General features: G+C 39.9%; 3 protein-coding genes and 1 pseudogene across 3 annotated transcripts; 2 read left to right on the top strand and 2 right to left on the bottom strand.

The window, feature by feature from the left end:
* The first annotated feature begins 7,046 nt into the window (after positions 1-7,046).
* On the top strand, positions 7,047-19,497 carry LOC139454086 (MOG interacting and ectopic P-granules protein 1-like). The gene is made up of 2 exons (XM_071235582.1): positions 7,047-7,199; positions 11,736-19,497. Exon 2 carries the CDS (start codon positions 11,736-11,738, stop codon positions 15,336-15,338), a length of 3,603 nt encoding a protein of 1,200 aa, XP_071091683.1. The 5' UTR covers positions 7,047-7,199; the 3' UTR covers positions 15,339-19,497.
* Positions 19,498-24,292: 4,795 nt separating this feature from the next.
* Positions 24,293-28,688, bottom strand: LOC139446802 (cilia- and flagella-associated protein 90-like). The gene is made up of 3 exons (XM_071228137.1): positions 28,512-28,688; positions 26,331-26,450; positions 24,293-24,866 (listed from the first exon to the last, which is right to left on the bottom strand). The coding sequence occupies exons 1-3, from the start codon at positions 28,650-28,652 to the stop codon at positions 24,723-24,725; spliced, it is 405 nt and encodes a 134-aa protein (XP_071084238.1). The 5' UTR covers positions 28,653-28,688; the 3' UTR covers positions 24,293-24,722.
* A 196-nt stretch (positions 28,689-28,884) lies between these two features.
* On the top strand, positions 28,885-92,259 carry LOC139454085 (RING finger and SPRY domain-containing protein 1-like). The gene is made up of 15 exons (XM_071235581.1): positions 28,885-28,917; positions 34,611-35,075; positions 36,985-37,150; positions 38,486-38,612; positions 39,996-40,054; positions 40,746-40,812; positions 42,364-42,504; positions 47,035-47,045; positions 48,277-48,381; positions 49,463-49,606; positions 52,409-52,520; positions 83,953-84,055; positions 84,994-85,146; positions 87,400-87,504; positions 89,927-92,259. Exons 2-15 carry the CDS (start codon positions 34,735-34,737, stop codon positions 90,063-90,065), a joined length of 1,773 nt encoding a protein of 590 aa, XP_071091682.1. The 5' UTR covers positions 28,885-28,917; positions 34,611-34,734; the 3' UTR covers positions 90,066-92,259.
* Positions 62,023-77,604, bottom strand: LOC139444201 (uncharacterized; annotated as a pseudogene).
* Positions 92,260-126,813: the final 34,554 nt, after the last annotated feature.

The raw sequence follows: 126,813 nt of genomic DNA, 5'->3' as shown, positions 1-126,813 counted from the left end.
TGCTCATGATGTCAATCACTGGATTGTCTTGTCCAGACTCGGTTATTTACAGACCGCCGTCATATATAGCTGGAATATTGCTGAGTGCGGCGTTAACAACAAACAAACATTGGTTTTGTCAATCAATGAAGACAGTCCGACTCAAATGCATAAAGGAACATGGTAAACAAGACACCACTTAGAACGTCTGTTTTGCAAAGTGCCGTTATCGGGATTCTATACTGCGAGGACGTCAGGTGAGCCACAAATGGTGCCCATGGGGATGCCTACTTCTTTCCTTAATGTCGTTATCTCCGAACTTCGCAAATAGATGTTATCAATGAGGAAGTGTAACATTTCACATATAGTTTTCCTAGTAAACTTCCCGAGATGACATTTGTTTTCATTTTTGACAAATTGCCCTGAACCTTTGAAGATTATATATATATATATGACGTCACGTAACTATATGTTACTACTTCAGTTATGGCCTGATGAGCTAGCGCAAGCCAATTAAAACTGTGTTCAATCTTACTCAACTTATTTAATTATTACTATATATATATATATATATATATATATATATATATATATATATATATATATATATATATGGTCAACAGGTTAAGTGTCAAATTCCCCATGGACCAAGGAAGGAAAGTTAATCTTGTGGGCCAAGTGGTGAACAAAGTTAAAAAATCAAATGATTTGACATCATTTAACTTTGTTTTGTTTTTTCTAAGGTTGCAAAACATCAAGCAAATCCTTTGAGTTTTTGAGATTTCACATCGTATTCATAGAGAATCTCACCCGAGTGTCTTTTGATATCAAATATATCAACACGAGCTGATAAAAGTGGAAAAATTCCGAGGCTTGCCGATGATTTTTGCCACTTTTATCAACGAGTGTTGATATATGTGATGTCAAAAGACACGAGGGTGAGATTTTATATATCATCCAACATCATTCTTCCAACTTTTTCAATTTGTAGACAGTAATTGGCAGTGTTTTCAGTGTACAAAGTACTGCTAACAGCTTCAGTAGCAGAGCCATTAGTGATGTCATTTGATTGTGACGTCATGGTAACAGTGATGTCACAATGGTCTGCAAAGTAGTGTGGTGTAATTTCATTGCAGCGATATCTACAGTGTAGATATCGCTTGATCTCATCCAAGCGATATCTCCTGTGGGAGCCAGTTTTGGATGATATATAAATTCCATTTGCCTCTAATACTTTCTGCGAATAATAAAGAGGGTCCTTCCTAGATTGTATTGAGAATTATGGTTAATCTTTGAGACAGGGATTCGGTGGTAATGCAGATACGTAAATTATAGAACAAAGGTCCCGTTCAAAGAAACGGCCATTATTTACAGGCCCCCGTAATATAAAGCTCGAATACTGCTGAGTCACAGTGACTTTAAATAACAAACATATATAGTTTAACATACTGGTAGTGTACGTTGGGGTGGTCATAGACATGCTTTACCCACTTGAACAAACGCGATCATCTTAATATACATATATACGCACTGCGGCGTTATCATTTTTAGGCATGCATGCGACGCCTAACCGTTATCCGCGCCTGATGGGATGACAGCGCTCCGCGTAGCAACATGCTGTATATATGGGAAACAATCTGTGCATAATTCGTATAACAGTTCTGAAATAGTCATCGTAGGGAGAGCAAAACAACAAAACAAAACAACAAACCAAACCAACCAACCACTATTCGATAGTGTTTAACAGACACATACTTATGCTATCGGAGTCGAACAATGGACTTTGCTTATATCTACTAAAAGCAAGAGTCCGTTTTACGATTCCGACTGTACCGTAACCACGTGTCTGAATCCCTATCAAATATAATAAGATGATACCAGGTGACATTTGCGATGCTTCATCTGTGATGGAATATTAGCCAGGATGGCGAATCCTTCCATATACGTGCCATGATATTATTGTCTGAATAAACAATGGGGTCGATTAAGTGGCACACTATAACATGGCCTAGTGTCTGTATACTGTCTGTATATATGGTGCGGTGGCTGCAGTCTAGACTGCGCACACGGATTCAGCACAGAATCAATATACATGATACAGAAGTGTCGCATCTCCGGCTGTCCAGGTGTTAAAGAACAGATGGCCTTGATATGTACTGTATCCATAGAAACACAAAGGAAAAACGAGCGCAGACGTATGATATGAATATTCATCAACCTAATCAGGCCAAACAATTCTCTCTTTTTTTTGCCAGCCGACATGCAGTATATGCTAAAAGCGGCGATGTTATTTTCATACATAATATTAGATACAGGGGACATGTGTGATCTGATTATGACATTCAGTATAACTGTTTCATACATTTGTTTTAATTAAAATGGTATGTGTGACAAATGTAAGTCATGTATACATGCTATATATTATCCTATATACATGTACAGCCCTAGATGCGCTCAATGATCCAGGCGCTTGATCCAATACCGCATTTTTGTCCCTGTGGGGGTCATTCACTATATGACAATGAACCGAAATAACACACCCGCATGCATGTAACTGTTTAAATATAAAAGCGAATTGCAATGGGGTGGTGACTCATCGACTTTTACATACACTGAAAAGCATGTTTTCCATTTAGTGTTGGGCGCGGACGTTTCGCCCATAGGAATGCAGTGCACCGTTTGACCGCGTACTTCACATCCGGGTCTCGACGAGCTGAGATATGTTCCGAAACAAGTCCAATGTATTAGCTGTGCACAGACATGAATTTCAGAGTTAGGATACAGATCGGTCTACTCTGTTATACCCCCAATAACTATCACCCAACATATGACAGTTAACCATTGTGTGGAACCAGTATACTCGTTTCAGGAAAGCCTCCAGTTTTAGATTACTTCAAGACTACGCGACATACCCAAACATCAGGGAAATGAAGACGATAAAAATATCGATTATTTCATTTTTTCAGAGTCATTATTTATATACATAGCATTTTTGTAGTCCAATGGCCAATCGGAAATAGGTTAGGGTGGCGGGAGCGGATTAAGAAAGACATTACAATACATGCATGAAAATATTTTAGTCTTGTCGACCATGCAGACATTCTCATTCAATAAGCCGGCATGACCTACTTTCACGCTCAGAGAGATGAAGTGCTTTCTAGTTTGTCATTCTCGGAATTTCACTTTTATATTTTAGAAGGCTGCCTGAGTACCACCCTCGCGGCCATCAAACGTCTCAATATCGTATAGGAAGGTACTAGTATATATAGGTCTTTACCAGTATTGCTTACGCAAACTAATAGTCCTCAGTAGGTTCAAACAACCTGAATTCGAACAAAGTAAAGAGCGCCCCGTTAATCTGTATAAGACTGTACAAATCTGTACATAGGATTCCACATGAGAGTACACTACACTGCATACCTATAGACAGTATAGCCTTGGCAATTCGCTGGTATGGTTGTGTATTTTCAAGAACTGGGACATGGCCTTCTGCTGACTTATGGTTGATACTGCTAACACGTTAGGCTAATACCTAGTCTATGAAAACATTTCTTTAAATAGTTGTATTTCTTTTGATTCAAAAGAGAACTTCCTCTTCTGTTGTTTTCATAGACTTGGTTTAGTTTGATCGAGACTTGCCTAGGCTTTTAGTAAAATATACTATTAGATAAAACTAAATCGATAAATGTGTGCGTTATGTTTTCGCATCACTGATTATGATTAGGGCCTTAATGAAACTGACTAGGGTGCCGTTGTACAAAACAACTTTAGCACTAAGACTGTCGTAAGTCTATGTTAGGGTACGGAATAGACTAACATCTAGTCTCTGAAATGAACATATCGTACAGAAAAAAAAAGTTGTTAAATTATCTTAATACAAATATAGTAAAACCAGAGACTATCTTCATTTTCCTGATACTACAGTAATCTAGACTTGCCAAACATTATAGACTTGCATGGGCTGTATTTGATATATTTGTATCAGGGTCTGTAAGACAGACTAGTATGGGAGTTACGATCCCTTTGTACAAGGGCACCCTGGAAGAGATTGGTATCGTTCTTGTAGGGTGTATTGTGGTCTTTAAGACGCTCGTGGGTCTGCCGGAGACACCAGCATCAGACATGTATCTTGTCTCGTTCTATATTCTGGGAACCCCGCTCGTTTGGATCCCGACCAATCTCATTAAAATCATATCTTAGTTCTCGATAACGTTTGTTTAGCGGTACCGAGAACTAAGATATGATTTTAATGAGATTGGCTCCCGACCAGTTATATCTGAAGGTACAAAATAATATCATGTAAATGTATAATGAAAATACAGGTCTCACTCGTTTTGGGATGCGGGTTTTGATTAACTAAATACGAGCGCTCACTTGTAGAATCTCTGCGAAGTACTTATGACAGCAATATTATAACATATTGAACAATATGCATGTGTCACTAATTGAACGTGTCAAGCGCCCTCTCTGTTAATACAGTGCAGTAGACTGTGTCACAGTCCCTGAACCGTGTCATTTTCACTTTATCGTAATAAGCTAACCCCAAATGAAGCAAGTCTACATATTTTCCACTGGTTCGGGCTCCTTTTCATTTTATATATGTAGCTGTTTGTTTCTGTCAAAATTGTACATTTCCAGTAGAGCTGGGGTGGGTAACTGGGGTACTCGGGTCGGGTGGTTCCTGAGTGCATGGGACCCGGATACCCACAGGACTACCCGGACCCATGGTTAGTCACGTGATATATTGTTTAATGGCAAAACATATCTAGAACTTCCACGGTTACACTATAAGTGACTAAGGTTCACATATCTTTCTGACTGTGCAAGCATTCCTTCTGACTCTATATGTTTGAATGGAGAAAAAACGTCAGTGAATGCATAACAAGATATATTTTAGGCTACGGTCAACCTATTCCTAATCGGACTTTTTGACCTATCTCTTGAGATCTACAGCGGGTACCCGGGTAGGGTCGGGTAATAGGGGGGTGGGTACCCGGGTAGTAAATTTTGACTCGTCCAAGCCCTAATTTCCAGCGGCTACGCGTTCGTCTAACAGTGCAGTACTGATGAAAATTAATGCTGTGATTACGACATTAATTACACCGTCTTAAACACTATGTCGAGTTGAATAAATGAATTCAAGTTAACCAAGTTTCATTTGATAAACCACAACTTTAGTCCCTAGAATATACTGAACCTTCAAAACAAATCGAATCCTGTCCTTTTCAAATAAAAGAGAAATGAAATTGCTTGATGCCGGTTGCATTAGGTCAAGACGTTCTAGATACTGGAGAACGGCCCCGCTGCTTTAGTCACTATACCGAAAGACACTTTGCACATCCAAACAACGAGTATTTAAGAAACAGTATTGTGTCCCATATATTTATCATGTAACTCCGTGGGTGGCTGTGCCATCCTGTCACGTGTCGGATAACGGTTCTAACCGCGTCTTATGCCTACAACCATCACGATAAGTGTGTATATAAGACAATCGCGTTTGTTATCGCATGTTAGTGACGGGTGCCACCGGCGGGGCAGGACACGCTCACCTTTTCGCGAACATCTGCTAACGACACTATTTGATAGTGATTCATAAACACATGCTCGTGATATAGTGGAATCGTACAATGTACCCTCAATGTACAATGTACGCGATTTCTTGTTTCAATGGAATGGATTTTGTCGCTTTTACTTTAGTTGTATAAAATGTCCATGACCACTGCAAGACAAACTATATCAGTATGTTAAACCATATACCTTTGTTGTTTAAAGACGACGGCCTGTAAATAATCAAGTCTGGACCATGCAAACAATATAGTAATTGACATTGTAAGCAAAGATTCACGTCGTACGGTGACACGCAATCAGGGAAGGGTGGAGTCTGATCACGTGATCCACTTGGTCGAATCTTACGACCAGCATAGGTTGGTAGGGTTCCTATTCTAACCGTAAGCCCCACTGACAGACGTTTTATAATGTACCTACCTTAGAGATGGTAAACACTTCGGTGACTGGTGGTCCCAAATTTAACGTAGGCTTGTGAGAGGCGTAGAAACCAACCCCATGTCAGAGACCATATATCGGTATATGGTCTCTGTCCATGTGCAGGCAGTGTCATGCATTCTCCTCCCCTTTTCAGACAAGGCATCGCACATCTGCAGTCGCCTGTATGATCAGTAGTCTTATGATAATACATTGATGTGCGAAAACAAGCTCCGACGAACGGTTTCAGAATTCCAAGCCAAAGAGGTCGTCATGAGAAATCTTGGCACGTGATTTTGACCCTATCTATTCTTGGTTTCTTGCAATGTCATCGTCAACGCACTTTTGCAATAGCGTGGCAACCGAGGTGAGGCGTTAGGAAACCACATGCATGGATGTTAGAACAATCCGCCTCTGTGATGTCTTCTGTCTGGTCCGTCTATTGAGTTCACCAGCAGTGTTGTATCCTTTCTAAGTTCTCTGGCGGGAGTGTTTGAATGTGTTAATGTGTGACACGATGATTATTGATATCAATTCAATTCACTGAACAAAGAAACCAGACTACTCGATAAACCAGTATGCGCCCGAAAGCCGTATCTCTGCCTGGAAGAGGTTTACGTTAAATTCGTACCGTAATTCATAACATTTAAGTGTCTCAGCACACACTGGTTGGCGTTCATTTGCCTTGACGTCGTTTCGCATGGATATTTTTCTGCAACGTTACCATACGTTGTTGAATAAATGATAGAGGCTTCGCAGGTTGACGTGAATTTCGGGTTTACGTCTTTCAGTCTGACGTCAAACCAATTAGATACGCCTTATTGCGTCGTCCAGGGGGATTTTGGCGTGTGCGGAACGTGAAAACGGCTACGGCGGCCATTTTGGCCTTCACCCACACGTTTGACGCTGATAGGCTCGGGTTTGTGACGTCACGAATATGTAAATGAGGACGGCCGGGTTATGGCGGCCATCTTACTTTGCCCGACTGTAGGCTATTTTTGGTAACAAAACGTGTGCGTCTGCGTGGTGGTACAGAAGAACCGTGATTGGTCGAAATACCATATTATGCATGCCGGGTATGACGTAGCTAGTGGGGCGAACTGTACCACGTGACCAGTTGGCCGCCATGATAGATTGTCGTAATGCGGGAGAGTATCATGGTTGATTCCTGAACCGAATGGCGGATCGGTGTACGGAGCTGTAAAATCACCTACACACTCACATCACTGACTTGAAAAGTGAGTATTCACATATATCCGACCAATTGTTAGAAATAAGTGTATAAACAGGCTCTATGAAGTCCCAATGTATATGATTGGGGTAATATAACACATATTCAGCGGTAGCTATGAACACAGCAAAGCTTCGCGGCGCGCGCCTTTTCCCTGCAAGGCGGATAACCGAGCCATGTTGAGAAATGTCTTCCGACGGCCCCTACAATAACGCGACTTGGCGTGTCGTTTATGTGATTAGTTTAACAAATATTAAATACAAATGAAATAGAATATCAAGATTAGACTTGGAAGCATTGTTCAATTAGCAACTAGAAGTAATGTTTCTGCGGGTTGGTGAATTAGGGCATTGTTTTCTGGTCGAGAAGGAAGTGCACACCCGGACGAGACTCATTCAGGTCGCTGATATTGAACATGTGCTGGACTAAGATAATCATATTATTTTGAAACAACTATTCTGATTAATTTAAACATATCGTGATTGCCACATGTTTGTCTTCTTATGTTGCGGTTAAATATAGTTTTTGAAGTTCGTGTAGGTTGGTAGATCTAGGTATTTTTCGCGGCACCACAGTATTTAACACAAATGTGAAATATTGAATATGATTATCATAAAGTCTAAATATTCAAGTTTAATGCTAATTTTTAAAACTTGATTGATTTTTCCTTTTTGACTGTTTTAGTATTTTGATAATAGTATTTGTAATGTAGTGATAGGGGATTTTATTTTAACATACCCGCTGAAGATTGCGTGCAACAATGACTGATCAAAGAAAACTCCACATTTCATGGGAGATTTTCATCTAGAAATATTGTTTGTATATTCTCACTCAGGAACAAGATTTGATCAAAGTATCGCGTTTTACACTGGTAACGTTTTTATTCTTAAGAAATAGAAACTGGGAAATGTATTTTAGTATGGCTATCGGTAGTATAATTAAATAATACCAACATCATAAACTTTGGTGGCAAGCCTTGGTAAAACTTCCACCTGTATTCCCCCTCAAATATATATATCATTGAAAGGATTGAGCGGCAATGCATACATATATAACTTTGGAGGGGGGAAACCGGCTGAAGTCTTTCCTCCAAAGCATATCTCAGTTATGTAATTCTATTTGATGGCTATTGGGAGTTATCTATTCTGACAATGAGGGTGGGGTTGACAATCAACTGATCAGTCAGGTGGGGAGGGATTGGACAGCTGAGCTGTGGGTTTACCCAAGACAATTTCAGTTGCTTGAAAAAGCATATGGTTATTATCATATGAGATAAACATGCATTTGTAATCAATACAGAGCCAGGTAATCCGTAGCAGAGATTTATTTCGGATTCTGAACCAAATTTGAATAATATTAATAATTCATTTTTTCAGGCTTTGGATTGTTAATGATTATTTTCGTTAATTCAGATGTATTTATAATTGCGTTCAATGCAATAATGTAAACTAAGTTCAAAGTCTTATTATTAACAAGAACCGGGAAATTCATTGTTCCAAGTTTGGAGTTCTTTCTGACACTTGCTGCTGTCTGTGGGCCTCTGGAAGGTCAAGATAAATCCCTGTGTAGATTTATCTGTGCTAAATTGAATTTGGAACTGAGAGTGCAGTGGGAGGGCTAACCATGACATATTTGTATCCATGAATTTATAAAATTTTGCAAAATGAGTTTCATTAACATGTGGGTGCAAGGCTTGCCTGACTTACCATAAAGTCCAGTGTTGCAACTTCCTCCCAGGTCTAATAGATAGTAAGATTATGGAAGATCTGTTGTTTGATCCCTTTCCACGTTATACCCATCTTCCCGAGGTATGGACGTTAACTGACTGTTAAAGTCAAGTTTCCACCTTTGCCGAACTAGGCTGCAATTATGGAGATACATTTTGGCTGGACTAATGTGTCCATGCATAGTCTAATCAAAATCGCGTATTGAACTAGACATCCGGTTCGTAAACATGGATTTCAACGTGCTGATTTCAGTTGACTGCAGGATTTGCAGAGTATGTATACCGCCAACTGGGCGTTGACAGATATTCTGCAAATTCCTTCATGTTTTTAATCAAGGTGCTCGCGTGATTTGATGCACTTCGCTGGGTAAGACCTGTTTTATTGCAACACAGATCTTGACTATCGAGCAGAACTTAACTGGGCGCTGCTGTTTTGTCTGAAGCAAATGCAAGAGATATGAGAGATGGAATCTGACTGGTCAGTAGGATGGACATAACTCGTTATAGCCCCTGGTGGGTCTACGATTGAGCCTAGAAATTCCATCCTAGTTCGCCAAGGGTGGAAAACTGGACTTTGCTTCAGGAAGATGCTTTATACCAAATTAAAGATGGTGCCAGTTGCAGCGTTAAGATAATGTATATGGAGTCGAGACAACAGTATGATTACAGAGAACCTAGACCAGCTGTTTGATTTGTATTAACATTAATAGGAGATGGGATATGTGATATACTAAGATTGCTAGCTTGCATACAGCTGAATAGCATCATGTAAATTAAATTTCAAATAATGTGAGAATATTGTTATCCAGAATTGTCATCAATATCATGGTTATCGGTAATGCAGAACTGGCACAAATATGACTGTTCAAAATTAAGCATGAAAGCCCAGGTGTCTTTTGTAATAACCCTCATTTTAAAAATTACGATTTAGAGAGTATGGATTCCAGGATTCCCCCTTAATTACAAATGCTATATACAGTGATAGAAACTGACAGTTTTAGTCCCCTAGTCCTCATAATGATAACATATAGCAAAACCCTTATAAACGGCAAATAATTACTAGGCCTTCTGATACCTTAACTATTGGACAGTCTGGCAAGGACTAGTGTCACTTTCTAACGCTGATAGGGGCAGTCGGGTAGCCGAGTGGTTAAAGCGTTCGCTCGTCACGCCGAAGACCTGGGTTCGATACCCGACATGGGTACAATGTGTGAAGCCCATTTCTGGTGTCCCTCGCCGTGATATTGCTGGAATATTGCTAAAAGCGGCGTAAAACCATACTCACTCACTCTAACGCTGATATAACTGCAGTCATTTGTTCTGAGCGTGAATTCCAGAGGAGGGATCATGAAAAGGTCGGAGGTGTTAATTACAAGTATTATTCTTGTGTGAAAAACATGACCCAGTAAAGTAGTGGCGTGGGACTATCCCTTCTTCGCACAAGGATCATGTAATAATACTGATACCAGTATAGCAAACTCGTCTCGGGGTGGGGGTAAGCATGAGTAGCCAGTTGTTAAAGGCGTCGCAAATTCACTGTGTGGTGTTGCTTCCCCTGATCATTACCGAAACCTATGTTTGTGGGTTCAAATTCCAGTTGCCCTGATTATGTTTCTATGTTTGTCAGAAATCATACCCATACTAATGGGTTTCACCAAGGTGGTAAACGTCTTGAGACCTGCATCACTTTGGGTTTTTCTCCCACAGTAAGCTGACATGCCGCGATATAACTGGAATACTATTCAAAGCTGTGTTAAACCCAACTCGCTCACTTGTCAGTGATAGTCTGAGTTTCCCGACTTTGTATTTCCTGAGGAGCTGTTCATGTGCAAGGGGAAATAATTAAGAACACCTATATTATCTCCCCTTATTGTCACCTCGCACTGCATGTTTGTGGTGCCACTGAAATAGGCATCACATGCTTTTACTTGTGTGCTCTGGTTCAGTATTAGGCATTGTACACGGATACAGATCAATATTCTCACTATTTTATAGTATTCTGCATTTTGATTGGGGTCAAACTATAATTACTAACTTTTAGTTAAACCTTACTCAATTCAAAGGTTACAAATTGAATATTTCTTTCTTACAACACATAGTCTTTAATACCTTATATCCATCACATTTGAAAGGCAATTTTGCATATTCTGAGTTGGGAGTGTTTATATATATATATAAAAAGGAATTGAATCATATTTTCAGTCAGCTATTTTGCATGGTCTTGTGGGTTGCCTGATGCTAAGTCTTTCGTGACCTCATTAACCCTCAACGAAACATTTTTTTTATGTGTGGATTGAGTGTCGGTCCACTGGTCCTATATTTTTTTCTTAGAAATTATCACCTACCTGATCAACCAGTTTTCAAGCTTAGTTCTCATCTGAAATAATACGGGGGCAGGGGCAAAGGTGGCCCAGTTATTTTCACTGTGCAGAGTTATGTTCCTTGGGCATGCTTTCTGAGGCAGAAAGCAATGGCTGTGGGTCCGAATCCTGGTTTGCTCCAATTATGTTTCTAGGTTTGTCAGCACCATACCTGTTCTCGTGGGTTTCACCAAAGTGGTAAACGTCTGAGACCTGCATCACTTCAGGCTTTCCCCCCCAACATTAAATTGACATGCCATGATATGACTGGAATTCTGTTCAAAGCGGCATTAAACACAACTCACTGAAACGATCAGTTGAAGAGTCTTACAGTAATAAAATATGTCATCCATAACATTGTTAAGCTAATGAATGACATTGTGTTAAGCTAATGAATGACATTGTGTTAAGCTAATGAATGACATTGTGTTAAGCTAATGAATGACTTGTGTTACAGATGGATGCTGCCAAAGGTGAGACAAAGGTTGAAAATCCTGTCCAGAATGGGGACGTGGAAAACTGCGATCCTGTCCAGGTCAAGAAAGGTGTGAAGACGGCAGGTGATGACGTGATCACTGGCAACTCCCAGGAAGGTGACATGGAAGTGGAAGGCAGTGCTGCCAAATCTGAAGCTAAAAAACTGGAGAAGACTGATAGTGAGAATGTCAATGACTCTGAGAAGACTGGCATCAGTGGCGACCAAAAGATGCCAGCTGCTGGAGGTGACAGTGCCACACAAAATGGTGCCACTGTGGTGGATGGAAGCAATGCTGAGAGTGGAGCTGATGTGAAAGATGAAGTGAAAAAGTCCGATCCAGATTTGGAGATCGTGTCAGATGGCGACAGTGGGAAGAAAGCCGATACAGAAGGGGATAAAGTGGAAGTTATTGCAGAAGATGGAGATAAAACTGATAAAGGAGGGGAGGCCAAGGGAGATAACAAAGCTGAACCTGTGAAAGAGAAATCAGATGCTGTTAAGGGTGAAGAAGCAAAGAAAGGCGACAGTAAAGATTCTGGTAAAGGGACCACAGCAGAAGCTACTGAAAAAGCTGGAACAGAAGCTTCTCCCCCTAAGAATCTACGAAAAAGGAAATCTGTTTCCAATGGTTACAAAGAAGCTGAAACATCTGATGATGATGATTACAAGGACATGATCGTTGAAAAGAAGTCTAAGAAGGAAGAGCCACCTAAGGTGGCCACAGAGAGGTCCGTAAGTGTTCCTGCAGCTGCTCTCAAACCTGCCTCTCAGGTAGTTCCCCTTGCTTACAATGTCGGCCAGCCCCTGTCCCTCCTTGGAGCCAGTATACTACCCAATCAGCAGACAACTGTTCGGATGGTGATCCCCTCTGTACAAAATGCCATCCTTACACAAAGTGGTGGATCAGTTATCCTGTCCCAGCCACAAACATCCTTTCAGGGTCTGACTCTCAACTCAGCAGGGGTGGTGCTATACCCACAGCTACAGGCCGGGTCTGCGTCTGCTGTCATGTCCACTATGCTCACCACTGCAGCACAGAAAGGCAGCATTAAAACCACCCCAGGGATATCCATTGTTGGGGTCACAAATTCTAAGAAGTCGGGCGCTGTGACGTCAGTGACTTCTTCCAAACAGTTAAGCAAGGTTGATAAGGTTGATCTTCGTCCGCCCAGTAATAGCTTCGAGATGATTGAGCTTGTCAAGTGGGAACTGAAACAAGGTATCTATCACAGACCCAAGAACTTTAAGCTGAAAGCTGATTCCGAGCTGGGCTCTGTTGCAAAGTTTCTACGAGATTTTGGACAAGATCTTGTGAAGGAGTCAGTTTACAGTGACTTGGTAAGAATTCAGAATAGGAGGAGCAACCAAGGTAAGCTGACTGACAAAGAGAAACAAGATTTCCATAAATTGAAATCAGTTCATGTAGAACTTAGAGAAAAGGTTGGACCTGTGAAACTATCTTTGTCAAAGAAGTGCAAGTGCGGATTTCAGACAGAATCTGAAAATGTGATGTTCTGGCACAAGCAACATCCACACATGACGGAGAACGACTTACGCTGTGCTTGGTGTGATTTTGAAACCCGCAACAGCTCGGCCTTCACCTTCCACATGGAGGCTGAACATAGTACGAAGGCTCGATTCGTAGAAAAACCACCTTTCTGGGAGTGCAATCTCTGTCCATATGAAAACAACTTGCGAAACAAGCTTACACAACACAAGTTTAGATGTATCAAAACTTTCAAGCTGAATTTGAATCTCCACCCGTCATGGATGCCTGGCCCTGAGATTAATTATTGCCTGGAGAAAACATTCTACAAGAATCCAATGCTGATGAACATGAACCGCCTACAGCAGCAACAGCAGCAGCAACAACAACAGCAGCAGCAGCAACAGAGAGCTGTCACACCAATCATGCCAAAGGGTCAGGTGATACAAAGCGGCAACCAAGTGGTTAAGACCATTCCATACGGTCAGATGAACAAGGGTCCCATGGTCAACACTCAGGCCTTCAAGAATCCAGCTCTGCTGGCCAAACTTGGACAAGGACAGTCTCGGACAGCGTTCCAGGCTCGAGGAACGGGTGCTCCAAATGTGAACTTGTTCCGGGGTCAAAATGCCCAGCAATTTGCAGTGAAAGGTAAAACGAATGTAACATACATCAGACCCCCAAACACCAATGTTTCGACCAAGATTAACAACATCATCAGCATGAACACCCATGTCCTGGACAAGGGCTCTTCTGCATCCAAACCAAACTCTGGCTTTGAAGTTTGTGAGATCTGCGGTGGCTATGTGAAGGATCGGACGGCTTTGAGAATCCACTTCTTCTATGCTCACCGGATTGACATGCCACATGGTGTGTTTGACCGTGTCCACCCCCCACTGTATTGTGCCACATGCTTCGCCCGTTTCTGGACAGCACAAGGTCTGCAAAAACATCTGGATGTCCACAAAGAAGACTCGTCTGGAGGGGTTGCTGGCAAATGCATCGTCTGTCTGCATAGAGTACCCAACATACTAATGCATATGAAGATTGTGCACAACAAAGCCTTTGTTAACTTCCTAAGAGAGTGCAAATGTATTTTCTGTGGGACCAAATGCAGCAACAAGAGTGTTGTAGAGAGCCACATGGCAGCAGTGCATGGGGTCGTAGTCAAGTCTGGCTCGCAGCCTGATGCATCGGCCCATACCCCACCACAAGCAAAGCCAAGGCCTACCAACCCCAAGACGACTCCAAAGAGTGGCAAGAATGATAACCAGCTGGTCAAAGGAAGTGTATGTGTGCTGTGTAATCTCAACTTTGGCCGCAATGTTGACTTGACCCGGCACTGCATGCGAGTCCACCACACCTGTATGAAGTGTGGCATGGTCGTAGCAGACAAAGAGTCTCTGCTGCGGCACACATGCCTGGAGTCTCCATCTGGCCTGCGAAACTGCGAGATTTGCAAAGAGAAGGGTTTCCATCCGGCCTACCATGTTAAACACATTCGAGATAAGCATCTTCGCAAGCTCTCCATCAAGTTAAAAAGGTTAGATGCGAAGATAACAGCAAAGTTTATCAAGAACCCCATCGTTGCCAAACCGCAAAAGATGACCGCTGAAACCATTGAACTGTCTGATGATGATGAGCCTGCAACCAAAAGGATGAAGACAGACAAAGGGGAGAAGGCTACAGCTGTGTCAACTGTTAGGACAAAGAAATACAAAAGTGCTGCCAGGAAAGCAGTACGGGAGGAGGAAGTTGTGATGCTTAGTGATGATGATGAGAAGGAGGAAAATGCAGATAAGAAAAGGGAGTCTGCAGGTGACAAAGTTGATATAGGTGAAGGTAAGAAAAGCCCAAACATGAACAGTTCCAGTGATAGTAAAATCACATCTGAAGTAGATGAAAAATCGTCAACAGAAAAGGTGAAAAGTGAATCTGCATCTGACAAGACGGAAAGTAAATCGCCAGAGAAAGGGGAAAGTACTGTGACATCTGACGTTAAAACAGAAGCAAGCAAAAGTGACGACAAGGAAAGTGCGAGTACAAGCAAGGACTCTAAAAGTGATAAGGGAAAAGGGGAGGAGAGTAAGGACTGATGTCCATGAGCCAGGCTCACCAAGACAATGAGACCAGTGTACAAACGTACGCATATTTAAAACTACCAAGTTTTGTGTTGGTGGTAATGTGACGGTTCGTGTATTCTTGAAATGGAGAGAAATCAAATGTTTTTGAACTGGTCAAACAATTGTACCTTTGCAGACAGACAAACGCATTTATCTCTGTCTGTTTAGCATCCTGTTACTTGTTTTTTCAACATTTCATGTACTTATTTGTTTGAATGTGGGATCAAGAATGCCATACAGATTATTACTTGCGATTTGATTAAACTGCTGCCTTATGACGACAACATGGAAGATCTGCATAATACAATATTGGAAAGAAGTAATGTTTGGGTAGATTGAAACTGTTTCAACACTTTTTAGATATTATTTTTCCGATTACCTATTCTATAGGAATATCTGATGTATGTCATTACCAGGATGGATGGAAACTACTTCAATTTGCAACTGTTTGTTTGCGATGAATTTCGAAACTTTTGTGATTAACAGACTTCATTCATACATTTGATCCAGACATGTTGAGGGGGTGGAAAAATTAGCTTTTTTCTTTGAGATTTCAAATGGACATAGGCAATATGTTTCCATGTGTCTTTGAGGGGCAGTTTTAGAAGTCAAATAATGATAACACAAATCAGGAACACATCTGATGTCAACTTGTGCAGGGAAAGCATGAACCACTTGCCCACAGGAATCTGCCCAGCATCCTTTGGGCAAGTACAGTATTTGTACTGAGTTGTTCCTCTGTTTGGCTGGTTGTTGGTTGGACACAATGAGCAGGCAGGAAAGTCTTTGGTTTCACTGAAGTAACTGTTTACAGCGTGGGACACTGGACTTTCCTCCCATGTTGAGCTGACGTGGCAGGTTCCACTGGGTACTGTTTAACACCAACACTCACACTTATAGTCAGGGAAGTAACCAGAAGCTTGAGTTTTTTTGTTTTTTTTTGACATTTAAGAAGAAACTAGAGGTGTTCATGTTGTGTCTTGCACCTTTGTGCTCGATTGACAATATGAGAATGCCCCTACTTTTTTTTTAAATGTTCGGGTTCATATATCAACATGTAGAACGTTTGTCATCCATGTGTGCAAATCAGGGAAAATATGAGGCACTTGACGAAAGAAAACTGTCAATGTTAAATAGTTCATTATTGAATCAATGAAATATTTATTTGGGCAAGTGCTGAAAAAGAGGGTTTTTTTAATATTTAAAACTGGCTTCCACAGGAGATATTTTATAGCTACAGTGGGGTTGTGTCACAATGCTTTGTGGTCCATTGTCAGGAGCAAATAACATGACTTATCACCTTGACACTAAAGCTGGTTAGCTGTACTGCTTGCACTCGAGACACTGGTTATTGTTTACAAACTGAAAAAGTTGGAAGGATGTTTTTTGGACAATAAATGGAATGTCACCTTTGTCTCATCATAGGTTTAAAACTCCTTGGCAGGCCTCAGAGTTTTAAACTTTTCTTGATGATTGTTGAGATATTTGATATCAAATGACACATTGGTGAGATTCTTGAGTACCCATGGCTTGTGGAAACAGCTACAACAGCACTTGAAAACACCAGCTACTAATAGTTCTGTTTTATTGAACTGGCATCAGATCTTGTTCTTGAATGCACAGTATAAAAGTGACACTTTTGTATCATTATGTGTTTCCTTGTTGCCATCAGTATATCATGTTCTGTAATATAAGGGGTGTCACAGCAAGCACACACATATACCACACATATACCACGCAATACCATTCGTATCTTCCTTGCAATATGATATGTATCATACTTACCTGGTTAAATACACATTGTAATAATTACCTCATGGTACAATATGCATCAGCATTCTTAACGAGCAATTACATGTGTATCATGATATTTTTCACCATGGCGTTATTGTCTAAGCTTCAATATTACATGTTTCGATTTCAGACAATTCTTCTATAAATGTTGATATTGAACCAGACCTTACAAAATTACAATAATTGACTAAACATTGAAAGTAACTTGTGCACAGCATCTTCTCAAGGCAAGGGAAGTTACCTAACTGTAAACAGTCCAGTTTCCACCCTTGCCAAACCTGGCTGGAATTTCTGGGCTTGATCGTAGCGCCACCAGTGGCTATGACAAGTTATCACCCCTTCTATGCCCCTCCTCTTGACAATCAGATTCCAACTCTCATCACATCATTTGCATTTGCTTCAATTCGTTTTTGTAATATTAAGGGTCTTTCTTCGTGAAGTCAATCCAATCATGTGAACACCTTGAATAGAAAGATGGGAAGATTTGGAAAATATCTGTTGATACCAAGTTGGCAGTACACATACTTTGCAAATCCTGTAAATGACCAAAATCTGCACAGCAATTACAAACCGAATGTCGATAACATAGCACAATTTTGATTGGGCTATGCATTCATTCATTAGTCAAGCCGAAATGAAACTCCATAAATCCAGCCTAGTTTGGCAAGGGTGGAAATTTGACTTTTACCGTTAACTCCCTTGCCTCGGGAAGATGTGTGCACCGGTGCAGTTTTACTCTTTTCTTTCTCGAACTCTTGTATAACTGCCACTGTGGTAGCCTTGAGTTATGTTTCTTACCTTCAATGTGTGTGTTGAACTGGAGCCGAAATAATGCATATACAGGTCTATAGTCCTTGCCCAACTGCCCAATAGTTATTGTTAAGGTATCATAAGGACTAGAAGAAATTTGCCATTTTTAGGGTTTTGCTATATGTTGTAAGAAGAACTAGCTGATATATACTCTTGGTAACTACAATAAATTGTGACACCCCTTTTGCTTTCTGATTGACCTTCAGCAACCCATGCTTGCCGTAAAAGGTGACTGTTTGTTGTAAGAGGCAACTGATGGGATCGGGTGGTCGGGCTCGCTGACTTGGTTGATGCATGACATCGATGCTCATGCCAATCACTGGATTGTCTGGTCCAGACTCGATTATTCACAGACTGCCGTCATATAGCTATATATTGCTGAGTGGGGCGTTAAACAACAAACAAAAAATCTGATTGACAAAGCGTGACGACTGATCATTTTCAGGATTAATACCCTGTTAGGTGGTGTTGGATTTTTGGGTATATGGATGACAGATATTTATGATTAGTAAAAGGTTAATTATGCAAATCAAGACAGGAACACCATTCTTAAAGTAGCTGGATTTCCTGCCATGTATGCATCGGGAACTGTAACTACAGACATGTTTGTTTGTATGTATATATACCATGTACAAGTGTTCATGTTCAGATATGTAAATAAGATTAATATGTAACATAAATATATCTGAAACCTTGATCACAAATTGTGATTTCTATCATAAACCAAATGTTGGACTGATCAGTTCCATTCACAATCACAATGCTCTATTGGTTTGTCCAGAGGACTAAAAATGAAAACTTTTATTTTGTCCCATTTATTTTTAAAATACATTAGATTGAATAATGGGCTATATAATGGCTACATTCTCAGTCTATTACAACACGTGGCTGTTACGGCCGTGGATACCGTCAGCTTGGGGGGCCAGGGAGGTGTTTCCCTAGGGACACATGCTATTCTGCAGTGAAGGAGAGCAGTGCTCTGGTTTATTGGATGTCTTCAGGTCAGAACTATGCATTGTTTGAAAAGTATCCATCATGTAAAAGAAGCGATGGTTAATAAGTTGAAATGAGAGAAATTGAAACTAGATATTCTTGTCTCTCATTATGTTGTCTCCGGGCAGACATTTCTTTCTGAATCCATACCTTGAGTCATGGAAGTTGTTGCATCTGTGTCATTGAACACATATATTTTAGATATTTATTCCAACTTATTACAAGTGTATACAAGTAGGGTAGAAATTGTACTTGGTCATCCGTCATTTGTTCCTAGGACTAGACTTTTAAGATGTTTTCATTGTCGATTCTTGTGTCATAATTTATGTAATCTTGTCAATTTATTTGTACAACTATTTTGAACAGGATGCCTCCAAGAGGAATGTTAAAGATCCTAGTCAATTGAATAAATTGCAATGTTGACTTAAAATTACATTCCTTGTTCATGAAATGACATTTGCTTTGGGAATTTGTAACAATGTGAAGTTTGAACAGTTGTTAAGAAGTTGATGATCGTGAAATGAAAATCGAAAAACATAAATTCCGTTTTCTTTCATTTTTATTAGTCTTCTAATTATCTCTTAGTCTACACAACTTTCAAATTAGGTTTTAATATAAGCACGCCTGAACCTGCTAGAACATCAACATCATCACGAATCATGCTAATGGAATAATTTTGTTAGTTGTTAATAATTAATCCGAAAATCATGATCGAAATTCTTTGAATAAAAGTGAAACATGCCCATTACAAATTAAATTATCAGCACATTGTAGTACCCAGTGATAATGAGATACAAACGACAATAAGTACTGTTTGCAATGTGATACAGATTTAATATGACACGAAAACGTGATATTTGTGGTGGTTAGAAATCTTTTTATAAAGGGAAGTACCATGCTAATTCAAATCCGATTCTATAACTGTTATTATATCCCCATTTATTTGCATAAACTATTTTAGTATTTCAGTAATAGATGTAATACTAGATGTGCATGTCATATCCCAATTGTGTAGATTGATGCTCATGGTGTCAATCACTGGATTGTCTGGTTCAGAACCGATTATTTACAGACCACTGTCATATAGCTGGAATATTGCTGAATGCTGTACTAAACAACACACTAGGAATGGGATGCAAATTATTTTAAATATCATCATATTCAATAAGTAGATTTTGCAAAGTGGATTTATATTAAATTTTTCATTATAACAAGCATGACCTTTTTTGGTCAAGGGGTGAGGTTAGGCAGTTAAAATACAAACTTCTAGAAAGCATTGAACCTTTGTTTTAAGTTTGCAAGGACGTACTTTGTAGGATCAGTATTCTAAAGGTTACAACTAGCCGTGCAGAGTTGTTTCCCTTTGCTCTTTGATTCACATTCAACTGACAAGGATGAAAGCACAAGGCCATGGTCGTGCTTCACTGAAGTACAGTCAAGTCTCATTGATCCGACAATCGGCTTGATCCGACACTAATGATGGGAACCAATTAAATCAGTGCTATTTAGACCCATTACCGAAATCACTTATTAATCAGTCTCGTTAATCCGACACAGTTATCAGCGTACTCCGTGGTCATCTGCCCGCTAGTAAACAGCCAGTGTTATGATGCAAGACGAGTCGGCTGCATATTACAGAAGGAAATGTATTCTGGCTGCATCTACCTTTCTGTCATTAAAATCATACCTTTCACTCCGGCCAATGTCCTTAAAATCACAACTTCCTTCAGTTAACCCAACATGCAGTGACATGACTGAATTAAGTACAAATCAATGGAAATGCTTAGGCAGATAAGTGTGGGTGAAGCAGCTCATGCTGAGATACTACAATCTTCGGTTGCGATACTTGATGGATAAATAATATGTCCATTGTATTTCAGGGGGCACAGGTGGCCCAGTCGTCTAAGGCGCCGCGATTCGCTGTGCTGATTTGCATCCCTTGGGCACACCAGAAACCTATGATTGTGGGTTCGAATCCCGGTTCGCCCCAATTATGTTTCCCGTGCTCGTGGGTTTCACCGAAGGGGTAAACGTGTGGGACATGCATCACTTTGGACTTTCCTCCCACATTAAGCTGATACGCCGCGATATAACTGGAATACTGTTAAAAGCGGCATTAAACTCAACTCACTCACCCACTCCCATTGTATTTCATACCAATCATCAACTATTTTCACCAGTCAGGAAAGTTTTAACTATTTCACAGGAGGCAAACATTATTGAGTCTGGACAAGACAAACCAGTGATAGTCTGATACCATTGGGATAGAATTACATGCAATCAACCCGGTCACCAAGCCTTCCCCACTGATCAATTTATGTTTGTTGTTTAACGCCACACTCAGCAATATTCCAGCCATGTGACGGCGGTCTGTAAATAATCGAGTCTGGAACAGACAATCTACTGATTGACATCATGAGCACCGATCCATGCAATTGGGATTCAGTGACATGCATCAACCAAGTCAGTGACCCTCAACCAATCCCATGTCGCCTCTTATAAGTAGCATGGTCACCTTTTGCAGCAAGCATGGGTTGCTGAAGACCTATTCTACCCGAGATCTTCACAGGTCTGTTGAATTTATGAATCCCCTTTGGGTTGATGTACAAATTAATGTAACTGCAATATAGCAAGTTAAGTCAATATCCTTTCGAAATGCCCACTGTTTTGAAAGTTATTCATCCAAGAATAACTTAAGGAAGAGAATATATGGATGTCAACTTCTTTATTATGAGGAACAACGTTTTGGAGTATGTGCTTACTCCATCAGGTGAATGAATGCCATGAGGCAGAGAGCACATATCATGTGTACAGGTAAGTACAGGAATAACTTGTCACATAATTGACAGATTTTTCAATTAGGCAAAATAATTTAAGAAAATGAGCCCCCAAATTCTACCATCATAGTTGAGCATTTTAGTTGGTCAGCTGGCAAGCGTGCACGCATGCACACACTGGACTAATGAGACTACTTCAGCAGGATGAATTAAACTGTTTCCCTTTTCTTGGTACCCCCACTTACAGCAAATATGTTCATGAATATTTTTAAATTTGTCCCTGACCAGTCAACCACATCTAAAAGTGCATTACACTAATGTACCGGAACAAATGTTTAGGACACTTTATTAGTTTAAACAGAGCTCTTATTCAAAGGAATGAAGAGAAGGGGAGTTTCCTATGCTGTTGACTTTAGCAATGTGGATCACACTGATTACCTTGGCCTGTTGCTCAAACAACTGGATGTATAGATGAATAGAATATATCTGCCCAAATATACTACTCAAAAGAAGTTAAGGACCACCTGATTCTTTCATATTACTATAGTTAATACATCATTGCATGCCAGATAAACTGTAGTGATATGAAAGAATCAAGTGGTCCTCAACTTCTTTTGAGTAGTATATTTGGTTGAGTACTTATACTTGCATTCCCAATCTGTGTAGATTCCGGGGTAGTATAGGTCTTCAGCAACCCATGCTTGCTGTAAAAGGTGACTATGCTTGTCGTAAAAAGCGACTAACGGGATCGGGTGGTCAGGTTTGCTGACTTGGTTGATGCATGTCATCAATCCCAATTGTGTGGATCGATGCTCATGATATTAATCACTGGATTGTCTGGTCCAGACTCGATTATTTACAGACTGCCGTCATATAGCTAGAATATTGCGGAGTGCAGCGTTAAACAACAAACCAACCAACTTGCATACCATTTGTGGCAGTGTGTATGCACACAAACCCTGACATTTTTATATGTCATGTCCTCCATTTCTTGTCATTACTCTTGACTGCGGAAGATGGCATCCCATCATCACTGGGAGTCAACGTATTCACCGATGACAGACCTTTGTTCAATTCCCCATGTGGCTTAATGATTCCCAGAATCGGGACTGGTGGGGTAGCCTAGTGGTCAAAGCGTTTGCTTGTCACACCAAAGGCCTGGGTTCAATTCCCCACACTGGTACAATGTGTGACGTCTTTCTGGAATGTTTTGACAACGGGTATAAAACCTTGCATTGTTCACATCTGGAAAAAGACGAACCAGTACTATGGGTAATGATCGCAGGATTTTAAAAGAAAAAGGGTGTGTGGGGGGTATCCGTTGCAGGATTGGATCTCATTGGGCTAGCACTATAAAACCCGATTTAGTACAGATGGAAACAGACTCACACATGCACACACGTCTGTATAAATGCAATAAACTTGAACATGACAAACCCCATTTCATGTCATCTTTTGTCATTGCTGAAAACACAAAGCACAAAATTCTGTTGCAATCAAACAACTTTATTGCAAATTAATAACATGTCCGACATCCCATCACGACATGGACAGTATTATTTAGTGCTGTACTTGAATGTAGACAAATAATTTGGCATAAAAATATTCACTTAATGCTGAAATGATTTGTATATAACAGTGTGTGTATATCACAAGTTTAAACATGCATAATGTGTTCACAATTCCAAGTTTAAAAACACCCACGCAGAGATGCAAACAAAGCTTTACGAAATCACATACGAGAAATATAAAACAAAAAGAGAAAAAAATTGTTAACTTGAAATAAAATAACTAAAAAAGACTTTTAAAAAGAATAGGATCACAGAGCATTTGTTCATATTTTGAAGATTGATAAACAATGTACATTGCATCCAACAAACGTTATTACTACAAAATAACTATTTACACCAGAAGTTCAAATCTAGAGAATACATGGGAGGTCGAGGAGCAGCACGGTAGGGCAAGACTCCAGGTTGGGAAGAACATGTTTATTTCAAGTGTGTTCAACAAAATGTTCATGGAACAATAGTATATCCAAAGTCTGAACAAACACTGCAGTTCCCATTACCTGATCCAAAAGAATCCTAACAATATCATTGGTTTTACATCAAATACAACAGAAACATCACTTTTAGATAAGGCATGAAAAAAGATAATTTGCTGCTATTTGTACCTGACTATTTAATTGTAAGCCTACCTGAGAAACAATAAAGTCAAGGAAGGACCATCTGCACCCAGTTTTTTCTCTCACGTCACATTCAGCTACTGTCAAATTACACGACACAGATGTATCTTTGAAATTAGTTATGTAGTTCTTTGTGTCACTTTTAATACTAAAAGATCAATGTTAAAATCAAATCCACAATCATGTCTCTCAATAAGTTGGGCTCGGAATGATATGGATCAATAGTGAGTTGGGTTTAACGCCACTTTTAACAGTATTTCAGTTATATCACGGCGTGACAGCTTAATGTGGGAGGAAAGCCCGAAGTGATGCAGGTCTCTGACGTTTACCACTTCGGTGAAACCCACTAGCATGGGTACGGTGCTGACAAACCTAGAAACATAATTGGGGCGAACCAGTATGGATCAGTAAGATCTACAGTAAACTTTGTTTATAACAAATATGCTTATAACGAACTGACGGATATAACTAACTGGTTTTTTTGTCCCGGGCATTTGCTGTATATATGCTGAACATGTGCTTCTTAAGAACTACGGTTGTTACAAACTAAATTTATTGGTCCATTTGAGTTCGTTATAACCGTAGTTTACTGTATAAGTTTCAGGGCAAAATAAGCCATTAAAGAATCTAAATTCTTGTATTTCAGTGATTTTCAGTATTCTTTTTGTAGACTAAAACACCATGTTACTCAGTCAGTATCACAGAACATAAAATCTCAGTCAACATAGGGTTTCTTCAATGTGGGCAGCATCTACACCTGCAGGGACACCAACATCTGCACCTGCAGCAACAGCCAACTCAGGGTGTGATTCCATTGCGTCGATAGAACTCCGAGTTGACATACCCGATGCGAACATGTGCTCTGTCTGGATGATCCACATGGATTTTTAGCCGATGTCCGTATTCAGAAGATGAAAGAGTAGGGACTATCTTTTCCTTTTCCTTGAAATCAATTGAAAATGTTTAATAAGATACTAGTTATCAGAAAGGTTAAGAAAAAAAATTACACACATGCTAAGATAGTCAGAAAAATGCAAATAATATTCATGAAAAAAACAAAATGATTAAGAGCCATGTTATATTTATTACACATGATGGTTTAGTGTAAGGGATGTGTGAACCCCTGTAAACCAATCTGGATCCTTAAATGGTTCCTATAAGGGTAATGCTATTTTTCAGGCCATTATCATTTGCAGAAGCCAGAGGTCTTCTATTAACTGCCCGATGAAGGAGGGCAGTTGAAAAGACCGAGGGCATCTGCAAATGTTAATGCCCTGAAAAATAGCGTTACCGTTATTATAGCTAAAATGGATGGAATTTGTTATCAAATAAAAAGAAACAACAATATCGGTTTTGAAACATTTACTGCAATCAACACGAACGTCACTGACCTATTTTTACAAATATGGAAACGTCATAGAACAAACCAGATGACCTATCCTATGACGTCACCGAACAACAGACGTGATAATGGCCCATCGTCAAACAATATGAGGGCAACATCATGTTACAGTGGCCCGCTCATTTCTGATATCATGCAGGCGGTTTAATGATAATTCTATCCATTTTAGCTATAATATATGCTATCACTAGCTGGGCAAGCAGACTTTCTAGGTTAATTAATTACTTGCCCTTGAAGAGATCACCCGTTTATTAAACATACAGCTGTATTACACATTGTGTAATAACAAAACACGTGCTTATGTACTCTCGGAACACGTTTCACGAACAAATATTGAAAGCTCTCAACATCCCTTGGCTTATTCAACGACATTGCGTATGGAGTTGATAGATCACTGAGAGGAGCTTATGCACACTCGATGACCCCAGCAGCCTTGTTGATAGGCTGACGTCTAGTGGCATTGTTTCGCTGATGGATCTTGCAACAAAATTCCACAACTTACGTCATCGAGTATTGTGACGTGATTGTAAACTGTGAGGTGCAAGGCCCGTTCCACAAGGCGATCGTATTGTAGCGCAACGACAGTCGTTAGTCTAAGTTAAAGTATGTGAGTTGCGATAGTCTTAGCCCTACGATAATTTTGTTGAACTGACGTCTCAATTCTAAAGGTGGACCAATGTATGGTCTTAAATTCATACATTTCAACTTTTGACGTGTTTGAAATATTATTCTGTTAAACTCAATTGGACTATGCCGTGGATCGTGTAGGTGTCAGCCTATTCATATTCAACAGTATAATTCTAAAAACATCATGAATGGCAAGTAATAAATAAAATACTAAACTCGCTCCCGTGTAAAACCAATTTTATGAAACTCGTGAATAGTTATAGTATCTGACTCGCTTTCGCTAGTGAGATACCACAGCTATTCACTCGTTTCATAAAATTGGTATTACACGGGAGCTCGTTTAGTATTCTATATTTCTATCCAGTACAATATCAAACCTCGTCATTGACTGTGAGTCCTCTTAACTTGGCGTGTTCCCGGTCATCCCGATGGAGTTTGTTGTTATATCCTTCATTCTGTTTGAACAAGCGGTCATACGTCGAATTGGAGTACCGTCCCTATACCAGACAAAAATGTCATTAGTGAGTGAGTTTGATTTGGGTAGCTTATAGCATAGTTCCAGCCATATCCAAACACAGGTCACCAAGAATGATTTAATACACATCCATTTGGGCTGCCTGTCACCATGACGAGCCAATGCTTCGCCCACAAGGCTACCCTTCCGCCCCATTTTCAGTAGAGAGTGAGTTGGGTTTCGTGCTGCTTTTGGTATAGGTCCAGCTATATCATGGTGTGGCACATCAATAAGGCGTTTAACACACTACATCTATAGCAAACACGACATAAGATAGCTTAATGGCAAAGAACGATGAAGAACAAGGGGTGGTTTGTTTCATGATAAAACATCATTCTATCATTTCTTGAGATTTGAACATGCGCTTGCAACTTGATGACGTCGTAAATGACGTTATTTCTTATAGGGAATTGTCAGGGGAGTTATTCCCCATAGATGTAGCTGGGCAATGTAGATAAACGCAATGGCTGACCGATCGCACTCAAATGTGGGATAGTTATGACAGTTAGTACTGGGAGAAGAGGTACAAATAATTGACATAAAAATTGTGATAATATCCAGGAAATAGTAAACTTAACCCCCACCTGTTCATAAAATCAACTTGTTTGACATTGCCGAGGTTGGATTGTATTCTGGAAGTCATCAATATTTAAATATAGGCAAATATTTCTAGAGCTCGTAACAATCAAAACATCCTCAAAAAGGATGTACATGGTGTTGCTATTCCATGTAGTAATTAAACGATGTGGGGGAGTTATTTAACATAAACACAATAAACATCTCCCCTCATTGTATATTTACAACGTAATGATGTTGGGCAAACCGTAGCTTTAGTTGTGATGACTCAATGCTTCAACCACTAGGTCACCACCCTATTTTCAAAATATAGTGAATGAGGTGAGGTGAAATGGGGTTTAACGTTGCGTCAAAGATTATTGCACTTATTTTGCGACGTGCATGCACATGTGTCCCTAGTGATGCCGATATATAGCGCCAGACAGGGTAACAACAAGTACCATCTTTTAACGTCTTTTGGCATGACACGGCCGGGGATCAATCCCCCGACCTTCCGCTCTCTCGGCGGAATCTCTACCACTAGACCACGGAGGCTGTCCTATATTGAATGAAGAAGTGAGTAAATAAAGAACCATTATTGTTGATCACACATATAGTTCCTGTTGGCATTCCAAGATAGAATAGGGGCGGTGGGGTAGCCTACTGGTCAAAGCATTCGCTGTTTACCTCTGTGGTCTAGTGGTTGAGTGTTCGCCCGGAGAGCGGCAGGTACGGGGTTCGATCCCTGGCACACACAAGGGACACAACTCTTCATAGTGAATTAGATAAATAAGCCACCCAAATGCCTTTTTAACATAGACTATTACAGTAACTGTACTGATATCTCGTGAGTGATTGTGTATGGTTTGACACAGCCCTAAGCAACATTCTAGCAATGACCAGTATAAGGGTCTCCAGACATTGTTGAAAATCGAACCAGGGCCTTCGGCATGAGTGAGTGCTATGGTTTTATGTTGCTTTTAGCAATATTCCAGCAATATCAAGTCAGGGGACACCAGAAATGGGCTTCACACATTGTACCCATGTCGGGAATCAAACCTGGGTCTTCGGGGTGACGAGCAAACGCTTTAACCACTAGGCTACCCCCTTTCGGCATGACAAGTGAATACCTTAACCACAAGGCTACCCAACCAAAGGGTCAATTTTCTTAGAATGACCTGCTGATATTTCTGAAAGTACTTCTATGTTAATGTTAAATCATATATTCTTCATTCGACATAACTAGCATCTGCAAAGACAATTATTAATGTTCTTAATTGTACAGACTTTCCTTGAATCTCCTTCATTTTAGCTCTAACGTAATACGAGGGGGTTAAAATTACACGATACTGATACTAAGGGATTTTGCAAGTTAAAGTAACCATTATTTGTTAAACGTAAACTATTCAGGGCAAAAGAACTCCATTTCGCCTGGCTACCCTTTGTATCCAATGACAACAACTAGGGAGCAACTTTCTTTCCACCTCACCTTCTTCTCTGATCCAAAGTACGTCCTCTCAGGTGGATTCTTTCTTTCTTTTGGTATAAATGAAAATGAAGATACTTCACATGTTCTTCCCTTTAGACAAAATTCGTCTGTCTCAGTTTTGACGTGAATAACCTCCGACATGATTCGTTCACCAACTTCTCCCGTTGCCCTGTTGCCAAGAAATGAATATTCATGAAAGCAGGACCGCACACACCGGCGCGCACCTAGTTTCAGGAAATGATCAAATAGTAAATCAAAGAGACGTTTTTTAACTAAATGGATAATTTTGATCTTGTTTTATAATGTCTTTCCATATATACATCACCTTTTTTTAAATAAACCGGAAAATGAAGAAATTACTCTGAAAGGCCCGGCTAAAATGGCGGCGGAACGTCGGCTGCTAAAGGTAGAATACGAATATTATTAGTTTAATCATTTATGCACAAACATACATGACGTTCTGTCCTGTCGGTGTAAGGCCACTTGTGCCATAATACCAATGTTTTCACAACACGTGTGCTGTTGTATGCTAATTTGTTCCCTTTTGACTAAATTTTGATATGAATTGTATCCCACATTTTCATTAGGAAGACAGAAATATTAAGAATTACACACATAAGCAAACCACAACAACATGTTCATGTAATCTAATTTAGTTGATAGCAATGACTGATTATGATTATGAAGTTATCCCTCTGTCTAAGATGTTTTCATGTGTGTTAATGTCAACATATTGGGAGTTCAGATGAAGAAATATCTACATCTTCGTCTGGTTAATTTGAAGTTTGGAATATATTGTTTATGGTTTCAAAAACATTTCAGTGTATGTTCCCTATGTTTGACATTGTCGCACAAGATACACAGCTACCTTATGTGATCAATGTTGTTTTGATTATTCCTAATTTCTTAAGATAAATCAACAAGTGAAATGGTTGTGTTTTTGGTGTTAGCTGTAATCTTTATGTTGATAATGAACTCACTGATTGCCTGCAAGTATAGAACATTACGCTTTATCAACTTTGTTGTTACCATCATGTAATAAGTGTTATCATCATGTCCTTATATACTAATGCTTGTTACTACACTTGAATGTATGTCGTACAGTGTAGATGGATAACGTTGCTATGCAAAGTTGGTTATAGGAAGACATGAATCTGTACTTCATTGCTATGTTAAATGATGTGTTATTGATGCTTATGGCCCCTCCATCAGGTTAGAGTGAGTAATGTTTTAAGCAACCTTGGTACTTGGTTCTACTAGGATGAGATTGACAGCCACATGACTCTCATCTTCCCGAAGCAAGAGAGTTTACTGACTTTAAAAGTCCAGTTTCCACCATTGCCGAACGAGGCTGGAATTCCTGGGCTCGATCGTAGCGCAACCAGTGGCTGTTACGAGTTATATCCCCTCTATGCCTCTCCTATGGACCAATCAGATTCCACCTCTCGTATCACTTGCATTTGCTTCAAACAGAATGGCAGCGCCCAGTCAAGACAATCAGATCGACAATCAATATCTATATTGGGATAAAATGGGTCTTACATCGCGAAGTGCATCAAATCACGAAAGCACCTTGACTAAAAACATGAGAAGATTTGGAAAATATCTGTTGACGAGTTGGCAGTGCACATGCTTTGCAAATCCTGCAATCGATGGAACTCATCATGACAGTTTACGAACCGAATTTCGATTTCATTGCAGGATTTTGATTGGACTATGCATAGACCCGTTAGTCCAGCCAAAATGTAACTCCATAATATCAACCTAGTTCGGCAAGGGTGGAAACTGGTCAGTTAACTCTCTTGCCTTCGGGAAGATGCATTACTCTGAGTTGTGTCCAGACTGGTCACATTTGGGGTTAAAGTTACATCTGGCAATGAACACTACCTATATGCAACCACCATCTGTCAACTTTACATGTTAAATCATAGTTTCACAAGTAGGAAATCTAGTATATTATGGTACTGCAGACAAGTGGTTATTGTCTTTTCATTGTAAAGCTTTACTTCTTTTATATAAACATTGGTATACAAGTTTCTCTGCATTAAAGTCAATAAATTATAGTAATATTAAGTAAGTAATTAATTTCTCTAATTTGCTAAGGTATGAAGTTGACTGGGGAATCACCATGATCACTCATCTAATGCAGGATGGGGGCTGGAATCACAACTACCCGGAGTAAAGCAAGAATCCCAGAACTCCCCTTAATTTCAAACTGCGTTTACACAATGTTGTTGGGTTATTTTGATCAATAATGATCGTAACTATTTGGAAACCTAAACACATGAGACCCCATCCGTGGTCTTGTGGTAGAGCGTCCGCCCGGAGAGCGGAAGGTCCAGGGTTCGATCCCGGGCCGCGTCATACAAAAAGACGTTAAAAGATTGTACTTGTTGTTACCCTGTCTGGCGCTCGGCATTAAGGGGCTAAAACAAGGACTGGTCAGCTTGGAGTCAGTATACTGTGTCTGAGTGGGGTATTCATGTTAAACTGCGGCATGGTATCTCAGTGAGCTAGCACTATAAATCGGCATCAGTCCGGACTAGTACAAGCAGCCACACACACACATACACGTGCATGCACGTCGCTATATAAGTGCAATAATCTTGGACACGACGTTAAACCCAATTACACCTCACCTCACCTCAACACATGATAAGTTTATTTGCTTTCAAGATATCATTTGATTCTTTGGACCGTTAGGACCCCTAATATATACCTGTGACCCCTTCAGAGCAGACAAGGGTGTCATGATGACCACCCAAGTTTTTGGAGGCTTGGGCAAATTCCAAGTTTGAAGAGGTTCACAGCAACCTGTGCTAGTTGTACAAGACAACATAAGAGATCTGGTGGCCTGGCTTGGTGGCTTGGTTGAATGTACAGCACTAGAAACTGGCACTAGTCCCATAGTCCTTGCCAAACTGCCCAATAGTTAAGGTATCATAAGGACTAGTAGAAATGTGCCTCTTTTTAAGGGTTTTGCTATATGTTATCATTATAAGGACTAGAGGGCTAAAACTGTTAGTTTCTATCACTGATGTACACGTATGTCATTGCATTCCGACAGCTTTTTGTCAGTATTCTAATTTCAAATTGTATTTAAAATGATGCCACTAGACTCTGAAGTGTATGGCATAGACTCAATGGGATGTTATAATAGCACTGTGTGTGTATTTTAAGGGTATCCTGATGCCAATCAGTTGGCATGGTTTGCTTTCTATCAAAACCAATTTGTTCCCTTGCAGTTGTAGAAACCAACAGTTTTACTCTACTAGTCCTTTTAATGATAACATATAGCAAAACCCTAAAAAAATGGCCAATTTCTACTTGTCCTTAGGATACCTTAACTATTGGGCAGTTTGGCAAGGACTACAGGACTAGTGAGAATTTCTAACGCTGCCTTGGTGAATCTAGGTTAGAATCGGTACCCAGTAACTTTTGCTTGCTGTCAGAGGAGACTTTATGGTCATTAGGTTCCGTGATTTGATATGTTTGCATGTAATTATACCCTGATGTATTGTTGCTTATATTATCCATGGCTGGATTGTCTGATTTTTATTATTTACATGCCACCGTCATATAGTTGGAATATTGCCAAGTGCAGCATTTAAACACCAAACAAGACCTGTAGAACAGCACAAATTACATTGATTACGCTCTTGTAAGTATTAGACTTGTAGCGGCATCTGACAGGTCACATTTGTAGGGACGCCTTATCAATGATCATAGGTGGACACTATTACCAGTTGTTACTGGGCTGTCGGGTAGCCTAGTGGTTAAAGCGCTCGCTTGTCACGCCGAAGACCCGGGTTCGATCCCGACGTGGGTACAATGTGTGAAGCCCATTTTCTGGTGTCCCCCGCCTTGATATTGCTGGAATATTGCTAAAACTTTCCAACATCTGTAGCTAGCTGGTGTTATCGGTTTTATCATGAAGCAGGAGGCCCTTGTTTATATGTATCTACAGTAGAACATGGATATAACGAACTACAAGGGACTAGAGAAATCAGTTTGTTATATTCGTTGTTCATTATATACGTTTTCACTCGGAAACGTCCGCCATCTTGGATGAAACAAAACACAATACACATAATTGCAGCTCTGTCTTGTATGAGCAGTGATCACTTCATAGCATTCAATTGATAACATTTCATAACATTCATTTTAAACATTAAATTCATGACATTTTTAGAACATTGTTTATCAAATACATGTAAACATATTTAGCATCTTGGTGATCGGCAGCTCGTAACCATTTCCGGGCAGGACCAAAGTCAGTCAACTCGCAGGATTTGAGAATTTGTAAAATTTATATGTTTAATGTTTATTTTACAGATAAGATTAGTCCAATTACATGTATAGGTAAGATTAACACAATGCAAGTTTAACAAGGTTGAATCGTCACCGCTGATTGTGTTGATTTGCCGCGATTGTGTTGATTCACCGCCGATTACGTACAGCCAATTGTCAGTGACACTTGACACTGAGTGAGAGTTCTCAGTTCGCTATACACGTCACTAATTAGTGGTAGATGGGCTTGTCGGTGATCAGATATCAGTTCACTATATACATTAGTTAGCTGTAGAGAGTTCGTTATGTACGTAAATTTTATTTGATATTATATAGGAGATATATCGGGGATTTTTCAACACTTTGTTGTATCCGTTTGTTCGCTATATCCATGTTCATGATATCCGTGTTCTACTGTACTATCCCTGTCAACTCCAGGAACTTCACTCTTTAATAGTGTAAACTGGTGGTCCCATTCTGGATTTTTGCTACCTTCAAGAAGCAAGTTTGATGACTATGTGAATGAATTACAACTTTAAAACCAAAAGTATAAATTTCCTAATTGCATATTTAATACCTAGTATAAACATTGTTAAATATAAAACCAAATGTGTACTTCTCTAATCAAGTTCATGTATATTGATTATACCACATCTGTATAACCTATTCTGTTCCATAATGACTACCATATTCAACGTAATAAGCACCCACGGCGATATTTGACAATATGTTGGTGAGTGAACAATCCCAATTAGCACCCCTTCCAATTGATCAATGTACAAAAGACTCATTTATTACGCACTTGTGTGTTATATGCACCCTTAATTATGGACAATTAAATTCTGGAAAAATATATCTGTCATATATAAACATTACAGGCTGTCAGCATAAACCAAGAAATTTATCTTTCAACTCTGTTTTTTTTTCCACCAAAATAATATTCTAATAAGAGCCCCCTATTTCTATTTTGGAGAGCGCCCTGGGCGCTTATTACGTCGAATACAGTATTTAGAAAAAAAGAATACAAGAAGTCTTTAGCTGTTGATTATCTTAATCTCTATCGAATACGCATTCGACTCCCATACCAAAAAACAGTGCTAGACAGGTCCAGCATTCCAAGAGACAGTGTGAGGACAAGCTGAGGAGATATTATAGATAACAGTCAGCAGAGTGGAGTGACCTAGGCTGTTTTCCACGACTTTCATGGCCAGCCTATACACCTGATAGTTGTGGGTTGTTTTTGTTGTTGCTGTGATTGCATGTCACTGCATCCCAATTGCTTGGATCGATGCTAATGATGTCAATCACTGGATTGCCTGTTCCACGGCAAACTGGAATATTGCTGAGTGTGGCGTTAAACGACAAACAAACTAAACTATAGTTCTGGTTAGTGTAACCCTGCATGTTTTGTAAGTACATGCCTTTGACTGAATATATCCTCAGTGTGCCATGGCGACACGAGTGGCCAGTCATCTACGATGCCACTTTTCGCTGTGCAGAGTTGCATCCCTTAGGTATGCCAGAAACCTATGATCATGGATTCGCCCAAAGTATGTTTCTATGTTTGACGGCTTGTTGCTTGTGGGTTTCACGAAAGTGGTAAACGTTTGAGACCAGTATCACTTTGGACTTTTCTCCTACATTTAGCTGACACGAGATGATATAACTGGAATACTGTTCAAAGTGGCGTTAAGCCAAATTCACTCACTTACTCAGTGTGAGATTGTTGACACTAACAGGCCTATGAGTTAACCTGATTCATTTGTTTAATGGCAATATTTCAACACTTTTAAACTTCTATACTTTCAGCAACAGTTATAGTTTGAAGAGGGTTCAATCATTTCCACTATGAACAGTACCAAAGAAAGGGTCAAGTTGCCACAGTATGGAGGATGATTAGCACATACTTAGTGATGGAACCAAGATTTAAGGCATGATAGTAACATTTTGGCTGACCCATCATATATTTTCCTCTCCGCTGCACATATGCCGCATCATCTGTGCTCAGTTTATTCGAGCATACATAATGGGTTCATGTGTTTGTAAAGACAAGTCCACGGATAACACAGATTCTCGCAATAGAGATTCACGGAACCGATCACGTGGTTCACGCGGCACCGGTCACTCTAACCCTCAGCGGACAGCCAATGGTGTATCTGGTAGCAGCCACCACCGGAGAAGCGGGGGAGCCGGGAGAGGTGCGGAGCTGGCCACAAAGAGTATTGATTCTCTAGTGTTAGAAACACTGGCACTCATTCGGACCTTGGTAGACAAGTAAGTCTCAGATGCACAGATGTTCTGATACTTTCCTTTGATGACTCCTCAATATTGATTTGTAGCTATGTTGAACTTCCAGTACATTAAATCCACAATGTTTATCTGTATATCGTCACTCTCTGAACAAAGAATCCTTTATACTTAAGTTTTCTTTTTTTTTAATATTTGGTTTACAGATTTGAAAAATGATCTAGATGTTTGAAATAAAAATAAAAATATGTTTTCAATACATGATCTCTTAAACATGTTAAAGCAATTGGTTTTGGAGTGAAGTAGACAAGCTGTAGATAAGCTGTTGGTTATTTGGGTTTTTACTCAAGGGTTTGATTGTGATTGGGTATCCACAATGATGTGCTTTTCAGTTAGAATCTATCAGTATTCGAGTTAAGTTTTTTTTGTCGCTCACGTTTTTCCAAGTGTAACTGTCTAAGTGAGTTTCGGGATCAGTTGGTACACAATTAAAATGTAAGCAAACATTTTGTCTAATAGTTATAATATATTTGAAATATACACTATTGTTTTATCTAATAGTAAAAATATACACAATTGTTTTATCTAATAGTAATAATATACACAATTTTTTTATCTAATAGTAATAATATACACAATCGTTTTATCTAATTGTTATAAAATACGCATTAGTTTTGTTTCAATAGTTTATTTATAGTCTTTGTTGCTTTGATATGCTAGGATTTGATTTGTCTGCATATTTCAGCTTATCTGGACGTCTGAAATGAAATGAGTGTTTTTAATGACACGTCATGGGTTACCTCCCTTACCACATTCACATACATTACTTCTTTAATTGGTTTCTTGTCATTCCTGAAATTATCGCAATGAGTTAACTGACTGGGATGGAAGATAAAGAGATTGATCTCATGCCACATTTGTGAAATATTTGGTAGGCGGATCAGTAAATTAGATGACTAAAATATATATGTAAAGCAACTTTATGACATATAGATGCAAGTTTTTCTCAAGTATCTGTCTGCAAAGTAGCATGATAAGAATTGGCTTATTATTCAAGTAATGTTATTGTTCCATGTATATGTCTGTTGTTGTCTGGATGACATATTAAAAACAATAATTTATGCACGTCATTGGTATATACAGATTGATTGATATCTAGGAAACAACTCAAAGCTCAATCTTTGAAGCAAATCTAATTTTCTTACACTTTTAAGACCCTTAATCCCAACCCGAAACAGAGTTGTGACAATGTTGACATATCATGGGAATACTACTTTGATATGTAAAATTAGATGATTAGAGATGGGTCTTCAACTGTAAAAGGGGGCACGGGTGGCCCAGTCGTCTAAGGTGCCGCGATTCGCTGTGCAGAGTTGCGTTCCTTGGGCACGCCAGAAACCTATGATTGTGGGTTCAAATCCCGGTTCGCCCCGATTATGTTTCTAGGTTTGTCAGCACCATACCCGTGCTCGTTGGTTTCACCGAAGTGGTAAACGTCTGAGACCTGCATCACTTCGGGCTTTCCTCCCACGCCGCAATATAACTGGAATACTGTTAAAAGTGGCGTTAAACCCAACTCAATCACTCACTCACTCACTCACTCACTCACTCACTCACTCACTCAACTGTAAAATCTCTTGTAAGGTGTATCTTGTCGGGGGGAAAAGTTGCAGACCTATTAACCCCTACCCTCGAACTTGAGGTATTACATTCTTACATGACTTCAAACTTTTCAGCATTAGATTTTGGCACTAGTCCTATAGTACTTGCCAAATTGCCCATCTGTTAAAATATCACAAGGACTAATAACAATTTGCCCTTTTTAAGGGTTTTGCTATATGTTATGATTGTAAACATTGTAAGGATCAGTGAACTAAAAATGTTAGTTTCTATCACTGCTAATGTTAAGTATTTGTCACCACCTTCTTGTGCTCAGTGACCAGGAGCCTCCAGCGGCCATGCTGACCCTACACAAGACTGCAGAGAGAGATCAGGGCTGGCTGGACGTCGTCAAATCTCTCATCCGAGTCATTCCAATGGACGACCCTGTCGGCCCTGCTGTCATCACGCTGCTCCTGGACGAATGTCCTCTGCCCACAAAAGTAAGTCTTTCATTTCCCTGCAGTGTTTGAATGAGCTGGAATGTCCCTTGCTGTAGGCTAATTTTTAACAATTCAGATTTAGGCGCTCCCAAGATTCTAATGTAGCAGCAAGCGTAAAGTGACAGGAAGCCCTTAAATTTTGTTTTGTACTGTACCATGTTTACTGTGCCCGAACCTGGGTTTGATTTGGTTGAAACTTATCATTTGCCATCTCATGAGTGGTTTTGTCTGATTGATAAGTAAGATAATATTACTATAGCCAAAACCACATGCTACTCTCAGTTTGGAGTCTAGCTATGAGTGTAACATCAGGCACCGATTTCTCAAAACAAACTTAAGTTTTGATTCAGATCTCAAACTGAGTTTGCAAAAACAACTCAGCTGAGTTTTTAACTCAATAGCATTTGTAGATTCAAACTCAGCAAGAACTTAGCTGTTGGACATGATGTATAGAATTGTCTCTGCCCGAAATCTAAGGAATAAATCTTCTTCTGTAACTCAATAGCATTTGTAGATTCAAACTCAGCAAGAACTTAGCTGTTGGACATGATGTATAGAATTGTCTCTGCCCGAAATCTAAGGAATAAATCTTCTTCTGATATGTAATCCAGTGGGTTTTCACAATCGGTAGAACGCGATCTCCGCTTACCTCAAATAGAATTAGAAATATTAGAATTTAACTTACCATGTTTGCTTACCGAAGTTTTATGTGGTTTCAACAAGGGCTATACTATTGCAATAGTGTGGGGTACTATTACTATACAATCGCAATAGTGAAAATAGCCCCAATATAGGGCTGGGACGAGTCCAAATTTACTACCCGGGTACCCGACCCCCCTATTACCTGACCCTACCCAAATACCCGCTGTAGATCTCAAGCGTTGGGTACAAAATATCCAATAAGAAATTGTTTTACTGTAACCCTTGCAAAAAGTATTTAGATACACCTATAAAACGATCTGGTCATGCATACACTGAAGTTTACTGAAGCTGTATCTTTACTCAAAACATACGAAAGTCACAAGGAATGTGCTTATAGTTAGAAAGATATCTGAACATTAACGATTTGTAGGTGCCCATGAAGATATAGTTGTGATTTTTTTTCTCATTAAACAATATTTCACATGAATAACCATGGGTCCGTGTGGTCCTGTGAATACCCAGGTCCTACTCAGTACCCACCCGACCCGAGTACCCAAGCTACCTGTCCCAGCCCTACCCCAACTGTCACCCTTAGTCTCAGCCAATGAGAATCCAATATTCCTGTGTAAGGTAGAAAGACTTTGTAGCCCTGTACCGTGCCATGAGAGTGATGCTCCACTTGTCCCCTTCCAGGAGGCCCTGCTGGAGCTGCAGCGACACCTGAACCTGGGACAGGAGGGGCCGGCCACCATGTACAAGGATCCCTCACATCAGCGCAATATCTGTGTTATACTTGGTTGTCTAGCAGAAAAACTGGCAGGTAAGCACCTTCAAGTATGGTTCTTGTGGTTACTGCCAGACAGTTTTACTCCAATTGTAAATCTTTCAGATTATAAGAAAAAGTGTATTGATTACATCTTCAGTCAGGAATATTCCAGCTGTATAACGCCCACCTGTTGATAAGTTGTAATCGGGCAAACCTGTTGTTGATGGAAAGTCAAATAAGCCTGTGTAAGTCTACGATGACTGACAAAGAGTCAGATCACACATTGTAACCAACCAATCCTCATTTTCAGCTCTCATAATAAGTAGGGGATACAGAGGACATATTCCGATTCAGATGCACTAGAGGGATTGACAGCATGAGTGTTGACCTGTGCAGTAGGGGTACGACCCGTGAAGATCCGGGGTAGAATAGGTCTTCAGCAACCCATGCTTGCCGTAAAAGGCAACTATGCTTGTCGTAAGGGACGACTAATGAGATTGGGTGGTCAGACTGGCTGACTTGGTTGATGCATGTCATCGTATCCCAACTGCTTGGATAGATGGTCATGATGTGGGTCACTGGATTGTCTGGTCCAGACAAGATTATTTACAGACCGCTGTCATATAGCTGTAATATTGCTGAGTGCGGCGTTCAACAACAAACAAACAAACAGAAGGGGTACAGTTACTCACACATAGTAAACACTCAATGGTCATTTGGCTGTCAGAATAAGCAGGTGACACACAGGACATATCCTGACCCAGATCTCCACGAGGAATTGACAGCACGAGTGTTGATCTGTGCAGTAGGAGTACAGTTACTCATTGTGACCTCGTCCGCCTCCGTGGTCTAGTGGTAGAGCGTCCGCCCGGAGAGCGGAAGGTCCAGGGTTCGATCCCAGTCCGCGTCATACCAAAAGACGTTAAAAGATGGTACTTGTTGTTACCCTGTCTGGTTCTCAGCATTAAGGGGCTAAAACAAGGACTGGTCAGCTAGGAGTCAGTATACCGTGTCCGAGTGGGGTATTCATGTTAAACTGCAGCATGGTATCTCAGTGAGCTAGCACTATAAATCGGCATCAGTCCGGACTAGTACAAGCAGCCACACACAGACACACGTGCATGCACGTCGCTGTATAAGTGCAATAATCTTGGACGTGACGTTAAACCCAATTACACCTCACCTCATTGTGACCTCCTGATCCTCATATCTGCCTTCTCTTACGACTAGTGTGGATATTTTTTGATATTAAGAAAATATAACCAGAAAGTTTTTGTCTCTAGGCCTGTACACAGATAATTTTGTCCAGCCTTGAATCTAGGTTAGGTTAAGGAGCTACTGTTGATGCTATTGCTTACTAACAAATACCAGTGCCAGCTCTGACAAGAGTAAGATGACTGTTTGCTATGCTATAAGGTTGTACCATTATGGTTGCAGGTCCCAGTAGTATAACCTTGTTATCAGCTGATGTTCTCCAGTATCTCATCTGTCATTTGGTAAGTAATGTTTGCCCCAAACCTCACTGTGAAATGTGCCTCAAATTAGCCCATAAATCTTTGTACATAATTGAAGCAAAAAACCCTGTAAGGATTGCTCTTTTTATTAGTTTCACAGGGCAAAATATACTTTAGTTTAGCTTATGTTTACTTTAATCTCTTTAATGTCACGAATGAACTGGAAATGTTCTTACATGACTTTAACTTTTTTCACATTGAGAAAATGTGCTTGAAATTTGAGAATATCTTACTGAAATTATGCCTTTATCATTAGATCAAGATGATGATGATGATGAAGCACATGGAGTAAACTTCTTTGTAATTAATCACATCTCATGATCATAAAGACTGGAATATGTCCCTGTTACCATTATCATAATTATGTACTCAGAATAGAGTAATACAAAATTTGATATGTATTTGTTCCTCACCTCTGGTGTGTTCTGAATGCGTAAAAAAACATTTCTATTTGATAACATGTTTGGAACAATGTTTCAAGTAGTGAACAAACAAAATGCAACAACAAGATTACTACTTGAAACATTGTTCCAAACATGTTATCAAATAGTAATCTTGTTGTTGCATTTTGTTTGTTTGCTTGTATAGGGTTATTTGAGACACTATTTACAAGTTATTAGAATAACATGGAGCTAGCAGTTATCTAATGGCCATGTATGATTCATGTTTTCAGAATCCCTGCAACCCTCCGGTGGTGGTACTGCATTCCATGGTAGCTCTTGAGAAGTTTGCACAAACAAGTAAGACTAGGAGGAAGATCTGGGTCGCGCTCCCCACAGTGCTCATAGTGCCTTGACTGTTGAAACTTCTCTCTAGCATTGCGCTATGATGATCGTAGGACTAACATACCTAATGAATATGATTCTCTGCTCTTTTGTTTAATTCTTGGGTGTTGGTGGATCCGTGCAGATTCCGGGGTAGAATAGGTCTTCAGCAACCCATGCTTGCCGTAAAAGGTGACTATGCTTGGCGTAAAAGGCGACTTACAGGATCGGGTGGTCAGGCTCGCTGACTTGGTTGATGCATGTCATCGATCCCAATTGCGTGGATCAATGCTCATGATATTAATCACTGGATTGTCTGGTCCAGACTTGATTTATTTACAGACCGCCGTCATATAGCTGGAACATTGCTTAGTGCGGCGTTAAACAACAAACCAACCAACCAAGCTGGTGGACAAAGTTGTGTTCCTGAGTTTCCAGTGGCTAATATGTTGTAATTTGCTGTGCAGAGTTGTGTTTCTTTACTGTGCCAGGATCCACTGGTCATAGGTGCTATTCCAAGATTCCCTAAATATTGATAATTAGTTTGTCAATACCTAGACCATAGTCATGATACCAAAATACTCATGTTTCCAAAGTAGGAAGCATCTATAACCTTCAGCACTTGAGGTTTTTGTCCCATATTGTGAGAAATGCCTGAAATACTCTGCAAAGCTGCATTTAAAATTGAATCACCTTTTCACTCATAAGATTTTGGCTGCAAATAGGTACCTATGGAAGATTCACAAGGCAAGTTGTTGGTGCAATGACCTTGCACCTAGAAAATGATATGGAAAACTATTACAAACATAAGATTTCTGTATTGTGGAGGTCAGCTTATAATCCTCTGGAACATGAGGTTTCTGTATTGTGGAGGTCAGCTTATAATCCTCTGGAACGTGAGTTTTCTGTACTGTAGAGGTCAACTTATTCAGTATTGTGGAGGTCAACTTATAATCCTCTGAAATGTGAGGTTTCTGTATTGTGGAGGTCAACTTATAATCCTCTGGGACATGAGGTTTCTGTACTGTAGAGATCAACTTATTCTGTATTGTGGAGGTCAACTTATAATCCTCTGGAACGTGAGGTTTCTGTACTGTAGAGGTCAACTTATTCTGTATTGTGGAGGTCAACTTATAATCCTCTGGAATGTGAGGTTTCTGTATTGTGGAGGTTAGCTTATAATCCTCTGGAGCGTGAGGTTTCTGTATTGTGGAGGTCAACTTATAATCCTCTGGAATGTGAGGTGTCTGTATTGTGGAGGTCAACTTATAATCCTCTGGGACATGAGGTTTCTGTCTTGTGGAGGTCAACTTATAATCCTCTGGACCGTGAGGTTTCTGTATTGTGGAGGTCAACTTATTATCCTCTGGAACATGAGGTTTCTGTATTGTGGAGGTCAACTTATAATCCTCTGGGACATGAGGTTTCTGTACTGTTGAGGTCAAAGTATAATCATCTAAAACATGAAGTACTGTTCAACCCTGCATGTATGCAAACACAATCAGTATCTTTTTGTTTCTTTTCCAGGTGAGAACAAGGTAACAATTAACCAGTCAATGAAAGAGTTGTCTCCCCATCCCCTGCTGGTTTTGGAGGAATGGTGGCACGACTCTGACTATGTCAAGAGGGAAGTTGGCTTCTGTGCGGCTTGGTGCCTCGATAACCTATGTGAGTCCAACTTTTGTAGTTTTGTGAGGTTTTCTGTGTTATTAGGACATTTACATTATGCTTCATGACATCATACAGTGTTCCCGCTGGCTTTTGAAACTGCCAGTCCTTGTGGACTGGCAACTCTAAAAATTACCAGTCCCCGCTAGGTAATTTACAAGTCCCAACTTTCAACAAATAAAAAAAGGTATGTAAATTATTTGGTTTTAATTCTTTCAACATCATGTTCAGTGCAAAGATGTCATCTCTGAAGTAACTTAGTTTTATATATATGTCATTCACACATACTTCAGTCACAATTTTCTCTTATTTTTAATATTTCGAGATGAAGTCGCTACAAATGGATATTTAACCTAGGAATCGAAAAGGGGAAACCCTGATGGTAACAGACAAGCTGACTTTGTTCGAAAAATGTACTTATATGAACAACAACAAAGATTTATAAGGCACTTCATTTGCCGGTGCACAGGGACTGGCAGTCACATGAATTACCGGTCCAAGCCTAATATTACCGGTAAAAAACTGGTAATTACCTTTAAACGGGACGCTGATCATAGCACAAATGAAACAATACCAGAGATGGCAGCCATGATGATTTGGAGGAATCAGAATGGGATTTTGAAACAAATTTCGCAAATAAGTGAAATATTTTATTTCATTATCATAGATACAAACCATTGCCTGTAGTTCATAAGGCTCTAGTGAGGTTTCTCATGTCATCTGTTGATACTGTTCATTGTTTGTGGTTGTTTGTCACTGAATTCTGTGAAAGGCATCAAAATTGGAGGCTTTTTACGAAGTAAAAAAAACAAACCAACATGTTTCTTGCTTTTTATCCCCCCGGCATATAATGCGGGGGGATACAGCGATCAGCCAGTCTGTCCGTCCGTCCGTAATAATTTCCTTTTCCGGGGCAGAATTCGAAAACCATTCAGTGTATTTGATCGAAACTTGGCAAATCTATCAGGCACATACTGAAGTGGTGCCTTTTGATATTTTGGGATTTTTCTTATTTTTATTTTTTTAAATATTAATGGAATGAAGTTGGACATAGGCTCAATTGGGGATGGGGTTCGTTTCCGGGGCAGAATTTGAAAACCATTCAGTGTATTTGATCGAAACTTGGCATAGCTATCAGGCACATACTGAAGTGGTGCCTTTTGACATTTATTTTTTTTTACGAATTTTTATTTTTTACAATTTTTATGGAAAGAAGTTGGACCTAGACTGCATTGGGGGATGGGTTCATTTCCGGGCCAGAATTCGAAAACCATTCAGTGGGTAAACAATGTATGCTTCTTAAAGAACTTTCAACTGTTGACTCATTCCATACAGAATTGCACATTTACTAGTGGTTACTTTACAGACAGCTGCCGGGGGGATATGTCATCTTTCTGATGACTCTTGTTTTATCATATCGAAAAGACAGCATTGTAGAAGGGGTATATCATTTTCTAGTAATTATTATCAAATAGTTTTAGCTCCATTGACATTTTTAGCTACATCTACCTCTTGATCTCTGACAACAAATTTAACTTGTGGAAGTGCCTCCTTTGTCATTTTTTTAGTATGGTAGCTGGATATAACAGCATTCACTCACAAAATATTGATGCTGACATGAACACAAGTGTCTTGTTTAGCTCACCTGAATGTCAAGTGAGCACATGTCATGACCTGTTTGTCCCTTCCAGCTCATGGTATAAACCCTAATGAAGGACGCATAAAACCTCATGTACCCCCAATGATCCTGCTACAATGAATTTATCTCACAGACATGTTCTAATGTGGCATTGTAAAAGAATTAACAGAAATTCAAAATTGATAGAAAACAGCTTTTCGATTGAACTGAGGTTAACTTGTGCTATGTCATGTGACTTCCTTTGAGTCGGAAAAAACGTGGACATTTTTCCTTTGAAGCGGGGTAAAAGGGATTTATTCTATTTCTCAGAAATTCATGTGCAGCTAGTATTATATAAGATTCTTATTCCCCCGCTGAGAAATTTATTACCTTCCAAGGCAGGTTACACAGTATTTTATCAAGATCACGTGGACCAATCAGATCTCATTCTGACAGAGGTATGATAATGTGCTTTGTAAACATCTTCTCCTCCATTGGTTCAATGAAGCTGAAACTTCAATGCTTGTTCCGACCAATAATGAGGTTTGAATGCTATGACTATGCTTGTTGTAAGAGGCGACTAACGGGATCAGGTGGTCAGGCTCGCTGGCTTGGTTGATGCATGTCATCGATCCCAATTGCGTGGATTGATCATCATGTTGTCGATCACTGGATTGTCTGGTTCAGAATAGATTATTTAGAGACGGCCGTCACATAGCTGGAATATTGCTGAGTGCGACCTTAAACAACAAACAACAACAAGAATACAGAGGATGTTACTGTTTAGTGGTGGACGGACCGCCTCCGTTGTCTAGTGGTAGAGCGTCCGCCCGGAGAGCAGAGGGTCTGGAGTTCGACCCCCGGCCGCGTCATACCAAAAGACGTTCAACGATTGTACTTGTTGTTACCCTGTCTGGCGCTCGGCATCAAGGGGCTCAAACAAGGACTGGTCTGCTCGGAGACAGTATACTGTGTCTGAGTGGGGTATTCAAGTTAAACTGCGACATGGTATCTCAGTGAGCTAGCACTATAAATCGGCATCAGTCCGGTCTAGAACAAGCAGCCACACACATACACACACACGTGCATGCACATCACTATATAATTGCTATAATCTTGGATGCGACGTTAAACCCCATTTCACCTCACCTTAGTGGTGAACAGTGAAGGGCCTCGAAGAGAGAGTTTCAAGGTGATCCAAGATCAGGAAGATCTTCAACTGCCACTACTGAGGAAAGTGTTAATAAAAGATATGATATGATTATGGATGATCGGCGACTCACCCCGTGTCACATACCCAATACAGTAGGCATCTCTCATGAGGGAGTTGAGAACATTCTGAAGAAAGAACTGGGCATGACAAAGGTTTCAGCACGCTGGGTTCCAAGGCTTTTGATCCCGATCAGAAACGCTCCAGGTTCATCCCTCGTGAGAATTAATGTTTTTTGAAACAAACTCAGCTGATTTTGTTGAGTGATTTGTAAGTATGGATGAGTAACCATCTATCAGCCCTAGACTATCCAACAGTCAAAGTCTGACATTTGTGTTTGGATCATGACCTTGAATTCTATCAAAGTGCAGATCTGCGCTCTGTATCATCCTCTGAATATTGCCAAACTGAGGAAGCAGAACTTTGGCAATTATTTTTCTTCTGATGCCATCAATTTTTGCATCAGTATATTCAGCAGTAGAAACTAACAGTTTTAGTTCACAAGTCCTTATAATGATAAAATATTGCAAAACCCTTAAAAGTGGCAAATTTCTACTAGTCCTTATGATACCTTAACTATTGGGCAGTTTGGTAAGGGCTATAGGACTAGTGCCAATTTCTAATACTGATATTAGTGTTTAGTCCTCAGTATTCAGGCAGAAAATGTTTGGTTATCAATGCTGACAGCAAACATTTTTCAACTGTCTATGTTGCCATTTTTTCCTTGATAAATAAAAACCGACAGGCCATTCATGCTACTGGGAGGGTGGGCGGGATTTATGATATTAAAACAAACAGCTTGCGGCCATGCTAGAAGTGTGAAAAGCACCCACAAACTAGACGTTATACCCCAAGTTCCTCACAGAGATAGCTCGTTCGCAGAGCTCTCTATACTATCGCTGCCACCAGTCAAAACTCCCCACTGTGAAAGGTTGTCACAACCATGCTTGGAGTTGAACCCGCAACTGATGGACAGTTATGCTTACAAATAAGCGATCGCTACAAGCGATGACTCTCATGACGCCAAATACTCTACCCCAACTAAATTGTTTTCTTTGTTTGTCAAATTAAATTTCTATTTCATATAAACTATTATGCAATTGGTATTGTAAGAATGTAAGGGGGAATTTGAGTGTATTTCCGTTAGTCTGCAATCTCAAACCAATCTGTTAAAAAAAAGAAGAAGAAGTTAAATTCATCTAGGATATAGGGTCAGTCGTAAACCTTTTAAAAAATAACTGTATTGGCATTCCCAAAGACATAAGCAAAAGTATAAACGTGACTACGTTTGGGGTTAGAGGGCAAATTTCAAGATTCTTGTAATGGCCGTGTCCACACTGGTGGCAGCGATGTTACCGAGAGTGTAACGAAGATGTCACACGCTGGGAAGGAGCTTGGCTATACCCAAGGCAAGGGAGGCTACTCTAGTTTAGAACTAATTTTTGCTAACCACTAAAATATTATGCTTGGTGACCTACAGTTCCATGATGCTAATTTTAACATTCTGATAGATATTATCAGGTGAGCTACAATGCTTTGATATTGTGTTCATGTTTTTTATTAAGTACATGTATAGTAAATCTTTACTTATTTTCTACATTTTATTATTTGAGCGTCATTGCTTTGTTAACAAGCAGTCAGGATTCCTTGATCTATCCTCTCTCATGACCTTCACTTTCTTGTTTCATGTTCTGGAAAACAGTTCTTATAGAGGTAAGGTTAAATTTCATCAAGATGCTTTACTTTTATATTCATATTCAATCATCGTCTGTCTATTTAAGAGACCGCCTCCGTGGTCTATTGATAGAGTTTCTGCCCGGGGAGCTGAAGGACTGGGGTTTGATCCCCAGCTTCATCATACCAAAAACTTTGAAAGATAGTACTTGTTGTTACCCTGCCTGGCACACGGCATTAAGGGGCCAAAACAAGGACTGGTCGGCTAGGAGTCAGTATACTGGGTCTGAGTGGGGTATTCATGTTAAACTGCAGGATCGTATCTCAGCGAGCTAGCACTGTAAATTGGCATCAGTCTGGACTAGTTCAAGCAGCCACACACACACATGCATGCATGTCGCTATATAAGTGCGATAATCTTGAATGCGATGGTAAACCCAATTTCACCTCACCTCACATAAGAAAAATATATCATCATACCCAATGAAGATCTGGCTTACAACTGGTCTTCAGCAACCCACTGACTTGTTTGATGCATGTCATTGTATCCCAGTTGTGTGGATCGATGCTCATGATGTTAATCACTGGATTGTCTGGCCCAGACATGATTATTTACAGAGCGCCATCATAGAGCTGGAGTGAGTATGGTTTTACGTCGTTTTTAGCAATATTCCAGCCAAATCCAATGAGGGACACTGGAAAATGGTCTTCACACATGGGGAATCGAAACCCGGGTCTTCAGCGTGACGAGGGGGCACGGGTGGCCCAGTCGTCTAAGTCGCCGCGATTGGCTGTGCAGAGTTGCGTCCCTTGGGTATGCCAGAAACCTATGATTGTGGGTTTGAATCCTGGTTCGCCCCGATTATGTTTCTAGGTTTGTCAGCACCATACCCGTTCTCGTGGGTTTCACCGACGTGGTAAACGTCTGTGACCTGCATCACTTCGGGCTTTCCTCCCACATTAAGCTGACACGCCATGATATAACTGGAATATTGTTAAAAGCGGCGTTAAACCCCACTCACTCACTCGGCGTGACGAGCCAACACTGTAACCACTAGTCTACCCCGCTGCCCTCATTGAGCTTGACTATTGCTGAGTGCAGACAAAAAGAGACTATGAGCATAATTTCATGTACCTCTTCAAGGTAGTGTTTTTTAAGTTAAAGGTTGTATATTTGAAGCCTGCTAGTTAAAATCACTTTATGTTCTGTCAGTCTGAGATTCATTTGGATTATGAATATTTAAATTAATCTCACAACTTATTGTTTCAGGGCAGGCAGTTTACTTACGAACGCATCGACCTGAATGGTATTAATGTTATGCTCAACAACAATGATGTCAGTGAATACCTCAAGATCTCAGCAAGTGGCGTGGAGGTAGGTCACGGGGTTATTACCCTGGCACTTGTTGTTACCCTGGTACTTGTTGTTACCCTGGTACTTGTTGTTACCCTGGTACTTGTTGTTACCCTGACTGGCATTCAGCATTAAATTGATAATTCAAGGACTGGTCGGCTCGGAGTCAATATACTGTGTCAGAGTGGAGTATTCGTGTTAAAACATAGTATAATCAGTGGACCAGCGCTATAAAACTGGCACAAGTCAGAACTAGTAAAGAACTAGTAAAGACAGACACACAGCACAAAACCCAAGGCACAAGACTTTATTTCAAATGGATTATGTGTCTAATATCACATAATGACATTGACAGTATTGAGTGCTGTATTGGTAACTTGAATGTAAATACATCATTTTGGTGGTGGCACATGGTCCTGTGCACAGCACATAGATCACAAATCAGGTGAAGCTAGGCAACGTCGGTCGCAGAATCCTTGGATGGGTGACTGTGTTCAGCCGCTTGGCTCCTGAGAGTTTCTCGGGCTTCGGTCCTACCCCACAGGTGTAGCCCATTTGGTGTCTCCTTGGGCAAGTGACTTTGTTCAAATTGTGCCTCTATTCACCCGTCAGTGAATGGGTACCCGGTAGGATGAGATGGCAATGTGGTTGTTAACCTTCTGCACCTAACAGGCAGCTTGGGTTGTATACTCCACAGGGAGAGCAGAATGATTGTTGAGTGCACACTGATCCATTGACTGGGGTCATAATGTCTAAGCACTTAGAGCATGCTAATGCATGGAGTACGGCTCATTATTATTATTATTATCATTATTATTATTATTATTATTATTATATTATTATTTTATTTTTATTATTTTTTTGGCATGAAATGTACAATAATCTTGAAAATAGCATTTAACCCCATGTCACCTTACCTTATCTGTATTACATTAATGATTTCAAGTTAATGCAGTGTAATTGTATTTATTGAATCAATTCATGCATTGAAATTCAATAAATCAAAGATAGAACAATCAGGGATGTATATGTATGTCCTGCCTATCATCCTGTCATTTTTTTCATCTTGTCTTAACCTTTTAATGTGATTGTTGACACCCAGGCCCGATGTGACGCCTCATCCTTTGAGAGTGTAAGATGTACCTTCCAAGTGGATGCAGGAGTGTGGTACTATGAAGTTACCATAGTAACGGCAGGCGTGATGCAGATTGGATGGGCCACAAAAGACAGTAAATTCCTCAATCACGTAAGTTCTTGACATCAGTCAAGTGACAGTTGATGGAAGACATTCACAGCACAGGGGGATACTGTATAAGGAATATATTGTTTCTGCTATGCATTTAGGATTAGAAGCATTGTTAACTTGATTGATATAGTCACAGTAGTTCGAAACATTCACCCAATAAGGTCATGTGACATAACTAGAGGTGTGCAGTATTACCAGTATGCCAGTTCCTTTATAACTGTGAAGGTGACATCTTGGTATAGATCCTTATATCCTTGGATCTACACCGAAATGTCTCCTTCACAGTTTTTAAAGAAGTGGGGGCACAAGTGGCCCAGTCGTGTAAGGCGCCGTGATTTGCTGTGCAGTGTTGCGTCACTTGGGCACGCCAGAAACCTATGATAGTGGGTTCGAATCCCAGTTCGCCCTGATTATGTTTCTAGGTTTGTCAGCTCCATACCCTTGCTCGTGGGTTTCACCGAAGTGGTAAACGTCTGAGACTTGCATCACTTTGGGCTTTCCTCCCACATTAAGCTGACACGCCGTGATATAACTGTTATACTGTTAAAAGCGGCATTAAACCCAACTCACTCACTATTAGAGAAGTTGTTAACGTGTCTACTTTGTCATCCGTCAACTTCTAAGTAATGCTTATCAAACAATACAGTTACACCACACTTTGAAATACTAATGATTTGTATCACAGTTTGTTTGGGAAAACCGGTACATTGCGTTTTTCAATGTCATGCATATTTTCATCTTGTTGGCAAAGTTTACATAAGTGACAAGTCAAATGGAAATTATGCGATTCAGAAATTAGCAACTGTTTCAAATGATTGAAAAAGAGCAAAACTCAGAGTGAAGAACACTTACCGTATTCAACGTAATAAGCGCACCGCTCTAATAAGCGCACACAGCATTATTTGCTAATATATTGGCTAGTGAACAATCCCAATTAGCACCCTTTCCGATTGATCAATGTACACAAGACTTATTTATTTGTGTATAATACGCACTCCTTTGTTATATGCACCCTTAATTATGGGCAATTAAATTCTCGAAAATATATCTATTGTGTATAATACACACAGATTCTTCTTTTATATCATTTCAGGCTGTCAGCATAAACCACAATATTTACGATCTTTCAACCTCGTTTTTAATCTCACCAAATTTATATTCTAATAAGAGCCCCTTATTTCTAATTTTGAGAGCGCCCTGGGTGCTTATTACGTCGAATACGGTACCTGTATATAATGTGTCTGTTAGGCATGCATTGTGACCATAGCAACATCCAACAAAAAGGCAGACATGTATGAAATTGTCAAAAATGTGGACGTCCGATGTATGGGTCCATTTCGGACTTAAAAAAAGAAACATGATAAAAAATTGCAGACTCTTTTGTGAAATATGCCGGGGGAACCACAAGTTTAATGATGCAGGTTCATAACAGATTACAGATGAAAGAAAGCATGCAATATAGTATGGGACTATTTCAGTACATGAATCATTATTGCAATAAATTGTAAAACGAAACAGGCCAACACCTATCACATGACATAAGCCTACTCCGTGACACTGAGTGACGGAGACAGAGAAGCTCCCTATAAATCACTTCCTGACCTAAGGGATCACAACACAGATTAATCTAGACTTTCTCAGAGGCTGATATTTGGCCCCAAGTCCGAAGCAAATGTCAGTAAAAATTCCAAATTGGTATGAAAAATTCCAAATTTCTTAATGTAGATATTACTAATCTTATAGTTTTGTAGAGGTGACTGAGCTATCACTGATAAGAAGATCCATGGGAAAGAGACTTTGCTTAGTTTCACATTATTACATTGAATCTAATGTTATGGTAATTTATTTAATTCCCTGAAATCTTAGTTTTGAACAAAAGATTTTTTTCCAAGTTGCCTGCCAATGGCATTTAGTTTGGAATCCCAAAATCCCGAATACCTGATTGTGTATTACATGACAGGTGTGAAGGTGGAGGGCATTCCCATGGAAACAAGACTAGTTTTTTTATGTTTTCCCCTGTTGCTATTGGTTGCCATTTCATGTTGGAAAGTACTTCAATATTCCTTGTCATCACTTTCGTATTACAGAATCCTTCTGACCCATAACTGCTATTATTAAATCAAAATTGATATTTTTAGGACGGTATCGTTTCTATTCTACCATGACAGATTAACCATGAATCTATGGATTTTGAGTTATACCGGAAATTTTGATAATATTGAAAGATTTCATCCCTGTGAAGATCCCGGTTAGAATTGGCCTCATATTTGTGGTAAGAGGCGACTAATGGGATTGGGTGGTTAGGCTTGCTGACTCGGTTGAGGCTTGTCATCATATCCTTTAGCTTCATCAAGTCAACAGGTAACATGGCTCTACATTGCCAGCACAGCATCTTGATCTCCTTCATCATCAATCAGCTTGTCTTGAATCCATCTTTAACTTTGGTGTAATCACTGCTAATACAAGTCAAAGCTGTAATTATGTGTATAGTGTTTTGTTTTATCCGGACGTTTCCGATCGAAAACGTATATAACAAACTGATTTCTCCAGGCCCTTTTAGTCTGTTATATGGGGGCACGGGTGGCCTAGTCGTCTTAGGTGCCGCGATTCGCTGTGCAGAGTTGTGTCCCTTGGGCATGCCATAAACCTATGATTGTGGGTTCGAATCCCGGTTCGCCCCGATTATGTGTCTATGAACATCCTTGTGGGCACACAACTTTGTACGGTTTTGAGTACCCCATGGCACACGTGAAACATACATCTATCCCTGCAGTCATTACAAGGTATATGTGTTTATTGTAGGAAGGGTACGGTATCGGTGATGACGAGTTCTCCATGGCGTATGATGGATGTCGACAGCTGATCTGGTACAACGCTGACAGTGAACCTCACTTACAGGAGTGCTGGGCCCCAGGTAGGAACACTTCCTGATCCAACTGTGTGGTCCCTAGGGTGCCATGATGTATCGATGAACCTGACGATATGATACACTGCAGGTTTAGAACTAAACTGAAAAGCTTGACTAGCCTGGGTAAACTTTATTTGCCCTCCTTATGTGGTTTTAACATATTTTTATTTCAAAAGAAATCTGGATCGGTAAACAAGCAAAACTTGCTTATGTAAATACCTCTTGAGGTAGTAACTAAACAACAGCTGGTTATATATAAGATAGTTCTACACATAAATATACAAAATGCATAATTGAAATACATGAAGCCAAAACATTGAAGCAAGTCTGTTAAATAAGATAATGCAGTGTTTCATTACAGTATGCATAAAATTAAGCTAATCATATCTTTTGCTTTTGACAATGAAATCGTGAACTGATTGAAGAATAGCCATGTTTGTAGAACTGGTGACTGAACTACTGCCATGTAATATCGTTTTTATATCATACCCATGTGTGTAGAAATACATAGTTTTCTGATATTATTGTAATTTTGACAGGTATAGAAAAAGTGAATGTTAAAACAATGTTAAAACCATGGGGAAATTTGTACCAGCCCGCAGGACTTGTACTCGCCCTGGGCTAGTGATCAAGTGTTAATTTCTAACCCTGTATCGATTCATGTTGTAAGACTATCGATTTTCAGAAAGTAATTTACAAAGTTTGTGAAAGAAAATACTAACTCTTGTTACATATTACTATTAATATGAGTGTAAATTAAGCATCATTCAAATTAAAAAAAACAACAACCTTTTTTGGCCAGGCTACATGAAATGTGGAAAAGTTCATGAAAAAAACAGGTCAAATTAAGAATGGGGATACGTATTGTATCATGACTTGACTATCACGATATGTAGCAATATGTGAGGTGGGCATGTTACACACCAAGTGGTCCCAGTTACCAAGTTGACACTGTATTTAGGAACAAGATAAGGCAGGGTTCCAAGTTAGACTAACATCTAGTCTCTGAAACGAACATATACTGAAGAAAAAACAGTTGTTGAATTATCTTAATAAAAATATAATAAAAAGGAGCTCAGAGACTTCTTCATTTCAGATACTGCAGTAATCTAGACTTGCCAAACATTATATACTTGCGTGGGCTGTATTTGATATATTTGTATCAGGGTCTGTAAGACCGACTAGGGTCCAAGTTAATGGTAACCTATGGGAGTTGAACCAGCTCCTTCAGTACTGCTTCTGGGCATTGTTTCAATGATGTTCCTAGTCTGTCTTACAGACCCTGATACAAATATATATCAAATACAGCCCATGTAAGTCTATAATGTTTGGCAAGTCTAGATCACTGCAGTATCTGAAAATGAAGAGAGTCACTGGGCTCAAATTTAATATTTTTTTATTAAGATAACTGAAAAACTGTTTTTTTATGTACGATATGTTCATTTCAGAGACTAGATTTAAGTCTATGATGTGCCCATTCACTCAAAATAACCATCATATAGCTGCAATATTGCTGAGTGCGGCGTTAAGCAACAAACAAACTAAAGTTGAGCCTAAAGTCAGGGTCTGAAACATCCATGCGGGTCAGGCGTCCTTGTTGTAACCCTTGTGTTAAAAGTTAAAGATTTAGAGGTCCTAAATTTAAATATTACATCATGAAATCTCAAGTACCCCAGGATCCCCTTTAATTTCGCACACTTCATTTTCAAATGCTAGACCCGTGAAGATCTGGAGTAGAATAGGTCTTCAGCAACCCATGCTTGCCTTAAGAGGTGACTATCCTTGTTGTAAGTGGTGGCTAACGGGATCGGGTGGTCAGACTCGCTGACTTGGTTGATGCATGTCATCGTATCCCCATTGCGTGGATCAATGCTCATGTTGTCAATCACTGATTTGTCAAGTCCAAACTTGATTATTTACAGAACACCATCATATAGCTGTAATATTGCTGAGTGAGGTGTTAGATAACAAACAGACAGAGCCCAAATGTTAAACATTTTAGAAGTTGGAACAAGTTTGGGGGTTCCTGGAGTCAAACACTGGAGGAAAAATCCTCAAGGACCTCATGACCACCCTCAGTTTTGAAGGTAAAAATAATAATTTGAAGACGAATTATTTTGTAAACATTGAATAAAATTGATGTTACATTCAGAACATCCACTGTTAATGTTAATGTGAGATAAGTATATGCAAGGTAAATTAGGGGTTTTCATATGTGTAGAAAATGTCTGGGCTGAGGCCTAACACCAGTCAAGTCTTGCAGTTCATGGTGGCAATGAAACAACCCCATTATTGTGTGGTAAGGTGTCAAATGAAATTAAGATACAATTGGGGCATGTGAAAAGAATGTTGGCAACTGAAAAGTCAATATACAGTTGCCCTGTGTCAAATAACTATTTTAACATTTCAGCAATTTACAAGCTCAGCAACAAGAATTTTTATATTTGTGTCTCCAATAGACCATCCAATCCTTGTAGAAATATTTGTAGGGTTATAAATCTCACAGTTTACTTAAAACAAACATGTTTGTTGTTTACAATCATTTGTAGGAATCTGTAGATTTGTGTCAAGGTGTATCATCAATAACTTTCATTTACTCAAAGGATTTCTCTAATGAGACCGATTACCACATCACAATCGCAACCAAATCTCAGATTTTCCCCATTAAGCTGATCCTGCGCTAGATAACAGTGCGATTCTTCTGGAGCCTGTTTAATGACCTTCTCATCTCAAACTATTGGCTTATTGTAACCCTTCAAAACAAACCTTTATTGACATCCATAGAAGTTTGAGATAAAAAGCCAAGGGAAGTGATCATTTCACAATTACACAGAGGACTCCTCAATGTATGTTCTATCTGTCAGTGAGAGCATTATATTGTCCACCTGACACGCAGCAGCACTGATCCCTACCCCCCTAAATTACAGCCTGTATTGGCCCTGGCCCCCACTGGGAGGGAGACAGTGAGACAGCACCTTCAGTGGGGAACAAACACCCTTACGTCAGCACCCCCTGGGGCAGGGTTACACAACACATGTGATTAATGACAAACAGGCCTTGCCAGGCCGACCATGGGACTTGGCTTTCCATAAGGGTGGATCTCAGATGTGACAATGTCTGCATCCACATGGTTTTGTCCTTTATACTGATTCCATGCAGGGATGTCTTCAGGTGCTTTGTTGTGCCTTGTATGGATGTAATACAACTGAGGAACATTCAGTAGTGATTCTAGGACATGATTTGAGCAAATTTTGATTGGACATTCTTACCAAAGAATTCTATGACCCAAATTAAAAATATCTATGAAATTTTGGATGACAATCATTATCCTAGAAAATGGTCCGATCTGAAACCTAGATTCAGTTTCAATTAATAAATTTGTTTGGCTGATTTTATATTTTATTTACTTCGTGCATATTGTACAGAAGCACCTCAAAACTGATTGGGTAATGGTGATTTTTAGTGTGTTGCTGGGTTTGAAATTCATTGTGTCAATGAGAGGGTTAAAACAAGTTCCAGGTCCCTAAAGGTCACAGTGTGCTATTCTCATTGTTAAGCACTGTGCTCTAAAGTCATCTCATTGTCGGCAATAATCACCATGTAGTCACATCTGGTGTTGTGAGACTTCCCCAAAGTTTCAAGTTAAGATATATGCATTCAGTATGACTCAAACCCAAAACAGCTTCATAAAACTCCAGGACTTCTTGATCTAGTTTTATTTGATATGATGTAATTGCTGTGGAGAGTTGTTTTAGATAACAAATATTCCGTAAGTTACATCATCCCTCTGTTTGAGGACAGTTCCCATTCAAGACCACCTTCGTAAAACTCCAGGCTATGTTATTGAGACTTTGTGCTGTTTGATGTATGTGGTGGCACATTTAGTGAGTTGCATCATTTTATTTTGTTTGGAAACTTTAACATCAATAAATTTCCTGAATGTCCTGCCAACATTGTCAGGTTTTGGTGTGCAGGATGTGTGTTGTTTGGAAAGATAATAGATGAATTGCCTCAGTGTATTTATATTTTGTTGTAACGTAATGTCATGGTTGTCACACACTGGTCATTGTCATCAACACATGGTCCTCCGTACACTTGGATCTTTTTTATGTTAACAAACACAAGACATAAAACAGGTAATCTTTATTCATGTAACATACATATGCAGTAAATAAATAATATAATTGATCTCGCATGTGAAGGTCTGGTTGTAGGTATCACAGTCTACAGCAATATATACCTGCATGTTAGGCACAGCTTGGTATATATTTCCATATAAAATGGTTGTTTTTTAAAATCATATCCTTTTTCTGAATTTATAACAAAACACATTTATTTGGTTTACATAGTGATATACTCGTACTGAAAATCAGGAACCGAAACTGATTTTCTAATGACACATTTTATTTGCTTCATGGCAGAAGTTGTTTGATTACCATTTAAGTTGACTCAACTACTTCTTTATATCAGTACTGGGGTTGTATAATCCCCAGGGAGCTGAGAATGGTAAATGACTGCACCCTGCAGGGATAGAACTAAACTGAAAAGCTTTACTGGCTCGGGTAAAGATAAAATGCCCTTAATGTTAAAACAATTGGAAAATTGGGAAATTTTTACTAGCCCGCAGGAACTGGTACTAGGCCCGGGCTAGCAGGCAAGTGTTAATTTCTAACCCTGCCCTGATCCATTGAGGGGGAGGGATAATAATGTTAGATCTTCGAGCACGTACCTTTTGTATGGAGTCTAGCCTAATAAAAGAACACGTTATTATTTTATCAGCACTTTCAACCATCTGGGGAGACATACAGTTGTCTTATGGCTACTGCCCAACTGGCATTGGTGGTATCAGACATTTGTCCAAATTTCCACACGAAAGATGGAAGTTTGAGATATATGAAAATAACGAATGGGTGATCCTTAACTATTTTCCAGAGGTATAGAAGTCAGTTATCACAGTTGTGTGGCTTATCCTGTAGAAATGTACAAGAATCTATTCTGCACTAGCACTCACCTGTATATACAGAAGATGATGATATGATTAAGAAGAATAAGGTTTCTGTTGAACCTAGCAATAATATTTAAATATGTTTGTATAAAGAAGATAGAGGTTAAAACTTAATACTTCTTGTAAGGATGATAGAAGATACAGTCACAGACTTATGTAGGTCCGTGATACAGTTAAGTTGAAATCTTAACCATCAGTTATCTAACTGAAATAAAAGCCTTTTTTTGTGTCTGTCAGATTTTCGTGATTACTTACTTGTTGGAATTATTCCTTTTTTCATGTTTTAGATTAATAAAGAAGTGAAAATTAGGATTTTCAGCAAACGAAATACCTCTTGAGATGAAAAAAAGTATTTCCTACCAAGATTGTAAAATAATGTTGTTGACTATCAGTTTCCATGGGTTATACATGTGTAACAATAAATACAAAGTGAATTCATCAACAATTAAATCCTAATACCCTCGCAGATCTCATTTTGACAAAACAAATGTAACATACAAAGACTAGTTTTCTCTTGCCATTACCTAAGATGGCTAGATATTGTGGGGAGACATTAAGCTGATGTGGGTTACCGAGTACACGGAAATATTTATTTCAATGTCAACAGTAGGACTAATGCTGCATGATTTGGTACAGCCAGACAGGCAACTTCAGGACACTCGCTACCAGCATTACTCTTCCCAGCAAGCATTTACCTGAACCCACACTCCGGCGCAGTGGTGACTCAGCATAACACCACTGCCACAGGCTAATTTGCATATCACGTGACTTGACTTTTCTCTTGTTTGTAAACAAACAAGCTTTTTCAGAAATCAAGTATTTGGTATATGCTTTACATATTGTTTTGCATAATATTTTAGATATGCTACCACAACTGCGACAGTGAGTTGCATGACATTTATACATCAAAGTGACCGTATCGCTAGCTCTCCGTTGGGCTTCGATGACAGCACGTGGAGCCGTACAACCAATGTAAACAAAGGATAACTACGCAAAAACAAATAGATTTTTACGTATTAGGATACTTTCTTAATGAACCGTAACCATTCTTTGACATTTGTATGTGAAAATGTGTAGACTTGTCAAACATGAAACGGATGAAAAGCATATTCAATATATTGAATGGAAAGTGAAAGATGTGACGAATCGTCACATGGCGCTGGCCTGTGGCAGAGGTACTATGATGGCTGGCTGCCGGCCGCATGGAACGCTGGGTAGGAGGGTGACCTGAACCTACTAAGAGGCTGATGTTTGGCCCCAAGTTGAAAGATAAAATTCGTGCTTTATGCTGACAGCCTGAAATGTTTATGTACGACAGATATATTTTTCCAGAATTTAATTCCCCATAATTAACAGTGCATAGATCACACGAGTGCGTATTATACGCGAATAAATAAGTCTTGTGTACATTGATCAATTGGAAGGGGTGCTAATTGGGATTGTTCACTAGCCAATATATTAGCAAATATCGCTGTGGGCGTTTATTAGAGCGGGTCGCTTATTACGTCGAATACGGTAACTAATGTTATGGCTTTGGAGGAGTGACTTGTATAACCCTGATATACGGCCAGGGTAAGATACGCCATAGATAGAAAATATGCCATAGATCTAAGAATATATCATAGATCATGGATGCGAGTCTTAAAATAAGCACAGTGGCTTTGGCTCTTTAACAAGGAAAAAGTTGCCTTCTTTCATCTATACTAATCAGCATTGTTGGCAAGTATATTTAGTGCTTTGAGTCTCGATACCAACACTATGGAGTCACTTGAGCAAAATCTTTCAAACTTATAATTTAGATGATGAAAATTTATAAGTAAAGGTGACAATACTTAAATGATGTCTAAAAGTCTTTGAAATGCATTTAAAAGTGATACACATAAGGAAGAGAATTTGTCTTCTTTATTATTAGTGAGTGAGTGTGTATGGTTTCACACCACTTTTAGCAATATTCCAGCTAAATCACGGCAGGGGACACCGGAAAATGGGCTTCACACATTGTACCCATGTGGGGAATCGAACCTGGGCCTTCAGCGTGACGAGCCAAGCTTTAACCACTAGGCTACCCACTGCCACCTTTATAATGAGGAACAGAATCATAACATCTATGATAAAGAAGTTGACATCCATAAATTCCCTTCCTGGTATCTGCAGTGTTTGAAATTAAGCCTGAAACAGGGGTCCTTGTTATGGCCTTAAAGTCAACAGTGACACATTTAAGGGTCCCTAGTTTCCAATACTATAGCAGCAGTCGTCCAGGACCATCTTTAATTTCGAACACTGTGTCTTCTTTGTTCAGGGGAAGAAAATAAATGCAGATGTTAAGACTGCTTTTTGTATGTAGTAATTAATTGTGTCTACCAATATTCTGGTCCACTAGACTGTAGAGAATATTCAAGGCCAGATATTATACAATCCAGCAAATTGAAAATATGAAGTGTCAATCTCTTTATTTTGTTTATGTTTAACAGAATGAAAGGACAAATTGGGGAAATATTTGCTATATAGAGTAAAAGGAAATTGTTTAACACCGACATGATATTTTAGCATATATAGCAGTGAGTGAGTATGGTTTTACGCCGCTTTTAGCAATATTCCAGCAATATCACAGTGGAGGACACCAGAAATGAGCTTCAGACATTGTACCCATGTCGGGAATGGAACCCAGGTTTTTGGAGTGACAACTGAACGCTTTTACCACAGGGTTACCCCATTGCTCCAGCATATATAGCAACTGTTCTGTGGGACCAGTGACTTGTCTGTGGTCCTGGGCCTGGTGGAAACCTGAAAAAAAATACATTGACAAACCCTGGTGTAGCCTCCAAGCAGTGTTAACATTGGAGTCCAATATGTCTGAATCTGATGTCATTGGTACTTTCCTATACATTTGATAAAACCTGGTATACACAATACAGCACAAGGCACAGACCACACCCACTCCTTCCTCCCTTAGGAAAATCACCTGACTCCATGTCAGACTCCACCGACTTCTGCACCAAACTCAAGAACATCACCGACCCGGATAAAATCATCAATTGCGATGTAGTAGACCTCTTCACCAGTGTACCCATAGATGACCCTCTGCAAATTCTCTGCCGCTGCATCACTGAAACTCCCCTTGAAACCAGCCTATAAGCCTTGCTTGACAACGGTATAAGGATCTATACCGAAACGTCGCCTTTGCAGAAAATAAAGAAGTTGTTATCCATAAATTGTGTCCTCTTTGCCACAACCACAGCAAACAATCAGCTGATTAGTGAAAACTCCCGCACTTTTTTGCTTTCTGTGAATATTGTACACTCAGTTATACACAAGATATTCCGTTTTGAATTTTTTATCACAGATTTACTAAAAGAGTAATTTACCATCACCAGTTGAAGCAGACACACACAAACTGGAACTTCAATATTAAGCACTTTCCTGTCAAGTCAGCCATTGTACAGCTGTATGAAATGTACACAACACTTTGCCACAACGTAAACACAAACAGTACCAATCCTCTGTCAACAGATAATGCCACAGATTGGAAGGCACACTTGTTAGTATTCATTCCAGTCAAAATCCTGTAAGATCATTCATTTATAGGCCCCATTCCACAAAGTGATGTTAGCGCTGCGACTGTCGTAAGCCTATGTTTAAGTATGGGAGATGATCATCTTAGCACTAAGATCAGTTGTGTAGCTACTGCTGCTGCTTTCCTTGGGTCTGTATTGTCTTCACTAAGTTGCTTGGTACTGTCCTCTGTGCTGCCCTTCCCCTGTACTTGTTTACTCAACAGGTCAATCTGTTTTCCATGCCACCTTGTTGAATGTATTGTTGGATGTAGAGAACCCATTTGGCACGTTTCCTCTTGCCAGAAACACGTTATAAGCATCCTTTGGGCAAGTAGACATTTTTGGTTTTGATGATCCTTATTTGGGCAACTGAGAAAATTGAGTCATATATCATTCAGTACTGTATTGTAAGCAGTGTAGTTCAAGCTTCTTGCTGTGGTGTTTCTGTATTGTAAGCAGTGTAGTTCAAGCTTCTTGTTGTGGTGTTTCTGTATTGTAAGCAGTGTAGTTCAAGCTTCTTGCTGTGGTGTTTCTGTATTGTAAGCAGTGTAGTTCAAGCTTCTTGCTGTGGTATATCTGTATTGTAAGCAGTGTAGTTCAAGCTTCTTGCTGTGGTATAGCTGTATTGTAAGCAGTGTAGTTCAAGCTTCTTGCTGTGGAATATCTGTATTGTAAGCAGTGTCAATCATGCTACTTGTTGTGGTGTAACTGTATTGTAAGCAGTGTAGTTCAAGCTTCTTGCTGTGGTATATCTGTATTGTAAGCAGTGTAGTTCAAGCTTCTTGCTGTGGTATATCTGTATTGTAAGCAGTGTCGATCACACTACTTGTTGTGGTGTAACTGTATTGTAAGCAGTGTAGTTCAAGCTTCTTGTTGTGGTGTTTCTGTATTGTAACCAGTGTAGTTCAAGCTACTTGCTGTGGAATATCTGTATTGTAACCAGTGTCAATCACGCTACTTGCTGTGGTATATCAGTATAAGAGGCTTCAGATGCAGGTGGCACCTCCACGTCCCCATCCCCGTCCATCTTCTTCTTCAGCTCATCCACTTCATGCTGTTCATATTTTGTTCGACTCTCAATCAGGCCCTCGACAACCTTTCTCATCTTAAATGTGGCTGTATGCCTCATTGCTCGACTTGCACAGTTAAGAGGCACTGTGGGTTTCTTGCTGTGACCAACTAGGACTCCAGTCAGTTGTTGCAGAACAAGATCTGCTGCAGTGTAAGTCCCCTGCAGCATCCCATCATCCATGTGACCACGGATATACTTCCACGCATCCTTCGTGCTACGCTTCTCAGGAACCTCGGAACCCTCCATCTCAGCTGAGTCTGAAGAGTCCTCATCTGAGATCACTTCTTCTTCTTTCATTTGTGGCGGTGGTGCTTGTGGTGGCGGAGGAGGTTTCTTCTTCTTCGAGACAATTGGAATTGTGTTACCTGTTTCAATCTGCTCATCTTCAGACTCAGAGTCATAGAAGACTTTCTTCTTGATTGGAGGATCAGTCTCAAGCCGTCTGAGGAAAATGTTGATCTTGTTCTGGATCACCTTGGTCTCCTTCTGGAGCCTCTCCTGGGTGAGTTGCTGGGGAGCTCCCTGGGAACGCCTCACACCAAAGCCCTGGGAGGTGCAGGTTAGTTCGGAATGAGGGCGAGATTTAACAGACATGGTGTCCTCGTTTTGGGATTTCCCAAATAGTATGGCCCGAAGGTCAATCTTTTCACTGGAATCAAAGTCATCATCACTTTCCTCTTCTGATGAACTGTCATGGTAGAAAGTTGGTCTTCTGTTCATGCCACCATAGTAGGTATATGATCGGTACATGTGTTCACCAGGATGTACTGAACTGCCTGTTTCACTCGAGACTATCAATTTATGGGGACTTTCAAAGGCAAACTTTACATGCTGAGATGAACCTTTCTGTTTATCATGGGAGGAATTTCCTTCAAAGGTCTGACGTATAGTGGGAAAACGAGAATGAATGTCATGAGATCTGTCCCGAGAACCATAGCTACTTGATGTCAAAGGAGCAGATCGGGAAGCTGGCCATTTATGTCGAGACCGACCCTCTCGAACGTGAGATGAATCTACAGTCATGCTAGAACAGATGCTCTTGGCTGTTACAGCTCTCTCAGAATCTGGCCTCATCTTCTGTTGCCTGAGGGTACTCCGAGCCCTGGCCACGGCAGGTGTTATGGCAATATCACTGACAGCTTTTGCTCTTACAGGGTACCTCAATTTACGATCAAGGTAATGGGATTCAATGTTTGCCCCAAGACGTCTCTCTGTCTTTGTTAGCTGAGTATCATCATAAGTAAAGTCTCGACGAGGTTCAATCCTCTTCCTCATCTCAATCTCATTTTTCCGTCTGTTGAGATCCAACAGCTTCACTTCATATCGTAGCCGGCTTGTGTTCTCTTGGAGGTGGCGCAGACGACTGTCCTTCTCACGCTCAAGCTGAGACCTCGCCATGTTGAAGTGGTTCTCACACACATTGTTCTTGACGCTGGTGAACTTCTCGGTAAGAGAGGACTTCTTGCCGTAGTCCCCAATGGCCTCACTCTGCATCTCCTGGTATGGGTTGGACACCAGTTGCTCCGAGTCCATAATAAAATAGTTTCCTGGAACAGAAACAGGGATAGTTAGTTCACATATAGATAAGTACCAACAAGGACAATGCTCCCAGGTCTGGTTTCCATTTCCTACCAATGTCTAGATGTTGTAACTAGTGCCCTGTGTGCTAATTAGACATTGGACATGTGAAGATCCGGGGTAGAATAGGTCTTCAGCAACCCATGCTTGCCCTAAAAGGTGACTTTGTTTGTCTTAAGAGGTGACTAACAGGATCGGGTGGCAAGGCTTGCGGACTTGGTTGATACATGTCATCATATCCTAATTGTGTGGATTGATGCTCATGATGTCAATCACTGGATTGACTGGTCCAGACTCGATTATTTACAGACCACCTTCATATAGCTGGAATATTACTGAGTGTGGCGTTTAACAACAAACAAACAAACTTAGACATTGTCTCTGTGATGTTTATGGTTTCCATTTGGTGATATAAACCAATATGTGTTTCTAGTGTTTCAGCTGACATTATCTGGAGCCCAACCTGAAACCCTTTTTCTTGTTTTTCTCAAGTTGAACCATAGCTTTTAGCACCATCATGGCTTTGTCCGTAATTTATCCCACTTACGTTTAAATGGGATATATGGAGATAAGCTGGTTATTATCTTCATTTGAAAATAGTCTTTCATTGACATTTTGCAAGTTATCTGACTGTAATGACATCACCTATCTAATTTATGGATAGGCTAAGATTGGAAACACATCGTTGTTGTTTTTTGTTGGAGTGAGGTGGATGGGGCTTTAAATGTTAATTTGATTTACAGGTACATCATTAAATTTGAGTTGCTGATTGTAGATAAGTCGCTGTATTGGCTTCAGAGAATGTTTAGATAAATTCCTGCCATATCAAATCACAAGATCATGGTTTGTACAAGATGCATCAAAGTTTGTTCAATACTTGTTATTGCTTGATATTCTCCCAAGTGGTAACCTACCCTCATGCCTTATCCCATCACTAGGTAGAGTCTCATTGAAGTCCCACTCATAGTCCATACTCCCCTAGACCTGAGCATGTACCACAGTCCTCCATATTGGGTTACATGACTACATGTTGGTGAGCAGGACTGGCGGTCCTCACAGTCCCACGCCTGGCCACAAGCTGTGACCGCTGGAGCTTACTGAGAACTTACACCAACACAGGATTAGTGGAGACAGATTTACAAGTACAGCTTAGCTATAATGTTCTCCACTGAAGGATTAAGTCAAGTGCTACAGGTGCTTTATGTCGCCATGTGCTGACATATGTCACATGGAAATGTCAGCATGGTGGTGTACTCCTGAATCGGCAAGTGTATATGAGACTGGAATGTTTCACACAGCAGTCGGACATATGACTGCCGTATCGTGATGGCTTCTGTTGGCTTCCTGGAGAAGCCAGTGCCAGGTCGATGGTGTCATGGTTCAGTGACATCTGGTCAGCCAGATCAATGACGTCATGACCCTTTGATCCTGATCAGGCTGCTTAGTCAGTGGATGAAAGTGAGCATGAAGCTTGTGTTTGGAATTGGTCATAATAACTGTGATTGATCATTGGATCATCCTAACTGATTGATCGGCTAAACTGATCGGTTAGCGACATTTGGCTGCTGTTCAGTGAAGTTCAGTAAAACCGTAAAACACTTGAGAATATAAACACAAATACACTCTTCAGCACTGCATGTTTCAGAAAAGATATTGACGAGAATAAATTTTCGCAAAAAACAAAACTCTCTCAGGGTTGAGAGAGGGGAGAAAATTGTTTGTGTTATGGAGAATTGCATTCGATTGCTTGGTCATTTGGACCTTCAAATCAATCTTCGATTATTCTAATTTATCGGAATGCCGCTAAATGCAACACAAAGGGTCTATATCATAACCCCAATGTTAAGAACAAATTCAGGGTTAAAATAATAGAGCAGGAGACCCAAGGGACCCAGGCGTGAGTGAGTTTGGTTTAATGCCGCTTTTAGCAATATTTCAGTTATATCACGGTGTGTCTGCTTAATGTGGGAGGAAAGCCCGAAGTGATGCAGGTCTCAGACATTTACCACTTCGGTGAAACCAACGAACACGGGATTGGTGCTGACAAACCTAGAAACATAATTGGTTGAACCTGGATTCGAACCCACAATCATAGGTTTTTGTCGTGCCCAAGGGACGCAACTATACACAGCCAATTTTGATGCCTTAGACGACTGGGCCACCCATGCCCCCAAGGGACCCAGGATGTTCCTTAATGTCTAACACCTGTACTTGCTGTACTGGGGATCTAACTGGGATGTTATCAGGTGTAGTGTTATTGTCTGTACAAGTTAGAGGGATGTTTGTCGTACGGCAAGCATGGTACCCATGAAGATCCGGGGTAGAATAGGTCTTCAGCAACCCATGCTTGCCGTAAAAGGCGACTATGCTTGTCGACTAACGGGATCGGGTGGTCGGGCTTGCTGACTTGGTTAATGCATGTCATCAATCCGAATTGTGTGGATCGATGTTCATGTTGTCAATCAATGGATTGTCTGTTGCACACTCGAATATTTACCGACTGCCGTCATATAGCTGGAATATTGCTGAGTTCGGCGTTAAACAACAACAAAAACAGACTAGAAGGATGGGCAGATTGCTAGCTCTTTTTCTCCAATTCTCCTTTTAATCTAGGACATAATACCATATTCAGTGTATTAAGCGCCCTGCTCCCAAAAGTGACCCTTGACCAACTTCTAGACCAATCTGTAAGTAATCTTTGTAAGCACCCATGTGAATTTACATGAAAATCTTCATGACAGCCCATATTTTCTTTTGAATATTACACATTTGTTTACAGAAAACAGCAGTGTAGAAGGGGTGTATAATCGGGTCTTTATTATTATAAAGGGACAAAAATCTTCGCCACCAGTCTGAAGACCGTGTATAGTAAAATTCTGTTTGATCTAGTAAGCTCAGCTAATAATAATCCATATGATAACACTGAAAGCTACTGAAAATATTGCCAAGAGCACTATTCAGGCCAATAGACTAAAACTTTTGACACAGACTGCGGTTAGACACAGCAACATTGCAGCAGTCCCAACTGTCGGTGTACTAAGAGACATTACTATCTTAACTATTCTGTAATCTGCTTGGGGTGTTTACCATCATCGTCTACGTCTTGTGATAATCATTTCCTTTCACTATAAGTCCCTGTAACGACTGATCTGTTGGACAACCTATAAACCACTCTGTTGGGGACATGGCAAATAAGGTAGTGTCAGTCTTGAGGCACACAGATCATATTGGTAATAGTGAGTGTTATATCACACGTGGATGAGCCTTACTACTATATCTCTTATACAACAGGCATACTCCAAACCTCTCTGGTTATAAATTGCCTATTGAGATGGATACCAGATACCTAACTATTCAGATATTGACCTTCTGACTGATAATTTTATTGTATTCAATAGCCAATATCTACACTCACAGATGTCAAGAGTGAGTGTGAGTGAGTTGGGTTTAACGCCGCTTTTAACAGTATTCCAGTTATATCGCGGCGTGTCAGCTTAATGTGGGAGGAAAGCCCGAAGTGATGCAGGTCTCAGACGTTTACCACTTCGGTGAAACCCACGAGCACGGGTATGGTGCTGACAAACCTAGAAACATAATCGGGGCGAACCAGGATTCAAACCCACAATCATAGGTTTCTGGTGTGCCCAAGGGACGCAACTCTGCACAGCGAATCACGGCGCCTTAGACGACTGGGCCACCCGTGCCCCCACACAGATGTCAAGAGAAGTAGAGAGGATATGAGTTTAAGGGGTTCACTATTCAACTATGACATATTAGCTGCGACCAGGGGTGTTGGTGTGCTGGAGATTTATTTTTTTAGACAAAATTGTGTTCCCAAAAGCTGAAAAAATGTTTGTCCTCGGATTTTATTTGGACTTGCGTAAATGTGTTTTGGGTCCATGAGGCCCCCAAGGCATAGACAGATGTTGTGTTGCTTATAAATTTTTAGAGCTAAAATTATGAACAGATAATACTATGCTCACTGCATTTCAATGAGAATTTCAGAAAATATTTTCCTTGAATGCTTCTCATATATCAATATTCATCAAAATTTTCAAATAAAATATGGTATTTTGTTCATTAAGTAGCTTAGTGAATCACTGGTACTTATGTTTTCACAATAAATTAGTGTTTAGTGTAACAGTCATAAAAGCAAAAATGTAAGGTAAAATCAATATTTTTTACTTAGCATGCAACTGTGATCAATACCTGTATCATGTGTATCGAGAAGTAAAAAATTGTGATCCACTGATGCATCGTCCAACTACTAATTAATACTGTAGTAGGTTTCTCTTTGTGTTTTTTTCAGATAAGAAAAAGGAGATATAACTTTCCTTGAATCATACTCCCATATTCTTTGAAATGAATAAGACAGCTGTAATATCATTGAAAAGTGAATATTTAACTCAGAATTATTTTCCATTTACATAGCGAAAATGTTGGTGACGTAATGTAAATATTGTCTCCATGGCCAACTAAGTCATTGACTCCGTGGTGTTGACAGTGAGCTATTTCGATGGTGGACACTTTCTCAGCACTCAGGTTTAAATGGTTTAGCAAACACTTTAAACCCCATCCAGCCCTCCATCTGTCACCGAGGATAATGACAGTCAATACAGTATACAAGAATAGAGATCCTCTCAAATCGGACATTGATTGTGGAGTGGACCATGCTCCGGTCTCACCTCACACTAGCAGAGCACTGATCCTGGTGCTGAATAATATGGCCAGTGTCAACCAAGTGAATTGTTACAACAAACACTGGTCAGTGGGGCAAGAGTGACCCTCTTTGCTTGTCTGGACAGCCGGGAGAACCGCCTGGGGGAGGTATGGGGACAGGGGTGGTATTGTTGTAGTCTATTGTGTGTCTCACCACACCTCACTGCCTGGGAGCTAGGCGCCTGGTCCGTCCGTCATCACTGGTCTTTGTGTGTCGCCTGAAAGCTGTGTGGGTCTTGCTTGCTGTACATCGCCTCCTGGCTTTGTTGTTCCTATACTATTTGCATGGGTGTAAGGCTCCAGCACAAAGCTGACCTTTCCAAGTTAACCATGAGTTATTTGGTGCAGATATTAGATTTTATAACTTGTCTTGTGTACGTCTGCTTCATTTGAAGGTAGCGCACTTTATGAGGTCATGTGACGCTGGGTTCACAGTTTTTATGACCCATTAAAATATTATTCTATCACGAACTTTAAGCCTACCACAAAAGAATATTGTCATGAAAATTGAATTATTCTTTATTGGATCAGCATTTCTTGTGTACGTCTGCTTCATTTGAAGGTAGCGCACTTTATGAGTTTATGTGACACTGAGTTCACAGTTTTTATGAGCCGTTAAAATTTTAGGTATAATTTCTACCCAAATTTAAGCCTACCAGAAAAGAAAGTTGTCATGAAAATTGAAATATTCAGTATTCGTTCAGCTATGATTAAAATGTTATAGACAGATTTTTTTAAAGTAAGAATGAAAATCAAAAGTTCTTAGGAACTAATGTTAAACATCAAAAGACCAGACGCGGGTACAATGATTTTTTAAAAAGATTGGTTCATTTCCTGATGTGACAATTCCTGTTCAGTAATCCTGTAATTTTAAAAAAAAAATATATCGTCAAATGAGTTAGTAATGGTAATGTTATATGTTTACTTTTCATATACCCAATTACTGACAACATTCCTGAATGAATAAATGTTGAGCATGCGCACCCCTGCACCCTATCCTGGAGGGGGTATGAAAGATTTAGGGGGTAATGTGGGTAAAATATGAAACAGAAAATATTATGACCCCTCATGGAGCCCCATAATTCCAAACACTGGTAAGGTGACACATCTGTGAAATAGAGTATTCATACCCTTGTATACCTGGTATATATGCAATAGTGAATATTATCCTACCCTATTTTTTATCCCGGGGATGAAATTCTCTAGTGTCAGGATGATTCTCCCTAGTGAATTTGAACCCCTGCCAGTGTAACACTGAGATGGGATACTATACTCTAGAGTAAAACTTCCCCTGGGATAATATTTAGGTAGGTTGTAATCCTTGCTTACACATACACTAATCCAGCCAGGAATACAGCTACATTTATATTAGTTGAAGGTAGTCCAGGCTTGTGTATCATTAATCAAGGCTGAGACAGTAAATGTATTGCCACTATAATTTTGCTACACAATTCACATGTTGGTAACTAAAATATTGTATAAATAAATCCTTTAGGTATGTATACATACTAACCAATCAAAAGCACTGATAAGGAGCTTAAGGCATTGAGACATCACTCCTGCCTAGTTTCTAATATCAGTAAATCAAATATATACCCACAATATTTATCAACCATAAGGCTTCAATTCAACACGTGGGTAGACAAAGGTGCCCAGCAACCTATGCTTGTTGTCAGAGGCGACTGGATCTGGTTGTCATGCTTTGTAACTTGCATGTCATCAGTTCCCAATTCCGATGCTTATGATGTCTATCACTGGATGACCCGTGAAGATCCCTAGTAGAATAGGCCTTCAGCAACCCATGCATGCCGTAAAAGGCGACTTTGTTTGTTGTAAGAGGTGAAGAACGGGATCCGGTGGTCAGGCTTGCTGACTCGGTTGAAGCAGGTCATTGTATCCCAATTGTGTTGACCGATGCTCATGATATCAATCACTGGATTGTCTGTTGCCCACTTGATTATCTGCAGACCGCTGTCATATAGCTGGAATATTGCTGAGTGCAGCGTGAAACAACAAACAAAGAAACAATCACTGGATTGGCTGTTGCACACTTGAGCTGTCATATAGCCAGAATATTGCTGAGTGTGGCACCAAACAACTGACAAACAAAATCCAAAGGAGTGGTGAGATTTGGTAAAGCATGAGTCCTTCTTGTCAAAGTCCCATGAAACATTTACATTAATATCAACATTACCTCATTGACGTGGCTTCCATCATGTCCAACACCAGTATTTAGAATGTCAGAAATAACAACACATGATCCACTGCCATGATGACGTACTGGCACCAGGTCATGTCAGATGGCACAATGGAAAGCTTACAAAATGGGACACTTTCACAAACTGAGATCAAACGCTAAGTGTTTTCCTGTATTTAGATGCAAGTGATCTGCCATACATACCAATTTGTTGCGTGATCATGTTGATCGTTCTATCAAACTTCACTAGAAAGGTGGGATAAATTTCCAAAAAGGGTTTCAAATCAGCCGCCCAGGTATTTGATCTTCACCGATGATCCTTTATCACAAGAACCTACAAGCACCGGAGAAGTCGACCATCTTGATAATTAACATTCAACAGTTTGTTCTCCTGAAAAGTTCATCATTCATAGTTGCACCAGTGTAAAATGTCTTGAGCCTGGTACATCTCGACCATTACTGTCAAAACTGTAAAGTATATGAGACTATCAACCAAGCATAACTGACGATCTCATCCCCGTCATGTCCAGTGCAAATCTGTGTATCGCATATCATTATCCCTGGTTGAATAAATACTCATACACTTAGTCATTATCCACATTGAAGATCTCCCACGAGTTTGTCTGTGGTATCAGATGAATCTCCAATTCCTTGTGAAATATTCAATTTTCTGTCACTTGAACTAGTTTAGCTGATTAACCACTTTAGTCCGACAGATATGCAGAGTTGGGTAACTGATTAAAGAGATCGCCAAACAGTTAATGTTTTGGAGTGTTGCTGTCCTCTCCTATTTTTAAGAGTCGTCAAACACAACAAAACTGTTGACAGTGCTTTGTAGGTAGGAGTCGCCAGATCCAAATGCGTTTGTTAATAAGCTGGGATTAATGATTTCCAATACTTTGATTGTCAAGTTTGACAGAATTTTTGCCATAATCCGCTCTTAACTGCACATACTTGAGTTGTTAGAAACAGCTTTGTCTAAGGGGGCAGCTTCATGAGTGTCATACACGCTTTAATCTTCGCTGTACCTGGCATGTTACTAGTTACAAAAAGTTTATACTTATTTCTCCTGCTTAAACTTGTCGCATGATTTCTTCACCATGCTCCAGGTATTGGTATCTCATGGTCACAGTTCATAAATAATCAATGATTACGACAACTCAGTACTGGCATTGTTGAAGGAGTGTTTGTTTCATAGCTAACTGAGCATCGGCTGAATGGAGGTCATATTACTGGTGAATAGGACCGGGGATTGTGTGTCAGTGGGGGTTTAATGTCCCGTCACTGGTTTGATGGGTGCATGGATGTGGAATATCCGTGATAGAGCATTCACAATAGGAATAAATACCTTGGTGTCTTATTACACGCAGTGTAAATGGGAAACATACTAGTCTGTTATACAGAGCCTGAAACAAATATATCCAATACAGCCCATGCAAGTCTATAATGTTTGGCAAGCCTAGATTACTGCAGTATCTGAAAATGAAGAAAGTCTCTGGGCTCCTTTTTATTATATTATATAACTATAAGTTAGCAACTGTTTTTCTGTAAAATATGTTCATTTCAGAGACTAGATGTTAGTCTGGGAATATTCTTGAGACTGGTTTTGTTTATTGTTTAACACCGCTCTCAGCAATAAAAATATTCCAGTTATGTGACGGCGGTCTGTAAATAATTAAGTCTGGACTAGACAATCCAGTGATTTACATCATGATCATCGATCCACACAATTGGTATTCAATGACATGCATCAACCAAGTCACTGAGTCTGAATATCCGATCCATTTGGTCACCTCTTTACCACCAGCATAGGTTGCTGGGGACCTATTCTAACCTGGAACTCAAGTGGATCCCCATCATGATATGACTGAGAGATGTTAAAACCAGATTCACTACATCTATGCATTGCCCACTGTTGATCAGATTGATTATTGAGGTTAATGCAGTTTCGTTAACAGTGACGACAGACTACGTAGGACCAAATCATGATTGGGGAAGATGGATTTTACCTTGACATGGAAACATGTCTTAAGACCTACCTTGTTGTGTGATATTTACAGACATGGTGGTATGTTAGTCCATGGTGTTTCCTTGTGTTTCTTAGTGTTTCCTAGTGTTCCCGACGAACTCACACGTACAGTCGTCCCCACCGGTTCTGTAGCAGTATGGAACCTCATTCCCTTGTTCCTCTCTGGAGGCTAGTTATGTCATAGACACAGTTTCGATCAAATGAACGACCCCAAAAATTACTTGTTTCTGGTAACCCAACCAAGCCATCTTCTCAATTATGATCCTCCTTTTTGTATTATATCTATAACTAGTAATCATTAAGACTCATGAAAAAAACTGAAAATAATTATCAAAAATATTTTATGACTACATGTCAGCAGAGACAACAATGTTTATTTGTGAAGTCTTAGCTTTGTTTACTGTTATGATGAAAATAGGCAGCATTGCCCATTGGTAGTGATTGTTGTGCGATTAATGTCAATGCTGTCACCTTGACAAGAGAATGTTGTATCAGCTGTATTTGCCTTGGACACCAATGATTAAAGGAGTTTATTGCATTCAGTGTTGGATGACCCATTGTCCACACACTTACAGCCTTACATGATGAATTACATGTCTCATGACGCTGTGATAGTGAGCAGACATCCATTACAAGAACACCTCTGTCAGCTGTAGCTCAAACAAAAGGTTTGTAATTAATATTGAATAAGCTGAGCTAGAATTTCATGAATCAGATCAATTGTGCCTTTGTGCCTTTGATGATATTAATGTTATATATTTGTTTTGTGAAAATGGCTTGCAAGCAAAGAGTAATAGATGCACACCACCGCAACTATACACCTGACTGTGATGTGCACCTCAACTATACACTTGACTGTGATGTGCACCTCAACTATACACTTGACTGTGATGTGCACCTCAACTATACACCTGACTGTGATGTGCACCTCAACTATACACATGACTGTGATGAACACCTCAACTATACACATGTCTGTGATGAACACCTCAACTATACACCTGACTGATGAACACCTCAACTATTCACCTGACTGATGAACACCTCAACTATACACCTGACTGTGATGAACACCTCAACTATACACCTGACTGTGATGAACACCTCAACTATACACCTGACTGTGATGAACACCTCAACTATACACCTGACTGTGATAAACACCAACTATACACTTGACTATGATGAACACCTCAACTATACACCTGACAGTGATGAACACCAACTATACACTTGACTGTGATGAACACCTCAACTATACACTTGACTGTGATGAACACCTCAACTATACACTTGACTGTGATGAACACCAACTATACACTTGACTGTGATGAACACCTCAACTATACACTTGACTGTGATGAACACCTCAACTATACACTTGACTGTGATGAACACCTCAACTATACACATGTCTGTGATGAACACCTCAACTTTACACCTGACTGTGAAGAACACCTCAACTATTACACCTGACTGTGATGTGCACCTCAACTATACACCGGGCTCTTATTAACACCTCCCTTGTACACTTGACAGTGAGACACACTGTGTCATCTTTATTCCAGTTTTACATAGATGTGGCACATTGAAACTAGATGACATCCTACGTTTAACCCAAGAAACAAGTGGTTTAGTGATGAGTATGGCATGTTTTGGCCAAAAATATTCACCTCAAGCCACATCAATTTATTTGCAAGAAGATATTTTCATACCACAGTTCCATTTTGACAAATATTTAATGATAAAACACTTCATAAAAAATGCTTCTTTCAGCAGTGACCATATACAATTATATATATTCAAATTTAGAATCTTAAAATATATCATACAACTGCATACATATTTTAATAGTGAAAGTATTACCTTATCACTGAATAGAAAACAAACAAAACGTGTTAGGGTCTGCATCATTTTCCTTTTAAGTTAAGATAGGCAGACATTGAGTGTGTTATATTGCCTAATGTGCTGCCAGTTCTTCACCTCTGTAGTTGCTTTATGTAAATGTTGTATCTATTCTGACCCAGTAGACAGGGCATAGGGTGAATGGCCACAGTCAGAAGATGGACCTTATTCAAGACGTAAGCTGAATGGGAGAAATCCCGCTGCCCAGACAGATGAATCGGCCATTGATCCGCTATTGATTCGCGTCGTGTTTATGGGCCACTGAATAAAAACTTTTTTTATTTTTACTTGTCTATTTGTGGAACAACAGAAATGTCAGAGTAGTGGAAAAAGCAGAAAGCATTGCGAGAAATGGTGAGAAAACTAGAACCTTTGAAGAAAAATGATCAGCAAGACAAACCTTTTGTAGTGAAACTGTTTTAGGTTTTACTTGCAGTCGTGTTTTGTTGTGTTAGATTCACTGTGGTAGGCTTCTTAGAATATTTTGTGTTGAAAATGTTTCTCTTTAAAGGCCGAAAAATAGTTTTGTAATATATTTATGTTTTTTTTAAAAAGGTCAATGCTGAAAAGCATTTCTAGAATAATAGAAGGGAATGTATTTTGACTGAACAAATAACCAATCATCACTTTTGCATATTATTTTATGTATTATTTTTTTAAGTTACTGAATTTGCTCTAAGATGTGCCCAAGGTGTTTAGTTTGTTGTTGGTGATTGAGCAGTAGTAAACAAACTAGGTTCAAATGTCGGTGATGCTACATGTTTTTAGTTACTGGTTACTAGGCAGTTATATACCCCTCCTACACTGCAGCTTTCTGTCAATAATCTGAAATATACCCGTTCTTGTGGGTTACACCGAAGTGGTAAACGTCTGAGGCCTGAATCACTTCAGGCTTTCCTCCCACTTTAAGCTGACACGCCGTAATATAACTGGAATACTGTTAAAAGCAGCGTTAAACCCAACTCACTCACTCACTCACTCACTCAGTCACTCCAAATCAAGGGGGGTCCTTGATGATTTCTCACCATTGTTCATGTCCAACTGTTCCACAGCTCAACTCAGACTAGTGGTTTATGTAAAATAACTACATTTTAGGGCTGGGACAGGTAACTCGGGTCCGAGGGGTACTGAGTAGGGCCTGGGTACCCACAGGTCTACCTGGGCCTGTGGTCAGTCACGAGATGTATTGTTTCTTGGCAAAAATTATCTAGAACTCCATGGTTACATTATAACTCACTATTGTTTGCTTTTTTCTCTGACTAAGCACGTTTTCCTTCTGACTGTTATATGTTTGAATAAAGATGAAGCTTCTGTCAACTTCAGTGTATGCATGATCTGATCGTTTTATAAGTGTATCTAAATACATTTTGCCAGACATTATGTACCCATCTCTTGAAACCTACAGTGGGTACCAGGGTAGGGGTAAAAGAGGGTTGGGTACCCGGGCAGTAAATTGGACTCGTCCCATCCCTACTAGGATTAGGATGAAAATAAAGAATCCTTCTAGATGTTCACTAGTCTTAGACTAACAGACAAGTGTCCATTGTTTATCCCTGAGCCTATTGTACCAGAAACTAGCACCCCTGAAACTTCGAACTTTAGGACAATGACTTTCATGCTCTTATAAGCGACCACAGCAATATTTGCTAATATATTGGCTAGTGAACAATCCCAATTAGCACCCTTTCTGATTGATCAATGTACACAAGACTTATTTATTCATGTATAATACGCACTCGTGTGTTATATGTACCCTTAATTATTGGCAATTAAATTCTGGAAAATTATGTTTGTCGTATATAAACATTTCAGGCTGTCAGCGTAAACCACAAAATTTATGATCTTTACGGGGATTTTTCACCCAAATAATATTCTAACAAGAGCCCCCTGTTTCTAATTTTGAGAGCGCCCTGGGCACTTATTACGTCGAATATGGTAATTTCAAAACACTGTAATCTATACAACCTGCTACATCATGCTATTTTGTTATGTTACAAGTCTGTAAGGAAACTATTTTGCCTTTTTATTTAACAAAAACTGTAGCACTGGTTCGTCTCTGAATGTCTAGTGATGCATAACTATGAATGTCAAACCCTGTGTTCAGCTTTCATTTACAAAACACTTGAAATATTGTAGTGACAAAGTACTTGTATGAGCCTGAAACACGAGATTTGTGCCAATACCATTCCAGGATTAATTCTGATGACTTAGGCCATAACAAGTTGATGACTAGTTCTTCTGAATAATCAACCCTTCACTTAAAACCCAACCCCAATTTTGTTTTATTATTAATTATGGATCAGGAATAGATTGTGAGGTACTTTGTCAATACTTTGCCTAAAAATTGTGTGTGGATGAAATATGAAATAATTTCTAAGGCTAAAAAAAATAGATAAAAATGTTTAATTGGTATTTCTTTAGTTCATGAGGAATGAACATCAGACAAGAAAAACTATACAAATATTTCTGTCTTAGAAATCATGTTCTGTTGTCATGTCCAGAAATTAAATTAAAAAACAAAATTGCTTTGTTTATCCTAAAATGGGGAAATAAACTCCGCAGAACAAATAATTAATTGGGAGTGGCTGTACGGAATATTTATGGTGATATGTAAGCCCCAAACTGCCCTCAGGCACAGCTGTCCAAGTTGATACAGTCTGACAATACCAGTAATGGATTTGTCATGTCAAGATTAGTCCGGACTGGACTGAAATATGTTTATCAAAGCCAGGTTAGTTTATGTCAAATAGTTGCTTTAATAATGGAGCATTTTTTCATATGTTTTGTTCCTGACAAGTTAGCAGAGTTAGCAAGTTAGAGGCAACACATGCAGAGTACTGAATGTCATTGAGTCACACCAATATAGAGTCTTACCTGATTGCTCGATAGGAGAAATGACCGAATCGGATGCCGCCAAAAACGGAAACAGCGACATTTTGAAATTTCAAAATAGACTAATAAAAAAAATTGAAAATAGTCCAGTTTGTGAGATTTTACATGTTGAAGAATTCCAGCGCCAGAGTGTGTACATGCATGGCGATAATTTACGTCTACTAAAGTGTCTACAGAACGAAGATTGCCGTCAGTGCCAGTGTCCCACCCGCCGAGCTACGGACTTCCACACACGTATCCCTCCCTGGTTGTCTATAGCATTAACTGTACCCAGAAACATGTCAATCAAGGCAAGCTAAACAGCTTCATGCCCACGTTATCAGCAACAGGTGATAATGATTAATAAATCTTAATTTATTAATTTTTTCCATCAAATTCTGATTGAAGTTGTTTACCATCTTGAGTGGTTTATTGAGGTGGTGTCTTGGATGGCAGCTTGTAACAGTTATGACTGGGAACAAAGGAGTCTGTTGACATGGAACGGCCACTGTTGTCGGTATATGGGCGGGGATATGTACTGCTTAGGACAAAGATAATCCCTGCCTTATCAGCCCCAACATCACGTCACTGGGGGAACTGGCTGAGATATGATTATTGATATGCTGTTGGGGTTCACACTGATCAAGGTATGACAGACCGGATCATATGCTGTCATTTTCTGAACGTCATTTACAATGTTAATCTTGCCAGGAGATCTAATTAAAAATTAATCATCTGTGTATTGTTAGTGGAATGTTTTGTTGAGGGGAATAGGTAGAGCTTTGTCACAGGGGAGAAAATTATCCATGTGGAAAATCGGGGTATTGTGTACTTGGAATATTTCTCATCTTTTCTCATGGCACAACTCATAAGGCTAATGATTACTGTTAGGATGTGTGATAGGTGCTGGATAAGGCAAATATGACATCATCACTGTTGATAGCCGCGTTATCAGGGTACTGTGTACCAATACTATCTATGTACCATCTGTTCCAGGTTGGTAGATTTTGTCAGCATTTAGTCATCGTGGGTTATTGAGGAAGGGATGTACCTCTTGAAATAAACTCAGAGCAAATGTTTTTTTATTTGTCTTTTTGTTTCTTTGGTTAACTCCACACTCAACAAATTTCCATATATAACATGGCAGTCTGAAAAACATCGAGTGTGTAGCAGACAGTCCAGTGATTGACAAAATGTTCATCAGAATCTAAATACAGGAAAACACTTACCGTTTGATTTCAGTTTGTGAAAGTGTCCCATTTTGTAAGCTTTCCTTTGTGCCATCTGACATGACCTGGTGCCAGTACGTCATCATGGCAGTGGATCATGTGTTGTTATTTCTGACATTCTAAATACTGGTGTTGGCACATGATCGAAGCCACGTCAATGAGGTAATGTTGATATTAATGTAAATGTTTCATGGGACTTTGACAAGAAGGACTCATGCTTTACCCAATCTCACCACTCCTTTGGTTTTTATTTGTCTGTTGTTTGGTGCCACGCTCAGCAATATTCCGGCTATATGACAGCAGTCTGTAGATAATCAAGTGTGCAACAGACAATCCAGTGATTGACATCATAAGTATCGATCAACACAATTGGGATACAATGACCTGCTTCAACCAAATCAGCAAGCCTGACCACCCGATCTCGTTCGTGACCTCCTACGACAAGCATAGTCGCCTTTTATGGCAAGCATGGGTTGCTGAAGACCTATTCTACCCCGGATCTTCACGTGTCATCCAGTGATTGACATCATGAGCATCGGAATTGGGATCTGATGATATGCAAGTCACCAAGCATGACAACCAGATCCAGTCGCCTCTGACAACAAGCATAGGTTGCTGGGCACCTTTGTCTACCCAGAATCCCCACACTTGTTGAATTGAAGCATTATGGTTGATACATAGAGTGGGTATATATTTGGTTGTCTGATCTCAGAAACTATGCACCAGTGATGTCTCAATCCTTCAAGATCTTTATCAGTTCTTTTGATTCTTTTGAACCTTGTCTCCCTGTGCTGTCACACTGACAGGGAGTGTCAGGTCAAGTCTCCTTAATATCATCTAGAGTAGTAGTTATGACTGAGGAAATAAGTAGAAGCCATCTGTAGATGATGAAGTTGATGAAGTTCTCGAATCATCTGGCAGGTCACATGTTATGATTATTTTCGTAAATTTGAATGTTTTTGAGATATTACTTTACTGTTTTTGTTCAACTTTTGATGTATGAAGAGGTCAGCAGGTGTAACAGTATATGTGACATAAGCGAGTGGTTGTCGTAAAAGGCAACTAACGGGATCGGGTGGTCAGGCTCGCTGACTTGGTTGATGCATGTCATCGTATCCCAATTGCGTGGATCCATACCCATGGTATCGATCACTGGATTGTGTGGTCCAGACTTGATTATTTACAGACCCCAATCATATAGCTGGAATATTGCTGAGTGCAGCGTTAAACAACAAAACATAAAGCCTGTCTAAAGGGCAAGGAACAGTGTATGACATTTGTGAAATATATTATGTAGTTAGAACACAATAGATCAGCTCACAACAACAACCAACAACATGTTTTGTGTGTTTTGTGTGTTTTGTGTTCCGTGGAAGGCTGACATGGGTGAGTGTGCTTCTCTACAGTGGTGTGTCTATACGCGTATCTGTAGAAGCCTGGCACATGTCCAGGTGAAGACAAGTGCGGTACCAGTCAGTGCAGCAGATTCAACCCACTTCCTGGGTACCGAGTTATGGACTGTAGGTACAATGTTGGTGATGCTGTAGTCTCATGGTGTTGTTCTTCGTCAGGGATGGCAATGATTATTCTTCAGACAAATAGCATAAGGGTATTTTCATGACTTTGTCAACTTTTTATTATTATAGGTGGAGCACACTGTGACTCTATAAACAAATAATTACGTGTTAAGGGTACTCTATGGCTAGAGCTGGTAGAAATTGATGTTTTTAGAGTGTGTTGCGATATTACGATATGTGCTGGGAGTGTACCAGTTCCATCCCTGCTTTCTTCTGTCAGAATTGTCCGCTTGTTGGTTAGTTCATGGGAGATATGATCTATTGTGCGTTATATGCTTTGTGTGTTTATGGGGTGTGCGAGACAGTTTGATGTCGACTGGCTCACATCGTATCATGTGCAGTGAATATGAATTATGGTAGATCATTGTGTAATAAGGTGATGAAATGTGTCCCTACTGTCCTGGAATATTGATTACTATCAGTCATATGTGGCGAAGCAGGACGATTTACTTGACAGGGTTCGAATAGGATGCAGGGGCCTACTGCCAACGACATTGTTATTTTATACTCCAGCAGGTATCATGGATCTCCAGCAGATGTCACAGATTGCACTCATTATAACTTTTGTCACAGATTTCTCACTCATGGGGCTCTTTGTTTAACAGGAGTGGTGGCATGGTCTAGTGGTTAAAGCATTCTCATCACTGATAACCAAAGTTCAGTTCCCTCATGGCTGCAATTAGTCTGTCATACAGACCCTGAAACAAATATATCCAATACAGCCCATGCAAGACTATAATGTTTGGCAAGTCTAGATTACTGCAGTATCTGAAAATGTGGAAAGTCTATGGACTTTCAGACAAGTGGCTAAAGTTGTGGACTGACGTTGGACTACTGGATTGTGTGACTCATACTCAACTAGTTTACAGGGATTCATATATAGCTGGAATATTAAATATAAATATAAAACACCAGGGAATAATCAGTCTGGATTATCTGCCGAAGCAGATTCCATTGGGCGTAATAGTGATGAAACTCAGTGATGACACCAGGGCCCACTTGCACAAAGCGATCTTAGCGCTAAGATGATTGTAACTCCCATACGTTAACATAGGCTTATGACAGTCTTAGCGCTAAGATCGCTTTGTGCAAGAGGGCCCAGGTGTTCAAGAAAAGAGTTAGCATGTCCTGCTCTACCAGTAGCATTGGCCACTCACACAGTTTGCACCAAAAAGTATTTGTTTGTTGCCCAACATTATAAAAGTCCTGAATAGAAAACAAAACAAATCAATCTAAGAATTGAAATTATAATACTGTAAACTATGGTTATAACGAACTCATAGGGACCACTCGTTCGTTGTAGCCGTGGTTCGTTATATGCATCTATACAGCATAACTACAGCAAATAGTTGGGACAAAAAAGTAAGTTTGTTATATCCGTCAGTTCGTTATAAGCGTGTTTGTTATAACCGTAGTTTACTGTAGGTTTACAAGGAGAGATGGATTGTCAGCTCCTTCTGCAGGGTTAGAAATTATTTTTTTATTTTCCTGCTACACGAATGCCATCTATCTTATTGTCATAGCAACTGATTTACGACATCCATTGTCTGTAGAACATTTGATTGCAAAGGCTCATTACCCTGGAGCCATGACATCTATATGCCTTGAAACACTTAATTGCTGTTATTTATAAGATGCTAATCCTATTTGTTAATCCCCATTTTTTGTGTACATTGACTGTCTGCCATCCTGAACAGGATGTGCAAGTATGTCACTGATGATTTACTGTTTACATTTATATTTATTACTTACTAAATGTCAGGTGACCTTGGCTATATAAACCTTAGTCCAGAGAGGAGAGAAGGGGTTTGACTCTCTTACCAAGCAGACCTCTCTCCCACAGCCCAGAGTGTGTACCAACTCTCTGTGGCACCCTCAGATATTTTCTAAGTATATTGTAAATTGTTAATTGTTCTTGTAAATAAAATTGTGATTAGTCTCCTGTGACTCTGGCTCTTTGCTGACTAATTCCCCAAGAAAACCAGCACGTCATTTGGAAGGTATTGTTCACCCAGAACAGTTCCATGATATTATGATAAAAGTCCTTGACCACATGGACATGTCACTGGTTGTTTAGTAGTCTCAGACCAGCAGATGTTTGTTAATTTGTGTATCTCCTGGTTGAGAGTGACACAGGACACCTTTGTATTGTCCCTGCTATTCTGACAGCAGTTTGGCCCCCACTGAGAACCACTGGGCAACAACACACTGGGTATAATGCTGTATACAAGCTGGTGTAGGAGGCTTGGGATTTCAGATGTTGATGTTGGTTTTGTTCCATGAGACCAGGTTTAGTTGTAAAAATAGATTTTCTGTAGCTTTCTGTTGATACTGATAGTGTTTTTAGATGTGAGTATTTGTTGTCATGCTTGGAGTCTTTGTTGAAGAGGGTCTAGACCCAGGTCTACTAACAGACATAGAAAGTTGGATTCAAGCGATAATCACTTTGACAGTCTGCTATCTCAAACGTTATGATGTTCCTCAAACATTTTACTATTACCCTTAAGGCCACAGAGCCTAAACTTTTTACAATCTATGTTACGTTTTTAGCTAGTTTTGGTTTTGGTGTTAATTTACAAATGATGATATATTTATAGAAATATGTAGGTAGAATCTTTCCTTCCACGATCTTATGCTATCAGTGGTAAGAGATGGTAGGTTTACTATAGTAATGTAAAAGTTGGAACATGGCTAATTGCATACATTGGGAATTACAAAAAAAAGGAATGTAATATTGCTGAAAAATTTAATGCATCAATTATTTGAAAATAGTGGGATACTTGTTTTACTTGCCTAATAAAAGTTTTAACTGACATGGAATTAGTTTTTTATAAAGAGCAATTCTGTTGTTAATGCCTTGAAGTATTTAAGCTGTTGTTTGATCCTGTCAAGGATTGTTGATTTTCTTGTCTTAACGACCAGTCTGAGTCCTCTTTACCTTTTTTGCCAAATTGGCTTTGATAATGATGGCTGTAGCTTAAGACATATTGGCTGGCTCACTTAACATATAAGAGGCCAGATCCCATGTAATGCTACTTGATAACCACTACTTACATTCTGTTCTGTCACAGGCTGATCATTGATGGTATTGGACACGTAAAAACACAAAACTGACTTGAACGTATTACGTTAACGTTATTAAAGACCTGCTCAGAGGTCAATATTCGATCCCAGTCTGCAACAAATGTCACATCTTCCCATGGCAAAGGAGTTAACCGACTACAGAAGTCAGTTTCCACCTTTGGCAAACCACGCTGGAATTTTGTGGCTCCATCATAGCACCACCAGTGGCTATTACAAGTAATGTCCCTCCTATTGACCAATCAGATTCCACCTCTCATATCACTTGTATTTGTTTCAACCAAAATGGCAGTGCCCAGTCAAGACGATCCAATTGATAATCAAGATCTATATTGTAATAAAACGGGTCTAACCCCGCGAAGTGCATCAAATCGTTTGAGCACCTTGATTAAAAACATGAAAAGATTTTAAACATATCTGTTGACGCTTAGTGGACAGTTCACATGTTTTGCAAATCCTGCAGTCGATCGAAATCTGCACGTTGAAATCCATGCTTTTCACGAACCAGTTTGTTGTGCGATTTTGATTGGACTACGCTTCGACTATGCCGCTATGGTATCCATGTATCTGGAATGATGCTGACTGTGACATCACTCCTCACTTAAATCCACCATGTTGTAGGTGACGTGCTGGGTCTGCTCCTGGACGTGGACAGTCAGAAACTGATCTTCTATCTGAATGGAGATCCCCTGCCTCCTTTCACTCAACTCTTCACCTATGCACGGTAAGTGTCACAAGTCCCACCGATGGAAGAAAAAAATGTATCCAGGGCTGAAATAAAATGTTAGAAAAATAAGAAGTTGGAGAACAATGTTCATTCAATTTCTGGTTTGGAATCTAGATCGAGTCGAAACTTATTTAAACTTTATTTGCAGAAAATATGTAATATATAGAAGGAAATCAGGGAAATAATTGTTGTTTGTATACAATAAATATTCTAGTAATGGTTATTTTGGATTAGATGCAAAGTTTCACCGTCAAGTGTCAGTACAAGTGTGGCTTTCAAACACTGATTTTCATCGCCAGTGGAATCTGAAACAGCAAGAAACAAATTGAGATGTGCTCTAAAAAGAAAATGACCTTATAAACGGCGATCTATGAAGCAGAAATTGGGCACCGAATGGGTCCTCCGTGCACCACAGCTTGGAAATGAATAATAATAAAAAAGCAGCCAACTGAAATATTAAAAGTTTTTTATAGAATGTTTAGAATTTGTTGGCTATCCTTTCAAATAAATATGGAAAATTTTGAATTTCTGTTCCCATATTTCCATATGCAAAACTGCAATGTTTAAAATAAGCATAAGAACTATCATGATTAACACAAAAATTAATATCTTGCGCTAGTCACTAGTCTTGTATTGTGGCCTAAATGATCAGAAATTTGGATAGCCATAAGTCTAGTGGATAATTACAAACATTTTCCTGAAGAAGAATAGTGGCTTAAAAGTGTTGCTTTCTACAACTGTCATGCAGTAAAAGGGATCCTGTTTGCATTGTCTCATGGCATTTCTTTCAGAGCGTACATTTGATAATGGTATTTAGTCGAAAGCCTAAATGTGCTTTTTATGATGTTCTTCATTTTCCCCCCATTATTTCTGTTATTTCTAGATATAAGTTGCTTCAGAACGATTGCTCTCTACATATTCTTGTATATTTTCAGGAGTGGTTTTTTTGCTGCTGCCAGTTTTATGTCATTTCAACAGTGTGAATTCAACTTCGGTGCCAAGCCATTCAGTTTCCCCCCCAACGTACCATTCAAGAGTTTCAATGACTTTGGGGAGCTGACCAGTGAAGAGAGGATTATCTTACCCAGGTCAGTTCTTGCTGTGTTTCCTTGTGAATACATCCTCAGCACCCTGGCTTAGCTCATCCTGGGGATTCCAGACAGAATACATCCCTAGCACCCCATGCTGTTCTTCCTATGGAATTCCAGACAAAATTAGGTCCCCAGCATCTAGGGGTGCAACAAATACACTATGAGGCAAATACGACTCGTATCATGAATATAGGGCAACGAATACAAATATTTATTCACAATTACAGTTGATGTATTATGTATTGTATTCAGTGAAACAATAACAAGGTAACTTATTTGACATAGTTTGGTAATTATTTATTTATTATACATTCTGTATACTGTTCTTATCCAGGTACTAGTATCTGCTCAAATGTGACAATGACCCGTGACCATAATACTGTCAAATTAAATATATGAGTGTTGTCTTTGAAGAAATCTATGCATATAATATATTTTTAGGGATATTTTAAGGAACAAGGTATGTAAATGCACAAAACTGCATGTAAAAAAATATTTGATTCTAGTGATCACGAATATCGAATTCAATTCATGAATGGATACGATTCGATTCACCGAATACGCGAGTGGAGTGAATCGTAACAGCCCTACCAGTGTCCCTTCCTTGACTCCATTTGGGAATTCTGTATAGCCTATTCCCCAGCACTCCATGCTTGATTTCCTGAGTGTATTCCTCACAGAATTACATTACCAGCACCTCATACTTGTATCCCCTTGGCAAAATCGGAGCAGAATACATCCCTAGCACCCCATGCTTGACTCCCGTTGGGATTTCCAGACAGAATATGTCCCCAGTACCCATGCTTAACCCCATTTTGGAATTCAGTTAGAATGTGTCCCCAGCACATATGCTTGACTCCATTTAGGAATTCTGGATAGAAAATGTCCACAGCAGCCATGCTTGACTCCATTTAGGAATTCTGGATAGAAAATGTCCACAGCACCCTTGCTTGACTCCATTTGGGAATTCTGGATAGAAAATGTCCACAGCACCCATACTTGACTCCATTTGGGAATTCTGGATAGTAAATGTCCACAGCACCCATGCTTGACTCCATTTGGGAATTCTGGATAGAAAATGTCCACAGCACCCATGCTTGACTCCATTTGGGAATTCTGGATAGTAAATGTCCACAGCACACATGCTTGACTCCATTTGGGAATTCTGGATAGAAAATGTCACCAGCAATCCAGTGCTTGTCTGGCTGATCATTCTGTTCCAAATTCTAGTAAGCGCCATCATAACAAATAGATTGACAGGTCTATAACATTGTCAAAATATATTAGCAAATCCATCACAATATCTGGGAGCTGTTGCGTAGGTCTAGCCAACTCTTTTGAGTAACCTGAACTTGTTCTGGCATTGCAGTCAATACTCAATAGACAGATTCTTATAAGCCTCAGTTTACAATTGTAACATAATCATTATGGTATTTGCTGGCAATTCAGCTGCTACACTGTACGCTCATATACGGGTCGGTGGGAAAGCTTAGTGGTAAATGTGTTCACTTGTCACTTTGAAGGCCTGGGTTTGATTCCCCACATGGGTATGACCGCCTCGGTGGTCCACCCGGAGAGCGGAAGGTCCGGGGTTCGATCCCCGGCCGCGTCATACCAAAAGACGTTTAAAGTTGGTACTTGTTGTTACCCTGTCTGGCCCTCGGCATTAAAGGGCTAAAACAAGGACTGGTCGGCTCGGAGTCAGTATACTGTGTCTGAGTGGGGTATTCATGTTAAACTGCGGCATGGTATCTCAGTGGGCTAGCACTATAAATCGGCATCAGTCCGGACTAGTACAAGCAGCCACACACACACACGTCGCTATATAAACGCAATATTCTTGGACGCGACGTTAAACCCAATTTCACCTCACCTCACCCACATGGGTACATTGTGTAAAGCATATTTGTAGTGGCCCCTGTCATGATATTGCCAGATGTAAGATGTACATTGGACTTAAGCCTTTAATGTTTGAGACCATGTACTTTCCTACACTGCAATATGATGTATAAACTTTAATAGTTTATGCATACTTGATATATGCAGTATGTTTGTATTACTAGAGTGAATGTGTGAGTGAGAAGTATGTTATTTTCTGTATAAAAAAACAAGATGTACTGATAAGTTGTGTTATATGTCATGGGCTTTCTGCTACCCATGGCAGAAGCGCATTTTATGTAACAGGTACTTCTTTTTAAAAGAAAAAAAAAGAAGGAAAAAAAAGATGTACATTAGTTTTTCATGTTTCAGGCACAAAAAGTTGGATTTGTTGAAGCAGGTGACTGTGAAGGAAGATTCCTGTACACTCTGTTTTGATCGCCAGGCCAACATCATGCTAAGGCCATGTAAACATAGGTAAGGCCATGTAAACATAGGTAAGGCCATTTAAACATAGGTAAGGCCATGTTAACATAGGTAAGACCATGTAAACATAGATAAGGCCATGTAAACATATGTAAGGCCCTATTTTTTTTAGGGGTGGACATGTGTACGTTTTTTCCCCCCAAACATTATGGTTAGTGGGATTGAAAAGAATTATATAAAAAATCCAATTTCAACGATTTTGTATATTTCCTTAAAAAGTTAAGGGGGGAGGCAAAGGGATTCATCGTAATTTGTTGTGTTTTTAAAATAAATGTTCCAAAGTTTTTGATCATAGTATTTTAAATAATTTATCTAGATCTATAATGACATCAACAAAAGAGAAATTGTTTTTTATAAAGTATACTTATTTCTGATCTGTGTAATAAACAAAACAGTTCCTTTCAAATGTTTTAATTTTTCACATTTCATTTTGGGGGAATGGGCAGGTTTGTAAACCAAGTTTAAAAGAAAGTCTGGCCTAAGGTGAAGCCTTTTACTGATAGGACAGATAGTGACAGTGACAGTGGGAGGATTACAAAAGCTGCAGGGAACATGTCATGTGCTTAGTAGACTGGACATACACTACCGTTTCCCCAGTCAACAGAGGCATATTTCAAACTAAGTCCCAGGAGACACCACATGTAACCTGTATTTCAGTGTGGGCAGTAACGAAGCCCAAGAAACTCTCATTTAAAACTTGCAGTGAGTTGTCTGCTTCTTGGATTGGAAATAACTATGTTAAAATCAATAACCCCTGTCTTTTTATTATTGTTTTAGATTACCGTATTCGAAGTAAAAAGCGCCCAGGGCGCTCTCAAAATTAAAAATAGTGGGCTCTTATTAGAATATAATTTTGGTGAGAAAAAGAAAACAGTTAAAAGATCATAAATTTTGTGGTTTATGCTGCCAGCCTGAAATGATACAAAAGAAAAGTCTGTGCGTATTATACAAGACAGATATATTTTTCCAGAATTTAATTGCCCATAATTAAGGGTGCATATAACACACGAGTGCGTATTATACACGAAAAAATAAGTCTTGTATATATTGATCAATCGGAAGGGGTGATAATTGGGATTGTTCACTAGCCAATATATTAGTAAATATCGCCGTGGGCGCTTATTAGAGCGGGACGCTTATTAAGTCGAATACGGTATTTATAAATAATATCATATTAGGATCTTGTAAACATGAATTGTTTGATAGGCATTACATAAAAGTTGATAGATGACAAAGTAGACGCAATTTCTGGATAACAACTTTTTGAATTAGTATAAAGGCGATGTCAATAAGCAACTCTTGTTGCCAGACAACGCTATAAGGATCTATACCAAGATGTCGCCTTTACAGTAAGTTGTTGTCCATAAATCGTGTCTATTTGGTTGTAAATATGAGTCAGCCAAAATTGTAGAGATGAGGAAATTAAGGATAGTAAGGATAAGAATTTATGGAAGAACAACTTCTTTATTACAATTTATAAAAGAAAGAAGTTCATCCATAGATTCTTATCCTTACTTAGTACTCCAACCTCTAAATGCCTATCAAAGAAGAGGAAATTCATGCCTATAAATGTCAGCTATTGGTCCTCAATAATCCATGGTTGTTGAATAAGATGACTTAATGGATCAGTTGGTGAAAGTTGGTTATTTTGTTCATTGTGTGTCATCGTACTCTGAAGGCTTGAAATGTTGCTCATGATGTCAGCTACTGGTTTGCCTGGCACGATTATTTACATGCTGCTGTGATATAGCTGAACTTTTACTGACATTGGCTTAAAACAACATTCACCAGGACTCAAAGTTGCGACTAAAACAGTCGCTAATGTCGCCTAAATTTCAATTTGTCTACTGTCTAAAATTCATAGGTAGCCAAATGACTACCTTGAAAATGTCTTGTGGCAACTTAATTCTATTGCTTCACATTTGAAGACACACACACACAAAAAAACTGATTGTGGAAAACATGTCTGCTAATAATTGTACTTGCGTATAATACTTCCAAAAGTCAACAATGAACAGAAATACAGAAATATTAATGTAATGAGTATTTATTTCAGTTGACAATGCTCATTAGATAAGCAAGGATATACCTAAATAATCTAGTTACATAAATTGCATCATTGTTTGAGTCACAAATAACAAACATTAAGTACAGTATCCACTAATATACAGTTTCAAGACTAGTGCTATGACTTGTACATATTATATTTAGTTATTTGATAAGATAATTTCAAATGCTTTTAGCTACCTACAATATTGGCTTGACTTCTTGATTTTACCACTGGCTACAAGGAAAAAAATGCTTGTAGCCATATGGATATTTGGTAAAAATTTAAACTTTTAGGCCTGTTCACTCACTCACTCACTCACTCACTCACTCACTCACTCACTCTCTATTCTTGGTGTTGTTGCAGGGGCTTCTGTGATGTCTGTGCCTTGCTACTAGAGATCTGCCCAATATGTCGCATGAGCATAGTGGAACGACAAGAGGTTGCCACGGAAACCGAGGTCCCTGTACCCAATGAGAACACAGACGAACCACTGACATCATAACATCTACAATGTACTTCTCCCCATCTACACCCGTCTACACCCCATTTAACCCATCTACACCCCGTCAAGAGTATGGCGATGGGTACAGTCAATTGAAGCATCTAGGCTCCAGGTCCTGTGTTATATATATTATCATTCTTACTGTACAGAAATGTGATGTTATTCTAATTTATATTCATAAATTCTGTAAATGTTTGTATTATTTGCAATCATGCCAGAAGTTGTGAATACTGTGCAAGTCTCACCTCACAGAGTTGTTTACTCCTCGACATATTATGCTGTTGTATAGCCAGAGGAGTATGGCAGTGAGACAGTGTCAACAACATTTTGTATAGCGCTTATATTGTAAAGAGAGTTCTCTATAAATACTTTGGTGAACTTTTATCCAAGTCAGTTGATGTTAATTTTACCAAAGATAAGCCCTGTTGAAAATATTCATATGCTATTTTATAGTGGTTGGACGATACACCGATTCATCGGTTGGTCGCGATATTTTTCTTCCCGATACAAGTATTGATCACAGTCACACTAAATCAAAAATATCGATTCATACCTTAAATGTTTACTGAAATGGCTGTTAAACCAAACACTAATTAGTAATGAAATTTAGTAGTGAAAAATTAAATATTTTAATACATTGCGCCATACTTGACACTGCCAACTGTAAATCGTGAGTGTGCCAGGTGTTTGACTATCCTGCCTATGAAAGATATTGCTTAGTGACCACAGATAAGAGCACATACATGTATCGTGATACGTATCGAATCGTTAACAAAGTATCGTGATACGTATCGGATCGCTCAGTTGGTGTATCGTCCCAGCCTTACTATTTTATCCATTTTGTCGCAATTTCAGTCGACTGTTGTAACACTATGTATAGATTCTCATTGCCTTGTTGAATTCATGATCATACCCTCAAGACAGGGGTACAATTTTACACCATTGACATGTATTTAGGCTAAGAATACAATTGAGTCTCAAGTTTATGGCTTCTTAATATTTGGTGCAGGTAGGTGGCCAATTTTTAGCTGACGTTGACATCATCAATATGAGGTAATGTCATTGGATTTGTCCATTCCTTCATCTTGCTGTTCATCTGTTGACACTGAGGATGTCAGCAGGTGTATATTCAGAGTACTTAAAAACATTTTTGAAGATAGATATTTTATTATGATCTTGATTTAATCTAACTTTCCAATTGAAAAAAGAAGGAGGTTAGTGTGTGACTATTTGCGCTAGACTCACTTGTAAACTTTTGTGCCAAGTTCACACTTTACTATGGAGACCTATAGGGAAGTCACTCCTGTGTTAACAGTTTAGTCACTATAGATAAGATGTTGATCTGAAGCAAAACATTGTGATTTTTATTAATGGACATTGGTAATGTGCTACTTTTTTATCAAATAGGTAAAACATTTGCATTTACATATTTTCATCAGTTTTTAACTCGCAGCTACATTCTCCTGATAACTTCATACAGTGCCATGATGTCCTGCAACAATGTTACAATGAGGTGACTTGATATTTTAAAGAACATTGAGGCGCTTCTCCCATGTATTTTTGACATGTCATAAAATTGAATTTAATTCATGTTATGTTGATGTATTAGGCTAAAAAAATAATAGTCTTGGTTTTCAGTTTGCCGCACGTTTTGTTTTCATTTCCATTTTTTCCAAGGGTAGTCAAATACAGTATTCCAGTATTTTACTCATCAAGGAATACTTTTATGGAGGCCTTTCCCAGGTTGACTGTACACAACTGTTTATTTGGTTGCACAACTCTTTATTTGGTTACATACAAGTTTGAACAGCTAAAAAACTATATTTTCAAAAAATTTTGCCTGAGAACCAATTCTTTTAATTTTTTAAAGCCTTTTACTGTATCATTGACAATTTGACCTTAACTATATCATTCTAGACTGCATTGCTTAATACTGAAGATAGATTACCGTATTCGACGTAATAAGTGCCCCACTCTAATAAGCGCCCACAACATTTGCTAATATATTGGCTAGTGAACACTCCCAATTAGTCACCCCTTCCAATTGATCAATGTACGCAAGACATATTTATACGCGTATAATACGCACTCGTGTGTTATATGCACCCTTAATTATGGGCAATTAAATTCTGGAAAAATATATCTCGTACATAAACATTTCAGACTGTCAGCATAAACCACAAAATTTATCTTTGAACTCGACAAAATAATATTCTAATAAGAGCCCCCAATTCCTAATTTTGAGAGCGCCCTGGGCTCTTATTACATTGAATACGGTAACTTCAAATAGGTTGTTTAAGTACCCCCAAGATGTGCAGTGAACACAAATTGATACATGCAACCATCCTTGAACAACCTTCATCCCGCTGCTGCTGAAAATATCAGTGTCACATTGAACACATGTAGTACATCTCGGGGCTCAAAGTATGGTATTCATTCATAAGTTTCAGGAGCACATTGTAGTCAGGAATGTAGTCTCCAGTTTGTATAATCCAAATAACATTTGTTATAAATAAGTTCTATGTAAACTGGGAGAGAAATTAGCCTTGAATGTCTACTAATGAATAGTGATATATATTTGCAAACATCATAAACAATTGTTATGGCACTTAGGATTTCATTAGAAACAATTGTTTGGCCTATGGTTACAAAGATATGCTGCAGTTGAAATGCCAGAAATGCTACAGCTATATCTTGAAATGGAGGGGCAGTCGGGTAGCCTTGTGGTTAAAGCGTTCACACGTCACGCCGAAGCCCCGGGTTCGATTCCCGACATGGGTACATTGTGTGAAGCCCATTTCTGGTGTCCCCCGTCGTGATATTGCTGGAATATTGCTAAAAGTGGCGCAAAACAATACTCACTCACTCACTCACTTGAAATGGAAATTGTTGTGAAGAGTTATGTCCCTTCGTCGTGCCATGGTTTGAAATCCAACATGCGCTAAGTTATTGTCCATGATCTGTCGGCAACATACACTACTTGCTACTTTAACCAAGACAGGAAGGCCCACTCAATCTTTGAGATTTCCTCTGGTAATAATCTGAAAGGCCATGATATATATACTAAACTACTGTTTTTTAGCAATACAAAACCTATCTCACTCCTACAAAATTGTACTTTGTAAAGAATTTCTGATAGTTACCCCTTCGATAGTCATATTTTATTATTTTTGTCATTGTATTAGGTTCATCACCATCATTTTCATTTTAAGTAGCATGAGTTACATTGTTTACCAGGATCTTGTCGCATTACGTCTTATCATAAAGGTGAGCTTCAGTACTCTGGTACTATTTTACAAAATGTGTGATAAAATACTACCCAGGGTCCTAAGTTTCAGTTTTGATCTCAAATGAAAATGGTTTCCCGGGGGAACAAGATGTCTACGCCCATGGAAACAAGAAAAATGTATTGGTTGCAGAAAAAACTGTTTATGAAAACTGAGTTATTGACAAATATCTTTTGATCAAACTTTTTAGAAAGATTTTTCGCTGACTATTAATGATTGGACAATGATATTATGTTAATGTTTCTGTAATTACAATTACCAAAATGATGTATACTGTTTGTTCGAAGATGGGAAATGAATGACAAGGAAATCTTTTGTTTATAACACTCATTCATCATGACGCTTATTGTTCATTTCAAGAAACCTTTTGTCAGCTTCTGTTTTAACTTCTACAATTTTTGTTATTGATAAACAAATCACAAGTTGGATATTACTAGATTTAGACAATTTTATCGACAACAATATGTCATTTTACGTGAATTTGCTGACTATATGTTGTTTATTCAACTACTCAATGGCTGTGATTTTTTGTCAGTTTCTCTTTTATGGCTATGGGTAGTTTATGAGTCCAAAAAGGTTTTGGATATGTATAAATATTTTAATAGTTCATGGACTGTTGATTACCCAATTCACAAGGGTTAGCTTAATTTTCAAACTCTTTATGTTAATAGGTAAATAATACTAAATATATGGTTTAATCCTAATCTTTGAGGCGAAGATGATTTGGTGGTTCTGGAGTACTTTTACTATTTCTGCTGTAAAGAGCACCTTGGACAAAGTGAAAATTGACAAATGGGGCACTCATTAAAACCATATACTAATTAATTTTGTTAACAGAGATCAAGCGGGTCAGAACAAACTTAGTTCAAATACAACAATGAACTAAAACCTTTCTGATACAGTTACCAGGCGGTTTTATACCATTTCTACGCTTTTGTGGTTTCTGTAAAATTCTCAGGTTCAGTAAGGCATAAATGAATGTTAATTACCGTTAGGTCTACAAGTTTTTCGGTGGGAGAGGCGGGGTTGGGGGTTTGGAGCTTAATATGGCGATTGCGGTAATTTTGATAATGGTTTGTATGACAGATGAATGCTTGTTTTTTACGTTGTGAGGCGAAATCACAGTTTTGTTATAGACTGATCCCCAAAAGCCTTTATCTGGATATTTTCCAAGACATTGATTGTCGCTGATGTTATAATGTTTTTTGTAGTGTGATGCCTATAGTGTGGAAACTGTTAGTTATTTCTCATAGATTTATTTTTATGTTCATGAAAGTTATCAATTCATTAATACTGGCCTGTTAATGTCATACATTGTTCTTGCTAACATTATCAACAGTTTGAATATGGATAAGGTGAATCAACAGAAAGATTGTTGGATCATGGTTAATTCTTTTACCAGGGCCAATTCCACAAAGTGATCTTAGCGTTAAGACAATCGTAACTCACATACAGTAACGTAGATTTATGACAGTCGTAACACTAAGTTGGCTTTGTGGAATGGGGTTCAACAATTGACTTAGGACTCTGTTCCACAAAGTGATCTTAGCACTAAGATGATCATAACCCCCATACAGTAACAAAGATTTATGATGGTCGTAACACTAAGTTGGCTTTGTGGAATGGGATTCTACAATTGACTTAGGACTCTGTTCCACAAAGTGATCTAAGTGCTAAGATGATCGTAACTCCCATCCTTTAACTATTACTTAACTACGATAGTCGTAGATCACAGGTAGTGGTAAGATCACTTTGTGGAAAGAGGTCCTAGGCATTACTGTGTTAAGTCTTTTAATCTTGTAATTAGATAACAATACTATCTTAATCTTTGCCTCCACCCTAATACAGATGATGGACGGCACTGTTCATCTCAGCTGCACGTACTTGTTATAATGCACATATGCACTCGCCTCTGCTGCGCAGTTTTACCTTTTTCACTTCTTCGGTTGTTGCATGTAGGAAGATCTTTGGCAATCAGGTTTAGTGCAATAATGTTGAAGGTAGAGTGAAAAATTTACCTCCTGCCACCAGGCCCAGGGCCCATCCCACAAAACGATCTTGGCGCATAATTGATCGTAACTCCCATCTTTTAACATTGGCTTACGATAGTCATGGTGCTGAGATCGGTGTGTGGAACAGATCCCTGGGCGCATTCCACAAGCAATCTCAGCATGATGATAAATCCCCCTCTTTCACATTGTCTCACAACAGTCATTGATCACTTTGTGGATGGGGCCCTAAACTGTATGAGTGAGTGAGTGAGTGAGCTGGGTTTAACGCCGCTGTTAACAGATTTCCAGTTATATCACAGGTGTCAGCTTAATGTGGAAGGAAAGCCCGAAATGATGCATGTCTCAGACGTTTACCACTTCGATGAAACCCATGAGCACGGGTATGGTGCTGACAAACCTAGAAACATAATCGGAGCGAACCAGAATTCGAACCCACAATCATAGGTTTCTGGTGTGCCCATCGGACGCAACTCTGCACAGAGAATTGCAGCGCCTTAGACGACTAGGCCACCCGTGCCCCCCTAACCAATATGAACCAAGCTAGATCCTCACGTGCTGCAGTTCACATGGTGACAGTAATATTGTCAACCAGGTCGCAAATAGTCACAATGTGTTAAGGCAAGACAATTGGTTTCCTTGTTTTGGGGATGTGGTTATACTCGATTTTGAAAAATTTACAACAAACAATCTTGACAGCACTCTATTTCAAAATAATCCTCCTCAATGCATACTGACCAAACATAGCTGTGAAACAAGGAAACAAGTGGTCTAACTCAATAATGATTGTATACAGGTATTAATAACGAAGCGCAGTCGGGTAGCCTAGTAGTTTAATCGTTCGCTCGTTATGCGACCGCCTCCGTGGTCTAATTGTATAGCGTCCGCCCGGAGAGTGGAAGGTCCGGGGTTCGATCCCCAGCGGCGTCATACCAAAAGACGTTAAAAGATGGTACTTATTGTTACCCTGTCTGGCACTCGGCATTAAGGGGCTAAAACAAGGACTGGTCAGCTCGGAGTCAGTATACTGTGTCTGAGTGGGGTATTCATGTTAAACTGCGGCATGGTATCTCAGTGGGCTAGCACTATAAATCGGCATCAGTCCGGACTAGTACAAGCAGCCACACAAACACACACATGTACATGCACGTCACTATATAAGTGCAATAATCTTGACCGAGACGTTAAACCCCATTTCACCTCACCTCACCTCACCTCGCTCGTTATGCCAAAAACCCGGGTTAGATTCCGGACATGGGTATAATGTGTGAAGCCCATTTCTGGTGTTCCCGCATGATATTGCTGAAATATTTCATGGGTTCAAATCGCCCCATTTATGTTTCTAGGTTTGTCAGCAGCATACCCGTGCTCGTGGGTTTCACCAAAGTGGTAAACGTCTGAGACCTTCATCACTTTGGGCTTTCCTCTCCCATCAACACTGACACGCCCAGATATAACTGGCATATTGTTTTAACTGGCAGTAAACCGAACTCACTCATTCATTGAACATTCTTAATGTCACAAGCAAGAAGGAAAAGTTGCACATTTGAAGGAAGTCACAATATATGTTGTTAAACTGAAACAAAATTTTGAGGTGAGATTTATTCTTGACATTTTGTCCATTATTTCCATTACCAACCTTTCACATGAATACTGTCACGGATATGTCATTTTTACTCACTAATGAAATATTCTTCACTCAACATGCCTTCTGGCTTCATTTATGTTTGATTTGGGTAATATGGCTTTATTCCCACATACATCAAATAACAAATATGATTTAAACATTATCAAATAAGTTTCAGGTATGAAGGTATTAATATATTTTGTCAGTTCTTGTGGAGGGTAACATCAGAAAATCGTCACTAGTCCATCTCTGTGATTATGAGGGGGCACGGGTGGCCCAGTTGTCTAAGGCACCGCAATTCACTGTGGAGAGTTGCGTCCATTGGACACGCAAATCCTATGATTGTGGGTTTGAATCCCGGTTCGCCCCCATTATGTTTCTAGGTTTGTCAGCACCATACCCCTGCTCTTGGGTTTCACCGAAGTGGTAAACGTCTGAGACCTGCATCACTTCGGGCTTTCCTCAAATATTAAGCTGACACTCCGCGATATAACTGGAATACAGTTAAAAGTGGCGTTACACCCAACTCACTCACTCACTGAGTCAATGTGATTAATGTCAGTACTGAAATCTAAATATGGAAAGTAGTTTGAAGGTGAATCAATATAAATAGTACATACAAATTCAAAGTGAACTTCATTTTCAATTTCAGACATTCACATAATGGACAGAACAATAGTGTTTTATCAATACGGTAGTTGACAAGATAAGCGCCTAGGGCGCTCTCAAAATTAAAAATAGGGGCTCTTATTGGAATATAATTTTGGTGAAAGAGTTGAAAGATCGTAAATTTTGTGGTTTATGCTGATACCCTGAAATGATACAAAAGAAAAGTCTGTGCGTATTATACAAGACAGATATATTTTTGCAAAATTTAATTGCCCTTAAGGGTGCATATAACACACGAGTGCGTATTATAAACGAATAAATAAGTCTTGTCTACATTGATCAATAAGAAGGGGTGCTAATTGGGATTGTTCACTAACCAATATATTGGCAAATATCGCTGTGGGCGCTTATTAAGTCGAATATGGTAATTGTATTTCTTCCTTGCCAACAGTTTTTAATCAACCAATCCATATCCATACCAATCCCCACCAAGCTAATATGAGTTCAGTATGCACTGATAAACTGTATAGTATGCTGGGTGGTTTCTGGAAGAACAGTAAGCCATTTGTGTAATTCAGAAGAATTATGTTTTTGTATAACCCTTACTCATTTATTAGTTATTTAGCTATAATTCCTTTCAATGATGGTACAGTACTTTGTAGAGATGGCTACTACCTATGTTTTTCGATTTTGAGTTGTTCTGCAAACATGTAATTATCTGATTGACTGAGCTTGATCTTAGTTTATAAGGATAGGATTATGTGTAATAATTGATTATGTATGCACTTAAATACACCAAAGCAATTTCTTAATATATTTAACCAGAAACCAATTAACCAATTTGAAGATTTAGTTGATGGAAGGTGAGCTACAACATGTTTTGTTCTTTCTTTTTTCTACACTGATGTAGCTAAGGCCAACATTTGCCCAGAAGTCAGACTGTCACAAATGTCGCACTCGGAGTTTATGACTAAACAATCAACATTTCATATGTAAATGGCACAGTAACAGTAATAACCTATCTTGGCTGAAGTGTTACTTTACAACATGTAGTCACCTTCATGGGAAGCCTAGCCTCCACCTTTGTCCATTAGTGAGATGGAATGCCTTATTTGAAACGACACACTTCATATTCACTTTTCAAAATTAATGGGGGCAAGGGTGGCCGAGTCGTCTAAGGCGCTGCGATTCACTGTGCAAAGTTGCGTCCCTTGGGCACGCCAGAAACCTATGATTGTGGGTTCGAATCACGGTTCGCCCCGATTATGTTTCTAGGTTTGTCAGCACCATACCCGTGCTCGTGGGTTTCACCGAAGTGGTAAACGTCTGAGACCTGCATCACTTCGGGCTTTTCTCCCACATGAAGCTGACATGCAGCGATATAACTGGAATACTGTTAAAAGCGGCGTTAAACCAAACTCACTCACTCATTTAAAATTAAGCATTAAAGGGGTACTTTTCATTACCATATTGTTAGAATACCAAGTCATTTTATCGGTGGAAAGGGGGATAACTGTGTTCTTAATTACTTAACTTTAGCCTCAGGGCTTTGGACTTATGTTTGATCAGATTGACAGTAATTTGAAGACTGAAAACTAATGTCAACAATTGATTTTATCAAGTGGATCAGTAAGTGGGGTTTTAGAGCAGCACAATTTAAAAGTCAACTATCTTCCATTAAAGGATTTCAAGAGTAGGCTGAAATAAGATATCATGTTTACTGTGTACTTTATACTCCTTGGGGGTGTTTTGTGGATTAAAATAAATTGTGTTGTCAAATTTTACTGAAATACATTTATCGCTGTCAGATGTATTTTGTTTTGAAAATATCATGGTTTCCTCAAATAAATAGATATATCTTATGAAATTTCTACCTCTACCTTTCTGCATCTCTGCCATAAATCCTGTAACAATCTAGCACTTGGTAGTAAGTCACATTATTCTAAGGTTTTTCTAATAAATAGGTATACATATATATTACTGCTGGAGTTTTATGATGGCATTTCTACCTCCCTCATGTTGTTTTTTTATGGTGATAAGTAAACATGCAGTACTGTGTGACACACACTTTCTTCATCCAGAGAGTTTAGTTTCCTCAAATAAATAGATTTCTGAATGGACAGACATGGAGGACTCCCAGACTTGGAGCAGTAGCCTTTGAAGCAGTTATTTTCATCTTTGGTGGGGGGGCACGGGTGGCCCAGTTGTCTAAGGCGCTGGAATTTGCTGTGCAGAGTTGTGTCCCTTGGGCACGCCAGAAACCTATGATTGTGGGTTCGAATCCTGGTTTGCCCTGATTATGTTTCTAGGTTTGTCAGCACCCTACCCGTGCTCGTGGGTTTCACCGAAGTGGTAAACGTCTGAGACCTGCATCACTTCGGGCTTTCCTCCCCCATTAAGCTGACACGACGCGATATAACTGGAATACTGTTCAAAGCGTCGTTAAACCCAACTCACTCACTCCCTCACCTTTTGTGAGCAAAGTGAGAAGAAATGAGGCTCCACTGTATATATAGAGTGAAGTGTATTATGCTGATTGTCCTGTGTTGGCTGCTGGTTGGCACACACTGCTGCTTATTACAGATGTATGGTTGACCTTACACTGGGTGAAACTTTTCTGCCAGTCAGCATCGTTCTGCAGGATTAGAAATACCTTGAACATAGCATTTGTCAGTAAATGTGTGAAGGTTACTTTACAGTGCTACAAAGAGGCTGTAGAGGTGAAGTATCCGGGGATAGCACTGTAGCATTGGCAACGTCCTCCTCACAAACACAAAGTGCTTCATCTTCAAACATCCTCAATTCCTCCATCTTTCCAATTTCTTCTTTCCACCTGCCTGCTCCACACCCAACCATCTTACCAATTATTTCACCTGTGGGTTCAAGGGTGGCAGAGTCTATGGTACTGTGCAGAGTTGTGTCCCCTTCGGGAAGCAGCCAACTATTAACATGTGTTTGAATCCCAGATTTGCCCCGATTATGTTTCTAGGTTTGTCAGGACCATACCATGCTTGTGGGTTTCACCAAAGTGGTAAACGTCTGAGACTTGAATTACTTTTTTTACCCACTTGAAGCTGACACGCCGTGGTATAACCGAAATAGTGTTCATATCCCAATTGCGTTGATCGAAGCTCATGATGTCAATTATGGATTATTTACAGACCGCCGTCATATAGCTGGAATATTGCTGAGTGCGGCGTTAAACAACAAACAAACAAAACATAGAGGCATTAAACCAATCTCTCTCACTCTTAAATGCCACCCCAAACCCCACCCATCTTCCCTTTCAAACCATTCTCTTCATCCATCTGGCGCCCCCAAACCCCTTCCCACCTTCACTATTACAAAACCATCCTCTTTTTTTTACCCCCATCCCGACCAGATATGCTTACAAGGGAAAATGTATGATTTGCAAAAGTTTCATTTGATTGTAGCTAATATGTCATCAGGTTCATTGTACTTTTTTGATGTCTTCAGTTGGTATGATGGTAATTGACACATTCTCTGCGAATAAACCACACCCATATAACATAACTCTCGATGCTGGCTACCTTGCAACTGTTTGCTAGTGTCCATGATTGTGTCAGTTTCCGAACAGTACCAGTAAAACTGAATGATTGTGACGTATGGAATATGTTGCGATATTAACTGTGTGATAAATTGCACTATAGACTGCACATGATGTATTTGGATATTGACTGTGTGATATTGAATTTATTGACATGAGAATCATTCCATCATCATCCATGTGGTACTTGCTAAATATGGATGTTCTAGATTAAACTGTGAACAAACGATGCATTTTCTAATCTTTTAGGACCCCAAATTGGGAAGCTTGATAATTACACTACTGTAAGCCTCAGTTGTATTGATTCTAATTATTTTTTTGTCAGTCAGACCTTTCTAGAAACCAGCCTGTCTCAGGAACTCTACTCGATCAAAATTTGGCACATCTTCCCAAGGCAAGGGAGTTAACCGACTTTAAAAGTCCAGTTTCCACTCTTGCTGAACTATGCTGGAATTTCCAGGCTCGATCTTAGCACCATTACGTGGCCATTATGAGTAATCTCCCTTCTATTGACCAATCAGATTCCACTTCTCATATCACTTGCATTTGCTTCAAAGAAAATGGCGGTCCCCAGTCAAGATGATCTGATCAATAATCAACATCTATATTGTAATAAAACAGGCCTTACCTCGCGAATTTCATCAAATCATTTGAGCACCTTGATAAAAACCTAGTTTGTTGCGCGATTTTGATTGGACTATGCATAGACTCGTCCAGCCAAAATATAACTCCAGAATTCCAGCCAAATGGACAAAGGTGGAAACTGGACTTGTAAAGTCAGTTAACTCTCTTGCCTCGGGAAGATGAATACTGCAGTGATACACAATTAAATTGTACTTTTTTATCTGTTTATAAAGGGAATGTTGTTTTGAAATTTGCACTGTAACACATACTTTCAAAGGTAAGATCATCATCATTGTTTATATGGAAATTGCTGTATACTTATAATGGATACTTTATTTATGCTACTCAAAATAAGTTAAGGCACACCCACAATGGGAAGGTTGAGTTGCAATACCCACCAGCCATGACAGAGTAACTATAGTAATATGAAAAAAATGAGTGATCCTTAGCTTCTTTTGAGCAGTATATAACCTTGTTCTTTTGACCTTGTATCAGTTTTGTCTGCCAGCAGGAATGATGTTTATCTGCTGTATTATCTCGCTTGTGTCTAGATTGTTGTTCTCCAACTCACATGGAAGAGACAATAAAGGAATATTGTCTGATGGGAAATTCTGGCCCAAAGATTCACAGGGCTATCTGATCAAGTCCCAGGTTTGTCAAGACCTAAGTTTTGTTGGAACAGAAAAAAATCAAGTTTACGAAAATGTTCACAGTCAGAAAGCCTATGAAGACACCAGATTGCTCTGGGAAAGTCAGGTCCGAGTTTCTTGGTTAAGTTAGGCATTGGAACAGAATTTTCCTGGGAGAGGATATGAGCCCCAGTTTCCCTGGGACAGTAGGGTCTTGTTTTTGCATCACTTCAGGCTTTGCTCCCACATCAAGGTGACGTGCTGACATCAATCTCATTAAAATCAGATCTTCGTGCTTGCTGCCGCTGCACCTCTGGTGGTAGTGAGAACTGAGATCTGGTTTTAATGAGAATGTGCTGACATATCACAGAACCCAACTCACTCACTCCAACTGACAGCGATGGGTACAGTGAGTTCTGTTTGTCTGCAGCCAAAAACTGTCAGTCAGTCAGTCAAGGTCAGGATCCACAAGGCAGATGAGTTGCAATGGGTATCACCTTCTGGTAGTCATAGTGCTTAGCTTGCTTTGTGAACATTGTCTTGGGCCAACTTATACATTGTATCAATACGACTGTCATTTCGCCCATGCTGTAACATAAAATATCAGTTACCAAATAAAATGTGAATGCAATGTATAAGGGGACAGCCGTTGGATATTCTGTTAGGGGCCTGGGATATTCTTTTCTTATTTATAAAATCAGCACCCCCAAATCCTTGAAATTCATTTTTTGTTCTCACAACACAAAAAAAAACCAATTTGCTGGATGCTATGTTTTTTTAAATTTTCTCTCTTTCTCCTTCCCCCCACAAGTAAAAAAACAACAATATATTTGGATCTCTATCCTTGCATCCTTTGAAGTACTGACTAAGTAAAGATTCTGTATCATACAGTATGAAAATGAATATTACTGGTTACATGAACGAACCCTTAAGGAGTCACATGAAGTGTGTCACAGTCTCCTGTATTTATTTTCACAAAGTAACACAACAGTTACCCTAAATGAGAGAGTTCCTCAGTTTATATGGAAGGTATCCCCCCAGATTTCTCTCCAGGGTGTGTTCAGATAACCATCCCTAGTTATGGACCTGATCTCTCCCTGGGAACTTTTTCTATGTAGAACATAAATTGGTAGCTACCAGCATTCATGATAGTATTGGAGAGAGACATATACTACTCTAGTTTTCATAGGGATAGTCAGATATGTCATTCTACTTAGATATACACTTGACATGAGAATTTGTTTTGTGCATCATGGAAAGATGAAAAAATGTCCTTATCAAAAGTGGAGTAATATATTACACAGCAGCGTTAGAAATTGGCACTGGTCCAATAGTCCTTTGCCAAACTGTCCAATAGTTAAGGTATCCTTAGGACTAGTAGAAATTTCCCTTTTTTAGGGTTTTGCTATATGTTATCATTATAAGAACTAGTGGGCTAAAACTTCTAGTTTCTATCGCTGCACAGTTTAAATTTTTTGTTTTAACACAGAACAGGGTCATTGTATCTAGGCCACATTCCACAGAATACTCTTAGATGCTGTTCCTTTGTGTTAGGAAACAGAAGTCATTGCTCTACAAATGTCTGAGGACAGGGCATTAGACATTGACAAATAAGAGGGTAGGTTATGTAGAGAATACTGCAGTCTGTTGGACTATGTCACAGTGTAAGGTGGAATGAGGACCAGGTATTTGTACAGGTATATATTCCAGAGTTCCGGGGTCCCTTCCAAGTGACTTCCTTGTTCTTGCTGCTGACGTCCTGCTTGTCTATACTCATTGTATATCATGTGTCCATACGATGTACATAGTACAGTCAGCCGTGTTGCATCACTCGACACCTTTGTACCATACATACTTCTGATTAAAACAATTCTTTCATATCAATGGAGTTGTTGTCTTGCTGTGATTTAGGACAAAGATCGTCCACGCTGGAAGAAGAAGAACCTTTGTGCTGGCAGATGTTGAAAATGGGATATGTGTCAGACACTTAGATTTATGAGTCTGTCCTATCATAACAACGCTTCTGAAGGTCAGAGGGGCGGCCGGGTAGCCTAGTGGTTAAAGCGTTTGCTCGTCACCCTGAAGACCCGGGTTCGATTCCCGACATGGGTACAATGTGTGAAGACCATTTCTGGTGTCCCCTGCAGTGATAATGCTGGAATATTGCTAAAAGTGGCGTAAAGCCATACTCACTCACTCACTCTGAAGGTCATAGTAATTGGAGAATACAGTATAGCTTCAAGGGCTTGATTGTTGTGAGAGTTGACATGCTTGTGTGGTTACATGTGTGACATGGCTGAGCTTGTGTCATAGTTCCCAAACAGCATGTTGCTCATGCTATCAACCCCATGTTTGCCTGGCCCAGGCTCTGTTATTTTTGCTGTCCTGATACAGTGGTAATATTGCTGACAGACATATAACAATGTACATAGCACACACCATAGCCTGACACAGGATTGTTGTCAGGAACATTACATCTTAAGAAATACATTTCATATGTTGAGAATCATACAAGTATATGGGAAAAGAACCATTTAGCCTTAAACCATAATTCTATAGATTAGTATTCCCTGCCAGAGAACACTTGGTGTTTTACCAGGCCTTGTAGCCCTATGGCTGACATACTAGTCCTGGCCATGACTGGAATTTATATTTTTTAGGTATGTTTTTCACTAAAAGCCCAGGCAAGTCTAGATCAAACTAACCAAGTCTAGTTTTCTTGATTCCAGCAAAAGAGGAAAGGTTCTTTCGAAGAAAAGAAAAATATTTTATAGAATGTTTTCATTGCCTAAACAGCAGAAGAGGAAAGATTCTTTCGAAGAAAAAACTTATAATTATTCTAAAGAAATGGTTTCAATGACTAGGCGTTAGTTTACTGACATAAAGGTATGGTGTCAAACTATCTTTCAAAACTATGTGTATTTTAAATCTCAACAGGTAGCAAACGGAGTTAGTTCCCTTTCATTGTGAAGAGACGAAGAATTTGCTCCCCGACACACGAGTCACTGTGTGTTCCCGTCGATATTCCTTACCGTAATACTGTAAGTCGTCACAGGTTCTCCTCTCGCACTCTACGTAGGCTGGATGAACGAATCCCTATCCCTGGTTTTGACAGACTATACTAATCCCGCTTAATTGCTAATACTTATGTTGGAGGCTACCTTCATGGGTTTATGAAACACGAATTAATCTGCCCCGTTAAACCAGAGGCCAGTTACTGGTATATATAATGGAATCTGGTTAAACATATGTTCAGCCCATAGAGCCTGACCTCCAGTGTAATCCGATCTGTTTAAGGAAGCGATCGGCGACTTATTCCTTCATTGTTTTACGCTTCGTATTTTTGTCAGATTTAGAAAGGGTTAGGTTGTCATGTATATTCAAATATCTTGGTCACAGTTGACAGAGGGTCCGGGATATATGAACGAGCAAATGTTGTTGAACGCCGCAGGACTACCCGTTTATGATCGAGTCTGGTTAAGGCAAAACACGGGGCACGGGCGCCCAGTCGTCTAAGGCGCCGTAATTCGCTGTGTAGAGTTGCGTCCCTTGGTTACACCAGAAACCTATGATTGTGGGTTCGAATCCCGGCTCGACCCGATTATGTTTAAGGTTTGTCAGCACCATACCCGTTCTGGTGGGTTTCACCGAAGTGGTAAACGTCCGACAATTGCATCATTTCGGGCTTTCCTCCCACATTAAGCTGACACGCCGTGATATAACTGGAATACTGTTAAAAGCGAAGTTAAACCCTTACCACAAGCATGGGGTGAGTCGGCTGCTGTGGACAGTATTTCTTTCACCTCACTAAGCGTTCGCTTGATGTGGGAGGAAAGCCCCAAGTCATGCAGGATTCAGACGCCGTTTACCACTTCGATGAAACAAAAATAGAAAGCTAACTGGGAATTCGAGCCCGCGGTCTTAGGGTTCTGGTGTACCCAAGGGACGCAACTCAGCGCACAGCGAATTTCAGCTCCATAAAAGACACGCATTCTGCCTCGGACTCCACGCAAGGAACAGCAGATCATGAGAAGAAATTAATTAGTGGGTTAGTGAATATGGATTAACGTCATTGTCAGTTATGTCTCGGTAACTTGGGACGCCTAAAGTCATGTTGGTGGAATATTGCTGAGTGCGGCGTTAAACAACAAACAAACAAACAAACAAACAAAACCCGTCTACCACTATCAATGGCTATTTTGTTTGTAATATTCCAGCTATATGACGGATGTCTGTAAATAATCGAGTCTGGACCTGACAATCCAGTGATTAACATCATGAGCATCGATCCACGCAATTGGGATACGATGACGCGCATCAACCAAGTCAGCGAGCCTGACCACCCGATCCCGTTAGTCGCCTCTTGCGACAAGCATAGTCGCCTTTTACAGCAAGCGTGGAGTTGCTGAAGACTATGGCTACTAATACGGCTACATGGCTATAACTACCACAGCACCAAATCTTCAATAACAACCACGACTACCTCTACGGCAAGCCAGAGCAGCAGCTATGCCACAACGACATCTACAACTACCCAGTTGCCACTACACTCATGAAACCTGAGGCCAGTGTTTCAGCGGTCCAGAATGTCCGGATGAAGCTAGTTTATGCTATCATTTTACTAATCATCTGAAATAGTACACTGCTCTTTATGTATCTGATTACCTTATCATATATTGATTCTATTTGGACTCACACACTGACCTGACCTGACATCTAATGAGACAACCCATGCTTGTTGTCAGAGGTAACAGATGACTATGCTTGCCGTGAGAGACTACTAATGGGATCGGGTGGTCAGGCTCGCTGACTTGGTTGATGCATGTCTTCGTATCCCTGTTGCGTGGATCGATGCTCATGATGTCAATCACTGGATTGTCAGGTCCAGACTCGATTATTTACGCACCGCTGCCATACAACTCAAATGTTGCTAAACAACAACAAACATGTGATGAGAACATATCCGCCTTGGAGAGGAGCTTGGTTTGTGACCGAGAGTGGACCAAGCATATTTGCTTCAAATCCCCATTTGTCATTTAAACCCAACATTAATTGCCTGCTTATAACATATAAAAATCTAACTTTTGCCCAAAACTTATACAGCATCATAAGGGTGAATGTACGGAAGCCTTTTAAGGCCATTTGTTTTGGGTTTTTTTTAAATTTATAAGATGCTATGTTGAAATTTCAAGATGCTAAGTTGAAATTTCAAGATACTAACTTCAAATTTCAAGATGTTATGTTGAAATTGTAAGGAAAATACTAACTTGAAATTTCAAGATAATAAATTGAAATTTTAAGTTAATATCTTGAAATTTCAACTAATTATCTTGATATTTCAATTCATTATCTTGGAATTTCAATTTATGTACCTTGAAATTTCACGTTATTTTATTAAAATTTCAAGAAAAATATAAAAGGCAAATGGCCCTAAAAGCTTCCATACGAATCGGCATGCGAACCCATAACCACAGGTTTCTTGGTGGCGAAAGGGAGTCAACTCTGCCAAGTTTACACCCAGACAATGTCTAAACTTCATAAATGGCTGTAATTAACTTCTCTACTGGGACTGAGTAAAAGCACAGCATCATGGCGCATAACAACTGTTTTAGTATCGGTTCGACCACGAGGATCTCCTAGTCCATTCAAACACTCGATCCTGGTGGTCTGACTTATTAAGACCATGGCCAACATTCATTCAAATAGCCATATGGCACCATCAATGTTTAAACAACATTTTTAACCGTATTTACAAACATTTTAAAGAACTGTGGGAACATTCTGTAAGTTGCCCCTGCGTGATGCACGTGATATACGTTCCCTGAGCCTTTCGCACGTGCATCATGCTCTTTAGCGACTGTCACGGGAAAAACATACAATTCGTATTGGACCGGCTCGAGCACATTGATCAATCACCTAAATATTGTGTCCCATGTCATATTATGAAAAAAACATAGCCCGGATCAAGAATAGAATATTTCTTACGAAAAGCTACCACATCACAAATACGTTGAAAGAATAAAATAACACACTGAACAAACCACAAATATCCCCGTTCTAAAAGAATTAACTATTGATCTTGGTGTAAAATAATGTCATATCGTTATCATTTCTTACAAGTCCCCATGAGGATATCTACACATTCGGTGCGAATTCCGGTGTTCGAATCCCGCTGGCGACACACATATTTCGTGAAATTGTTCAATAATCAAGGTTAATGATTGTGACGAGAGAAGTTCCGTCCTTTCCAAGTGGCATTTACGAATTCAGGTGACTGGAATTTAAACGTGCTTCCTTGTTAGTTAAGGGCGATCGGGTAGCCTAGTGGTTAAGGCGTTCGCTCGTCACGCCGAAGACCCGGGTTCGATTCCCGACATGGGTACAATGTGTGAAGCCCATTTCTGGTGACCCCCGCCGTGATATTGCTGGAATATTGCTAAAAGTGGCGTAAAACCAAACTCACTCACTAACTCCTGTTAGTAAAATCACGGCTACCAACATACTAGCAGCAGCGTTACAACCATGTCCTTATACGGCTATACATACTATACTGTACAAACAAAGTTAGGGATCATGAACAATAATGGGGATAGTCATTATCCTTAACTTTTTTTGGTCCAGTATTTATACATTCATTTACGTCTTCGGGTATTCTCTAAAAGAATCGCTCAATGTGGTATACCGTATACAAGTTTCCTGTTCCTTATAGTGCAATGCTGTGCGTCATCGGTCGTGATTAATGGGTATCGATCCCAATGAATAATCCAGATGATTAAAACAATCCTAAAGTGAACTACCTGTCTTCATTCTTCACACAAAATATGGCTAGATGTGGAAATAGAAAGTAAAACCAGTATAATATTAAATAAAAAATGAAATAAATATTTGAATATTAATCTACAAGTAACACTGTCTCCAAATGTACTTTTTCAACATTTGACGTTATAATATAATATTCTGCATAATATTCAGTGTTATTTTCTGCGAGTTTGGTGGCAAACATCCGTGTTTTCCGACGAAAATGCGAAACAAATTTAATATCATATGATCGGACCCTCTGTTTAATTTTCAGTTTTGGTTTCCTAATATGTCGCGAGTACCCCCGTGAGAAGTTATCACATTTCCGGCATTGTTCGTTCGTCTTTTCGGGAAATCTTTGCGGAAGCTGACGAGGTTAGCCGACTATTTCGTGCGCTTCTAACGAAAGCAGTTGTATTTAATTCAATAGATTTTTTATTTACTTATCACCCTATTTATTTTTGAGGCTGCAAGGTTGGGCTACATTCGACTTGCAATCACTGATGAAAATGTGCTTGCATATTTCACAGTCAAGCAATAATATTTCCCACATTTACTCAAATAACTTTAAAAAAGGAAAACGTCACAAATTATTGATAATGTGTGTGTTGGTTGGTGGAATATGCATAGGTATAAAATGTATAAATGGTTCTATATGTAGATAGGTAAACAAGCGAAGTTAATCCGGGTTCCGAGGCGCGAATGTCATCAGGGCACGGTTGGGATCTTGTGACGTCACAGCTATTCTGTTCTCCTCCCCCGCTTTGGTCCACCATGAAGCAGCGGATGTGGGTTGACCTACTAACATACTAACACTTCCGTATTTCCAGCCTTGGCTTGTGACCTTTGACCTCGCATCTCTCCAATGACATCACTGTGCCCAGCCCAAGCCAGGAGAATTATTTCCTCGTAGATAACAAGAGGCAGTGAAACAAACGAGACTGTCAGTGATAAAAATACCCACCACTGTCTCGCGACTGTTTGTAAGCTGTGTCTCGTTTGACAGATTATGTTCCGAGTGGAATGCATGGCCGCCTATCTGGGTTGTTGCCGACTTTATCACAATTATTCGACATATGGTTCACGGGCGCCACTGTCACGACTAGTAAATTGGCAGGCGAATTTGTAAATGATAATAATGAACGAATGTGTTTCCGTTGTGTTAGAGTGATGTTTATTTTTCATGATAAATTTCATGATGTAGTGCGCTTCTCGCATTGTACCCATCAGAATCGAACGCTGGTGTTACCGCAACCAGCAAACACCGCCAACCTCCCTTGTTATTCTGACCCGTGAATATCCGGGATACAATAGGTCTTCTGCAACCCATGCTTGCCGTTTGTTTGTTTGTTGTTTAATGCCACACTCAGCAATATTATATATGACGGCGGTCTGTATATAATCGAGTCTGGAACAGACAATCCAGTGATTGACATCATGAGCATCTATCCACGCAATTGGGATACGACGACATTCAGCAACCAAGTCAGCGAGCCTGACGACCGGACCCCGTTAGTCGCCTCTTACGACAAGCATGGTTGCCATTTACGGCAAGCATGGGTTGCTGAAGACCTATTCTAACCTGGATCTTTACGGGCCCCATGCTTGCCGTAAGAGGCGACTATCTTTGTCGTAAGAGGCAAACATTTCAAGATAATAACTAGAAGTTGCAAGAAAACAATAACAACAAAAATCAAACAAATGGCCCTAAAAGGCTTCCGTACAATAGCCTACCTGGTATCATCACAATGATTATAGGGGCGGTCGGGTAGCCTAGTGGTTAAAGCGTTCGCTCGTCACGCCGAAGACCTGGGTTCGATTCCCGACATGGATACAATGTGTGAAGCCCATTTCTGGTGACCCCCGCCGTGATATTGCTGGAATATTGCTAAAAGCGGCGTAAAACCATACTCACCCACACACTCTCAAAGATTATACACGCGGCAGTCCCGGATGAAGGTTGTCACTGTAAGACGACCTTTGATTGGCTCCCTGTGGTCGGCGGTATAGCGTTTGATCTCAAGTGGGGATTTTATCTCCTGAAGTACCATCTGATGTGACATGGAAGAAAGAATGGCCACAGCACAGGAGTGAATTGCTGGCGTGGTTTTATTTTAAAACATCCGCTTTAAACGCCACAATGACAGTAACATATAAGAGTCGGCAACAGAAGTGATCTTTGTGTTACACTGTTCGATACAAGAACTATAGGAGCGCATACACTGCACCACCTAAGTTGGATAACTTTTGCCCAATCCCGTTGACCATATATGTCAATAAAATATGTTTAAAACACAAACACAGACTGCATGGCTGTTTACATGATTGTATAAAAAAAAAAAAAAAAAGATTTCGGTAAACACACAGTGGGTTTTAACAGCCTTAGGCTCGAGTTATCTCCCCTGACCGCGTCATACCCGAAGATGGTACTGTTACCCTCTTTAAGAGAAGGACTGGTCGGCTCGGAGTCAGTAATCTGTGTCCGAGTTGGGTATCCATGTTAAGTTGCGGCATGGTATCCCGGCGCGATAAAGTCGGCATTAGTCCGGATTAGTACAAGCGAGATTAGTACGATCGGAGTCAGTAAACTGTGTCTCGTCTTAAACTGCCACATGGTAGACTAACATTTAGTCTCTGAAATCTTATATTACACAATATCCTTCTTGACTCTAAAAATAAAATAATAATCCCTATGTGGAATAGAGCTAGCTTGAGCTGGCTAGACTTGCTTTTGTATGCATTTCTAGATTATGTTTTTTTTAATAAAATAAATATATTCCACGGTCATAGTGCAGGACTATGCCACATGGTATCTCAGAGGGCTAGCACTATAAATCGGCATCAGTCCGGACTATTATTTATTTGTTTGTTGTTTAACGCCGCACCGAGCAATAGTCCACCCATACTGGGGACTAGTACAAGCAGACACACACACACACACACACACACACACACACACACGCTCATCGCTATATAGGTGCAATGATATTGAAAAATTAAAAACCCCATTAATGGTATCGCATATATACACAGTGTTAGGGATATCTCCAAGATCAAGATTTTGAGAAATTCAAACATGGCCGGAAACAACCTGATCACAGATATTCATGACTTTCCTCAAGGTTATGACGATCACCAGCACGAGCTTCGATCGGATTACCCAAATAAGGTCATCAAGGGGAACATTAGAATAAAACATGTGGATTAGTTTTAGTTCGAGGAAGCTGATCCGTGACACTAGCTATACGCGATAAGATATTGTTCTTCATACTGAACCTGTGACAGATAATACAAGCCCACGCAACGAAGACAAACTCACAGCCTTGGCCACAGAACGACTTCCTTGTCGGGTAGATAGGTGAGGGGGTTGTTGTTTGTTGGTTGTTTAACGCAGCACTCAGATATATTTCAGCTACATGACGGCGGTCTGTAAATAATCGAGTCTGGAACAGACATCCAGTGATTGACATCATGAGCATCGATCCACACAATTGGGATACGATGACAGGCATCAACCAAGTCAGCGAGCCTGGCCACCGGATCCCGTTAGTGGCCTCTTACGACAAGCATATTCGCCTTTTACGGCAAGCATGGGTTGCTGAAGACCTATTCCTTCCCGGATCTTCACGGGTGCCCTTAAAACAGTAATAACATAGATACAATGTATCAGTGCACACAAGGAACTACTTACAACGCCTCGTCCTGGATTTATGTATCCTACAGCCTGTAGCCCCCCTTTAAAGTAAATTACGGTTGGTCATTTTAAAACCATTAATCCCATTTCTCAAACGTAATGACTGCTTAAACATCAAAATACCCCCTTGTGTTTCCAAGCTATATTCACTAAAAGATTATGATTGTAATTTGATGCTAAATTGTTTGTGTGGACTGTGGTTTCCAAAAGAAAGCCAGGTTCAATCTGAAAGTTAGCGAGTTTAAACTGTGTATGACTCCGCGTGCCAAATTTGCTGAGACAACAGAACGCAGGGGCGAGCGGTCGAGATTGTGGCTTGGACGCCGTCAGGCCGGGCAAGACAAATATTGTGTGTTGACGTGGTGGAGACACACGCGTGGGCCGTTTCGCACCTTTCAAGTACATTAAGAGACATACCTGGGATTCCGGGGTCGGGGATTTGATTCGAAAACTGGAAATATGCGAGTGTCAAGAAATATATTGTTTTAACAAATCGTGGGTAGATTTTTTCATTGCTGTCACATGAACTTCTGGGCAAAAGAAAGTATATACTGACCAAAAAAATACAAACGTTTTCAAAACGTTATACAAGGCTGGCAACAGACGCCGAAACACCTCAAACTTTGTCCAAAAAGAACTATGACACTCAAATATACCGCCATTGAAATACTCTGTTTGGGTTCCTTTCTAGCCACCATCAAATACGGATGTATACTTTCTTTTTCCCGTCAGTATATATGCACCTGGTAAAAAGTAAAGCACCACCCGTTCTATATTTTCATACATCCCAAATTGCGTGTATATTTTGGAAATGTATATAAAGGATGTTTATTTCATATAGATGTATGTACCTGATGAAATGTTAATAGCAGAAGAAGGTAGTTTCCCCAGAAGAGTGAGTGGGTGAGTTTAAGGCCACTTAGAACAGTTATACCACAGCGGGTCAGCTTATTGTGGATGGTTTTAGTAGAATAGGTCTATAGCAACCCATGCTTGCCGTAAATGGCGACTATGCTTGTCGTAAGAGGACACTAACGGGATCGGGTGGTCAGGCTCCCTGACTCGGTTGATACATGTCATCGTATCCCAGTTGCGTGGATCGATACTCATGATGTCAATCACTGGACGGTCTGGTCCAGACTCGATTATTTACAGACAGACGTCATATAGCTGGACTATTGTTGAGTGCGGAGTTAAACAACAAACCAAACAAAGCGATGTCACCAGTTATGCCCATTTTCAACAACAGAGATTACCTAGTCACTTTGATGCCTGCAGAATTATGCTGCCTGGTTTTGTATTTGGTTCAAAGAGTGCAGAGTTGCGTCCCTTGGGCACGCCAGAAACCCATGATTGTGGGTTCGAATCCCGGTTCGCCCCAATTATGTTTCTAGGTTTGTCAGCACCATACCGCTTTTAACAGTATTCCAGTTATATCGCGGCGTGTCAGCTTAATGTGGGAGGAAAGCCCGAAGTGATGCAGATCTCAGACGTTTACCACTTCGGTGAAACCCACGAGCACGGGTATGATGCTGACAAACCTAGAAACATAATCGGGGCGAACCGGGATTCGAACCCACAATAATAGGTTTCTGGACATACCCAAGGGACGCGGCGCTTTAGACGACTGGGCCACCCGTGCCCCCGCAAGGGTCATGAAGTGCTGTGTAACTGAGTGGGTTTTTTCGCCCTTTAATCAGCAATACCTCTAAATAGACCCGTAGAGGGACAATAACTTAGTGGTTAAAGCGTTCGCTCGTGACACTTGCAATAAACACTCGTTATAAAATAATTCTGCTTCTGCACGAAGTGAGACATTGCTCCTACATCAAGTCACTGATTTGTCAGACGTGCCTATTGCTTAACCGAACACATGACGAGAAGACTAACGCTTAGTCTCTGAATTATTTTTTTTTAATAGAAACAAGCAACCACAATTGATCAGTAGAGGAGCCGCAGTGAGATGGGAGTTTCAGATGCTAGTTTCTAGACTTGCTTCACGTAGAGCCGGCCGTATAGCATTACAGTAAGGCCTGGGTGGAAGGGAAAATAACATGGTTCAGGGACTATGAGACAGACTATAGCATGGTAAGGAGTGGTGCTGGTCGGAGGGTTTGCGGTAGGAATGCGACGGTACCATATTTTCTTTGATGACGGTAGTGAGAGCGATTAAAGCTTGACGCGAATCACCTTATCAGTTGACATGCCGGGTAGCGCTTCCGGCCACCTGTGCACAGATATCTTGGCGCATATGTTAAAACCAGTCCTTGAATATGAAGTACTATCAATAAATCGAACCAAAATGGGACATTTAGACTAACATTTAGTCTCTGAAATCTTATATTACACAATATGCTTCTTGACTCTAAAAATTTAAAAAATTCCCTATGCTGATTGTGGAATAGAGCTAGCTTGAGCTGGCTAGACTTGCTTTTGTATGCATTTCTAGATTTATTTTTTTCTCCGTAAAAGAAATATATTCCACGGTCATGGTGCAGGACTATGGGACATTGTGCGAGTGTTTTAAAAAAGCCCAATACTATCCGACTTAGGCATTATTGATACGTAGAAGCATCGGTGATTTGAGAACGCCTCCGTGGCCTAATGGATAGAGCGACTGCTAGGAGGGAAGGTCGGTGGTTCGATCCCAAGCCCGTCATTTCAAACGACGTTAAAAGACTGGGGCAAAACAAGGACTGGTTGCTCGGAGTTTGGCCTACTTTGTAGGAGTGGGGTATCCATGCTAAATTATGGGATGGTATCTCAGTGGGTTGGCTAGCACTATCAAACCGACGGTATTTGTTTGTTTGTTTTTCAGATATATTCCAGCTATATGATGGATGTCTGTAAATAATCGAGTCTGGACCAGACAATGTAGTGATTGACATCATGAGCATCAATCCACACAGTTGGGATACGATGACATGCATCAACCAAGTCAGAGAGCCTGGCCACCAGATCCCGTTAGACGCCTTTTACAACAAGCATAGTCACCTTTTACGGCAAGCATGGGTTGCTGAAGACCTATTCTACCCCGGATCCAAACCGGCAGTAGTCAGGATTGGTATAGCAACCACCGTCCCTTAACTTTTCATTATTTTATACTCCGATAAGCAAGTCTAGATAGATGTGTGGACAGTACAAAAAAATCCAGTCTCTTGTAGGGATAACTTGTTCTTATTATTTACATAATCAAGAGACTTGTGTAAGTCTAGGCGCAACCCCGAGTTGTTTATTACCTTTGCACGCAGTGTTTTATTGTGCGATAAACAAAGACCACGAGTGGTTTATTTCTTATATGAGATTTCAAAATATGCACAGCCTCATTAATGATGTTAATATTTACCCCTATTTAAATAATGTTGGCTCCCTGAATAGAATCCGACTGCGGCAATGTCGGGCGCGTCCATTTTATGAACATGGGTGGGGTGGGTGGCGGCGGTTAAATTTGATCTTTCCGACATATTCTCACAACTTTCACGTCAATTATCTGTACCTATTCTCACAATACCGATTGTCAAATCTCTCCCACTTTTGGAAGCGATCGTTCGGCCATTGTTTATCTACGTTGCCCGGCTACATCTATGAGGAACAACTCACTTGACACGCCCCTCGAAAAAAATAACCTCTAATTTACAACGTTATCAAGTTGCGAGCGCATGTTCGAGTCTCAAGAAATGGCGTCCTGATGAACAATATTTTATGGTGAAATAAACCTTGATTCGTTCTTCATTGTTCTTTGCGATTTATTTATCGCGTATCTGATATATGGGGACGGTCCCCGTGTTTTCGAGTTTACGAGGTTTTTCAATACACAATATAAACTGTTATTCCATCGTTGGTTAAATTTTGACCTAACACTATTTCTGAATAGCCACTAGGAGTTGGTGCGTGGATGTTGTTTGACTAAAGCATGACCAAAATCCGCGATGACGCCATCAACCAAATCTGACCGCCCGACCCACTTTTGTCCTGTTACTTTGGTGATGGGTGGTTGTGTGGTGTTTGTTGTTTAACGCCTTCTACCATTATCTATGGCCACTTTGTTTGTTGTTTAACGCCGCACTCAGCAATATTCCAGCTTTATGACGGAGGTCTGTAAATAATCGCGTCTGGAACAGACAATCCAGTGATTAACATCATGAGCATCGAGTCACGCAAATGGGATACATGACATACATCAACCAAGTCAGCGATCCTGACCACCCGATCCCGTTAGTCGCCTCTTACGACAATCATAAGCGCCTTTTTACGACAAGGATGGGTTGCTGATAGTGTAGACTAACATTTAGTCTCTGAAATCTTATATTACACAATATCCTTCTTGACTCGAAAAATAAAAAAATTCCCTATGCTGATTTCAGAGCTAGCTTGAGCTGGCTAGACTTGCTTTTGTATGCATTTCTAGATGATTATTTTTTCATAAAATAAATATATTCCACGGTCATGGTGCAGGACTACTGATAGTGTAATGGAACTTCCTCTAACCCATGACCGTGGTCACTTGAAGTTCCCTTACCGTATGCTTACTGACCACATCACGATGGCTATTATATTACATAGGATAAAACGAGCTCCTAGAGACGATGAACGTAAATCTGTTACATCCGAAATTTAACAAAAAATCCATACTCAATACATTATTTATTTAGAAAACAATCAGAACACACCACACACATCTTCTGACAGATGAATCTCGGTTATAGCAGTAATCGCGCTACTCCAACCCGAGCTCCAAAACGATATTCAACTCTGAACACGTATAACCAACCCCGTTTTTTCCCCCTTTTTTCAGACATTTTTAGGTAACCTGTCAAGTGCTATCAGTCGCAGTGGACTGTCAATGCCACGGAGCTTGGCGAGAAACAGTCCGTCGGAAAGAAGCACTTCCGCGTGAGCTATTCAAGGATCGATACGGAAGCAGTTGGTACAGAGCATCTATAACAGTTTGAGTGCACAAACTGTTTTGTAACCCACGCCTAAATATAAAACAACTGAAAACGAGAAAACTACAACTGGAATATGATTTACAGTTCAAGGACAAGTTTTCGTATTGTAACGACCAACCTTGTGAAAGGATGACTACTTTGCTTATATATTATTTCCGCGTAGTCCTGCTCGCGCAGAGACTGGCTCGGACCACTGTCAGGGTCGCTATATGTTTTATAACATGTTTGACGTCATTACGGCGTTGACGTCATTATCAGAATCACATGGGGCGGCAAAATACTTTCTGTTATGGCATTGTATTATTTGATCTTGCTGTATAGTGAGATACCGACAAAGCACATTCTTGATAACATATAATTAGCAATATCTGAAGACAGGTTCAGAAAAGGATAATACTTTGATAAGTACATATTAAAATCTTTAAAAAAGGTTCCGCTGATAAAGTTGCGTTACGTTTGTTTTTTCTATATCACTGTGTTTGACTGATGAAGAAGAGTGCATAAAGGCAGCGGAGATTTTGTAAGCACCTTGGCTGAAAGGCCTATATTCTATATTTGACATGGAATGATCTCATAAAATGTTGGTCACGGCATTTGAATGTATCGCAGAAGCAGTACACTAGATACCAAATGTTGCCTTTTTAAAATACATATTTCATTAGTCAAGTCACCGGATGATTAATATTTATTAATCATGAGTAATCTTACAAAACAATTATATCCCTCCCTTATTTACCAGCATCGGTTAAATGGAAATAGAACGGTGCTGTACACAATGTTCAATCAGAAAGTATGTAATTATATGTGGCTATAGAACCGTTTGTTTACATCGGGTAATGTTCGACACTACTTGCCAATGTCCCATAATGACACCGTCATAAATTAATATGTCGATTCTTACAAGAAATAGATTCAGGAAAAATAAAATAGCTACTCGAGCGGAACAGCCATAACAGTCGATATCCATTACTAATTATTCTGTGTATTTGTCATAATTAATCACAGAGGGCCATTGTCTGTTAATTAATGCACGTGAATCATTTATGCGCCGTGCCCGTTATCTGCGCAGCACACAGAATGAAACCTTCCATCTGATTGGCTAACGGGGTTAGGATATGTATTATATTGATGAGGTCGCGTCTTAAAATAGCCGGATGGATAATATCGATCAGCGCTCAACTACGCAGTGGCGATGCGCTACCACAAGCCGTGTCAACAACCTCAGCTTCGGCTGTTTTCGAGGCGGGCACTAGAGGGCGCTGGTAAAGTACTATTGCTGTAAACTGTTAAGGTGTTTGGGACAGAATGCGGCGATACGTCACGCAAATGTCACGACTGTCACACGAGCCAACCCCAAACAACCAAAAATCTCAGCCTGTACGATTTTCAGGACAAAATAGTTGCACAGACCATGTCGACCCTTGACACAGATTTCTCAACTAGATTAGGTCATGGTTAGCGCTTGCATGGTCTGTGCGATACGATTTAGGTTAGGTACAGGGTAATATATGCATCACCGTCATAGCCCCCATTGAGGACTGGCTGGATTGGGAGTGTCAGTGTTAGGGAGAGGGGTGACGGATATTGGCCTTTCAGGATAGACTGGGAAATTATAAGAAATATGTCAAAATATCTTTAAGTTACACCGCCTCCGACAACTAACTGAATATTGGTATATCATCTTAGGTTTGGTTATTGGCTGGATAGTGATGTCCGGCAATGAACCCGCGACATGTGTGATACTGGTTGTACAAAAAACAAGTGTGTGTGTGTTGTGTGCGTGTGTGTTGTGTGTGTTTGGTGTGTGTGTGCGTGTGTGTGCTGTATGTGTGTCTGGTGTATGTGCGCGTGAGTGTGTGTGTGCGTGTTGTGTGGAGTATGGTGTGTGCGGTATATGTGAGTGTTGTGTCTTCGTGCGTGTGTGTTGTGTGGAGTATTGTGTGTTGTGTTGTGTGTGTTTGGTGTATGTGTGCATGTGTGTGCTGTATGTGTGTTTGGTGTATGTGCGCGTGAGTGTGTGTGTGTGTGCGTGCGTGTTGTGTGGAGTATTGTGTGTGTGGTTTATGTGAGAGTTGTGTCTTCGTGCGTGTGTGTTGTGTGGAGTATTGTGTGTGTGGTATATGTGAGTGTTGTGTCTTCGTGCGTGTGTGTTGTTTGGAGTATTGTGTGTGTGGTATATGTGAGTGTTGTGTCTTCGTGCGTGTGTGTTGTTTGGAGTATTTTGTGTGTGGTATATGTGAGTGTTGTGTCTTCGTGCGTGTGTGTTGTATATGTGAGTGTTGTGTCTTCGTGCGTGCGTGTTGTGTGGAGTATTGTGTGTGTGGTATATGTGAGAGTTGTGTCTTCGTGCTTGTGTGTTGTGTGGAGTATTGTGCGTGTGGTGTATTGTGTGTGTGTGTGTTGTGGGTGATGTATGTGTGTATTGTGTTGTGTGGTGTGGTGTATGTGTTGTGAGTGTGGTGTTTGTGTATGTGGTGTATGTGTTGTGGGTGATGTGCGCGTGCGTTTGGTGTATGTGTATTGTTCGTGTCTGGTGTATGTGCGCGTGAGTGTGTGTGTGTGTGCGTGCGTGTTGTGTGGAGTATTGTGTGTGTGGTTTATGTGAGAGTTGTGTCTTCGTGCGTGTGTGTTGTGTGGAGTATTGTGTGTGTGGTATATGTGAGTGTTGTGTCTTCGTGCGTGTGTGTTGTTTGGAGTATTGTGTGTGTGGTATATGTGAGTGTTGTGTCTTCGTGCGTGTGTGTTGTTTGGAGTATTTTGTGTGTGGTATATGTGAGTGTTGTGTCTTCGTGCGTGTGTGTTGTATATGTGAGTGTTGTGTCTTCGTGCGTGCGTGTTGTGTGGAGTATTGTGTGTGTGGTATATGTGAGAGTTGTGTCTTCGTGCTTGTGTGTTGTGTGGAGTATTGTGCGTGTGGTGTATTGTGTGTGTGTGTGTTGTGGGTGATGTATGTGTGTATTGTGTTGTGTGGTGTGGTGTATGTGTTGTGAGTGTGGTGTTTGTGTATGTGGTGTATGTGTTGTGGGTGATGTGCGCGTGCGTTTGGTGTATGTGTATTGTTCGTGTGTGGTGTATGTGCGCGTGAGTGTGATGTGTGTGTGTGTGTGTGGGGGGGGGGGGGTTGTATGTGTGCGTGCTTTTGGTGTATGTGTATTGGGTGTGTGCGTGTGTGTCATTTCATTTTTAGCCTACGTTCTTCAGGGCCCCTGAACCTCTATACAACTTTAAAAATCGTAATACCTTACAGGAAATAATGCACGTTGTTCTGTAACCCATTTCTCGTCAAGATCGAGTTGTTGGTTTCTTGTTTAACGCCGCACTCAGCAATATTCCAGCCATATGACGGCGGTCTGTTAATAATCGACTCTGAATCAGGCAGTGATTGGTATGAGCAAAGATTCACACTGTCGAGGTTCGTTGAGAGTTATCTACACAAGTCACGGATCCTGACCTCCCGATCCATTAATGGTATTTCTTGTGTATATATACTTCTCTGAGTATAGAATGATATACCAGTGTATATTTCAGTCTGTATAGAATGATGTACTTGTATATATACTTCTGTCTGTAAAGAGTGAGTGAGTGAGTGAGTATGGTTTTACGCCGCTTTCAGCAATATTCCAGCAATATCACGGCGGGGGACACCAGAAATGGGCTTCACACATTGTACCCATGTCGGGAATCGAACCCGGGTCTTCGACGTTACGAGCGAACGCTTTAACCATTAGGCTACCCGACCGCCTCCTGTCTGTAAAGAATGATATACCAATGTATATACTTCAGTCTGTATAGAATGATATACTAGTACATATATTGCTGTCTGTATAGAATGATATACTAGTACATATATTGCTGTCTGTATATAATGATATACCACTGTATATACTTCTGTCTGTATAAAATGATATATTACTGTAAATACTTCAGTCTGTATAAAATGATATACCACTGTATATACCTCAGTCTGTATAGAATGATATACCACTGTATATACTTCTGTCTGTATCAAATGATATATTACTGTATATACTTCAGTCTGTATAAAATGATATACCACTGTATATACTTCAGTCTGTATAGAATGACATACCACTGTCTGTATAAAATGATATACCACTGTATATACTTCAGTCTGTATAGAATGATATACCACTGTATATAGTTCTGTCTGTATAGAATGATATACCACTGTATATACGTCAGTCTGTATAGAATGATATACCACTGTATATACTTCAGTCTGTATAGAATGATATACCACTGTATATACTTCAGTCTGTATAGAATGATATACCACTGTATATACTTCAGTCTGTATAAAATGATATACCACTGTATATACTTCAGTCTGTATAGAATGATATACCACTGTATATACTTCAGTCTGTATAAAATGATATATTATTGTATATACTTCAGTCTGTATAGAATGATATACCACTGTATATACTTCAGTCTGTATAAAATGATATACCACTGTATATACTTCAGTCTGTATAGAATGATATACCACTGTATATACTTCAGTCTGTATAAAATGATATATTATTGTATATACTTCAGTCTGTATAGAATGATATACCACTGTATATACTTCTGTCTGTACAGAATGATATACCACTGTATATACTTCAGTCTGTATAGGCAACTATGCTTGTCGTAAGAGGCGACTAATGGGATTGGGTGGTCAGGCTCGCCGACTTGGTTGATGCATGTCATCGTATCCCATTTGCGTGGATCGATGCTCATGAGATCAATCACTGGATTGTCTGGTCCAGACTCGATAATTTCATATGGCTAGAATATTGCTGAGTGCTGCGTTAAACAACAAACAACAACAGTCTGTATAGAATGATATACTTGTATATATACTTCCGTCCATATGGAATAATATCCGCATGAACGTCAGTATGTAAGTGCAATAAACTTGACCATGAGGCTTAACACCATTTAACCTCATCTCGCATATTTCATCAGAGGGGGCACGGGTGGCCCAGTCGTTTAAGACGCCGCGATATTCTTGGACACGCCAGGAACCTATGATTGTGGGTTCGAATCCCGGTTCTCACCGATTATGTTTCTGGGTTTGTCAGCACCCTACCCGTGCTCGTGGGTTTCACCGAAGTGGTAAACGTCTGATACCTGCATCACTTCGGGCTTTCCTCCCACATTAAGCTGACACGCCGTGATATAACTGGAATACGGTTAGAAGCGGCGTTAACCCCAACTCACTCACTCACTCTTTCATCAGAATGATATAACAGGTGTATTAAGTGGAAAGTACACTTGTCGCGTGAATATAAAGGCGATGTATAATATTAACTATAATCGTATTCATTCAGCAAATCCGCCATTAAGTTATACCCCAGGGTGTCTGCTTATTCGCCTTACCCGCCATGGACACATTCACATTTCTGCCTTAGGATTCTACTCACTAAGTACAACAATGACTGTCTGACCCCGGGCGATATAAGATATAAGAACCCTAGACACTGTAATACGAATCATTCAGACGGTACGTCTGTATATCTACACAATTTATCAATAGTCTTTTCCCTCCACGCAGAAAGGATGCGTTAAGCTGTAATCTATTGGCATACCGCCCCTGGCTATGTGTCTTTAATCTGATTCTTCCTGTCCCAGAGCAGTATCTCTGGACAAACCACCACTAATTGTCAGCGTTAATTGCTCGGACAGCGACAGTCACGTCCGGTCATGTTTACAAAACAACGCCGCCTTACATCCGTCTGTCTGTGTGTCTGCTGCCTCGTTGTGAGGCTCCCGTTGATCTCACGTGGCACAGTAGGTGTAGGTCAGACAGTTTGTGTTTTATTCTTGTATATTCTTGTCATAAACAGGAAAGTATGGGTGAATTCAAATATATATGATATTCAACTCCTTATAGAGAATATTTGTTTTATATTGAATCAATGACTTAAAAGATGTTCCGTCTCTGGCAGTATCTCTGGTATATGACACGCACTGGTCCGGGTGCTGCAATGGTAGGTGGAGAGTTGCAACAATAGGAACACATGAACCCTATATAACAGTATTAACATAACAAAGAAGGACACAATACCAGGTATCGATGCCGGAAACCAAGAACTGGTCAGTGTACGTATGACGTCACATCAATCCCGAGGTCAAGCCACGCCGAAACTAGAACAGGTTTCAAAGGACGAGTGAGAATATATGTATATGTTTATAACGCGTGACACATTAGTAAAATGTCTATATAATATATAGATACAATGAGTTGGCGTTAACGCCGCATTTGACAATATTTCAACTGAATCACGGAGTGTTAGACTAATGATGGAGAATGTCCTAGATCAGAGATCCAAATAAAAGTCACAAACCCTTTCGAAATCATAAGAAATATTTGCTAAAAGCAGAGTCCAATGTACGATTCCGACTACCGTATTCGACGAAATAAGCGCCCCGCTCTAATAAGCGCCCACGGGGTTATTTGCTAATATATTGGCTAGTGAACAATCCCAGTTAGCACCCGTTCCGATTGATCAATGTACACAAGACTTATTTATTCGTGTATAATACGCACTCGTTTGTTAGATGCACCTTTAATTATGGGCAATTAAATTCTGGAAAAATACATCTGCCGTGTATAATACACACAGATTCTTCTTTTACATCATTTCAGGCTGTCAGCATTAACCACAAATTTACAAGTTTTCAACCTCATTTTTAATCTCACCAAAATTATATTCTAATGAGAGCCCCTATTTCTAATTTTGAGAGCGCCCTGGACGGTATATCAAGAGCATGTGTTTATGAATCACTATCACATAGTGGTGTTCGCGAAAAGGTGAGCATATCCTGCTCTACCGGTGGCACCCGTCACAAACACATGCAAAGGCAGGTCAATTGTTAACTCCACATATTTTCTTTCTGAAAGAGTCACTGAGGTCATAACCATGATGAAATGACAAGCAGATCCTGACACTGCTTTTGACTGCCGCCCTTTCAACTCAGGCACATTCTTATACTATAATACACATCGCACTATACTATAGGTGAGGTGAAATCGCGTCCAAGATTATTGCACTTATATAGCGACGTGCATGTACGTGTGTGTGTTTGTGTGGCTGCTTGTTTTAGTCCAGACTGATGCCGATTTATAGTGCTAGCTCACTGAGATACCATGCCGCAGTTTAACATGAATACCCCACTCAGACACAGTATACTGACTCCGAGCCGGCCAGTCCTTGTTTTAGCCCCTTAATGCCGAGCGCCAGACAGGGTAACAACAAGTACCATCTTTCAACTTATTTTGGTATGACGCGGCCGGGGATTGAACCCCGGACCTTCCGCTCTCCGGGTGGACGCTCTACCACTAGACCACGAAGGCGGTCCACTATACTATACTATAATATACAACACTACTACATATAATTTACACACCAGAAGTATATATTTTACCATAACAATTCAAGCAGTACATTATGAGCACCCGTGTATAAGGCAGTCTGCTGGGGATGCATTCTCACCCTGCCGTGAACTTCACGTACTTCACGTACGTTCCTGTTCATTGCATGGCTGAGTTACCTGGACAGATTAACCAAGTCTCCCCTATACATTCCACACCAAAGGGGCTTACAAGGGGAGTGGAGGCCATTAGTATCGGGCCACTGTGTATAATATTGTACATTCAACCCCGTATATTCACACGTCAGTATTAGTTGTTATTACATGATCATATACCACGCCTGGGACTTGCTTCGCTATTGTGTATGCCTGTTCATATGATTTTCTTTTACGTGCTGTGTCATAGTAGATATTGTAAGAATGTATATCGTGCTGCTCTGCGGGTCTCCTCTGTCCAGACTATTATATAGCTGAGATGGTGGTCGCATTGCATTGGGTATTTGGGATGGTTCTTTAGAATTCGTGAATTCATTCCGGGGTGACATTCATGCGTTGATAATCACCAGACAAGTCGGGGAGCAGTATATAATGTGTGTGTGTTCCTCGATGTCTGAGATAAGTGAGTGAATGTTTTTTACGCCGCATAAAAATAATCTGTGTTATGACAGCATGTAGGTAACTGACTCTGCGTCAGGTGAACAAGTGGTTGATATCATGAGCAACAAACTACGCCGTCAAGCCGGGTCACACACTGAAAACATCCGATCCTCATTTTAGTCGGCTCATACGATATATATTGAGTACTGGGGACCTATTCTGCCGCATGGAATCCACACTGAAACAACCGACTCTGCGGGGACTCTGCTGAGAGGACGTTTGTTTGTTTGTTTGTTTGTTGTTGGACCAGACAATCCAGTCATTGATTTCATGAGCATCGATCCACACAATTGGGATACAATGATATGCATCAACCAAGTCAACGAGCCTGACCAACCGATCCCGATAGTCGCCTATTACGACGAGCATAGTCGCCTTTTAGGGCAAGCAGGGGTTGCTTAAAGGACGTTTGAACGAACCAGTGTGGAAAGTAAGAGTTAATAAGCAACAGCCCATTCCTGTTTCACTTTCATATGTCCCGAACCCGCGAAAATACAAGTTAGAATAGAATCGGACGCTGGTGTGACGCGCAACGAGCAAACACCGCCAACTAGTCTGTCTTACAGACCCCGATACAAATATATATCAAATACAGCCCATGCAAGTCTATAATGTTTGGCAAGTCTAGATTACTGCATCTGAAAATGAAGAGTCACTGGGCTCCCTTTTATTATATTTTTATATTAATAAGATAACTGAACGACAGTTTTTTCTGTACGATATGTTCATTTCAGAGACAAGATGTTAGTCTAACCGCCAACCTTGTTATTGTGAATGCATGAAGTAAAACAAGGTTATGTACCACTTTCATCATCAGCCACCACCACAGAACTTTGAAGTCTCTTGAAGACTAACGTCTTGAGTAAAAGCCATCCATGATTATCCAGGCTATTATATCTCCACTCTCTTAA

Source organism: Haliotis cracherodii, unplaced genomic scaffold (assembly GCF_022045235.1).
Source record: "Haliotis cracherodii isolate W230 unplaced genomic scaffold, xgHalCrac1.p SCAF_10, whole genome shotgun sequence".
Classification (NCBI taxonomy): domain Eukaryota; kingdom Metazoa; phylum Mollusca; class Gastropoda; order Lepetellida; family Haliotidae; genus Haliotis; species Haliotis cracherodii.
The sequence above is the reverse complement of the archived record's forward strand: the minus strand, read 5'-3'. Positions and strand labels throughout refer to the sequence as shown.

Coding starts and splice junctions, on each gene's coding strand:
- LOC139446802 (XM_071228137.1), bottom strand. CDS start 28,652: ATGTCGGAGGTTATTCACGTCAAAACTGAGACAGACGAATTTTGTCTA. Junction 26,451..28,511: donor ACTTTGGATCAGAGAAGAAG/GTGAGGTGGAAA, acceptor TGTCTGGTATAG/GGACGGTACTCCAATTCGAC. Junction 24,867..26,330: donor GACTCACAGTCAATGACGAG/GTTTGATATTGT, acceptor ATTGATTTCAAG/GAAAAGGAAAAGATAGTCCC.
- LOC139454085 (XM_071235581.1), top strand. CDS start 34,735: ATGATAGTAACATTTTGGCTGACCCATCATATATTTTCCTCTCCGCTG. Junction 37,151..38,485: donor AATGTCCTCTGCCCACAAAA/GTAAGTCTTTCA, acceptor GTCCCCTTCCAG/GAGGCCCTGCTGGAGCTGCA. Junction 48,382..49,462: donor TCTCAGCAAGTGGCGTGGAG/GTAGGTCACGGG, acceptor GTTGACACCCAG/GCCCGATGTGACGCCTCATC.
- LOC139454086 (XM_071235582.1), top strand. CDS start 11,736: ATGGATGCTGCCAAAGGTGAGACAAAGGTTGAAAATCCTGTCCAGAAT.